The following is a 144,179-nucleotide window of genomic DNA, read 5'->3' as shown; positions in this document are numbered from 1 at the left end:
TATGAGTATGAGTGAAATGTGTAACCGTGTGTGTCTGAAATGTGTAACCGTGTGAGTGTCTGAAATGTGTATCTGTGTAACAGTGTCTGAATCGTGTATCTGTGTGACAGTGTCTGAATCGTGTAACTGTGTGACAGAGTCTGAATCGTCTATCTGTGTGACAGTGTCTGAAATGTGTAACCATGTGAAAGTGTCTGAAATGTGTAACCATGTAACAGAGTGAGTGAAATGTGTAACAGTGTGACAGTGTCTGAAATGTGTAACCGTGTGAGTGTGAGTGAAATGTGTAACCGTGTGACACAGTGAGTGAAATGAGTAACCATGTGACACTGAGTGAAATGTTTAACCGTGTGACAGTGAGTGAAATGTGTGACCATGTGACAGTGAGTGAAATGTGTAACTGTGTGACAGAGTGAAATGTGTAACTTTGTAACAGTGTCTGAAATATGTAACTGTGAGACAGCGTCTGAAATGTGTAACCGTGTGACAGCGTCTGAAATGTGTAACTGTGTGACAGTGTCTGAAATGTGTTTCTGTGGGACAGTGTCTGAAATATGTAACCATGACAGTGTCTGAATCGTGTATCTATGTGACAGTGTCTGAATCGTGTAACCGTGACAGTGTCTAAAATGTGTATCTGTGTGACAGTGACTGAAATGTGTAACTGTGTGAGTGTGAGTGAAATGTGTAACCGGGTGACACAGTGAGTGAAATGTGCAACCATGTGACACAGTGAGTGAAATGTGTAACCGTGTGACAGCATTTGTATTGTGTAACCGTGTGAGTGTCTGAAATGCGTAGCCGTGAGACACAGTGAGTGAAATGTGTAACCATGTTACACAGTGAGTGAAATGTGTAACCGTCTCACATAGTGAGTGAAATGTGTCACCATGTGAGTGTCTGAAATGTGTAACCATGACAGTGTCTGAATCGTGTAACTGTGTGACAGCGTCTGAAATGTGTAACTGTGTAACAGTATCTGAATCCTGTATCTGTGTGACAGTGTCTGAATCGTCTAACTGTGTGACAGTGTCTGAAATATGTAAATGTGTGACAGTCAGAAATATGTAACTGTGTGACAGTGTCTGAATTGTGTAATTGTGTGACAGTGTCTGAAATGTGTATCTGTGTGACAGTGTCTGAATCGTGTAACTGTGTGACAGTGTCTGAAATGTGTATCTGTGTTACAGTGTCTGAATCGTGTAACTGTGTGACAGTGTCTGAAATGTGTAACTGTGTGACAGTTTCTGAAATGTGTAACCATGACAGTGTCTGAATCGTGTAACTGTGTCTCGGTGTCTGAAACATGTAACTGTGTGAGTGTCTGAATCGTGTATCTGTGTGACAGTGTCTGAAATGTGCAACCGTGTGACAGTGTCTGAATCGTGTAGCTGTGTGACAGTGTCTGAAATGTGTAACTGTGTGACAGTGTCTGAAACGTGTATCTGCGACAGTGTCTGAATTGTGTGTCTGTGTGACAGTGTCTGAAATGTGTAACCGTGCGAATGTCTGAAATGTGTAACCGTGCCAGTGTCTGAAATGTGTATTTGTGTAACAGTGTCTGAATCTTGTATCTGTGTGACAGTGTCTGAAATGTGTAACCATGTGAAAGTGTCTGAAATGTGTAACCATGTAACACAGTGAGTGAAATGTGTAACAGTGTGACAGTGTCTGAAATGTGTAAACGTGTGAGTGTGAGTGAAATGTGTCACCGTGTGTCTGAAATGTGTAACCGTGTGAGTGTCTGAAATGTGTAACCGTCTGAGTGTGAGTGAAATATGTAACCGTGTGAGTGTGAGTGAAATGTGTAATCGTGTGAGTGTGAGTGAAATGTGTAACAGTGTGAGTGTCTGAAATGTGTAACCGTGTGAGTGTGTGAAATGTGTAACCGTATGAATGTCTGAAATGTGTAACCGTGAGTGTCTGAAATGTGTAACCGTGTGAGTGTCTGAAATGTGTAACCATGTGAGTGTGAGTGAAATGTGTAACCGTGTGTGTGTGAGTGAAATGTCTAACCGTGTGACATAGTGAGTGAAATGAGTAACCGTGTGACAGTGAGTGAAATGTGTCACCATGTGAGTGTCTGAAATGCGTAACCGTGTGAAAGAGTGAAATGTGTAACCTTGTGACAGTGTCTGAAATGTGTAACCGTGTGACAGTGTCTGAAATGTGTAACCGTGTGACAGTGTCTGAACGTGTAACCGTGTGACCGTGTCTGAATCGTGTAACCGTGTGAGAGTGTCTGAATCGTGCAACCGTGTGACAGTGTCTGAAACGTGTATCTGTGTGACAGTGTCTGAAACATGTACCTGAATGAGTGTCTGAAATGTGTAACCGTGTGACCGTGTGACAGTGTCTGAATCGTGTAACCATGTGACAGTGTCTGAAACGTGTATCTGTGTGACAGTGGTGTCTGAAACATGTAACTGTGTGACAGTGTCAGAGACGTGTAACCGTGACAGTGTCTGAGATCTGTTACCGTGACAGTGTCTGAGATGTGTAACTGTGTGACAGTGTATGAAATGTGAAACTGTGTGACAGTGTTAAATATGTAACCGTGTGACAGTGCCTGAAATGTGTAACCGTGTGACAGTGTATGAAATGTATAACCCTGTGACACAGTGAGTGAAATGTGACACCTTGTGAGGCAGAGTGAAATGTGTCACCATGTGTCTGAAATGTGTAACCGTGTGAAAGTGTCTGAAACGTATAACCATGTAACACAGTGAGTAAAATGTGTAACTGTGTGACAGTGTCTGAAATGTGTAACCGTGTGAGTGTGTGAAATGTGTAACTGTGTGAGTGTCTGAAATGTGTAACCGTGTGTGTGAGTGAAATGTGTAACCGTGTGGCACAGTGAGTGAAATGTGTAACCGTGTGACACAGTGAGTGAAATGCCTAACCGTGTGACAGTGTCTGAAATGAGAGTGTCTGAAATGTGTAACCGTGTGACACAGTGAGTGAAATGTGTAACTGTGTGAGTGTCTGAAATGTGTAAATGTGTGAGTGTGACTGAAATGTGTAACCGTGTGAGTGAAATGTTTAACCGTGTGACAGTGAGTGAAATGTGTGACCGTGTGAGTGTCTGAAATGCGTAACCGTGTGACAGAGTGAAATGTGTAACTTTGTGACAGTGTCTGAAATGTGTACCTGTGACAGCGTCTGAAATGTGTAACCGTGTGACAGCGTCTGAAATGTGTAACTGTGTGACAGTGTCTGAAATGTGTTTCTGTGGGACAGTGTCTGAATCGTGTAACCGTGACAGTGTCTAAAAAGGGTAACTGTGTGACAGAGTCTGAAATGTGTATCTGTGTGACAGTGACTGAAATGTGTATCTGTGTGACAGTGTCTGAAATGTATAACCGTGACAGTTTCTGAAATGTGTACCTGTGTGACAGTGTCTGAATCGTGTAACTGTGTGTCTGAAACGTGTAACCATGTGACAGTGTCTGAAACGTGTAACCGTGTGACCGTGTGACAGTGTCTGAATCGTGCAACCGTGTGACAGTGTCTGAAACGTGTATCTGTGTGACAGTGTCTGAAACGTGTAACAGTGACAGTGTCTGAGATCTGTTACCGTGACAGTGCCTGAGATGTGTAACTGTGTGACAGTGTATGAAATGTGTAACCATGTAACACAGTGAGTAAAATGTGTAACTGTGTGACAGTGTCTGAAATGTGTAACCATGTGTGTGTGAAATGTGTAACCGTGTGAGTGTCTGAAATGTGTAACCGTGTGTGTGAGTGAAATGTGTAACCGTGTGCCACAGTGAGTGAAATGTGTAACCGTGTGACACAGTGAGTGAAATGCCTAACCGTGTGACAGTGTCTGAAATGCGTCACCGTGTGACAGTGTCTGAAATACGTCACCGTGTGACAGTGTCTGAAATGTGTCACCCTGTGACAGTGTCTGAAATGTGTCACCGTGTGAGTGTCTGAAATGTGCAACCGTGTGACACACTGAGTTCAACGTGTCACCATGTGAGTGTCTGAAATGCGTAACCGTGTTACAGCATCTGAAATGTGTAACCGTGTGACAGCGTCTGAAATGTGTAACCTTGTGACAGCGTCTGAAATATGTAACCATGTGACAGCATCTGTAATGTGTAACCGTGTGACAGCATCTGAAATGAGAGTGTCTGAAATGTGTAACCATGTGAGTGTCTGAAATGTGTAACCGTGTGTGTGAAATGTGTAACCGTGTGAGTGTCTGAAATGTGTAAATGTGTGAGTGTGAGTGAAATGTGTAACCGTGTGAGTATGAGTGAAATGTGTAACCGTGTGACACAGTGAGTGAAATGAGTAACCATGTGACACTGAGTGAAATGTTTAACCGTGTGAGAGTGAGTGAAATGTGTGACCGTGTGAGTGTCTGAAATGCGTAACTGTGTGACAGAGTGAAATGTGTAACTTTGTGACAGTGTCTGAAATGTGTACCTGTGTGACAGCGTCTGAAATGTGTAACTGTGTGATAGTGTCTGAAATGTGTAACTGTGTGACAGTGTCTGAAATGTGTTTCTGTGGGACAGTGTCTGAATCGTGCAACCGTGACAGTGTCTAAAATGGGTAACTGTGTGACAGTGTCTGAAATGTGTATCTGTGTGACAGTGACTGAAATGTGTATCTGGGTGACAGTGTCTGAAATGTATAACCGTGACAGTGTCTGAAATGTGTATCTGTGTGACAGTGTCTGAATCGTGTAAATGTGTGTGTCTGAAACGTGTAACCATGTGACAGTGTCTGAAACGTGTAACCGTGTGACCGTGTGACAGTGTGTGAATCGTGTAACCGTGTGACAGTGTCTGAAACGTGTATCTGTGTGACAGTGTCTGAAACATGTAACTGTGTGACAGTGTCAGAGACGTGTAACAGTGACAGTGTCTGAGATCTGTTACCGTGACAGTGTCTGAGATGTGTAACTGTGTGACAGTGTATGAAATGTGAAACTGGGTGACAGTGTGTTAAATATGTAACTGTGTGACAGTGCCTGAAATGTGTAACCGTGTGACAGTGTATGAAATGTATAACCCTGTGACACAGCGAGTGAAATGTGACACCTTGTGAGGCAGAGAGAAATGTGTCACCATGTGTCTGAAATGTGTAACCGTGTGAAAGTGTCTGAAATGTGTAACCATGTAACACAGTGAGTAAAATGTGTAACTGTGTGACAGTGTCTGAAATGTGTAACCATGTGAGTGTGTGAAATGTGTAACCGTGTGAGTGTCTGAAATGTGTAACCGTGTGTGTGAGTGAAATGTGTAACCGTGTGGCACAGTGAGTGAAATGTGTAACCGTGTGACACAGTGAGTGAAATGCCTAACCGTGTGACAGTGTCTGAAATGAGAGTGTCTGAAATGTGTAACCGTGTGACACAGTGAGTGAAATGTGTAACTGTGTGAGTGTCTGAAATGTGTAACCGTGTGAGTGTCTGAAATCTGTAACCATGTGAGTGTGAGTGAAATGTGTAACCGTGTGAGTGTGAGTGAAATGTGTAACCGTGTGTGTCTGAAATGTGTAACCGTGTGAGTGTCTGAAATGTGTAACCGTGTGTGTGAGTGAAATGTGTAACCATGTGAGTGAGAATGAAATGTGTAATCGTGTGACACAGTGAGTGAAATGTGTAACCGTGTGACACAGTGAGTGAAATGTGTAACCGTGTTACACAGTGAGTGAAATGTGTAACCGTGTGACACAGTGAGTGAAATGTGTAACTGTGTGACAGTGTCTGAAATGTGTAACCGTGTGTGTGTCTGAAATCTGTAACCGTGTGAGTGTGAGTGAAATGTATAACCGTGTGAGTGTGTGAAATGTGTAACAGTGTGAGTGTGAGTGAAATGTGTAACCGGGTGACACAGTGAGTGAAATGTGTAACCATGTGACACAGTGAGTGAAATGTGTAACCGTGTGACAGCATTTGTAATGTGTAACCGTGTGAGTGTCTGAAATGCGTAACCGTGAGTGAAATGTGTAACCGTGGGATACAGTGAGTGAAATGTGTCACCATGTGTCTGAAATGTGTAACCGTGACACTGTCTGAATCGTGTAACTGTGTGACAGCGTCTGAAATGTGTAACTGTGTAACAGTGTCTGAAATCCTGTATCTGTGTGACAGTGTCTGAATCGTGTAACTGTGTGACAGCGTCTAAAATGTGTAACTGTGTAACAGTGTCTGAATCCTGTATCTGTGTGACAGTGTCTGAATCGTGTAACTGTGTGACAGCGTCTAAAATGTGTACCTGTGTGACAGTGTCTGAATCGTCTAACTGTGTGACAGTGTCTGAAATATGTAAATGTGTGACAGTCTGAAATATGTAACTGTGTGACAGTGTCTGAATCATGTATCTGTGTGACAGTGTCTGAAACATGTAACCGTGTGACAGTGCCTGAAATGTGTAACCGTGTGACAGTGTATGAAATGTATAACCCTGTGACACAGCGAGTGAAATGTGACACCTTGTGAGGCAGAGAGAAATGTGTCACCATGTGTCTGAAATGTGTAACCGTGTGAAAGTGTCTGAAATGTGTAACCAGGTAACACAGTGAGTAAAATGTGTAACTGTGTGAAAGTGTCTGAAATGTGTAACCATGTGAGTGTGATAAATGTGTAACCGTATGAGTATGAGTGAAATGTGTAACCGTGTGTCTGAAATGTGTAACCGTGTGTGTGAAATGTGTAACCGTGTGAGTGTCTGAAATGTGTATCTGTGTAACAGTGTCTGAATCGTGTATCTGTGTGACAGTGTCTGAATCGTGTAACTGTGTGACAGAGTCTGAATCGTCTATCTGTGTGACAGTGTCTGAAATGTGTAACCATGTGAAAGTGTCTGAAATGTGTAACCATGTAACAGAGTGAGTGAAATGTGTAACAGTGTGACAGTGTCTGAAATGTGTAACCGTGTGAGTGTGAGTGAAATGTGTAACCGTGTGACACAGTGAGTGAAATGAGTAACCATGTGACACTGAGTGAAATGTTTAACCGTGTGACAGTGAGTGAAATGTGTGACCGTGTGAGTGTCTGAAATGCGTAACTGTGTGACAGAGTGAAATGTGTAACTTTGTAACAGTGTCTGAAATGTGTAACTGTGAGACAGCGTCTGAAATGTGTAACCGTGTGACAGCGTCTGAAATGTGTAACTGTGTGACAGTGTCTGAAATGTGTTTCTGTGGGACAGTGTCTGAAATATGCATCTGTGTGACAGTGTCTGAAATGTGTAACCGTGACAGTGTCTGAATCGTGTATCTGTGTAACAATGTCCGTAATATGTAACTGTGTAACAGAGTCTGAATCGTGTATCTGTGTGACAGTGTCTGAAATGTGTAACCATGTGAAAGTGTCTGAAATGTGTAACCATGTAACACAGTGAGTGAAATGTGTAACAGTGTGACAGTGTCTGAAATGTGTAAACGTGTGAGTGTGAGTGAAAAGTGTAACCGTGTGTCTGAAATGTGTAACCGTGTGAGTGTCTGAAATGTGTAACCGTGTGTGAGTGAAATGTGTAACCGTGTGAGTGAGATAAATGTGTAACCGTATGAGTATGAGTGAAATGCGTAACCATGTGAGTGTCTGAAATGTGTAACCGTGTGTGTGAAATGTGTAACCGTGTGAGTGTCTGAAATGTGTAAATGTGTGAGTGTGAGTGAAATGTGTAACCGTGTGAGTGTGAGTGAAATGTGTAACCGTGTGACACAGTGAGTGAAATGAGTAACCATGTGACACTGAGTGAAATGTTTAACCGTGTGAGAGTGAGTGAAATGTGTGACCGTGTGAGTGTCTGAAATGCGTAACTGTGTGACAGAGTGAAATGTGTAACTTTGTGATAGTGTCTGAAATGTGTAACTGTGTGACAGTGTCTGAAATGTGTTTCTGTGGGACAGTGTCTGAATCGTGCAACCGTGACAGTGTCTAAAATGGGTAACTGTGTGACAGTGTCTGAAATGTGTATCTGTGTGACAGTGACTGAAATGTGTATCTGGGTGACAGTGTCTGAAATGTATAACCGTGACAGTGTCTGAAATGTGTATCTGTGTGACAGTGTCTGAATCGTGTAAATGTGTGTGTCTGAAACGTGTAACCATGTGACAGTGTCTGAAACGTGTAACCGTGTGACCGTGTGACAGTGTCTGAATCGTGTAACCGTGTGACAGTGTCTGAAACGTGTATCTGTGTGACAGTGTCTGAAACATGTAACTGTGTGACAGTGTCAGAGACGTGTAACAGTGACAGTGTCTGAGATCTGTTACCGTGACAGTGTCTGAGATGTGTAACTGTGTGACAGTGTATGAAATGTGAAACTGGGTGACAGTGTGTTAAATATGTAACTGTGTGACAGTGCCTGAAATGTGTAACCGTGTGACAGTGTATGAAATGTATAACCCTGTGACACAGCGAGTGAAATGTGACACCTTGTGAGGCAGAGAGAAATGTGTCACCATGTGTCTGAAATGTGTAACCGTGTGAAAGTGTCTGAAATGTGTAACCATGTAACACAGTGAGTAAAATGTGTAACTGTGTGACAGTGTCTGAAATGTGTAACCATGTGAGTGTGTGAAATGTGTAACCGTGTGAGTGTCTGAAATGTGTAACCGTGTGTGTGAGTGAAATGTGTAACCGTGTGTGTGAGTGAAATGTGTAACCGTGTGGAACAGTGAGTGAAATGTGTAACCGTGTGACACAGTGAGTGAAATGCCTAACCGTGTGACAGTGTCTAAAATGAGAGTGTCTGAAATGTGTAACCGTGTGACACAGTGAGTGAAATGTGTAACTGTGTGAGTGTCTGAAATGTGTAACCGTGTGAGTGTCTGAAATCTGTAACCATGTGAGTGTGAGTGAAATGTGTAACCGTGTGAGTGTGAGTGAAATGTGTAACCGTGTGTGTCTGAAATGTGTAACCGTGTGAGTGTCTGAAATGTGTAACCGTGTGTGTGAGTGAAATGTGTAACCATGTGAGTGAGAATGAAATGTGTAATCGTGTGACACAGTGAGTGAAATGTGTAACCGTGTGACACAGTGAGTGAAATGTGTAACCGTGTTACACAGTGAGTGAAATGTGTAACCGTGTGACACAGTGAGTGAAATGTGTAACCGTGTGACAGTGTATGAAATGTATAACCCTGTGACACAGCGAGTGAAATGTGACACCTTGTGAGGCAGAGAGAAATGTGTCACCATGTGTCTGAAATGTGTAACCGTGTGAAAGTGTCTGAAATGTGTAACCAGGTAACACAGTGAGTAAAATGTGTAACTGTGTGAAAGTGTCTGAAATGTGTAACCATGTGAGTGTGATAAATGTGTAACCGTATGAGTATGAGTGAAATGTGTAACCGTGTGTCTGAAATGTGTAACCGTGTGTGTGAAATGTGTAACCGTGTGAGTGTCTGAAATGTGTAACCGTATGAGTATGAGTGAAATGTGTAACCGTGTGTGTCTGAAATGTGTAACCGTGTGAGTGTCTGAAATGTGTATCTGTGTAACAGTGTCTGAATCGTGTATCTGTGTGACAGTGTCTGAATCGTGTAACTGTGTGACAGAGTCTGAATCGTCTATCTGTGTGACAGTGTCTGAAATGTGTAACCATGTGAAAGTGTCTGAAATGTGTAACCATGTAACAGAGTGAGTGAAATGTGTAACAGTGTGACAGTGTCTGAAATGTGTAACCGTGTGAGTGTGAGTGAAATGTGTAACCGTGTGACACAGTGAGTGAAATGAGTAACCATGTGACACTGAGTGAAATGTTTAACCGTGTGACAGTGAGTGAAATGTGTGACCATGTGACAGTGAGTGAAATGTGTAACTGTGTGACAGAGTGAAATGTGTAACTTTGTAACAGTGTCTGAAATATGTAACTGTGAGACAGCGTCTGAAATGTGTAACCGTGTGACAGCGTCTGAAATGTGTAACTGTGTGACAGTGTCTGAAATGTGTTTCTGTGGGACAGTGTCTGAAATATGTAACCATGACAGTGTCTGAATCGTGTATCTATGTGACAGTGTCTGAATCGTGTAACCGTGACAGTGTCTAAAATGTGTATCTGTGTGACAGTGACTGAAATGTGTAACTGTGTGAGTGTGAGTGAAATGTGTAACCGGGTGACACAGTGAGTGAAATGTGCAACCATGTGACACAGTGAGTGAAATGTGTAACCGTGTGACAGCATTTGTATTGTGTAACCGTGTGAGTGTCTGAAATGCGTAGCCGTGAGACACAGTGAGTGAAATGTGTAACCATGTTACACAGTGAGTGAAATGTGTAACCGTCTCACATAGTGAGTGAAATGTGTCACCATGTGAGTGTCTGAAATGTGTAACCATGACAGTGTCTGAATCGTGTAACTGTGTGACAGCGTCTGAAATGTGTAACTGTGTAACAGTATCTGAATCCTGTATCTGTGTGACAGTGTCTGAATCGTCTAACTGTGTGACAGTGTCTGAAATATGTAAATGTGTGACAGTCAGAAATATGTAACTGTGTGACAGTGTCTGAATTGTGTAATTGTGTGACAGTGTCTGAAATGTGTATCTGTGTGACAGTGTCTGAATCGTGTAACTGTGTGACAGTGTCTGAAATGTGTATCTGTGTTACAGTGTCTGAATCGTGTAACTGTGTGACAGTGTCTGAAATGTGTAACTGTGTGACAGTTTCTGAAATGTGTAACCATGACAGTGTCTGAATCGTGTAACTGTGTCTCGGTGTCTGAAACATGTAACTGTGTGAGTGTCTGAATCGTGTATCTGTGTGACAGTGTCTGAAATGTGCAACCGTGTGACAGTGTCTGAATCGTGTAGCTGTGTGACAGTGTCTGAAATGTGTAACTGTGTGACAGTGTCTGAAACGTGTATCTGCGACAGTGTCTGAATTGTGTGTCTGTGTGACAGTGTCTGAAATGTGTAACCGTGCGAATGTCTGAAATGTGTAACCGTGCCAGTGTCTGAAATGTGTATTTGTGTAACAGTGTCTGAATCTTGTATCTGTGTGACAGTGTCTGAAATGTGTAACCATGTGAAAGTGTCTGAAATGTGTAACCATGTAACACAGTGAGTGAAATGTGTAACAGTGTGACAGTGTCTGAAATGTGTAAACGTGTGAGTGTGAGTGAAATGTGTCACCGTGTGTCTGAAATGTGTAACCGTGTGAGTGTCTGAAATGTGTAACCGTCTGAGTGTGAGTGAAATATGTAACCGTGTGAGTGTGAGTGAAATGTGTAATCGTGTGAGTGTGAGTGAAATGTGTAACAGTGTGAGTGTCTGAAATGTGTAACCGTGTGAGTGTGTGAAATGTGTAACCGTATGAATGTCTGAAATGTGTAACCGTGAGTGTCTGAAATGTGTAACCGTGTGAGTGTCTGAAATGTGTAACCATGTGAGTGTGAGTGAAATGTGTAACCGTGTGTGTGTGAGTGAAATGTCTAACCGTGTGACATAGTGAGTGAAATGAGTAACCGTGTGACAGTGAGTGAAATGTGTCACCATGTGAGTGTCTGAAATGCGTAACCGTGTGAAAGAGTGAAATGTGTAACCTTGTGACAGTGTCTGAAATGTGTAACCGTGTGACAGTGTCTGAAATGTGTAACCGTGTGACAGTGTCTGAACGTGTAACCGTGTGACCGTGTCTGAATCGTGTAACCGTGTGAGAGTGTCTGAATCGTGCAACCGTGTGACAGTGTCTGAAACGTGTATCTGTGTGACAGTGTCTGAAACATGTACCTGAATGAGTGTCTGAAATGTGTAACCGTGTGACCGTGTGACAGTGTCTGAATCGTGTAACCATGTGACAGTGTCTGAAACGTGTATCTGTGTGACAGTGGTGTCTGAAACATGTAACTGTGTGACAGTGTCAGAGACGTGTAACCGTGACAGTGTCTGAGATCTGTTACCGTGACAGTGTCTGAGATGTGTAACTGTGTGACAGTGTATGAAATGTGAAACTGTGTGACAGTGTTAAATATGTAACCGTGTGACAGTGCCTGAAATGTGTAACCGTGTGACAGTGTATGAAATGTATAACCCTGTGACACAGTGAGTGAAATGTGACACCTTGTGAGGCAGAGTGAAATGTGTCACCATGTGTCTGAAATGTGTAACCGTGTGAAAGTGTCTGAAACGTATAACCATGTAACACAGTGAGTAAAATGTGTAACTGTGTGACAGTGTCTGAAATGTGTAACCGTGTGAGTGTGTGAAATGTGTAACTGTGTGAGTGTCTGAAATGTGTAACCGTGTGTGTGAGTGAAATGTGTAACCGTGTGACACAGTGAGAGAAATGTGTAACCGTGTGACACAGAGTGAAATGCGTCACCGTGTGACAGTGTCTGAAATGTGTCACCCTGTGACAGTGTCTGAAATGTGTCACCGTGTGACAGTGTCTGAAATGTGCAACCATGTGACACACTGAGTTCAATGTGTCACCATGTGAGTGTCTGAAACGCGGAACCGTGTTACAGCGTCTGAAATGTGTAACCGTGTGACAGCGTCTGAAATGTGTAACCGTGTGACAGCGTCTGAGAGTGTCTGAAATGTGTAACCGTGTAACACAGTGAGTGAAATGTGTAACTGTGTGACAGTGTCTGAAATGTGTAACCGTATCTGAAATCTGTAACCATGAGAGTGTGAGTGAAATGTGTAACCGTGTGAGTGTGAGTGAAATGTGTAACCGTGTGAGTGAGAGTGAAATGTGTAATCGTCAGAGTGTCTGAAAAGTGTAACCGTGTGAGCGTCTGAAATGTGTAACCGTGTGTGTGAGTGAAATGTGTAACGGTGTGTGTGAGTGAAATGTGTAACCGTGTGAGTGAGAGTGAAATGTGTAATCGTGTGACACAGTGAGTGAAATGTGTAACCGTGTGACACAGTGAGTGAAATGTGTAACCGTGTTACACAGTGAGTGAAATCTGTAACCGTGTGAGTGTAAGTGAAATGTATAACCGTGTGAGTGAGTGAAATGTGTAACCGTGTGAGTGTCTGAAATGTGTAACCGTGTGAGTGTCTGAAATGTGTAACCGTGTGAGTGTGAGTAAAATGTGTAACCGTCTGACACAGTGAGTGAAATGTGTAACCGTGTGACACAGAGTGAAATGTGTAATCGTGTGACACAGTGAGTGAAATGTGTAACCGTGTGACACAGTGAGTGAAATGTGTAACCGTTTGACAGTGAGTGAAATGTGTAACTGTTTGACAGTGAGTGAAATGTGTAACCGTGTTACACAGTGAGTGAAATGTGTAACCTTGTGACAGTGTCTGAAATGCGTAACCGTGTGACAGCGTCTGAAATGCGTAACCGTGTGACAGCGTCTGAAATGCGAAACCGTGTGACAGCGTCTGAAATGCGAAACCGTGTGACAGCGTCTGAAATGCGTAACCGTGTGACAGCGTCTGAAATGCGTAACCGTGTGACAGCGTCTCAAATGTGTACCCGTGTGACAGCGTCTGAAATGTGTACCCGTGTGACAGCGTCTGAAATGTGTACCCGTGTGACAGCGTCTGAAATATGTAACCGTGTGACAGCGTCTGAGAGTGTCTGAAATGTGTAACCGTGTGACACAGTGAGTGAAATGTGTAACCGTGTGAGTGTCTGAAATCTGTAACCGTGTGAGTGTGAGTGAAATGTGTACCCGTGTGAGTGAGAGTGAAATGTGTAACCGTCTGAGTGTCTGAAATGTGTAATCGTGTGAGTGTCTGAAATGTGTAATCGTGTGAGTGTCTGAAATGTGTAACCGTGTGACACAGTGAGTGAAATGTGTAACCGTGTGACACAGAGTGAAATGTGTAATCGTGTGACACAGTGAGTGAAATGTGTAACCGTGTGACACAGTGAGTGAAATGTGTAACCGTTTGACAGTGAGTGAAATGTGTAACTGTTTGACAGTGAGTGAAATGTGTAACCGTGTTACACAGTGAGTGAAATGTGTAACCGTGTGATACAGTGAGTGAAATGTGTCACCATGTGAGTGTCTGAAATGTGTAACCTTGTGACAGTGTCTGAAATGTGTAACCGTGTGACAGCGTCTGAAATGTGTAACTGTGTGACAGTGTCTGAAATGTGTTTCTGTGGGACAGTGTCTGAAATATGTAACCATGACAGTGTCTGAATCGTGTATCTATGTGACAGTGTCTGAATCGTGTAACCGTGACAGTGTCTAAAATGTGTATCTGTGTGACAGTGACTGAAATGTGTAACTGTGTGAGTGTGAGTGAAATGTGTAACCGGGTGACACAGTGAGTGAAATGTGCAACCATGTGACACAGTGAGTGAAATGTGTAACCGTGTGACAGCATTTGTATTGTGTAACCGTGTGAGTGTCTGAAATGCGTAGCCGTGAGACACAGTGAGTGAAATGTGTAACCATGTTACACAGTGAGTGAAATGTGTAACCGTCTCACATAGTGAGTGAAATGTGTCACCATGTGAGTGTCTGAAATGTGTAACCATGACAGTGTCTGAATCGTGTAACTGTGTGACAGCGTCTGAAATGTGTAACTGTGTAACAGTATCTGAATCCTGTATCTGTGTGACAGTGTCTGAATCGTCTAACTGTGTGACAGTGTCTGAAATATGTAAATGTGTGACAGTCAGAAATATGTAACTGTGTGACAGTGTCTGAATTGTGTAATTGTGTGACAGTGTCTGAAATGTGTATCTGTGTGACAGTGTCTGAATCGTGTAACTGTGTGACAGTGTCTGAAATGTGTATCTGTGTTACAGTGTCTGAATCGTGTAACTGTGTGACAGTGTCTGAAATGTGTAACTGTGTGACAGTTTCTGAAATGTGTAACCATGACAGTGTCTGAATCGTGTAACTGTGTCTCGGTGTCTGAAACATGTAACTGTGTGAGTGTCTGAATCGTGTATCTGTGTGACAGTGTCTGAAATGTGCAACCGTGTGACAGTGTCTGAATCGTGTAGCTGTGTGACAGTGTCTGAAATGTGTAACTGTGTGACAGTGTCTGAAACGTGTATCTGCGACAGTGTCTGAATTGTGTGTCTGTGTGACAGTGTCTGAAATGTGTAACCGTGCGAATGTCTGAAATGTGTAACCGTGCCAGTGTCTGAAATGTGTATTTGTGTAACAGTGTCTGAATCTTGTACCTGTGTGACAGTGTCTGAAATGTGTAACCATGTGAAAGTGTCTGAAATGTGTAACCATGTAACACAGTGAGTGAAATGTGTAACAGTGTGACAGTGTCTGAAATGTGTAAACGTGTGAGTGTGAGTGAAATGTGTCACCGTGTGTCTGAAATGTGTAACCGTGTGAGTGTCTGAAATGTGTAACCGTCTGAGTGTGAGTGAAATATGTAACCGTGTGAGTGTGAGTGAAATGTGTAATCGTGTGAGTGTGAGTGAAATGTGTAACAGTGTGAGTGTCTGAAATGTGTAACCGTGTGAGTGTGTGAAATGTGTAACCGTATGAATGTCTGAAATGTGTAACCGTGAGTGTCTGAAATGTGTAACCGTGTGAGTGTCTGAAATGTGTAACCATGTGAGTGTGAGTGAAATGTGTAACCGTGTGTGTGTGAGTGAAATGTCTAACCGTGTGACATAGTGAGTGAAATGAGTAACCGTGTGACAGTGAGTGAAATGTGTCACCATGTGAGTGTCTGAAATGCGTAACCGTGTGAAAGAGTGAAATGTGTAACCTTGTGACAGTGTCTGAAATGTGTAACCGTGTGACAGTGTCTGAAATGTGTAACCGTGTGACAGTGTCTGAAATGTGTAACCGTGTGACAGTGTCTGAACGTGTAACCGTGTGACCGTGTCTGAATCGTGTAACCGTGTGAGAGTGTCTGAATCGTGCAACCGTGTGACAGTGTCTGAAACGTGTATCTGTGTGACAGTGTCTGAAACATGTACCTGAATGAGTGTCTGAAATGTGTAACCGTGTGACCGTGTGACAGTGTCTGAATCGTGTAACCATGTGACAGTGTCTGAAACGTGTATCTGTGTGACAGTGGTGTCTGAAACATGTAACTGTGTGACAGTGTCAGAGACGTGTAACCGTGACAGTGTCTGAGATCTGTTACCGTGACAGTGTCTGAGATGTGTAACTGTGTGACAGTGTATGAAATGTGAAACTGTGTGACAGTGTGTTAAATATGTAACCGTGTGACAGTGCCTGAAATGTGTAACCGTGTGACAGTGTATGAAATGTATAACCCTGTGACACAGTGAGTGAAATGTGACACCTTGTGAGGCAGAGTGAAATGTGTCACCATGTGTCTGAAATGTGTAACCGTGTGAAAGTGTCTGAAACGTATAACCATGTAACACAGTGAGTAAAATGTGTAACTGTGTGACAGTGTCTGAAATGTGTAACCGTGTGAGTGTGTGAAATGTGTAACTGTGTGAGTGTCTGAAATGTGTAACCGTGTGTGTGAGTGAAATGTGTAACCGTGTGACACAGTGAGAGAAATGTGTAACCGTGTGACACAGAGTGAAATGCGTCACCGTGTGACAGTGTCTGAAATGTGTCACCCTGTGACAGTGTCTGAAATGTGTCACCGTGTGACAGTGTCTGAAATGTGCAACCATGTGACACACTGAGTTCAATGTGTCACCATGTGAGTGTCTGAAACGCGGAACCGTGTTACAGCGTCTGAAATGTGTAACCGTGTGACAGCGTCTGAAATGTGTAACCGTGTGACAGCGTCTGAGAGTGTCTGAAATGTGTAACCGTGTAACACAGTGAGTGAAATGTGTAACTGTGTGACAGTGTCTGAAATGTGTAACCGTATCTGAAATCTGTAACCATGAGAGTGTGAGTGAAATGTGTAACCGTGTGAGTGTGAGTGAAATGTGTAACCGTGTGAGTGAGAGTGAAATGTGTAATCGTCAGAGTGTCTGAAAAGTGTAACCGTGTGAGCGTCTGAAATGTGTAACCGTGTGTGTGAGTGAAATGTGTAACGGTGTGTGTGAGTGAAATGTGTAACCGTGTGAGTGAGAGTGAAATGTGTAATCGTGTGACACAGTGAGTGAAATGTGTAACCGTGTGACACAGTGAGTGAAATGTGTAACCGTGTTACACAGTGAGTGAAATCTGTAACCGTGTGAGTGTAAGTGAAATGTATAACCGTGTGAGTGAGTGAAATGTGTAACCGTGTGAGTGTCTGAAATGTGTAACCGTGTGAGTGTCTGAAATGTGTAACCGTGTGAGTGTGAGTAAAATGTGTAACCGTCTGACACAGTGAGTGAAATGTGTAACCGTGTGACACAGAGTGAAATGTGTAATCGTGTGACACAGTGAGTGAAATGTGTAACCGTGTGACACAGTGAGTGAAATGTGTAACCGTTTGACAGTGAGTGAAATGTGTAACTGTTTGACAGTGAGTGAAATGTGTAACCGTGTTACACAGTGAGTGAAATGTGTAACCTTGTGACAGTGTCTGAAATGCGTAACCGTGTGACAGCGTCTGAAATGCGTAACCGTGTGACAGCGTCTGAAATGCGAAACCGTGTGACAGCGTCTGAAATGCGAAACCGTGTGACAGCGTCTGAAATGCGTAACCGTGTGACAGCGTCTGAAATGCGTAACCGTGTGACAGCGTCTCAAATGTGTACCCGTGTGACAGCGTCTGAAATGTGTACCCGTGTGACAGCGTCTGAAATGTGTACCCGTGTGACAGCGTCTGAAATATGTAACCGTGTGACAGCGTCTGAGAGTGTCTGAAATGTGTAACCGTGTGACACAGTGAGTGAAATGTGTAACCGTGTGAGTGTCTGAAATCTGTAACCGTGTGAGTGTGAGTGAAATGTGTACCCGTGTGAGTGAGAGTGAAATGTGTAACCGTCTGAGTGTCTGAAATGTGTAATCGTGTGAGTGTCTGAAATGTGTAATCGTGTGAGTGTCTGAAATGTGTAACCGTGTGACACAGTGAGTGAAATGTGTAACCGTGTGACACAGAGTGAAATGTGTAATCGTGTGACACAGTGAGTGAAATGTGTAACCGTGTGACACAGTGAGTGAAATGTGTAACCGTTTGACAGTGAGTGAAATGTGTAACTGTTTGACAGTGAGTGAAATGTGTAACCGTGTTACACAGTGAGTGAAATGTGTAACCGTGTGATACAGTGAGTGAAATGTGTCACCATGTGAGTGTCTGAAATGTGTAACCTTGTGACAGTGTCTGAAATGCGTAACCGTGTGACAGCGTCTGAAATGCGTAACCGTGTGACAGCGTCTGAAATGCGAAACCGTGTGACAGCGTCTGAAATGCGTAACCGTGTGACAGCGTCTGAAATGCGTAACCGTGTGACAGCGTCTCAAATGTGTACCCGTGTGACAGCGTCTGAAATGTGTACCCGTGTGACAGCGTCTGAAATGTGTACCCGTGTGACAGCGTCTGAAATATGTAACCGTGTGACAGCGTCTGAGAGTGTCTGAAATGTGTAACCGTGTGACACAGTGAGTGAAATGTGTAACCGTGTGAGTGTCTGAAATCTGTAACCGTGTGAGTGTGAGTGAAATGTGTACCCGTGTGAGTGAGAGTGAAATGTGTAACCGTCTGAGTGTCTGAAATGTGTAATCGTGTGAGTGTCTGAAATGTGTAATCGTGTGAGTGTCTGAAATGTGTAACCGTGTGACACAGTGAGTGAAATTCCTAACCGTGTGACAGTGAGTGAAATGTGTAACCGTGTGAGGGTGCGTGAAATGTGTAACCGTGTGGCACAGTGAGTGAAATGTGTAACGGTGTTACACAGTGAGTGAAATGTGTAACCGTGTGAGTGTCTGAAATCTGTAACCGTGTGAGTGAGTGAAATGTGTAACCGTGTGAGTGTGAGTGAAATGTGTAACCGTGTGAGTGAGAGTGAAATGTGTAACCGTCTGAGTGTCTGAAATGTGTAATCGTGTGAGTGTCTGAAATGTGTAATCGTGTGAGTGTCTGAAATGTGTAACCGTGTGACACAGTGAGTGAAATTCCTAACCTTGTGACAGTGAGTGAAATGTGTAACCGTGTGAGGGTGCGTGAAATGTGTAACCGTGTGGCACAGTGAGTGAAATGTGTAACGGTGTTACACAGTGAGTGAAATGTGTAACCGTGTGAAACAGTGAGTGAAATGCCTAACCGTGGGACAGTGTCTGAAATGCGTCACCGTGTGACAGTGTCTGAAATGTATCACCCTGTGACAGTGTCTGAAATTTGTCACTGTGTGACAGTGTCTGAAATGTGCAACCGTGTGAGTGTCTGAAATGTGTAAGTGTGACAGAGTGAAATGTGTAACCGTGTGACACACTGAGTTCAATGTGTCACCAAATGAGTGTCTGAAATGCGTAACCGTATTACAGCGCCTGAAATGTGTAACCGTGTGACAGCGTCTGAAATGTGTAACCGTGTGACAGCGTCTGAAATGTGTACCCGTGTGACAGCGTCGGAAATAGGTAACCGTGTGACACAGTGAGTGAAATGTGTAACTGTGTGACAGTGTCTGAAATGTGTAACCATGTGTGAGTGAAATGTGTAACCGTGTGAGTGTGAGTGAAATGTGTAACCGTGTGAGTGTGAGTGAAATGTGTAACCGTGTGAGTGTCTGAACTGTGTAACCGTGTGTGTGAGTGAAATGTGTAACCGTGTGAGTGTCTGAAATGTGTAACCGTGTGAGTGTGACTGAAATGTGTAACCGTGTGAGTGTGACTGAAATGTGTAACCGTGTGACACAGCGAGTGAAATGTGTAACCGTGTGACACAGCGAGTGAAATGTGTAACCGTGTGACACAGCGAGTGAAATGTGTCACCATGTGAGTGTCTGAAATGTGTAACCTTGTGACAGTGTCTGAAATGCGTAACCGTGTGACAGCGTCTGAAATGCGTAACCGTGTGACAGCGTCTGAAATGCGTAACCGTGTGACAGCGTCTGAAATGCGTAACCGTGACAGCGTCTGAAATACGTAACCATGTGACAGCGTCTGAAATGTGAGTGTCTGAAATGTGTAACCGTGACAGTGTCTGAATCGGGTATCTGTGTGACACTGTCTGAAATGTGTAACCTTGTGAGTGTCTGAAATCTGTAACCGTGTGTGAATGAAATGTGTAACCGTGTGAGTGAGAGTAAAATGTGTAAACGTGTGTCTGAAATGTGTAACCGTGTGAGTGTCTGAAATGTGTAACCGTGTGTGTGAGTGAAATGTGTAACCGTGTGTGAGTGAAATGTGTAACCGTGTGACACAGTGAGTGAAATGTGTAACCGTGTGACACAGTGAGTGAAATGTGTAACCGTGTGACACAGTGAGTGAAATGTATCACCATGTGAGTGTCTGAAATGCGTAACCGTGTGACATAGAGTGAAATATGTAACCTTGTGACAGTGTCTGAAATGCGTAACCGTGTGACAGTGTCTGAAATGCGAAACCGTGTGACAGTGTCTGAAATGCATAAAAGTGTGACAGCGTCTGAAATGTGTAACCGTGTCACAGCGTCTGAAATGAGAGTGTCTGAAATGTGTAACCGTGACAGTGTCTGAATCGTGTATCTGTGTGACAGTGTCTGAATCGTGTATCTGTGACAGTGTCTGAATTGTGTATCTGTGTGACAGTGTCTGAAATGTGTGACAGTGTCTGAAATGTGTATCTGTGTGACAGTGTCTGAATCGTGTAACTGTGTGAGTGTCTGAAATGTGTAACTGTGTGACAGTGTCTGAAACATGTAACTGTGTGTCAGTGTCTGAAATGTGTAACCGTGACAGTGTCTGAAATGTGTATCTGTGTGACAGTGTCTAAATCGTGTATCTGTATGACAGTGTCTGAAATGTGTATGTGTGACAGTATCTGAATCGTGTATCTGTGTGTGTCTGAATCGTGTAACCGTGACAGTGTCTGAATCGTGTAACCGTGACAGTGTCTGAATCGTGTAACTGTGACAGTGTCTGAATCGTGTAACTGTGTGACAGTGTCTGAAATGTGTAACTGTGTGACAGTGTCTGAATCCTGCATCTGTGTGACAGTGTCTGAATCGTGTATCCGTGTGTGTCTGAAACATGTAACTGTGTGACAGTGTCTGAAACGTGTATCTGTGTGACAGTATCTGAAACGTGTATCTGTGTGACAGTGTCTGAAACGTGTATCTGTGTGACAGTGTCTGAAACGTGTATCTGTGTGACAGTGTCTGAAACGTGTATCTGTGTGAGTGTCTGAAATGTGTAACTGTGTGACAGTGTCTGAAATGTGTAACCGTGTCTGAAATGTGTATCTGTGTGACGGTGTCTGAATCGTGTATCTGTGTGAGTGTCTGAAATGTGTAACCGTGTCAGTGTCTGAATCGTGTATCTGTGTGACAGTGTCTGAATCGTGTATCTGTGTGACAGTGTCTGAAATGTGTAACTGTGAGTGTCTGAAACGTGTAACCGTGTGAGTGTGCGTGAAATCTGTAACCGTGTGAGTGTGCGTGAAATCTGTAACCGTGTGACACAGTGAGTGAAACGCGTAACCGTGTGACACAGTGAGTGAAACGCCTAACCGTGTGACACAGTGAGTGAAACGCCTAACCGTGTGACACAGTGAGTGAAATGCCTAACCGTGTGACACAGTGAGTGAAATGCCTAACCGTGTGACAGTGAGTGAAATGCCAAACCGTGTGACAGTGTCTGAAATGTGTCACCCTGTGACAGTGTCTGAAACATGCAACTGTGTGACAGTGTCTGAAATGTGTCACCGTGTGTCTGAAATCTGTAACCGTGTGACAGAGTGAAATGCCTAACCATGTGACAATGAGTGAAATGCCAAACCGTGTGACAGTGTCTGAAACGCGTCACCGTGTGACAGCGTCTGAAACGCGTCACCGTGTGACCGTGTCTGAAACGCGTCACCGTGTGACCGTGTCTGAAACGCGTCACCGTGTGACCGTGTCTGAAACGCGTCACCGTGTGACCGTGTCTGAAACGCGTCACCGTGTGACCGTGTCTGAAACGCGTCACCGTGTGACAGTGTCTGAAACGCGTCACCGTGTGACAGTGTCTGAAACCGTGTCACCGTGTGAGTGTGCGTGAAATGTGTCACTGTGTGGCACAGTGAATGAAATGTGTAACCGTGTGACACAGTGAGTGAAATGTGTAACCGTGTGACATAGTGAGTGAAATGCCTAACCGTGTGACACAGTGAGTGAAATGCCTAACCGTGTGACACAGTGAGTGAAATGCCTAACCGTGTGACACAGTGAGTGAAATGCGTAACCGTGTGACACAGTGAGTGAAATGCCTAACCGTGTGACAGTGAGTGAAATGTGTAACCGTGTGAGTGTGAGTGAAATGTGTAACCGTGTGAGTGTGAGTGAAATGTGTAACCGTGTGAGTGAGTGAAATGTGTAACCGTGTGAGTGTGAGTGAAATGTGTAACCGTGTGAGTGTGAGTGAAATGTGTAACCGTGTGACAGTGAGTGAAATGTGTAACCGTGTGACAGTGAGTGAAATGTGTAACCGTGTGACAGTGAGTGAAATGTGTAACCGTGTGACACTGAGTGAAATGTGTAACCGTGTGAGTGTTAATGAAATGTGTAACCGTGTGACACAGTGAGTGAAAGTGTAACCGTGTGACATAGTGAAATGTGTAACCGTGTGACATAGTGAAATGTGTAACCGTGTCTGAAACGCGTCACCGTGTGACCGTGTCTGAAACGCGTCACCGTGTGACCGTGTCTGAAACGCGTCACCGCGTGACCGTGTCTGAAACGCGTCACCGCGTGACCGTGTCTGAAACGCGTCACCGCGTGACCGTGTCTGAAACGCGTCACCGCGTGACCGTGTCTGAAACGCGTCACCGCGTGACCGTGTCTGAAACGCGTCACCGTGTCTGAAACGCGTCACCGCGTGACCGTGTCTGAAACGCGTCACCGCGTGACCGTGTCTGAAACGCGTCACCGCGTGACCGTGTCTGAAACGCGTCACCGTGTGAATGTCTGAAACGCGTCACCGTGTGACAGTGTCTGAAACGCGTCACCGTGTGACAGTGTCTGAAACGCGTCACCGTGTGACAGTGTCTGAAACCGTGTCACCGTGTGAGTGTGCGTGAAATGTGTCACTGTGTGGCACAGTGAATGAAATGTGTAACCGTGTGACACAGTGAGTGAAATGTGTAACCGTGTGACACAGTGAGTGAAATGCCTAACCGTGTGACACAGTGAGTGAAATGCGTAACCGTGTGACACAGTGAGTGAAATGCCTAACCGTGTGACACAGTGAGTGAAATGTGTAACCGTGTGAGTGTGAGTGAAATGTGTAACCGTGTGAGTGAGTGAAATGTGTAACCGTGTGAGTGTGAGTGAAATGTGTAACCGTGTGACACAGTGAGTGAAATGTGTAACCGTGTGACTGTGAGTGAAATGTGTAACCGTGTGAGTGTGAGTGAAATGTGTAACCGTGTGACACAGTGAGTGAAATGTGTAACCGTGTGACTGTGAGTGAAATGTGTAACCGTGTGAGTGTGAGTGAAATGTGTAACCGTGTGAGTGTGAATGAAATGTGTAACCGTGTGACAGTGAGTGAAATGTGTAACCGTGTGACACAGTGAGTGAAATGTGTAACCGTGTGACATAGTGAAACGCGTCACCGTGCGACCGTGTCTGAAACGCGTCACCGTGCGACCGTGTCTGAAACGCGTCACCGTGCGACCGTGTCTGAAACCCGTCACCGTGCGACCGTGTCTGAAACGCGTCACCGTGCGACCGTGTCTGAAACGCGTCACCGTGCGACCGTGTCTGAAACGCGTCACCGTGCGACCGTCTGAAACGCGTCACCGTGCGACCGTGTCTTAAACGCGTCACCGTGCGACCGTGTCTGAAACGCGTCACCGTGCGACCGTGTCTGAAACGCGTCACCATGTGACCGTGTCTGAAACGTGTAACCGTGTGAGTGTGCGTGTAACGTGTAACCGTGTGACAGTGAGTGAAATGTGTAACCGTCTGACACAGTGAGTGAAATGTGTAACCGTGTGACACAGTGAGTGAAATGTGTAACCGTGACACAGAGTGAAATGTGTAACCGTGTGACACTGAGTGAAATGTGTCACCGTGTGACAGTGTCTGAAATGTGTCACCGTGTGACAGTGTCTGAAATGTGTAACAGTATTAAACAGTGAGTGAAATGTGTCATTGTGTGATTCAGTCTGCAAAATGTGTAGCTGTGTGAAACTTCCATCGTTCTCGGCATGAAATAAAGAAGGATAGTGAATTGTAAATACAAAGTAACTGAAACGTGGTTTACTTGCCTATTTCTAATTACAAGACTTAACAGTGTTGGCTCCGTTAGTGATTACAGCAGTAGATCCATTCAAAATGCACAGAAACAAAACAGAAGAGACTAAAACTGTAAAATTAAGGGCATATGGATTTAAGAGGAGGGTGACTTGCATCAATGAGCCTCAGCCCTCTGCACTCAGGTGCTCCACAGTGTGCTTAACATGGTCCTGATCTGTGTTATTCTGCACAGTTTTGTTAAAACTGAGCATGTTCCTGTTCCCCATTATGAGACAGTCTCTGCAGCAGGCGAAAATAGTAGCCTTTTTGTTCCAGTAATTTCTCATGTTTTCCCGCTTCCACCACCTTCCCATTGTCAATCACAATGATCTTATCAGCCTTTTCCACAGTCTTCAGGCGATGCGCAATGACCAGAATGGTTTGCCCCGTGTCCCTCGATAAGGTCTGCTGGATCTGGGGAGACAGCAGAACATGTCAGCAACAGGGACACTGACAGTGTGGCATAACCCCAGAATCTCTCCATAAGCAGGGGCAATTTTAACTTCACTCACCCCGTCAAGTGGGCACTGACTGGGCTAGGTGTGGCATTCCACACCCTCACTCTGTGCTCAATTCACCAGGGGTGGGGGTAAAACTGGGGAATGCCCCAACCCTCAGCGACTCCACCATGTTTACAGTAAACAAAGTGCGTCAATTTAACACAATGAATGACATGCTGTAGGGACCACTTCTCCAATCCTGCTCTCCACGACAGCATATTAATGCTCCATTAGATCTACACTGTATGTCACAGTGTTATAGTCTGGTTGTATTAGTAATAAAACCCATCAATCTACACTCTATGTCACTGTTATATTCTTGATATATTAGTAATAAACCCCATCAATCTACACTCTATGACACTGCTTTATTCTTGATATATTAGTAATAAACCCCATCAATCTACACTCTATGACACTGTTATATTCTTGATATATTAGTAATAAACCCCATCAATCTACACTCTATGACACTGTTATATTCTTGATATATTAGTAATAAACCCCATCAATCTACACTCTATGACACTGTTACATTCCTGTTATATCAGTAATAAACCCTATCAAACTACACTGTATGTCACTGTGTTATATTCCTGTTATATCAGTAATAAACCCTATCAATCTACACTCTATGTCACTGTTATATTCTTGATATATTAGTAATAAACCCCATCAATCTACACTCCATGTCACTGTGTTATAATGCCTGTTATATCAGTAATAAACCCTATCAATCTACACTCTATGACACTGTTATATTCCTGTTATATCAGCAATAAACCCTATCAAACTACACTGTATGTCACTGTGTTATATTCCTGTTATATCAGTAATAAACCCCACCAAACTTGACTCTATGACACAGTGTTATAGTCAGGTTATAGCAGTAATAAACCTTATCAATCTACACTCTATGACACTGTATTATAGTCCTGTTATATCAGTAATAAACCCCATCAATTTACACCCTATGACACTGTGTTATATTCCTATTATTTCAGTAATAAACCCAATCAATATACACTCTACGTCACTGTGTTATACTCCTGTTATATCAATAATAAACCCTATCAAACTACCTTCTATGCCACTGTGTTATATTGAAGTTATATCAGTAATAAACCCTATCAAACTACACTCTATAACTGTTATATTCCTGTTACATCTGTAATAAACCCCATCAATCTACACTCTATGCCACTTGATATATTCCTATTATATCAGTAATAAATCCTATCAACCTACACTCTATGACACTGTGTTATATTCCTGATATATCAGTAATAGACCCCATCAACCTACACTCTATGACACTGTTATAATCCTGTTATATCAGAAATAAAGCCCATCAATCTACACTCTACGTCACCAAGTTATGTTCCTGTTATAACAGTAATAAACCCTATCAATCGACACTCTATGACACTGTTATATTCCTGTTATATCAGAAATAAGACCTATCAAACTACAGTCTATGCAACTGTGTTATATTCCTGTTATATCAGTAATAAACCATATCAATCTTCACTCTATGACACAGTGTTATATTCCTGTTATATCAGTAATAAACCCTTTCAATCTACACTAAGCCACTGTGTTATATTCTTGATATATCAGTAATAAACCCTATCAAACTATACTGTGTGTCACTGTGTTATATTCCTGTTATATCAGTAATAAACCCTACCAAACTTGACTCTATGACACAGAGTTATAGTCCGGTTATAGCAGTAATAAACCTTATCAATCTACATTCTATGACACTGTGTTACATTCTGTTATATCAGTAATAAACTTATCAATCTACAATCTAAGACACTGTTATATTCCTGTTATATCCGTAATAAACCCCATCAATCAACACTCTATTACACTGTTATATTCCTGTTATATCAGTAATAAGCCCTATCAATCTAAACTCTATGACACTGTTATATCAGTAATATACCCTATCAATCTACACTCTATGACACTATGTTATATTCCTGTTATTCAGTAATAAAACCGCAATGAACTTCAATCTATGACACTGTTATATTCCTGTTATATCAGCAATAACCCCTATCAAACTAAACTCTATGATACCGTGTTATATTCCTGATATATCAGTAATACACCCTATCAATCTACACTCTATGACACAACGTTATAGTCTGGTTATAGCTGTAATAAACCCCAACAATCAACACTCCACGTCACTGTGTTATATTCCTGTTGTATCAGTACAAACCCTAACAATCAACACTATGTCACTGTGTTCTAGTCCTGTTATATCAATAATAATCCCCATCAATCTACACTCTATGACACTGTGTTATATTCCTGATATATCAGTAATACACCCTATCAATCTACACTCTATGACACAATGTTATAGTCCAGTTATAGCTGTAATAAATCCCATCAATCTACACTCTACGTCACGGTGTTGTATCCCTGTTATATTAGTAATAAGCCCTATCAATCTATACTCGATGTCACTATGTTACATTCCTGTTATAACAGTAATAAACCCTATCAATCTACACTGTATGTCACAGTGCTATATTCCTGTTATATCAGTAATAAATCGCATCAATCTACACTCAAGGTCACTATGTTGTATTCCTGTTATATCAGTCATAAACCCTATCAATCTAATCTCTATGTCACTATACTATAGTCCTGTTATATCAGTAATAAAACCGCATCAATCTACACTCTAAGAGACTGTGTTATATTCCTGTTATATCAGTAATGAACTCCATCAATCTACACTCTACGTCACAGTGTTGTATTTCTGTTATATCAATAATAAACCCTATCAATCTACACTCGATGTCACTGTGTTATATTCCTGTAATATCAGTAATAAACCGCATCAATCCACATTCTATGACAGTGTTATAGTCCGGTTATTGCTGTAATAAACCCCACCAATCTACACTCTATGACACTGTGTTATATTCCTGTTATATCAGAAATAAACCCCATCAATCTACACTCCAAGAAACTATGTTATATACCTGTTACATCAGTAAAAAACCCCACCAAACTTCACTCTATGACACTGTGTTATAGTCCTGTTATATCAGTAATAATCCCCACCAATCTTCACTCTATGACACTGCTATAATCCTGTTATATCATGAATAAACACTGAGTCTACACTCTAAGTCACTGTGTTATATTCCTGTTATATCAGTAATAGACCCTATCAATCTACATTCTTTGTCACTGAGTTATAGTACTGTTATATCAATAATAAGGCCAATCAATCTACACTCTACATCAGTGTTATAGTCCTGCTATTTCAGTAATAATCCGTATCAATCTACACGCTACGTCACTGTGTTATATTCCTGTTATTTCAGTAATAAACCCTATCAATCTACACTCTATAACACTGTTATTGTCCTGTTATGTGAGTAATAAACCCCATCAATCTACACTCTATAACGCAGTGTTATAGTCCTGTTATATGAATAATAAAACCCCATCAATCTACATTCTATGATACTGTGATACATTCCTGTTACATCAGTAATAAATCCGATCAATCTACACTCTATGTCACTGTGTTACATTCCTGTTATATCAGTAATAAACCCTGTCAATCTACTCTCTATGTCACTTTGTTTTGGTGCAGTAATATCAGTAATAAACCCCATCAATCTACACTCTATGACACTGTTATATTCCTGTTATATCAGCAATAAATCCCATCAATCTACTTTCTATGACACTGTTACATTCCTGTTATATCAGTAATAAACACCACCAATTTTCACTCTATGACACTGTTATATCAGTAATAAACGCCATCAATCTACACTCTACGTCACCGTGTTATATTCCTGTTATATCAGTATAAAACCTCATCAATCTACGTTCTAAGACACTATGTTATATTCCTGTTATATGAATAATAAAACCCCATCAATCTACACTCTATGACATTGTGTTACATTGTTCTATCAGTAATAAACCTAACAATCTACACTCTATGACACTGTGTTATATTTCTGTTACATCAGTAATAAAACCCCATCAACCTACATTCTATGATACTGTGTTATATCCCTGTTATATCAGGAATAAACCCTATCATTCTAAACTCTACGTTACTGTGTTATATTCCTGTTATATCAGTAATAAACCCCATCAATGTACATCCTATAACACTGGCTTATAGCCCTGTTACATCAGTAATAAACGCCATCAATCTACACTCTATGACACTGTTACATTCCTGTTATATCAGTAATAAACGCCATCAATCTACACTCTACGTCACCGTGTTATATTCCTGTTATATCAGTAATAAACCTCATCAATCTATGCTCTAAGACACTATGTTATATTCCTGTTATATGAATAATAAAACCCCATCAATATATGACATTGTGTTACATTGTAATATCAGTAATAAACCTAACAATCTACACTCTATGACACTGTGTTATATTTCTGTTACATCAGTAATAAAACCCCATCAATCTACATTCTGACACTGTGTTATATTCCTGTTATAACAGTAATAAACCCCATCAAGCTACACTATGACACTGTGTTATATTCCTGTTATATCAGTAATAAACCCCATCAATCTACACTCTATGACACTGTGTTATAGTCCAGTTACATCAGTAGTAATTGTTTCTATGAATCAGGAAGCTGCTTACCGTGTGCTCACTCTCCACGTCCAGTGAGCTGGTGGCCTCGTCCAGCACGAGTATCTCTGGCTGTCGGATGAGGGCTCGGGCAATGGCTATTCTCTGCTTCTCTCCGGCAGAGAGCTGTCCACCTGCTTCTCCTAAATCTGAGCACAACCACAGATGTTTCAGCGATGGTTGAATACTATCGATGGTGGGACGCACATAACCCGGGGTGGGCAAGGGCAAAAGGTTTAGTGATTATACCCTGGCTACTCTGCGAGGGAGGAGCAGGGTTTCCAATGGTTCATGTGCTGTCAGGCTGAACGGTGCTAACCTCTAGCACTGGGAACTAGCCAGAGTCATGCACGGTTAGTTTCACTGATTCAGGGCAAGGCTTTCCATGACCCTGAAGCAGATACTCCCAGTACTGGGGCCATGAGCAGTCACTCCCGCTGCTGGCCTCGCCAACCAATGGTCACTTCCACCGCTGGCCTCAAAAGCGAGGGGTCACTCCGGCTGCTAGCCTAAAGAGGGAGAGGTACTCCCCCTGCTGGTCTCACGAGCGAAGTCACTTCCGCCGCTGGGCTCACAAGCGAGCTGATACTCCCTGTGCCACGTTCTCTCCTGGTGCTGGAATCATTAGTGGTCACTCTGGGTGCCGGGGTCACTCCTTCTGCTGGGATCACTCCCAGTGCTGTCAGGGTCACTTCTGGTGCCGAGTTCACTTCCAGTGCTCCAGTCACTAGTCACCTCCAGTGCCAGGGTCACTCCTCGTGCTGTGCTCACTAATGGTAACTCCCAATGTCAGGGTCAATCCCACCTGCCAGCGTCACTTCTGATGCCAGGGTCACTAGGGGTCATTCCTAATGCGGCACTCACTGGTGGTCACTCCCAATGCCACAAAAACAGAAAATGTTGGAAAATCTCAGCAGGTCTGACAGCATCTGTGGAGAGAGAAAAACAAAGTTAACATTTCGAGTCTGTATGACCCTTCTTCAGGGCTCTAAAACGTTAACTTTGTTTCTCTCTCCACAGATGCTGTCAGACCTGCTGAGCTTTTCCAGCATTTTCTGTTTTTGTTTCAGATTTCCAGCATCCGCAGTATTTTGCTTTTATCACTCCCAATGCCGCTATGGTCACTCGAATGTACGAATTGGGGGCAGGAGTAGGCCATGTGGCTCCTTGAGCCTGCTCCACCATTCCATAAGACCTTGGCTGATCTGATTATAACCTCCTGCCCACTCCTGATAACCTTCCACCCCCTTGTTTATCAAGAATCTACCTCTGCCTTAAAAGTAATCAGAGCCTGTGAAGTCCCAGTGGGTTTATGCTGTGGTGTGTGTTGATACCTGTGTTGTATCCATGCTCCAGTCTCTTGATGAATACATCAGCATTGGCTCTTTGAGCTGCTGCAATGACGGAACTCATTGGGCAGTTTGGGAGGCCGTAGCAGATATTCTCCTGGACCGAGAGGGCAAACAGTACAGGTTCCTGTCCCACGAGACCCAACTGCGAAATGAGGGGCAAAAATACACCAACTTAGTTCCAAATCACCAGCAGACACACCGCTCTGTAACCACACTGTATTCTGTGTTTGTGGGAGCGTACCAGGGCAGAAGGCTGAGTCCTGAAAAAGACTGTTCTCCAGTAGGCTGGGAGTCAGAGAGACAGAGACTGAGGAGCGGATAGACAGAAAGGAACAACATCTTTCAGGATGTCCCAAACCACGATAAGGTCAATGAAGTACTTTTTAAAGTGTCGTGAGTGTTGTAATGTAGGGAAATAAGGCAGCCTATTTATACATAGTAATACTAAGGGTCAATAGGAATGGTCAATTAATGCTGCTCTTGTCTGCAACACCCACCTCCCGTTAACAAGCATTAAAATACTCTGATAAACAGCAATGTCCTGCTGACCAGATAATGTTTCTTTGTAATGTTGATTGAGGGGTAAATATTGGCCAGGGACATACGAGATAACTCTTCTGCTCTTCTCCAAAACAGTACCATCACTCTTTCATTTAACCTCCATCAGAGTGATCAGGCATTTAGCATCTGCCCTGGGAGACTGGGGGAGGAGCAGGAGAGATTCGCTGAGCTGATCCAGGGGTGAGAGGCTTTAGTTAGGAGCTGAAACTACAAAAACAAAGGATCTATTCATCATAACACTGAAGATCTGACAAGGGCTTTTGCTCCACAATTATTAAGTGTCTTGATCTGATAAGAGTGTTAGAAATAATTTCGCCAATCTATGAGGGAGCAACTTGGGGGAATTAAATAAGAGGGCAGTGGTTGAGTGGAAATCTAAAACTCTCATTCGCTGTTGAGCATGGAGGTCTAGTGAAAATTTAAGCACTGGGATTGTAGGATTTTTGTTTATCGAAGGTATTAAGGGTGACGGATCCATGGTGGGTAGATAGGGTTAAGATACAGATCAGATGTGATGGAATTTAATAGTGGACCATGGTCAATGGGCTGAATGGCCTTCTCCTAATGGAGAGAGGCTGAGATTGAGGGGAGATTTCTTCCAGAGAGTGAGGGGGTGGGGGATAGACTGAAATCCACGCACTGGGCCAATATGATACTGTTACATTTCATGTATGTTACACTCTCCTTCTAGTCCTGTGTATGTTACACTCTCCTTCTAGTCCTGTGTATGTTACACTCTCCTTCTAGTCCTGTGTATGTTACACTCTCCTTCTAGTCCTGTGTATGTTACACTCTCCTTCTAGTCCTGTGTATGTTACACTCTCCTTCTAGTCCTGTGTATGTTACACTCACCTTCTAGTCCTGTGTATGTTACACTCTCCTTCTAGTCCTGTGTATGTTACACTCTCCTTCTAGTCCTGTGTATGTTACACTCTCCTTCTAGTCCTGTGTATGTTACACTCTCCTTCTAGCCCTGTGTATGTTACACTCTCCTTCTAGCCCTGTGTATGTTACACTCTCCTTCTAGCCCTGTGTATGTTACACTCTCCTTCTAGCCCTGTGTATGTTACACTCTCCTTCTAGCCCTGTGTATGTTACACTCTCCTTCTAGCCCTGTGTATGTTACACTCTCCTTCTAGCCCTGTGTATGTTACACTCTCCTTCTAGCCCTGTGTATGTTACACTCTCCTTCTAGCCCTGTGTATGTTACACTCTCCTTCTAGCCCTGTGTATGTTACACTCTCCTTCTAGCCCTGTGTATGTTACACTCTCCTTCTAGCCCTGTGTATGTTACACTCTCCTTCTAGCCCTGTGTATGTTACACTCTCCTTCTAGCCCTGTGTATGTTACACTCTCCTTCTAGCCCTGTGTATGTTACACTCTCTTTCTAGCCCTGTGTATGTTACACTCTCCTTCTAGCCCTGTGTATGTTACACTCTCCTTCTAGCCCTGTGTATGTTACACTCTCCTTCTAGTCCTGTGTATGTTACACTCTCCTTCTAGTCCTGTGTATGTTACACTCTCCTTCTAGTCCTGTGTATGTTACACTCTCCTTCTAGTCCTGTGTATATTGTTAGGGGGGAGCATAGGGGTCCAGTAAGAACTTATTGAAAGGGAATGAATTACTTAAAATCTCCAGGTAGCCAGGTCTACCAAGCACACTGGCAGTTAAAGGTTACCAGATGTACCTTGCACAGCCTTAGGGCCTGCAAACAACAGAAAGGCCTTGGGAGCCGGACTGGAGTCAGAGGATGGCAATAACAGCTAAGATTAAGTGTGCTCTTCAACAGATAGGGGAAGAACAGATGGTCCGAGCTTAGGCAGGAATGAAGGTCTCTGCCTGGTTGAAAACAAATAGGGACGTATGGTGCATGTACCTGTTACTAGAGATGTCCATTTAATGTAAACCTATATGCTGACGAGATCAGAATCTGGAAACTGTTCTTGTACGTGACCAATAATGTATAAATAAGTTGAACACTTGTAATTTAGCAGAGTGCTATCTCAAGCATCATTGAGATGGTTCTCTCCTTGCAATTGCTCGAATAAATGAACGTGACCTGTACCTGAGACTCCTGTGGTCCGTTTGTCAACGTGACCACAACAGTTTGGCGTAGTCGGCAGGATACTCGGTTTGGATCCTTGGGACGGCTCTGCAGAGTGGGTGAGTATATTTACCATCCGTAGTTAGTGCAGTAAGCTTACCCAAGAACGGTCCGGTCAAGTATCAAAGAACTCAGGACAGGAGATAGGAGGCACCGGGGTAAGAGGCGAAGTCGTGCAGGTGGGCTAGCGGTGCCAAAGCCACGCAGGGAGGGCCGGGCCATTACCAGAGATAGGTTTGAAATATAACCATAACCAAAGCCACGCAGGAAGGCCAGACCCCTGTGCAATAAGTGAAACTGCACATACCGCAAGTAACTATGTTGTTAGGGTTGTACGAACGCACCACGCAGAGATAGAGGGAAATAAGAACAGAATGCTGTCAAGGAAACAGAATAGCACTATGGAACTCGACTGGGGAACCAAGGACTCCATCACTCCATCATAGCGGAACAACAGTCAAGCCTAATCACAAAAATGCAGAAAGTGTGGGGGTGGGGGTGGAATCCACAGGGAACCCCCGGAGAACAACAGTGGTGGATAGAGCAGAAAAAGGATAAGGAAAAGAAAGGGGTGATGGTTATTATCACACTGTACCTGCAGTTGTGCAGATGGGTTAATACTAAGTTCCAGTCGATTAGAGACAGAGAAACAAAAGTCAGATCCAGGACAGATTAGAGCAGTGGCGGCAGCTTGTAGTGATACTGACTGTGGGAGAACAAAATACATCTACAGGATAACAAAGGGTTAAGTGGTTAAACCATAACGGAATACTACAACGAAGTCTCCTTGCACCAGTAGCAGATGAACCTGCGCTGTCAGCCATTGTGAAGGAAGAAAAACAAGTATCATAAACAAACTACCAAGAGTCCTTGAAACAAAGTTAGGAGGTCTGTTATCAGCACATGAGACAGGGCCTAGTCATGCTATCTGTTGTCTGTCCAGGTGACTAGTCGCCAGATGGGCTACTCAAGGTTTTCTGTAACTACTCAAGGTTTCTGCGCAATTATAAACTAATTATAAACTATAAGTTGTATATGCACGCCAAAGATAAAATTTCAATGTTATTAATTACTAAGGGTCAAGCAGCTTTTGTAATTTGCATGACATCTGTTACGTATGCTTTTACTATAACTATGTGTGTACTCTGATGCTTCCTCAGGGTGCGAGCTAGCTCCGTTGTGTGCTGCTGGGCTCTCCATGATATCATGATTCAATAAAGGCTTCTGAGACAAACCTCCTGGGTCTGAGTGTTCACTCCGCTTTCCGCGACACTGATCAAGAGGAAAGCTCTGAAGGAGATATCTGCCGTCATAAGAACCAGCCACCCTACTGTGCCCGTTGAATCCCATGGCCCCTGTGGCAGTAACTGTTAGGAAAAGTAAAGTCAGGAAAGGCAAATTAAAAACTGAAGGGAGAAAGGGGGCTGAGAAATAGGGGGAGGGTGAGGAAATTATAGAGAAAGTAAAGCAGGTGCCATTCAGTTCGGGGGAGAAGTAGGTTTTGATTAAAGAACCGCTGAAACTTAAAACTCGGCATAATAACCCAGAGTTTTGGACCAAGCTGTGGGAAATGCAAGGTTTCCATGCAATGCACCCCCTTGATACCCACATACTGGTGAAGGCGAAGTGCCCAGGGGATATTTGTGGAAGATTGCCCCTACAGATTAGAAGTGATGACTGGGTGAAACTTGGGGACTTCCCAGATTGAGAGAAGGCGACAGCCCTGCACAGGGACCTTGAGGAGGCAGTTAAGGAAGTCTTGGGGGAGGGAGAAATGAATTGGGGGTGTATAAGGTCCAGTGTAGGTGACAAGATTTTCCTGAAAATGTGGAAGGATGATTGGGACCCGAAAGGTCCGCTACGGAATTTTCTGTAACTTAAAAAATGAATTGATCTAAGTTACAAGAGCTGCTTGTACTGAAGAGAGAGAGGGGGAAAGAGAGAAAAGGGGGGTTAATAAGCAATGACAGACAGGAGCTGGCGAAATGTGAGCTTTCGTCAGTTTGACGGTCCCTATAGGTGGAGCCTTCAAGACCCCTTTATTTCCCCCACTGCTATTTGAAGTTTCGGTTAGAATATGAGAGTTTTAAGCCGTTAAGTTAAGGATACAGGAATATAAATACATACTTCTAAATGTATGTTTGTGTGCAAGGAAGCATTTGTATGTGAGCTTTAATGTGTTTTCTTCTGTAAATTGTTACTTGTGTATGCAGTTCAGCACTTTAGGGTTGAAAGCCCCATGTTAGATTAAAGGGAAAGTATACTAAAACATTCCAAAGTTTTGAGTATGAGGTTTGAGTTGAGATTTCTGGCAAAAAGGGTCACAATTTGAAGGTATCATAAAGCTGGATTAGATGAACCAACCTTTGTACCACTCCCCTGCAGACTAGCATCACCAGCTTCCAAGCTGATTGGGATTGATACATACGAGTTACATTAACTCATATGAGTTAGTATTCCAAAATTCTGAAGGCAAAAAATTACCTGAAGTTCAAGGGATTCTAGGAAAACCAAAAGACATAAACACACGGTCTAAGTGGTTCCAATGGATAAAAAGGGGTTTCTTTTGAAGAGATGAACTAAATATGAAAGGAAATCTGCATCCCAACAGCACTGTAATTTGAATTTGAGGCTTGAGATGTAAAGTGCAGTGTGATTTAACAGGTTACTTTTGAATCACTGGGATGCTTTCTAAGATAAAGAATGTGTTGATAAACATACGGGAATTATAACTTGGATACAAATCAATACAGATAAGAAAGAGGTTGTTTTAATTTTGATAGTGCAAATTACATTTCTTCCAAAGTTTAAAATTTGAGGTTTGGTTCTTGATAAAGTTCTCAAAAGGAAATTTTCATTTTAAAAGGTCTGACAACAATTGGCACTAATTCAAATGCTGCAAGCTTTTGTGTTTGTAAGTCTGTTCCCAAAATATGAAGCTAAGCTCAAGACCTTTACAAAGTTTGGCAGAATCCAATTTTTGGCCGAGTTAATAAATCTTGGATAATTCTAAAAGAAACGGGTCAGACACAATTTAGTGGGTTACTTTTAAGACAATAAAATGTTGTTTGAGAAGAAGATAAGGAACATGTCAATGCATGATTTCTGTTTTTAAAACTGTTATGAGAATATTTTATTTATTTTAAAGTCTCTCCAGGCAACCTGAGCAAGATAAGATGGTAGCTGTTGCATGTGTAAAATGGTATGAGGCAAGTAGGAGAAAGAGTTAGGGAAAAAGGACATAACATACAAACTGTTTTAAGGGAAGTGAATTTGATAATCTGGCCATCAACTGAAGCACTGGAAACACACAGGGGGAGATAAGCAAAGATCTAGAGACAGAGATCCTCGTTGACAATAGAGAAACTGAACAAGAGAATCTTAGGATGATCATGGTCAGGAAAAAACTTACAGGTGATACAATACGGAATCTATAGTTCAGGCAATTGAAATGTAAGGAGAAATAATACTTAACAACAATTTACCACAAGATGGATACAGGTAAAGGGAAAGCTGGAGAAAGGCTAAATAGATGTATTACTGATTTTATTAATGTGCCTGCGAGGTAGAGAAAGTAAGCCCACAGGATTAGCACTACGATGACAGACAGAGTTAAGCGGCTCCCAGAGAGAACCTTCACTGGAAATGAAGATACTGAGTCATTGGAAGATAGGATAAGAAGGTACATTATAGAGTTGTGTTGGCAGTTTAAGGAATTGAGGTCCGACATGGGGCAGCAGCAGGAGACAGTAGGCTGGAAGGAGTGGAGGGGACTTATCCAAATGGATTCAGATCAGGGAACTCATTTCACAGGAAGAGTCATTAAAGAAATGTATAAATTTAAATATAAACAGACACTCCACATTCCCTACCAGCCAAAGAGCTCGGGGATAGTGGAAAGGATGAAATGAACCTAAAAAAAAAAGCATCAATCATAAAAGCAATTCAAGAGACAAGGAATAGCCCAATATTCTAATGCGCCTTAGGGCTACCCCAAGCAGGAGCGCCGGGTTCACCCTTTGAAATAATGACAAGGAGAGAAATGCAGTTTCCCAAGGGAATCATGGTAGGAATGGGAAATGTAGGACCAATAAAAGGAAGGATGCGAGACTATGTGAGGGAAGTAAGTAAGCAATTGCATGAGTTAAGGAAGGAAGTCAGAGACCGACAGGTGATTAAGGATTTGGAAACAGGCAAATCCAAAGAGCAACAATGGACCCCCGACGGCCCAAATGGGGAATAAGGTGATGGTCAAGTTGAGCCCAGAGCGAACAGGCATGGACCATACGAGGTAATTATGACAGGTGGCACATGCGCACTTGTATATATGAGAACGGGAAGTAAATGGAGGCATTATGCACAGTTAAAGATACATGACAATTAACCAAGCGGTAACCCAGAAAACAGGAGCCGATGTTAATGTCTCCATAGATCTACCATCCTGGTCATGGGCCTATCAGGACTGGCAACAAGGTCGGGGATCATCACTGCTCATCCCGCACTGCAGGAGGAACTTTGGTACAGCACGTACAGTACCGAATGTGACATGCAACAGGGAATGATAAATGTAACAGTAGGAGAACAAGTGCTTTTGAATTGTAGTAAGCGTTTGCTTCAGATCGGATGTGGGAGGTCTGCCACTATCCAGCCACCTTCCACATTTACTTCCACAGTCTGAGTAGAGATAATTGAAGCCTTTCAAACCACACCGACTGATCCACCTTGACCGACTATACACCCAGGTCCGACGTATGGTTTGCTACTGGTTAATCAGAAGTTTTGTATGATAAGGTACACTACGAGCTGGTACCCGTAGTCTCGAACATATCCAGAATTGCCCCGCCCCAGTGGTGCTCAAACCATATTCGAGCATTATATACAGCTCGAATGGGCCAGCTGATGAGTGAAGCATCTCAGTTCAACGGCGAGATGTGATCAGGCTTGGGAGGGAACCGCGCTAAGCGCAGACTGATAAATGATGCCGCTATGATATTTAATATAGGGATATCAGTGGTTAATTCAGAACCTGGCAACTGGTGACCAGAAGGTCCATACCCTGAGCTTTAAGCTTAAGGAGATTCTAGAGCGGGGACAGGGAATTCATAACACCCAACTAAATACAGACCAGGACATGACACGGTTAATCCAAAGCCTGGCTACCCTGCTCGAAAGTCATGCAGGGACTATCAACAAATTAATTAACAGAGGGGAAAATATTTCAGATGAAGTGAGCAGAAATGATGTTTGCAGCACATGCGGATCTTGGGCACTGGAACAAGTCCGAAAGAATTTAAGACAGATTAATGAAGGGATAGTTTCCTTATGGGTAACTAATGAACATTTATTGAATCTTTCACGACACAGGAGTCATGACTTGACCGGTTGCCAGATCAGAGGTTTAACACTTGTATATAGAATGAATGTTGAATGTATAGTAAATAGTAATATGCTAATAGGCATTGTATTAGCAATACCTGTCATACCTATGTTAACACCCAGCAGGACAGTATATAGAGTAGAAAATATTGGGGCTATACGGGAGGATTACTATATTAGGTATCATGACATTCCACCATATGCAGTAGACAAAGAAGGAAGTATAGTTAGCACCACATTAGAGGGGTGTACTGTAGAGACTACTGCAATAGTATGTGCACACCCAGTATATGAGACGGAGGAAGTGAAGTGTGGATTTAAAGCAGCAGTAAACTGTACAATGGAAACTACGTGGGCTGCAAAAGAACTGACCCATCTTGCATATACAGGAAATGGGAGATATTATATCACTATGCAATAGCAGAAGATCCAATAAGAGAACAGCCGGATAAGCCCCATCCATAATCATTCAGTGTGCTACACCCACAGGCGCCAGCAAGGGTAGGGAAAGTGGAACTGGTCGAAATATTCAAGAGAGGAACAACTACTATTCAGGTCAAGGAAAGCCTTAAGGATAACCTGACAGTATTTGAACCAGTTCTCCAATGAAATCCCCCTATTGCCAGAGCACCTAACCGTGATTCGGGAACACGCTCAGCAGATATACAGTACTATACACTGCAGCAACAGGTTGGAGCCTTAAAGACGGATATTGAACAAATAGATTCTTCCACATGGTGGGAGGTTCTGTGGAATTGGGGATCGAACGTACACATACACCCCTGGATTCGGATTATCTCCCATGCCCTAGTCATACTTCAGCTGATATTGATTATTTATCTAACATAATTGATTCATCACACCCGGAAGTCACAAAAAAGTGGCGCTGGGGGAGTTTTAGCAGGTGGAGTAGGAATTTAGAAAGCCTGAGGCCTGAATTGAAGGGCCAGATGATAAAGATGGCCTGATGATACCCTTTACAACCCAAAGCTGGATGACTGGACAGCATCAATAGGCAGCGGTGCGTAAAGGGACGGACAGTACCACTATAGTTGGCTACCTTGGGCGAGGCCAAGGACCAAAAGGGGGGACTGTTAGGGGGAAACATAGGGATACAGCAATAACTTATTGAAAGGGAATGAATTACTTAAAATCTCCAGGTAGCCAGGTCTACCAAGCACATTGGCAGTTAAAGGTTACCAGATGAACCTTGCACAGCCTTAGGGCCTGCAAACAACAGAAAGGCCTTGGGAGCCGGACTGGAGTCAGAGGATGGCAATAACAGCTAGGATTAAGTGTGCTCTTCAACAGATAGGGGAAGAACAGATGGTCCGAGCTTAGGCAGGAGTGAAGGTCTCTGCCTGGTTGAAAACAAATAGGGACATATGGTGCATGTACCTGTTACTAGAGATGTCTGTTTAATGTAAACCTATATGTTGACGAGATCAGAATCTGGAAACTGTTCTTATCCGTGACCAATAATGTATAAATATGTTGAACACTTGTAATTTAGCAACGTACTATCTCAAGCTGCATTGGGATGGTTTTCTCTTTGCAATTGCTCAAATAGACAATCGTGACCTGTACCTGAGGTCCGTTTATCAAAGACACCACAACAATATTACACTCTCTCCTGCTGTCCCTGCGTCCATTACACTCTCTCGCTGTCCCTGCGTCTATTACACTCTCTCGCTGTCCCTGCGTCTATTACACTCTCTCGCTGTCCCTGCGTCTATTACACTCTCTCGCTGTCCCTGCGTCTATTACACTCTCTCGCTGTCCCTGCGTCTATTACACTCTCTCGCTGTCCCTGCGTCTATTACACTCTCTCGCTGTCCCTGCGTATATTACACTCTCTCGCTGTCCCTGCGTATATTACACTCTCTCGCTGTCCCTGCGTATATTACACTCTCTCGCTGTCCCTGCGTATATTACACTCTCTCGCTGTCCCTGCGTATATTACACTCTCTCGCTGTCCCTGCGTATATTACACTCTCTCGCTGTCCCTGCATATATTACACTCTCTCGCTGTCCCTGCGTATATTACACACCCTCACTGTCCCTGCGTATATTACACTCCCACGCTGTCCCTGTGTATATTACACTCTCTCGCTGTCCCTGTGTATATTACACTCTCTCGCTGTCCCTGTGTATATTACATACTCACCTTGTTATGATAATATTTGTGTTCATATTCCTCAATTGGTATCCCATCCAGCAATATCTCTCCAGACTGTGGTTGATAAAATCGCTCCAGCAGAGCCACACAGGTAGTCTTCCCCCCACCAGAGGGACCCACCAGGGCTGTGATCTCTCCACGCTTCAGCTCAAAGGACACATTCTGAAAACACAAATACAATAGTCACAAGTAGCAGATCAACTTGGAGCAATGCTGGAGACAGCAAATGTGGTCTGGAATTGGCAAAATAGGTCAAATTATTAGTACCCACTCAGGCCTGAATCCATCCCCTTTGAAACAGTCTGAACTCTGGTACAAAAGGATGGGGATCCAGGTTTGTTCCTCATACCAAGCTAGAGAATGAGAAACAAGGTAAGAGACTAGAGAAGGATAGAAACAGGAGAAGAGAAGAGGCTGACAAGTGGCCAACAACAGTTTAACACTCAAAACTGAGGAGACTGGTTTTGGACATAAAGAGCACAGAGTGGAAGTAGAACTAAGAGGGTGAACGTATCAATGAGGTGAAAACGGTGGAAGCTAAAACAAGCCTTTCAGAGCTCGTTCTAACATCAACCTCAATACATGATCTCAGATCTCATTGCGATCCACTCTAACATGACCTTTAACACCTGATCTCAGATCACGCTGGGATCCAATGTAACATTCAGTACCTGATTTAAGATCTCATTGAAATCCACTGTAACACTACCATCAATATCTGATCTCAGGTCTCAGTGGAATCCACTGTATCATCCACTGCTAGATTCTGTAACCTCATGGCCCAGCATATCCCTCACTCGATCATTACCATCAAGCTAGGGGATCAACCTTGGTTCAATGAAGAGTGCAGGAGGGCATGCCAGGAGCAGCACCAGGCATACCTAAAAATGAGGTGTCAACTTGGTGAAGCTGCAACATAACACTACTTGTGTACCAAACAGAATAAGCAGCAAGTGATAGACAGAGCTAAGCTATCCCACAACCAATAGATCAGAACTAAGCTCTGTAGTCTTGCTACATCCAGTTGTGAATGGATGGTGATGGACAATTCAACAACTCACTGGAGAAGGAGGCTCCACAAATATTACCAACTCAATGGAGAAGCCCAGCACAACAGTGCAAAAGATAAGGATAAAGCATTTGCTACAATCTTCAGCCAGAAGTGCCGAGTGGATGATCCATCTCAGCCTCCTCCAGAGGTCCCCAGCATCACAGATGCCAGTTTTCAACCAATTCGATTCACTCCACGTGATATCAAGAAACGGCTGAAGGCACTGGATACTGCAAAGGCTACAGGCCCTGATAATAATCTGCCAAAAGTACTGAAGATTTGTGCTCCAGAACTTGCCGTGCCCCTAGCCAAGCTGTTTCAGTACAGCTACGACACTGGCATCTACCCGGCTATGTGGAAAATTACCCAGGGTGTCCTGTACACAAAAAGCAGGACAAATCCAACCCGGCCAATTACCACCCCAACAGTCTACCTCGATCATCAGTAAAGTAATGGAAGGGGTCATCAACAGGGCTATCAAGTGGCCCTTGCTTAGCAATAACCTGCTCAGTGATGCCCAGTTTAGGTTCATCCAGGGTCACTCAGCTCCTGACCTCATAACAGTCTTGGTTCAAACATGGACAAAAGAGCTGAGCTCCCGAGGTGAGGTGAGAGTGACTGATCCTTGACATCAAGGCAGCATTTGACCGAGTGTGGCATCAAGGAGCCCTAGTAAAACTGGAGTCAGTGAGAATCAGGGGGAAAACTCTCCACTGGTTTGTGTCATACCTAGCATAAAGGAAGATGGTTGTGGTTGCTGGAGGTCAGTCATCTCAGCTCCAGGACATCACTGCAGGAGTTCCTCAGGGTAATGTCCTCAGCCCAACCATCTTTAGCTGCTTCATCAATGACCTTCTTTCCATCATAAGGTCAGAAGTGGGGACGTTCGCTGATGATTGCACAATATTCAGCACCATTCACTTCTCCTCAGATACTGAATCAGTCCATGTTCAAATACAGCAAGACCTGTTCAATATCCAGACTTGGGCTGACAAGTGGCAAGTAACATTCGCGCCACACAAGTGTCAGGCAATGACCATCTCCAACAAGAGAGAATCTAACCATCGCCCCTTGACATTCAATGGCATTACCATAACTGAATCCTCCACTATCAACATCCTGGGGGTTACCATTGACCAGAAACTGAACTGGCCTAGACATATAAATACTGTGGCTGCAGTATGGTGATTTCAATGTATTATAATCTTACCTTTAAGACCTGGATGTCAGGTCTTGTTGGGTAGGAGAAGGACACGTTCTGGAATTTCACATGTCCTTTCAGTTTCTCGACTACGAGTTTCCCATCAGTCGGAACACTGGACTTCCGATCTAGATATTCAAAGACTTTCTCTGCTGCTCCCACTGAATGAATCATCTCGGAGTACATGTGAACCAAGGTCTGTTCAAATTGAGAGAGATCAGCATTACTCTGAATGTATCCATGCACTTGCTCACAAGGAAGACTGGAACACAGACACACACAGACACACACAGACAACACGTTCACAAACGTTCCAGAAACACATGGCAGAAGTGGATGTAACATTCGTACCACACAAGTGCCAGGCAATGACCATCTCCAACAAAAGAGAATCCAACCATCGCCCTTTGACAATCAATGGTATTACCATCACTGAATCTCCCATTACAACATCCTTGGGGGGGGTGGGGTTATCATTGACCAGAAACTGAACGGGAGTGGCCATATAAATACTGTAGCTACAAGAGCAGGCCAGAGGCTAGGAATTGTGTGAAAAGTAACTCGCCTCCTGACTCCCCGAACCCTGTTCACCACCTACAAGGCACAAGTCAGGTTATGAAGGAGCACTTACTTGGATGAGTGCGGCTCTAACAGCAGGGTAACAGACGTGTATAGGATGAGAAGGCACAGGGAATGCAACGCAATGGAAATTTAAATGGATGAGTTGGGAATGTGGAGGGATGGAAGAGCAATGTACAGGGACTGGATAGGAACGTGGGAAACTCCGACATGAATTAGACAGAAATCTACAGAGATCAGATGGGAATATACAGGAATGGGCAGCAATGAGCTGAGATGCCACAATATAAATCTCCCAACTTTCATTTCCTTCCAACTCATATTAAAGCCTTCAGCCAAAACTGTGGACTGGAGTAATTCAGGATTCACTGGTCCATGCTGGACATGCTGGGACTGAGAGAAGAGAATGGAACAGACTGTGGAACTACCAAGAGACCTCAGCAGCAAACTAACACTTCAATCAGGAGACCAGCAGGAACTGGAGTTAAACTTACCCGCACATAAACTCCAAAATCCGTTTGGTATATTATAAAAGCAACAAGATTCCCACTGCTCATCTGTCCTCTGTGTATCAGGTACTGTCCACAGTACAACATGATCAGCTGCATGGCAAGCTGTACGTGCTAGATAAACACAGAAACAAAAAATAATCAAGGAGTGGGCAGAGTGAGAGAGACAGAACTACAGACTGGGTGACCGCTTTGCGGAACACCTTCGGTCTGTCCGCAAGCATGATCCAGACCTCCCTGTCGCTTGCCACTTCGACACACCACCCTGCTCTCATGCCCACATGTCCGTCCTTGGCCTGCTGCAATGTTCCAGTGAAGCTCAACACAAACTGGAGGAACAGCACCTCATCTTCCGACTAGGCACTTTACAGCCTTCCGGACTGAATATTATATTCAACAACTTTAGACCATGAATTCTTTCCTCCATCCCAACCCATTGTTGCTATATTCATTATTTATTTATTTATTTCCCAACTTAGTTTCATTATTATTTTTTAAATTTATTTCCATTTTTATTCATTGTTTTACCCCCAGCTTTTAATCTATTTCCCACCACCGTCCCTCCCCTCACTCCACCACTAGGAGGGCCATCTGACACTTTCCAGAGTGGTACTGGTCCGGTCATTATCACATTCAGCTTTCCACTCTTAATGTCACCATTAGCACCTCCTTTAGCCAATACCACCACGATTAACAATCCTTTGACCTTTTGTTTATGACAACTTGTGCAATTTCTACGTTGACTCCACCAATCAGTGGCCTTCTTTCAAGCTTCATCTGTTCCACCCCTCTTAAACAGTATCAATTTAATCACATTTTTATTTCCCTTTAGCTCTGAAGAAAAGTCATATGGATTCAAAATGTTAACCCTGTTTTCTCTCCACAGATGCTGTCAGATCTGCTGTGTTTTTCCAGCATCTTCTGTTTTTGTTTCAGTCACAGAACTAATCCTGTACATAGAGAGTGACAGAGACAGAGAGAGCGAGAGCGAGCGAAAGAGAGAGCGAGAGAGAGCGAGAGCGAGAGAGAGCGAGAGCGAGAGAGAGCGAGAGCGAGAGAGAGCGAGAGCGAGAGCGAGAGCGAGAGAGAGCGAGAGCGAGAGCGAGAGAGAGCGAGACAGAGCGAGAGCGAGAGAGAGCGAGACAGAGCGAGAGCGAAAGAGAACGAGCGCGAAAGAGAACGAGCGCGAAAGAGAACGAGCGCGAAAGAGAACGAGCGCGAAAGAGAACGAGCGCGAAAGAGAACGAGCGCGAAAGAGAACGAGCGCGAAAGAGAACGAGCGCGAAAGAGAACGAGCGCGAAAGAGAACGAGCGCGAAAGAGAACGAGCGCGAAAGAGAACGAGCGCGAAAGAGAACGAGCGCGAAAGAGAACGAGCGCGAAAGAGAACGAGAGAGAGCGAGAGAGAGCGAGAGAGAGCGAGAGAGCGAGAGAGAGCGAGAGAGAGCGCGAGAGAGCGCGCGAGAGCGCGCGAGAGCGCGCGAGAGAGCGAGAGAGAGCGAGAGAGAGCGAGAGAGAACGAGAGAGAACGAAAGAGAGTGAAAGAGAACGAAAGAGAAAGAAAGAGAACGAGAGCGAGAGAGAGCGAAAGAGAACGAAAGAGAGCGAAAGAGAGCGAGAGAGAGCGAGAGAGCGAGAGAGCGAGAGCGAGCGAGAGAGAGCAAGCGAAAGAGAGAGAGAGTGAAAGAGAGAGAGCGAAAGAGAGAGCGAAAGAGAGACAGAGCGAAAGAGAGAGAGCGCGAGAGCACGAGAGAGCAAAAGAGAGTGCAAGAGAGCGAGAGCGAGCGAGAGCGAGCGAAAGAGAGCGAGAGAGAGCGAGAGAGAGCGAGAGAGAGCGAGAGAGAGCGAGAGAGAGCGAGAGAGAGCGAGAGAGAGCGAGAGAGAGCGAGAGAGCGAGAGAGAGCGAGAGAGAGCGCGAGAGAGCGCGAGAGAGCGCGCGAGAGCGCGCGAGAGAGCGAGAGAGAGCGAGAGAGAGCGAGAGAGAACGAAAGAGAGCGAAAGAGAGTGAAAGAGAACGAAAGAGAAAGAAAGAGAACGAGAGCGAGAGAGAGCGAAAGAGAACGAAAGAGAGCGAAAGAGAGCGAGAGAGAGCGAGAGAGCGAGAGAGCGAGAGCGAGCGAGAGAGAGCAAGCGAAAGAGAGAGAGAGTGAAAGAGAGAGAGCGAAAGAGAGAGCGAAAGAGAGACAGAGCGAAAGAGAGAGAGCGCGAGAGCACGAGAGAGCAAAAGAGAGTGCAAGAGAGCGAGAGCGAGCGAGAGCGAGCGAAAGAGAGCGAGAGAGAGCGAGAGAGAGCGAGAGAGAGCGAGAGAGAGCGAGAGAGAGCGAGAGAGAGCGAGAGCGAGAGCGAAAGCGAGAGCGAGAGAGAGCGAGAGAGAGCGAGAGAGAGCGAGAGAGAGCGAGCGAGAGCGAGCGAGAGCGAGAGAGAGCGAGAGAGAGCGAGAGAGAGCGAGAGAGAGCGAGAGAGAGCGAGAGAGAGCGAGTGCGAGCGAAAGAGAGCGAGAGGGAGCAAGAGAGAGCAAGAGAGAGCAAGAGAGAGCAAGAGAGAGCGAGAGAGAGCAAGAGGGAGCAAGAGAGAGCGAGAGAGCGAAAGCGAGCGAGAGAGAGCGAGAGAGAGCGAGAGAGAGCGAGAGAGAGCGAGAGAGAGCGAGAGAGAGCGAGAGAGAGCGAGAGCGAGCGAAAGAGAGAGAGAGCGAGAGAAAGAGCGAAAGAGAGAGAGAGCGAGAGAAAGAGCGAAAGAGAGCGCAAGAGAGCGAGAGTGAGCGAAAGAGAGAGAGCGCGAGAGAAAGAGAGCGAAAGAGAGTGCAAGAGAGCGAGAGCAAGCGAGAGCGAGTGAGAGCGAGAGCGAGAGAGCGAGAGCAAGCGTGAGAGCGAGAGAGCGAGCGAAAGAGAGCGAGCGAGAGCAAGAGAGAGCGAGAGAGAGCGAGAGAGAGCGAGAGAGAGCGAGAGAGAGCGAGAGAGAGCGAGAGAGAGCGAAAGCGAGAGCGAGAGCGAGCGAGAGCGAACGAAAGAGAACGAAAGAGAACGAAAGAGAACGAAAGACAGCGAGAGAAAGAGAGCGAAAGAGAGCGCAAGAGAGCGAAAGCGAGCGAGAGTGAGTGAAAGAGAGCGAAAGCGAACGAAAAGAGCGCGAGAGAGCGCGAGCGAGCGAAAGAGAGAGAGCGAGAGAAAGAGAGAGAGCGAGAGAAAGAGAGAGAGCGAGAGAAAGAGAGAGAGCGAGAGAAAGAGAGAGAGCGAGAGAAAGAGAGAGAGCGAGAGAAAGAGAGCGAGAGAGAGTGAAAGAGAGCGCAAGAGAGCGAGAGCGAGCGCGAGAGCGAGCGAAAGAGAGTGAGAGAGAGCGAGAGAGAGCGAGAGAGAGCGAGAGAGAGCGAGAGCGAGAGCGAAAGCGAGAGCGAGAGAGAGCGAGAGAGAGCGAGAGCGAGAGCGAAAGCGAGAGCGAGAGAGAGCGAGAGAGAGCGAGAGAGAGCGAGAGAGAGCGAGAGAGAGCGAGAGAGAGCGAGAGAGAGCGAGTGCGAGCGAAAGAGAGCGAGAGGGAGCAAGAGAGAGCAAGAGAGAGCAAGAGAGAGCGAGAGGGAGCAAGAGAGAGCGAGAGAGCGAAAGCGAGCGAGAGAGAGCGAGAGAGAGCGAGAGCGAGCGAAAGAGAGAGAGAGCGAGAGAAAGAGCGAAAGAGAGAGAGAGCGAGAGAAAGAGCGAAAGAGAGCGCAAGAGAGCGAGAGTGAGCGAAAGAGAGAGAGCGCGAGAGAAAGAGAGCGAAAGAGAGTGCAAGAGAGCGAGAGCGAGCGAGAGCGAGTGAGAGCGAGAGCGAGAGAGCGAGAGCAAGCGTGAGAGCGAGAGAGCGAGCGAAAGAGAGCGAGAGAGAGCAAGAGAGAGCGAATGAGAGCGAGAGAGAGCGAGAGAGAGCGAGAGAGAGCGAGAGAGAGCGAGAGAGAGCGAGAGAGAGCGAGAGAGAGCGAGAGAGAGCGAGAGCGAGAGCGAGCGAGAGCGAACGAAAGAGAACGAAAGAGAACGAAAGAGAACGAAAGAGAACGAAAGACAGCGAGAGAAAGAGAGCGAAAGAGAGCGCAAGAGAGCGCAAGAGAGCGAAAGCGAGCGAGAGTGAGTGAAAGAGAGCGAAAGCGAACGAAAAGAGCGCGAGAGAGCGCGAGCGAGCGAAAGAGAGAGAGCGAGAGAAAGAGAGAGAGCGAGAGAAAGAGAGAGAGAGCGAGAGAAAGAGAGAGAGCGAGAGAAAGAGAGAGAGCGAGAGAAAGAGAGCGAGAGAGAGTGAAAGAGAGCGCAAGAGAGCGAGAGCGAGCGCGAGAGTGAGCGAAAGAGAGTGAGAGAGAGCGAAAGCGAGAGCGAGACAGAGCGAGAGCGAGCAAAAGACAGAGAGCGAGCAAAAGAGAGCGCAAGAGAGCGCAAGAGAGCGAGAGCGAGCGAGAGCGAGAGAGAGCGAGAGAGAGCGAGAGAGAGCGAAAGCGAAAGCGAGAGAGCGAAAGCGAGAGAGAGAGAGCGAGCGCGAGAGAGCGCGAGAGAGAGCGCGAGAGAGCGCGAGAGAGCGAGAGAGAGCGAGAGAGAGCGCGAGACAGAGAGAGAGCGCGAGACAGAGAGAGAGAGAGCGCGAGACAGAGAGAGAGAGAGCGCGAGACAGAGAGAGAGAGAGCGCGAGACAGAGAGAGAGAGAGCGCGAGACAGAGAGAGAGAGAGCGCGAGACAGAGAGAGAGCGCGAGACAGAGAGAGAGAGAGCGCGAGACAGAGAGAGAGAGAGCGCGAGACAGAGAGAGAGAGAGCGCGAGACAGAGAGAGAGAGAGCGCGAGACAGAGACAGAGAGAGCGCGAGACAGAGACAGAGAGAGCGCGAGACAGAGAGAGAGAGAGCGCGAGACAGAGAGAGAGAGAGCGCGAGACAGAGAGAGAGAGAGCGCGAGACAGAGAGAGAGAGAGCGCGAGACAGAGAGAGAGCGCGAGACAGAGAGAGAGAGCGCGAGACAGAGAGAGAGAGCGCGAGACAGAGAGAGAGAGAGCGCGAGACAGAGAGAGAGCGAGACAGAGAGAGAGCGAGACAGAGAGAGAGCGAGACAGAGAGAGCGAGACAGAGAGAGAGAGAGAGAGCGAGACAGAGAGAGAGAGAGAGAGCGAGACAGAGAGAGAGAGAGCGAGACAGAGAGAGAGAGAGAGAGCGAGACAGAGAGAGAGAGCGCGAGACAGACAGAGAGAGCGCGAGACAGACAGAGAGAGCGCGAGACAGACAGAGAGAGCGCGAGACAGACAGAGAGAGCGCGAGACAGACAGAGAGAGCGCGAGACAGACAGAGAGAGCGCGAGACAGACAGAGAGAGCGCGAGACAGACAGAGAGAGCGCGAGACAGACAGAGAGAGCGCGAGACAGACAGAGAGAGCGCGAGACAGACAGAGAGAGCGCGAGACAGACAGAGAGAGCGCGAGACAGACAGAGAGAGCGCGAGACAGAGACAGACAGAGAGAGAGAGCGCGAGACAGAGACAGACAGAGAGAGAGAGCGCGAGACAGAGACAGACAGAGAGAGAGAGCGCGAGACAGAGACAGACAGAGAGAGAGAGCGCGAGACAGAGACAGACAGAGAGAGAGAGCGCGAGACAGAGACAGACAGAGAGAGAGAGCGCGAGACAGAGACAGACAGAGAGAGAGAGCGCGAGACAGAGACAGACAGAGAGAGAGAGCGCGAGGCAGACAGACAGAGAGAGAGAGCGCGAGGCAGACAGACAGAGAGAGAGAGCGCGAGGCAGACAGACAGAGAGAGAGAGCGCGAGGCAGACAGACAGAGAGAGAGAGCGCGAGGCAGACAGACAGAGAGAGAGAGCGCGAGACAGACAGACAGAGTGCGCGAGACAGACAGACAGAGTGCGCGAGACAGACAGACAGAGTGCGCGAGACAGACAGACAGAGTGCGCGAGACAGACAGACAGAGTGCGCGAGACAGACAGACAGAGTGCGCGAGACAGACAGACAGAGTGCGCGAGACAGACAGACAGAGTGCGCGAGACAGACAGACAGAGTGCGCGAGACAGACAGACAGAGTGCGCGAGACAGACAGACAGAGTGCGCGAGACAGACAGACAGAGTGCGCGAGACAGACAGACAGAGTGCGCGAGACAGACAGACAGAGTGCGCGAGACAGACAGACAGAGTGCGCGAGACAGACAGACAGAGAGTGCGCGAGACAGACAGACAGAGAGTGCGCGAGACAGACAGAGAGTGCGCGAGACAGGGAGAGCGAGCGCGCGAGACAGGGAGAGCGAGCGCGCGAGACAGACAGACAGAGCGCGCGAGACAGACAGACAGAGCGCGCGAGACAGACAGACAGAGCGCGCGAGACAGACAGACAGAGCGCGCGAGACAGACAGACAGAGCGCGCGAGACAGGGAGAGCGAGCGCGCGAGACAGGGAGAGCGAGCGCGCGAGACAGGGAGAGCGAGCGCGCGAGACAGGGAGAGCGAGCGCGCGAGACAGGGAGAGCGAGCGCGCGAGACAGGGAGAGCGAGCGCGCGAGACAGGGAGAGCGAGCGCGCGAGACAGGGAGAGCGAGCGCGCGAGACAGGGAGAGCGAGCGCGCGAGACAGGGAGAGCGAGCGCACGAGACAGGGAGAGCAGGCGCGCGAGACAGGGAGAGCGAGCGCGCGAGACAGGGAGAGAGAGAGCGCGAGACAGGGAGAGAGAGCGCACGAGACAGAGAGAGAGAGAGCACGCGAGACAGAGAGAGCACGCGAGACAGAGAGAGAGAGAGCGCGCAAGACAGAGAGAGCGCAAGAGAGCGAGAGCGAGAGCGAGCGCGAGAGCGAGAGCGAGCGAGAGTGAGCGAAAGCGAGAGCGAGACAGAGCGAGAGAGAGCGAGAGCGAGCGAAAGACAGCGAAAGAGAGGGAGCGAGAGAAAGAGAGCGCAAGAGAGGGCAAGAGAGTGCAAGAGAGCGCAAGAGAGCGCAAGAGAGCGCAAGAGAGCGCAAGAGAGCGCAAGAGAGCGCGAGAGAGCGCGAGAGAGCGCGAGAGAGCGCGAGAGAGCGCAAGAGAGCGCAAGAGAGCGCGAGACAGAGAGAGAGAGACAGAGAGAGAGAGAGACAGAGAGAGACAGAGAGAGACAGAGAGAGACAGAGAGAGACAGAGAGAGACAGAGAGAGAGAGCGCGAGACAGAGAGAGAGAGCGCGAGACAGAGAGAGAGAGCGCGAGACAGAGAGAGAGAGCGCGAGACAGAGAGAGAGAGCGCGAGACAGAGAGAGAGAGCGCGAGACAGAGAGAGAGAGAGCGCGAGACAGAGAGAGAGAGAGCACGAGACAGAGAGAGAGCGCGAGACAGAGAGAGCGCGAGACAGAGAGAGCGCGAGACAGAGAGAGAGAGAGCGCGAGACAGAGAGAGAGAGAGCGCGAGACAGAGAGAGAGAGAGCGCGAGACAGAGAGAGAGAGAGCGCGAGACAGAGAGAGAGAGAGCGCGAGACAGAGAGAGAGAGAGCGCGAGACAGAGAAAGAGAGAGCGCGAGACAGAGAAAGAGAGAGCGCGAGACAGAGAAAGAGAGAGAGAGCGCGAGACAGAGAAAGAGAGAGAGAGCGCGAGACAGAGAAAGAGAGAGAGAGCGCGAGACAGAGAGAGAGAGAGCGTGAGACAGAGAGAGAGAGAGCGCGAGACAGAGACAGACAGAGAGAGCGCGAGACAGACAGACAGAGAGAGCGCGAGACAGACAGACAGAGAGAGCGCGAGACAGACAGACAGAGAGAGCGCGAGACAGACAGACAGAGAGAGCGCGAGACAGACAGACAGAGAGAGCGCGAGACAGACAGACAGACAGAGAGAGCGCGAGAAAGACAGACAGACAGAGAGAGCGCGAGAAAGACAGACAGAGAGAGAGCGCGAGACAGACAGAGAGAGAGCGCGAGACAGACAGAGAGAGAGCGCGAGACAGACAGACAGAGAGAGAGCGCGAGACAGACAGACAGAGAGAGAGCGCGAGACAGACAGACAGAGAGAGAGCGCGAGACAGACAGACAGAGAGAGAGCGCGAGACAGACAGACAGAGAGAGAGCGCGAGACAGACAGACAGAGAGAGAGCGCGAGACAGACAGACAGAGAGAGAGCGCGAGACAGACAGACAGAGAGAGAGCGCGAGACAGACAGACAGAGAGAGAGCGCGAGACAGACAGACAGAGAGAGAGCGCGAGACAGACAGACAGAGAGAGAGCGCGAGACAGACAGACAGAGAGAGAGCGCGAGACAGACAGACAGAGAGAGAGCGCGAGACAGACAGACAGAGAGAGAGCGCGAGACAGACAGACAGAGAGAGAGCGCGAGACAGACAGACAGACAGAGAGCGCGAGACAGAGACAGACAGAGAGCGCGAGACAGACAGAGAGAGCGCGAGACAGACAGAGAGAGCGCGAGACAGACAGAGAGAGCGCGAGACAGACAGACAGACAGAGAGAGCGCGAGACAGAGACAGACAGAGAGCGTGAGACAGACAGAGAGAGCGCAAGACAGACAGAGAGAGCGCGAGACAGACAGACAGACAGAGAGAGCGCGAGACAGACAGACAGAGAGAGAGCGCGAGACAGACAGACAGAGAGAGAGCACGAGACAGAGACAGAGAGCGCGCGAGACAGAGACAGAGAGAGAGTGCGCGAGACAGACAGACAGAGTGCGCGAGACAGACAGACAGAGTGCGCGAGACAGACAGACAGAGTGCGCGAGACAGACAGACAGAGTGCGCGAGACAGACAGACAGAGTGCGCGAGACAGACAGACAGAGTGCGCGAGACAGACAGACAGAGTGCGCGAGACAGACAGAGTGCGCGAGACAGACAGACAGAGTGCGCGAGACAGACAGACAGAGTGCGCGAGACAGACAGACAGAGTGCGCGAGACAGACAGACAGAGTGCGCGAGACAGACAGACAGAGTGCGCGAGACAGACAGACAGAGTGCGCGAGACAGAGTGCGCGAGACAGACAGACAGAGTGCGCGAGACAGACAGACAGAGTGCGCGAGACAGACAGACAGAGTGCGCGAGACAGACAGACAGGGTGCGCGAGACAGACAGACAGGGTGCGCGAGACAGACAGACAGGGTGCGCGAGACAGACAGACAGGGTGCGCGAGACAGACAGACAGGGTGCGCGAGACAGACAGACAGGGTGCGCGAGACAGACAGACAGGGTGCGCGAGACAGACAGACAGGGTGCGCGAGACAGACAGACAGGGTGCGCGAGACAGACAGACAGGGTGCGCGAGACAGACAGACAGGGTGCGCGAGACAGACAGACAGGGTGCGCGAGACAGACAGACAGGGTGCGCGAGACAGACAGACAGGGTGCGCGAGACAGACAGACAGGGTGCGCGAGACAGACAGACAGGGTGCGCGAGACAGACAGACAGGGTGCGCGAGACAGACAGACAGGGTGCGCGAGACAGACAGACAGGGTGCGCGAGACAGACAGGGTGCGCGAGACAGACAGACAGGGTGCGCGAGACAGACAGTCAGGGTGCGCGAGACAGACAGACAGGGTGCGCGAGACAGACAGACAGGGTGCGCGAGACAGACAGACAGGGTGCGCGAGACAGACAGACAGGGTGCGCGAGACAGACAGACAGGGTGCGCGAGACAGACAGACAGGGTGCGCGAGACAGACAGACAGAGTGCGCGAGACAGACAGACAGAGTGCGCGAGACAGACAGACAGGGTGCGCGAGACAGACAGACAGGGTGCGCGAGACAGACAGACAGGGTGCGCGAGACAGACAGACAGGGTGCGCGAGACAGACAGACAGGGTGCGCGAGACAGACAGACAGGGTGCGCGAGACAGACAGACAGGGTGCGCGAGACAGACAGACAGGGTGCGCGAGACAGACAGACAGGGTGCGCGAGACAGACAGACAGGGTGCGCGAGACAGACAGACAGGGTGCGCGAGACAGACAGACAGGGTGCGCGAGACAGACAGACAGGGTGCGCGAGACAGACAGACAGGGTGCGCGAGACAGACAGACAGGGTGCGCGAGACAGACAGACAGGGTGCGCGAGACAGACAGACAGGGTGCGCGAGACAGACAGACAGGGTGCGCGAGACAGACAGACAGGGTGCGCGAGACAGACAGACAGGGTGCGCGAGACAGACAGACAGGGTGCGCGAGACAGACAGACAGGGTGCGCGAGACAGACAGACAGGGTGCGCGAGACAGACAGACAGGGTGCGCGAGACAGACAGACAGGGTGCGCGAGACAGACAGACAGGGTGCGCGAGACAGACAGACAGGGTGCGCGAGACAGACAGACAGGGTGCGCGAGACAGACAGACAGGGTGCGCGAGACAGACAGACAGGGTGCGCGAGACAGACAGACAGGGTGCGCGAGACAGACAGACAGGGTGCGCGAGACAGACAGACAGGGTGCGCGAGACAGACAGACAGGGTGCGCGAGACAGACAGACAGGGTGCGCGAGACAGACAGACAGGGTGCGCGAGACAGACAGACAGGGTGCGCGAGACAGACAGACAGGGTGCGCGAGACAGACAGACAGGGTGCGCGAGACAGACAGACAGGGTGCGCGAGACAGACAGACAGGGTGCGCGAGACAGACAGACAGGGTGCGCGAGACAGACAGACAGGGTGCGCGAGACAGACAGACAGGGTGCGCGAGACAGACAGACAGGGTGCGCGAGACAGACAGACAGGGTGCGCGAGACAGACAGACAGGGTGCGCGAGACAGACAGACAGGGTGCGCGAGACAGACAGACAGGGTGCGCGAGACAGACAGACAGGGTGCGCGAGACAGACAGACAGGGTGCGCGAGACAGACAGACAGGGTGCGCGAGACAGACAGACAGGGTGCGCGAGACAGACAGACAGGGTGCGCGAGACAGACAGACAGGGTGCGCGAGACAGACAGACAGGGTGCACGAGACAGACAGACAGGGTGCGCGAGACAGACAGACAGGGTGCGCGAGACAGACAGACAGGGTGCGCGAGACAGACAGACAGGGTGCGCGAGACAGACAGACAGGGTGCGCGAGACAGACAGGGTGCGCGAGACAGACAGGGTGCGCGAGACAGACAGACAGGGTGCGCGAGACAGACAGACAGGGTGCGCGAGACAGACAGACAGGGTGCGCGAGACAGACAGACAGGGTGCGCGAGACAGACAGACAGGGTGCGCGAGACAGACAGACAGGGTGCGCGAGACAGACAGACAGGGTGCGCGAGACAGACAGACAGGGTGCGCGAGACAGACAGACAGGGTGCGCGAGACAGACAGACAGGGTGCGCGAGACAGACAGACAGGGTGCGCGAGACAGACAGACAGGGTGCGCGAGACAGACAGACAGGGTGCGCGAGACAGACAGACAGGGTGCGCGAGACAGACAGACAGGGTGCGCGAGACAGACAGACAGGGTGCGCGAGACAGACAGACAGAGTGCGCGAGACAGACAGACAGAGTGCGCGAGACAGACAGACAGAGTGCGCGAGACAGACAGACAGAGTGCGCGAGACAGACAGAGTGCGCGAGACAGACAGACAGAGTGCGCGAGACAGACAGACAGAGTGCGCGAGACAGACAGACAGAGTGCGCGAGACAGACAGACAGAGTGCGCGAGACAGGGAGAGCGAGCGCGCGAGACAGGGAGAGCGAGCGTGCGAGACAGGGAGAGCGAGCGCGCGAGACAGGGAGAGCGAGTGCGCGAGACAGGGAGAGCGAGCGCGCGAGACAGGGAGAGCGAGCGCGCGAGACAGGGAGAGCGAGCGCGCGAGACAGGGAGAGCGAGCGCGCGAGACAGGGAGAGAGAGCGCGCGAGACAGGGAGAGAGAGCGCGCGAGACAGGGAGAGAGAGCGCGCGAGACAGGGAGAGAGAGCGCGCGAGACAGAGAGAGAGCGCGCGAGACAGAGAGAGAGAGCGCGCGAGACAGAGAGAGCGCAAGAGAGCGAGAGCGAGCGCGAGAGCGAGCGAGAACGAGCGAATGAGAGTGAGAGAGAGCGAAAGCGAGAGTGAGACAGAGAGCGAGAGAGCGAGAGCGAGTGAAAGACAGCGAAAGAGAGAGAGTGAGAGAAAGAGAGCGCAAGAGAGGGCAAGAGAGCGCAAGAGAGCGAGTGCGAGCGAGAGAGAGAGAGAGAGAGCGAGAGAGAGTGAAAGCGAGAGCGAAAGCGAGAGAGCGAGCACGAGAGCGCGAGACAGAGAGAGACAGAGAGAGACAGAGAGAGACAGAGAGAGACAGAGAGAGACAGAGAGAGACAGAGAGAGACAGACAGAGAGAGCGCGAGACAGAGAGAGAGAGAGCGCGAGACAGAGAGAGAGAGCGCGAGACAGAGAGAGAGAGAGCGCGAGACAGAGAGAGAGAGCGCGAGACAGAGAGAGAGAGCGCGAGACAGAGAGAGAGAGAGCGCGAGACAGAGAGAGAGAGAGCGCGAGACAGAGAGAGAGCGCGAGACAGAGAGAGAGAGCGCGAGACAGAGAGCGCGAGACAGAGAGAGAGAGAGCGCGAGACAGAGCGCGAGACAGAGAGAGAGAGAGCGCGAGACAGAGAGAGAGAGCGCGAGACAGAGAGAGAGAGCGCGAGACAGAGAGAGAGAGCGCGAGACAGAGAGAGAGAGCGCGAGACAGAGAGAGAGAGCGCGAGACAGAGAGAGAGAGCGCGAGACAGAGACAGAGAGAGCGCGAGACAGAGAGAGACAGAGCACGAGACAGAGAGAGACAGAGCGCGAGACAGAGAGAGACAGAGCGCGAGACAGAGCGCGAGACAGAGAGAGACAGAGCGCGAGACAGAGAGAGACAGAACGCGAGACAGAGAGAGACAGAGCGCGAGACAGAGAGAGACAGAACGCGAGACAGAGAGAGACAGAACGCGAGACAGAGAGAGACAGAGCGCGAGACAGAGAAAGAGAGAGAGAGCGCGAGACAGAGAGAGACAGAGAAAGAGAGAGAGAGTGCGAGACAGAGAGAGTGCGAGACAGAGAGAGTGCGAGACAGAGAGAGCGCGAGACAGAGAGAGCGCGAGACAGAGAGAGCGCGAGACAGAGAGAGCGCGAGACAGAGAGAGCGCGAGACAGAGAGAGCGCGAGACAGAGAGAGCGCGAGACAGAGAGAGCGCGAGACAGAGAGAGCGCGAGACAGAGAGAGCGCGAGACAGAGAGAGAGAGAGCGCGAGACAGAGAGAGAGAGAGCGCGAGACAGGGACAGACAGAGAGAGAGCGCGAGACAGACAGACAGAGAGAGCGCGAGACAGACAGACAGAGAGCGCGAGACAGACAGACAGAGAGCGCGAGACAGACAGAGAGAGAGAGCGCGAGACAGACAGAGAGAGAGAGAGCGCGAGACAGACAGAGAGAGAGAGAGCGCGAGACAGACAGAGAGAGAGAGCGCGAGACAGACAGAGAGAGAGAGCGCGAGACAGACAGACAGAGCGCGAGACAGACAGACAGAGAGAGCGCGAGACAGACAGACAGAGAGAGCGCGAGACAGACAGACAGAGAGAGCGCGAGACAGACAGACAGAGAGAGCGCGAGACAGACAGACAGAGAGAGCGCGAGACAGACAGACAGAGAGAGCGCGAGACAGACAGACAGAGAGAGCGCGAGACAGACAGACAGAGAGAGCGCGAGACAGACAGACAGAGAGAGCGCGAGACAGACAGACAGAGAGAGCGCGAGACAGACAGACAGAGAGAGCGCGAGACAGACAGACAGAGAGAGCGCGAGACAGACAGAGAGAGCGCGAGACAGACAGAGAGAGCGCGAGACAGACAGAGAGAGCGCGAGACAGACAGAGAGAGCGCGAGACAGACAGAGAGAGCGCGAGACAGACAGAGAGAGCGCGAGACAGACAGAGAGAGCGCGAGACAGACAGAGAGAGCGCGAGACAGACAGAGAGAGCGCGAGACAGACAGAGAGAGCGCGAGACAGACAGAGAGAGCGCGAGACAGACAGAGAGAGCGCGAGACAGACAGAGAGAGCGCGAGACAGACAGAGAGAGCGCGAGACAGACAGAGAGAGCGCGAGACAGACAGAGAGAGCGCGAGACAGACAGAGAGAGCGCGAGACAGACAGAGAGAGCGCGAGACAGACAGAGAGAGCGCGAGACAGACAGAGAGAGCGCGAGACAGAGAGAGCGCGAGACAGACAGAGAGAGCGCGAGACAGACAGAGAGAGCGCGAGACAGACAGAGAGAGCGCGAGACAGACAGAGAGAGCGCGAGACAGACAGAGAGAGCGCGAGACAGACAGAGAGAAAGCGCGAGACAGACAGAGAAAGCGCGAGACAGACAGACAGAGAGAGAGCGCGAGACAGACAGACAGAGAGCGTGAGACAGACAGACAGAGAGAGAGCGCGAGACAGACAGACAGAGAGAGAGCGCGAGACAGACAGACAGAGAGAGAGCGCGAGACAGACAGACAGAGAGAGAGCGCGAGACAGACAGACAGAGAGAGAGCGCGAGACAGACAGACAGAGAGAGAGCGCGAGACAGACAGACAGAGAGAGAGCGCGAGACAGACAGACAGAGAGAGAGCGCGAGACAGACAGACAGAGAGAGAGCGCGAGACAGACAGACAGAGAGAGCGCGAGACAGACAGACAGAGAGAGAGCGCGAGACAGAGACAGACAGAGAGCGCGCGAGACAGACAGACAGAGAGAGAGCGCGCGAGACAGACAGGCAGAGAGAGAGAGCGCGCGAGACAGACAGGCAGAGAGAGAGCGCGCGAGACAGACAGACAGAGAGAGAGCGCGCGAGACAGACAGACAGAGAGAGAGCGCGCGAGACAGACAGACAGAGAGCGCGCGAGACAGACAGACAGACAGAGAGCGCGCGAGACAGACAGACAGAGAGAGAGCGCGCGAGACAGACAGAGAGAGAGCGCGCGAGACAGACAGACAGAGAGCGCGCGAGACAGACAGACAGAGAGCGCGCGAGACAGACAGACAGAGAGAGAGCGCGCGAGACAGACAGACAGAGAGAGAGCGCGCGAGACAGACAGACAGAGAGAGAGCGCGCGAGACAGGGAGAGCGAGCGCGCGAGACAGGGAGAGCGAGCGCGCGAGACAGGGAGAGCGAGCGCGCGAGACAGGGAGAGCGAGCGCGCGAGACAGGGAGAGCGAGCGCGCGAGACAGGGAGAGCGAGCGCGCGAGACAGGGAGAGCGAGCGCGCGAGACAGGGAGAGCGAGCGCGCGAGACAGGGAGAGCGAGCGCGCGAGACAGGGAGAGCGAGCGCGCGAGACAGGGAGAGCGAGCGCGCGAGACAGGGAGAGCGAGCGCGCGAGACAGGGAGAGAGAGCGCGCGAGACAGGGAGAGAGAGCGCGCGAGACAGAGAGAGAGAGAGCACGCGAGACAGAGAGAGCGCGCGAGACAGAGAGAGCACAAGAGAGCGAGAGCGAGCGCGAGAGCGAGAGCGAGCGAGAGCGAGCGAAAGAGAGTGAGAGAGAGCGAAAGAGAGAGCGAGACAGAGCGAGAGAGAGCGAGAGCGAGTGAAAGACAGCGAAAGAGAGAGAGCGAGAGAAAGAGAGAGAGCGCGAGACAGAGAGAGAGCGCGCGAGACAGAGAGAGAGCGCGCGAGACAGAGAGAGAGCGCGCGAGACAGAGAGAGAGCGCGCGAGACAGAGAGAGAGCGCGCGAGACAGAGAGAGAGCGCGCGAGACAGAGAGAGAGCGCGCGAGACAGAGAGAGAGCGCGCGAGACAGAGAGAGAGCGCGCGAGACAGAGAGAGAGCGCGCGCGAGACAGAGAGAGAGAGCGCGCGAGACAGAGAGAGAGCGCGCGAGACAGAGAGAGAGCGTGCGAGACAGAGAGAGAGCGTGCGAGACAGAGAGAGCGCGCGAGACAGCGAGAGCGCGCGAGACAGAGAGAGAGCGCGCGAGACAGAGAGAGAGCGCGCGAGACAGAGAGAGAGAGCGCACGAGACAGAGAGAGAGAGCGCGCGAGACAGAGAGAGCGCGCGCGAGACAGAGAGAGAGCGCGCGAGACAGAGAGAGAGAGCGCGCGAGACAGAGAGAGAGAGCGCGCGAGACAGAGAGAGAGCGCGCGAGACAGAGCGAGAGAGCGCGTGAGACAGAGAGAGAGAGAGCGCGCGAGACAGAGAGAGAGCGCGCGAGACAGAGAGAGAGAGCGCGCGAGACAGAGAGAGAGAGAGCACGCGAGACAGAGAGAGAGAGAGAGCGCGCGAGACAGAGAAAGAGAGAGTGCGCGAGACAGAGAGAGAGAGAGCGCGCGAGACAGAGAGAGAGAGCGCACGAGACAGAGAGAGCGCGCGAGACAGAGAGAGCGCGAGACAGAGAGCGAGCGCGAGACAGAGAGAGAGCGCGAGACAGAGAGAGAGAGCACGCGAGACAGAGAGAGAGCGCGCGAGACAGAGAGAGTTGGCGCGCGAGACAGAGACAGAGAGCGCGCGAGACAGAGAGAGCGCGCGAGACAGAGAGAGAGCGCACGAGACAGAGAGAGAGCGCACGAGACAGAGAGAGAGAGCGCGCGAGACAGAGAGAGAGAGAGCGCGCGAGACAGAGAGAGAGCGCGCGAGACAGAGAGAGAGAGCGCGCGAGACAGAGAGAGAGAGAGCGCGCGAGACAGAGAGAGAGAGCGCGCGAGACAGAGAGAGAGAGCGCGCGAGACAGAGAGAGAGAGCGCGGGAGACAGAGAGAGAGAGCGCGGGAGACAGAGAGAGAGCGCGGGAGACAGAGAGAGAGAGCGCGCGAGACAGAGAGAGCGCGCGAGACAGAGAGAGAGAGCGCGCGATACAGAGAGAGAGAGCGCGCGAGACAGAGAGAGAGAGCGCGCGAGACAGAAAGAGAGAGCGCGCGAGACAGAAAGAGAGAGCGCGCGAGACAGAGAGAGAGAGCGCGCGAGACAGAGAGAGAGAGCGCGCGAGACAGAGAGAGAGAGCGCGCGAGACAGAGAGAGAGAGAGCGCGAGACAGAGAGAGAGAGAGCACGCGAGACAGAGAGAGAGCGCGCGAGACAGAGAGAGAGAGAGCGCGCGAGACAGAGAGAGAGAGCGCGCGAGACAGAGAGAGAGAGAGCGCGCGAGACAGAGAGAGAGCGCGCGAGACAGAGAGAGAGAGAGCGCGCGAGACAGAGAGAGAGAGCGCGCGAGACAGAGAGAGAGAGCGCGCGAGACAGAGAGAGAGAGCGCGCGAGACAGAGAGAGAGAGCGCGCGAGACAGAGAGAGAGAGCGCGCGAGACAGAGAGAGAGAGCGCGGGAGACAGAGAGAGAGAGCGCGGGAGACAGAGAGAGAGAGCGCGGGAGACAGAGAGAGAGAGCGGGAGACAGAGAGAGAGAGCGCGCGAGACAGAGAGAGCGCGCGAGACAGAGAGAGAGAGCGCGCGAGACAGAGAGAGAGAGCGCGCGATACAGAGAGAGAGAGCGCGAGACAGAGAGAGAGAGCGCGCGAGACAGAGAGAGAGAGCGCGCGAGACAGAGAGAGAGAGCGCGCGAGACAGAGAGAGAGAGCGCGCGAGACAGAGAGAGAGAGCGCGCGAGACAGAGAGAGAGAGCGCGCGAGACAGAGAGAGAGAGCACGCGAGACAGAGAGAGAGCGCGCGAGACAGAGAGAGAGCGCGCGAGACAGAGAGAGAGAGCGCGCGAGACAGAGAGAGAGAGCGCGCGAGACAGAGAGAAAGCGCGCGAGACAGAGAGAGAAAGTGCGCGAGACAGAGAGCGCGTGAGAGAGAGCGCGCGAGACAGAGAGCGCGCGAGACAGAGAGAGAGCGCGCGAGACAGAGAGAGAGCGCGCGAGACAGAGAGAGAGCGCGCGAGACAGAGAGAGAGCGCGCGAGACAGAGAGAGAGCGCGCGAGAGAGAGAGAGAGAGCGCGCGAGACAGAGAGAGAGCGCGCGAGACAGAGAGAGAGAGAGCGCGAGACAGAGCGAGAGAGAGCGCGCGAGACAGAGAGAGAGAGAGCGCGCGAGACAGAGAGAGACAGAGAGAGAGCGCGAGACAGCGAGAGAGAGAGAGCGCGAGACAGGGACAGACAGAGAGAGAGCGCGAGACAGACAGAGAGAGCGCGAGACAGACAGACAGAGAGAGCGCGAGACAGACAGACAGAGAGAGAGCGCGAGACAAACAGACAGAGAGCGCGAGACAGACAGAGAGAGAGCGCGAGACAGACAGAGAGAGAGAGAGCGCGAGACAGACAGAGAGAGAGAGAGCGCGAGACAGACAGAGAGAGAGAGAGCGCGAGACAGACAGAGAGAGAGAGAGCGCGAGACAGACAGACAGAGAGAGAGCGCGAGACAGAGACAGACAGAGAGCGCGCGAGACAGACAGACAGAGAGAGCGCGCGAGACAGACAGGCAGAGAGAGAGCGCGCGAGACAGACAGGCAGAGAGAGAGCGCGCGAGACAGACAGACAGAGAGAGAGCGCGCGAGACAGACAGACAGAGAGAGAGCGCGCGAGACAGACAGACAGAGAGAGAGCGCGCGAGACAGACAGACAGAGAGAGAGCGCGCGAGACAGACAGACAGAGAGCGCGCGAGACAGACAGACAGAGAGAGAGCGCGCGAGACAGACAGACAGAGAGAGAGCGCGCGAGACAGACAGACAGAGAGAGAGCGCGCGAGACAGGGAGAGCGAGCGCGCGAGACAGGGAGAGCGAGCGCGCGAGACAGGGAGAGCGAGCGCGCGAGACAGGGAGAGCGAGCGCGCGAGACAGGGAGAGCGAGCGCACGAGACAGGGAGAGCGAGCGCGCGAGACAGGGAGAGCGAGCGCGCGAGACAGGGAGAGCGAGCGCGCGAGACAGGGAGAGCGAGCGCGCGAGACAGGGAGAGCGAGCGCGCGAGACAGGGAGAGAGAGCGCGCGAGACAGGGAGAGAGAGCGCGCGAGACAGGGAGAGAGAGCGCGCGAGACAGGGAGAGAGAGCGCGCGAGACAGAGAGAGAGAGAGCACGCGAGACAGAGAGAGCGCGCGAGACAGAGAGAGCACAAGAGAGCGAGAGCGAACGCGAGAGCGAGAGCGAGCGAGAGCGAGCGAAAGAGAGTGAGAGAGAGTGAAAGCGAGAGCGAGACAGAGCGAGAGAGAGCGAGAGCGAGTGAAAGACAGCGAAAGAGAGAGAGCGAGAGAAAGAGAGAGAGCGCGAGACAGAGAGAGCGCGCGCGAGACAGAGAGAGAGCGCGCGAGACAGAGAGAGAGCGCGCGAGACAGAGAGCGTGCGAGACAGAGAGAGAGCGCGCGAGACAGAGAGAGAGCGCGCGAGACAGAGAGAGAGAGCGCGCAAGACAGAGAGAGAGAGCGCGCGAGACAGAGAGAGAGAGCGCGCGAGACAGAGAGAGAGCGCGCGAGACAGAGAGAGAGCGCGCGAGACAGAGAGAGAGCGCGCGAGACAGAGAGCGTGCAAGACAGAGAGAGAGCGTGCGAGACAGAGAGAGCGCGCGAGACAGCGAGAGCGCGCGAGACAGAGAGAGAGCGCGCGAGAGAGAGAGAGCGCGCGAGACAGAGAGAGAGCGCGCGAGACAGAGAGAGCGCGCGCGAGACAGAGAGAGCGCGCGCGAGACAGAGAGAGAGCGCGCGAGACAGAGAGAGAGCGCGCGAGACAGAGAGAGAGAGCGCGCGAGACAGAGAGAGCGCGCGCGAGACAGAGAGAGCGCGCGCGAGACAGAGAGAGCGCGCGAGACAGAGAGAGAGAGCGCGCGAGACAGAGAGAGAGAGCGCGCGAGACAGAGAGAGAGCGCGCGAGACAGAGAGAGAGAGCGCGCGAGACAGAGAGAGAGAGCGCGCGAGACAGAGAGAGAGCGCGCGAGACAGAGAGAGAGCGCGCGAGACAGAGAGCGCGCGAGACAGAGAGAGAGAGAGCGCGCGAGACAGAGAGAGAGAGAGCACGCGAGACAGAGAGAGAGAGAGAGCGCGCGAGACAGAGAAAGAGAGAGTGCGCGAGACAGAGAGAGAGAGCGCGCGAGAAAGAGAGAGAGCGCACGAGACAGAGAGAGCGCCCGAGACAGAGAGAGAGAGCGCGCGAGACAGAGAGCGCGCGAGACAGAGAGAGCGCGAGACAGCGAGAGAGAGCGCGAGACAGAGAGAGAGCGCGAGACAGAGAGAGAGCGCGAGACAGAGAGAGCACGCGAGACAGAGAGAGAGCGCGCGAGACAGAGACAGAGAGCGCGCGAGACAGAGAGCGCGCGAGACAGAGAGAGAGCGCACGAGACAGAGGGAGAGAGCGCGCGAGACAGAGAGAGAGAGAGCGCGCGAGACAGAGAGAGAGAGAGCGCGCGAGACAGAGAGAGAGAGCGCGCGAGACAGAGAGAGAGAGCGCGCGAGACAGAGAGAGAGAGCGTGCGAGACAGAGAGAGAGAGCGCGCGAGACAGAGAGAGAGAGCGCGGGAGACAGAGAGAGAGCGCGGGAGACAGAGAGAGAGAGCGCGCGAGACAGAGAGAGCGCGCGAGACAGAGAGAGAGAGCGCGCGATACAGAGAGAGCGCGCGAGACAGAGAGAGAGAGCGCGCGAGACAGAAAGAGAGAGCGCGCGAGACAGAGAGAGAGAGCGCGCGAGACAGAGAGAGAGAGCGCGCGAGACAGAGAGAGATCGCGCGAGACAGAGAGAGCGCGCGAGACAGAGAGAGAGCGCGCGAGACAGAGAGAGAGAGCGCGCGAGACAGAGAGAGCGCGCGAGACAGAGAGAGAGCGCGCGAGACAGAGAGAGAGAGCGCGCGAGACAGAGAGAGAGAGCGCGCGAGACAGAGAGAGAGAGCGCGCGAGACAGAGAGAGAGCGCGCGAGACAGAGAGAGAGCGCGCGAGACAGAGAGAAAGCGCGCGAGACAGAGAGAGAAAGCGCGCGAGACAGAGAGAGAAAGCGCGCGAGACAGAGAGAGAAAGCGCGCGAGACAGAGGGAGAGAGAGCGCGTGAGACAGAGAGAGAGAGCACGCGAGACAGAGAGAGAGAGAGCGCGCGAGACAGAGAGAGTGAGCGCGCGAGACAGAGAGAGAGCGCGCGAGACAGAGAGAGAGAGAGCGCGCGAGACAGAGAGAGAGAGCGCGCGAAACAGAGAGAGAGCGCGCGAGACAGAGAGAGCGCGTGAGACAGCGAGAGAGAGCGCGTGAGACAGCGAGAGAGCGCAAGACAGCGAGAGAGGGAGCGCGAGACAGTGAGAGAGAGACCGCGAGACAGCGAGAGAGAGCACGCGAGACAGAGAGAGCACGAAAGAAAGAGACAGAGAGCGCGCGAGACAGGGACAGAGAGCGCGCGAGACAGCGAGGGAACGCGTGACAGTGAGAGAGAGAGCACGCGAGACAGAGAGAGAGCGCGCGAGACAGAGAGAGAGAGAGCGCGCGAGACAGAGAGAGAGAGCGCGAGACAGAGAGAGAGAGAGAGCGCGCGAGACAGCGAGAGAGAGCGCGAGACAGCGAGAGAGAGCGCGAGACAGAGAGAGAGAGCGCGAGACAGAGAGAGAGAGCGCGAGACAGAGAGAGAGAGCGCGAGACAGAGAGAGCACGCGAGACAGAGAGAGAGAGAGCGCGCGAGACAGAGAGAGAGAGCGCGCGAGACAAAGAGAGAGAGCGCGCGAGACAGAGAGAGAGAGCGCGCGAGACAGAGAGAGAGAGCGCGCGAGACAGAGAGCGCGCGAGACAGAGACAGAGAGCGCGCGAAACAGACAGAGAGCGCGCGAGACAGAGAGAGACAGAGCGCGAGACAGAGAGAGACAGAGCGCGAGACAGAGAGAGACAGAGCGCGAGACAGAGAGAGACAGAGCGCGAGACAGAGAGAGACAGAGCGCGAGACAGAGAGAGACAGAGCACGAGACAGAGAGAGAGAGAGCGCGAGACAGAGACAGAGAGAGCGCGAGACAGAGAGAGCGTGAGACAGAGAGAGAGAGAGCGTGAGACAGAGACAGACAGAGAGAGAGCGCGAGACAGACAGAGAGCGCGAGACACAGACAGAGAGAGCGTGAGACAGACAGACAGAGAGAGAGCGCGAGACAGACAGACAGAGAGAGAGCGCGAGACAGACAGACAGAGAGAGAGCGCGAGACAGACAGACAGAGAGAGAGCGCGAGACAGACAGAGAGAGAGAGAGCGCGAGACAGACAGAGAGAGAGAGAGCGCGAGACAGACAGAGAGAGAGAGAGCGCGAGACAGACAGAGAGAGAGAGAGCGCGAGACAGAGAGAGAGAGCGCGCGAGACAGAGAGAGAGAGCGCGCGAGACAGAGAGAGAGAGCGCGCGAGACAGAGAGAGAGAGAGCGCGAGACAGAGAGAGCGCGCGAGACAGAGAGAGAGAGAGCGCGCGAGACAGAGAGAGAGAGAGCGCGCGAGACAGAGAGAGAGAGAGCGCGCGAGACAGAGAGAGAGAGCGCGCGAGACAGCGAGAGAGAGAGCGCGAGACAGCGAGAGAGGGAGAGCGCGAGACAGCGAGAGAGGGAGCGGGAGACAGAGAGAGCGCGAGACAGAGAGAGAGAGCACCCGAGACAGAGAGAGAGAGCGCGCGAGACAGAGAGAGAGAGCGCGCGAGACAGAGAGAGAGAGCGCGCAAGACAGAGAGAGCGCGCGAGACAGAGAGAGAGCGCGCGAGACAGAGAGAGAGAGCGCGCGAGACAGAGAGAGAGAGCGCGCGAGACAAGAGAGAGAGCGCGCGAGACAAGAGAGAGAGCGCGCGAGACAGAGAGAGAGCGCGCGAGACAGAGAGAGAGCGCGCGAGACAGAGAGAAAGCGCGAGAGACAGAGAGAGAAAGCGCGCGAGACAGAGAGAGAAAGCGCGCGAGACAGAGGGAGAGAGAGCGCGTGAGACACAGAGAGAGAGCGCGCGAGACAGAGAGAGAGCGCGCGAGACAGAGAGAGAGCGCGCGAGACAGAGAGAGAAAGCGCGGGAGACAGAGGGAGAGAAAGCGCGCGAGACAGAGAGAGAGCGCGCGAGACAGAGAGAGAGAGAGCGCGCGAGACAGAGAGAGTGAGCGCGCGAGACAGAGAGAGAGCGCGCGAGACAGAGAGAGAGAGAGCGCGCGAGACAGAGAGAGAGAGCGCGCGAAACAGAGAGAGAGCGCGCGAGACAGAGAGAGCGCGTGAGACAGCGAGAGAGAGAGCGCAAGACAGCGAGAGAGGGAGCGCGAGACAGTGAGAGAGACCGCGAGACAGCGAGAGAGAGCACGCGAGACAGAGAGAGCACGAAAGAAAGAGACAGAGAGCGCGCGAGACAGGGACAGAGAGCGCGCGAGACAGCGAGAGAGGGAACGCGAGACAGTGAGAGAGAGCGCGCGAGACAGAGAGAGAGCGCGCGAGACAGAGAGAGAGAGAGCGCGCGAGACAGAGAGAGAGCGCGAGACAGAGAGAGAGAGAGCGCGCGAGACAGCGAGAGAGAGCGCGAGACAGAGAGAGAGAGCGCGAGACAGAGAGAGAGAGCGCGAGACAGAGAGAGAGAGCGCGAGACAGAGAGAGAGAGCGCGAGACAGAGAGAGAGAGCGCGAGACAGAGAGAGAGAGCGCGAGACAGAGAGAGAGAGCGCGAGACAGAGAGAGAGAGCGCGAGACAGAGAGAGCACGCGAGACAGAGAGAGAGAGCGCGCGAGACAGAGAGAGAGAGCGCGCGAGACAGAGAGAGAGAGCGCGCGAGACAGAGAGAGAGCGCGCGAGACAGAGAGAGAGCGCGCGAGACAGAGACAGAGAGCGCGCGAAACAGACAGAGAGCGCGCGAGACAGAGAGAGACAGAGCGCGAGACAGAGAGAGACAGAGCGCGAGACAGAGAGAGACAGAGCGCGAGACAGAGAGAGACAGAGCGCGAGACAGAGAGAGACAGAGCGCGAGACAGAGAGAGACAGAGCGCGAGACAGAGACAGAGAGAGCGCGAGACAGAGAGAGCGTGAGACAGAGAGAGAGAGAGCGTGAGACAGAGACAGACAGAGAGAGAGCGCGAGACAGACAGAGAGAGCGCGAGACACAGACAGAGAGAGCGCGAGACAGACAGACAGAGAGAGAGCGCGAGACAGACAGACAGAGAGAGAGCGCGAGACAGACAGAGAGAGAGAGAGAGCGCGAGACAGACAGAGAGAGAGAGAGCGCGAGACAGACAGAGAGAGAGCGCGAGACAGACAGAGAGAGAGAGAGCGCGAGACAGACAGAGAGAGCGCGACAGACAGAGAGAGCGCGAGACAGACAGAGAGAGCGCGAGACAGACAGAGAGAGCGCGAGACAGACAGAGAGAGCGCGAGACAGACAGAGAGAGCGCGAGACAGACAGAGAGAGCGCGAGACAGACAGAGAGAGCGCGAGACAGACAGAGAGAGCGCGAGACAGACAGAGAGAGCGCGAGACAGACAGAGAGAGCGCGAGACAGACAGAGAGAGCGCGAGACAGACAGAGAGAGCGCGAGACAGACAGAGAGAGCGCGAGACAGACAGAGAGAGCGCGAGACAGACAGAGAGAGCGCGAGACAGACAGAGAGAGCGCGAGACAGACAGAGAGAGCGCGAGACAGACAGAGAGAGCGCGAGACAGACAGAGAGAGCGCGAGACAGACAGAGAGAGCGCGAGACAGACAGAGAGAGCGCGAGACAGACAGAGAGAGCGCGAGACAGACAGAGAGAGCGCGAGACAGACAGAGAGAGCGCGAGACAGACAGAGAGAGCGCGAGACAGACAGAGAGAGCGCGAGACAGACAGAGAGAGCGCGAGACAGACAGAGAGAGCGCGAGACAGACAGAGAGAGCGCGAGACAGACAGAGAGAGCGCGAGACAGACAGAGAGAGCGCGAGACAGACAGACAGACAGAGAGAGCGCGAGACAGACAGACAGACAGAGAGAGCGCGAGACAGACAGACAGACAGAGAGAGCGCGAGACAGACAGACAGACAGAGAGAGCGCGAGACAGACAGACAGACAGAGAGAGCGCGAGACAGACAGACAGACAGAGAGAGCGCGAGACAGACAGACAGACAGAGAGAGCGCGAGACAGAGAGTGCGCGAGACAGACAGAGAGTGCGCGAGACAGACAGAGAGTGCGCGAGACAGACAGAGAGTGCGCGAGACAGACAGAGAGTGCGCGAGACAGACAGAGAGTGCGCGAGACAGACAGAGAGTGCGCGAGACAGACAGAGAGTGCGCGAGACAGACAGAGAGTGCGCGAGACAGACAGAGTGCGCGAGACAGACAGAGAGTGCGCGAGACAGACAGAGAGTGCGCGAGACAGACAGAGAGTGCGCGAGACAGACAGAGAGTGCGCGAGACAGACAGAGAGTGCGCGAGACAGACAGAGAGTGCGCGAGACAGACAGAGAGTGCGCGAGACAGACAGAGAGTGCGCGAGACAGACAGAGAGTGCGCGAGACAGACAGAGAGTGCGCGAGACAGACAGAGAGTGCGCGAGACAGACAGAGAGTGCGCGAGACAGACAGAGAGTGCGCGAGACAGAGACAGAGAGTGCGCGAGACAGACAGACAGAGTGCGCGAGACAGACAGACAGAGTGCGCGAGACAGACAGAGAGTGCGCGAGACAGACAGACAGAGTGCGCGAGACAGACAGACAGAGTGCGCGAGACAGACAGACAGAGTGCGCGAGACAGACAGACAGAGTGCGCGAGACAGACAGACAGAGTGCGCGAGACAGACAGACAGAGTGCGCGAGACAGACAGACAGAGTGCGCGAGACAGACAGACAGAGTGCGCGAGACAGACAGACAGAGTGCGCGAGACAGACAGACAGAGAGAGCGCGAGACAGACAGACAGAGAGAGCGCGAGACAGACAGACAGACAGAGAGAGCGCGAGACAGACAGACAGAGAGAAAGCGCGAGACAGACAGACAGAGAGAGAGCGCGAGACAGACAGACAGAGAGAGAGCGCGAGACAGACAGACAGAGAGAGAGCGCGCGAGACAGACAGACAGAGAGAGAGCGCGAGACAGACAGACAGAGAGAGAGCGCGCGAGACAGACAGACAGACAGAGAGCGCGCGAGACAGACAGACAGAGAGAGAGCGCGCGAGACAGACAGACAGAGAGAGAGCGCGCGAGACAGACAGACAGAGAGAGAGCGCGCGAGACAGACAGACAGAGAGAGAGCGCGCGAGACAGACAGACAGAGAGAGAGCGCGCGAGACAGACAGACAGAGAGAGAGCGCGCGAGACAGACAGACAGAGAGAGAGCGCGCGAGACAGAGAGAGAGAGAGCGCGCGAGACAGAGAGAGAGAGAGAGCGCGAGACAGAGAGAGAGAGAGCGCGCGAGACAGAGAGAGAGAGCGCGCGCGAGACAGAGAGAGAGAGCGCGCGAGACAGAGAGAGAGAGAGCGGGAGAGAGAGCGCGCGAGACAGAGAGAGCGCGCGAGACAGAGAGAGAGAGCGCGCGAGACAGAGAGAGAGAGCGCGCGAGACAGAGAGCGCGCGAGACAGAGAGAGAGAGCGCGCGAGACAGAGAGAGAGAGCGCGCGAGACAGAGAGAGAGAGCGCGCGAGACAGAGAGAGAGAGCGCGCGAGACAGAGAGAGAGAGCGCGCGAGACAGAGAGAGAGAGCGCGCGAGACAGAGAGAGAGCGCGCGAGACAGAGAGAGAGAGCGCGCGAGACAGAGAGAGAGAGCGCGCGAGACAGAGAGAGCGCGCGAGACAGAGAGAGAGAGCGCGCGAGACAGAGAGAGAGCGCGCGAGACAGAGAGAAGAGCGCGCGAGACAGAGAGAGAGCGCGCGAGACAGAGAGAGAGAGCGCGAGACAGAGAGAGAGAGCGCGCGAGACAGAGAGAGAGAGCGCGCGAGACAGAGAGAGAGAGCGCGCGAGACAGAGAGAGAGCGCGCGAGACAGAGAGAGAGCGCGCGAGACAGAGAGAGAGCGCGCGAGACAGAGAGAGAGCGCGCGAGACAGAGAGAGAGAGCGCGCGAGACAGAGAGAGAGCGCGCGAGACAGAGAGAGAGAGCGCGCGAGACAGAGAGAGAGAGCGCGCGAGACAGAGAGAGAGCGCGCGAGACAGAGAAAGCGCGCGAGACAGAGAGAAAGCGCGCGAGACAGAGAGCGCGAGACAGAGAGAGAAAGCGCGCGAGACAGAGAGAGAGAGCGCGCGAGACAGAGAGAGAGAGCGCGCGAGACAGAGAGAGAGAGCACGCGAGACAGAGAGAGAGAGCACGCGAGACAGAGAGAGAGAGCACGCGAGACAGAGAGAGAGAGAGCGCGCGAGACAGAGAGAGAGAGAGCGCGCGAGACAGAGAGAGAGAGAGCGCGCGGGACAGAGAGAGAGAGAGCGCGCGAGACAGAGAGAGAGAGAGCGCGCGAGACAGAGAGAGAGAGAGCGCGCGAGACAGAGAGAGAGAGAGCGAGACAGAGAGAGAGAGCGCGCGAGACAGCGAGAGAGAGAGCGCGAGACAGCGAGAGAGGGAGAGCGCGAGACAGCGAGAGAGGGAGCGGGAGACAGAGAGAGAGAGCACGCGAGACAGAGAGAGAGAGCACGCGAGACAGAGACAGAGAGCGCGCGAGACAGAGACAGAGAGCGCGCGAGACAGAGACAGAGAGCGCGCGAGACAGAGACAGAGAGCGCGCGAGACAGAGACAGAGAGCGCGCGAGACAGAGAGAGAGAGCGCGGGAGACAGAGAGAGAGCGCGCGAGACAGAGAGAGCGCGCGAGACAGAGAGAGAGAGCGCGCGAGACAGAGAGAGAGAGCGCGCGAGACAGAGAGAGAGAGCGCGCGAGACAGAGAGAGAGAGCGCGCGAGACAGAGAGAGAGAGCGCGCGAGACAGAGAGAGAGAGCGCGCGACACAGAGAGAGAGAGCGCGCGAGACAGAGAGAGAGAGCGCGCGAGACAGAGAGAGAGAGCGCGCGAGACAGAGAGAGAGAGCGCGCGAGACAGAGAGAGAGAGCGCGCGAGACAGAGAGAGAGAGCGCGCGAGACAGAGAGAGAGAGCGCGCGAGACAGAGAGAGAGCGCGCGAGACAGAGAGAGAGCGCGCGAGACAGAGAGAGAGCGCGCGAGACAGAGAGAGAGCGTGCGAGACAGAGAGAGCGCGCGAGACAGAGAGAGAGAGCGCGCGAGACAGAGAGAGAGAGCGCGCGAGACAGAGAGAGAGCGCGCGAGACAGAGAGAGAGCGCGCGAGACAGAGAGAGAGAGCGCGCGAGACAGAGAGAGAGCGCGCGAGACAGAGAGAGAGCGCGCGAGACAGAGAAAGCGCGCGAGACAGAGAGCGCGAGACAGAGAGAGAAAGCGCGCGAGACAGAGAGAGAGAGCGCGCGAGACAGAGAGAGAGAGCACGCGAGACAGAGAGAGAGAGCGCGCGAGACAGAGAGAGAGAGAGCGCGCGAGACAGAGAGAGAGAGCGCGCGAGACAGAGAGAGAGAGCGCGCGAGACAGAGAGAGAGAGCGCGCGAGACAGAGAGAGAGAGCGCGCGAGACAGAGAGAGAGAGAGCGCGCGAGACAGAGAGAGAGAGCGCGAGACAGAGAGAGAGCGCGCGAGACAGAGAGAGCGCACGAGACAGAGAGAGCGCGCGAGACAGAGAGAGAGCGCGCGAGACAGAGAGAGAGAGCGTGCGAGACAGAGAGAGCGCGCGAGACAGAGAGAAAGCGCGCGAGACAGAGAGAAAGCGCGCGAGACAGAGAGAAAGCGCGCGAGACAGAGAGAAAGCGCGCGAGACAGAGAGAGAAAGAGCGCGAGACAGAGAGAGAAAGAGCGCGAGACAGAGAGAGAAAGCGCGCGAGACAGAGAGAGAAAGCGCGCGAGACAGAGAGAGAAAGCGCGCGAGACAGAGGAGAGAGAGCGCGTGAGACAGAGAGAGAGAGCGTGCGAGACAGAGAGAGAGCGCGCGAGACAGAGAGAGAAAGCGCGCGAGACAGAGGAGAGAAGCGCGCGAGACAGAGAGAGAAAGCGCGCGAGACAGAGGGAGAGAAAGCGCGCGAGACAGAGAGAGAGAGAGCGCGCGAGACAGAGAGAGAGAGAGCGCGCGAGACAGAGAGAGAGCGCGCGAGACAGAGAGAGAGAGAGCGCGCGAGACAGAGAGAGCGCGCGAAACAGAGAGAGAGCGCGTGAGACAGAGAGAGAGAGCGCGCGAAACAGAGAGAGAGCGCGCGAGACAGAGAGAGAGAGCGCGCGAGACAGAGAGAGAGAGCGCGCGAGACAGAGAGAGAGCGCGCGAGACAGAGAGAGAGAGAGCGCGAGACAGCGAGAGAGGGAGCGCGAGACAGTGAGAGAGAGACCGCGAGACAGCGAGAGAGAGCACGCGAGACAGAGAGAGAGCACGAAAGAAAGAGACAGAGAGCGCGCGAGACAGGGACAGAGAGCGCGCGAGACAGAGACAGAGCGCGCGAGACAGAGACAGAGAGCGAAGAGACAGAGACAGAGAGCGCGCGAGACAGAGACAGAGAGCGCGTGAGACAGAGACAGAGAGCGCGTGAGACAGAGAGAGAGCGCGCGAGACAGAGACAGAGAGCGCGCGAGACAGAGAGAGAGCGCGCGAGACAGAGAGAGAGCGCGCGAGACAGAGAGAGAGAGCGCGCGAGACAGACAGAGAGCGCGCGAGACAGAGAGAGAGAGCGCGCGAGACAGAGAGAGAGAGCGCGCGAGACAGAGAGAGAGAGCGCACGAGACAGAGAGAGAGAGCGCGCGAGACAGAGAGAGAGAGCGCGCGAGACAGAGAGAGAGAGAGCGCGCGAGACAGAGAGAGAGAGCGCGTGAGACAGCGAGAGAGAGAGCGCGAGACAGCGAGAGAGGGAACGCGAGACAGTGAGAGAGAGAGCGCGCGAGACAGAGAGAGAGCGCGCGAGACAGAGAGAGAGAGAGCGCGCGAGACAGAGAGAGAGAGCACGCGAGACAGCGAGAGAGAGAGCGCGAGACAGAGAGAGAGAGCGCGAGACAGAGAGAGAGAGCGCGAGACAGAGAGAGCACGCGAGACAGAGAGAGCACGCGAGACAGAGAGAGAGAGCGCGCGAGACAGAGAGAGAGAGCGCGCGAGACAGAGAGAGAGAGCGCGCGAGACAGAGAGAGAGAGCGCGCGAGAAAGAGAGAGAGAGCGCGCGAGACAGAGAGAGCGCGCGAGACAGAGACAGAGAGCGCGCGAGACAGAGACAGAGAGCGCGCGAGACAGAGACAGAGAGCGCGCGAGACAGAGACAGAGAGCGCGCGAGACAGAGACAGAGAGCGCGCGAGACAGAGACAGAGAGCGCGCGAGACAGAGACAGAGAGCGCGCGAAACAGAGACAGAGAGCGCGCGAGACAGAGAGAGAGAGCACGCGAGACAGAGAGCGCGTGAGACAGAGAGAGAGCGCGCAAGACAGAGAGAGAGAGCGCGCGAGACAGAGAGAGAGAGCGCGCGAGACAGAGAGAGAGAGCGCGCGAGACAGAGAGAGAGAGCGCGCGAGACAGAGAGAGAGAGCGCGCGAGACAGAGAGAGAGAGCGCGCGAGACAGAGAGAGAGCGCGCGAGACAGAGAGAGAGAGCGCGCGAGACAGAGAGAGAGAGCGCGCGAGACAGAGACAGAGAGAGCGCGCGAGACAGAGAGAGCGTGCGAGAGAGAGAGTGCACGAGAGAGCGTGCACGAGACAGAGAGAGAGCGCGCGAGAGAGAAAATGCGCGAGACAGAGAAAGCGCGCGAGACAGAGAGAGAAAGCGCGCGAGACAGAGAGAGAAAGCGCGCGAGACAGAGAGAGAAAGCGCGCGAGACAGAGAGAGAAAGCGCGCGAGACAGAGAGAGAGAGTGCACACGAGACAGAGTGCGCGCGAGACAGAGAGAGTGCGCGCGAGACAGAGAGAGAGTGTGCACGAGACAGAGAGAGCGTGAGAGAAAGAGAGCGCGCAAGACAACGAGAGAGAGAGCGCGAGACAGCGAGAGAGAGAGCGCGAGACAGCGAGAGAGAGAGCGCGAGACAGAGAGAGAGAGAGCGCGAGACAGAGAGAGAGAGAGCGCGAGACAGCGAGAGAGAGAGCGCGAGACAGCGAGAGAGAGAGCGCGAGACAGCGAGAGAGAGAGCGCGAGACAGCGAGAGAGAGAGCGCGAGACAGCGAGAGAGAGAGCGCGAGACAGCGAGAGAGAGAGCGCGAGAGAGAGCGAGACGGGCAGCGAGGGTGAAAGACGCAGAACAACACAGTACAGGGAGAGAGAGAGACACACACACAGATCTACTCCACTGTACAGTGTAAGAAAAACAGAATTACCCTCCTGTACACAGAGAGAGAGAGATACAGAACTAACCCACTGTACAGTGTGAGACATAACAGAACTACCCTCAATACAGAGTGAAAGACAAAGAGTGAGAGACACAGAAATACACCCCTGTACACAGAGAGTGAGAGACACAGAACTACACTCCCTGTAGACAGAGTGAGAGAGCGCGTGAGACAGAGAGAGAGAGAGCGCGCGAGACAGAGAGAGAGCGCGCGAGACAGAGAGAGAGAGAGCGCGCGAGACAGAGAGAGAGAGAGCGCGCGAGACAGAGAGAGAGAGAGCGCGCGAGACAGAGAGAGAGAGCGCGCGAGACAGAGAGAGAGAGAGCGCGCGAGACAGAGAGAGAGAGCGCGCGAGACAGAGAGAGAGAGAGCGCGCGAGACAGAGAGAGAGAGAGCACGCGAGACAGAGAGAGAGAGAGCACGCGAGACAGAGAGAGAGAGAGCACGCGAGACAGCGAGAGAGAGAGCGCGAGACAGCGAGAGAGAGAGCGCGAGACAGAGAGAGAGCGCGAGACAGAGAGAGAGAGCGCGCGAGACAGAGAGAGAGAGCGCGCGAGACAGAGAGAGAGAGCGCGCGAGACAGAGAGAGAGCGCGCGAGACAGAGAGAGAGCGCGCGAGACCGAGACAGAGAGCGCGCGAGACCGAGACAGAGAGCGCGCGAGACCGAGAGAGAGAGAGCGCGAGACAGAGAGAGAGAGAGCGCGAGACAGAGAGAGAGAGAGCGCGAGACAGAGAGAGAGAGAGCGCGAGACAGAGAGAGAGAGAGCGCGAGACAGAGAGAGAGAGAGCGCGAGACAGAGAGAGAGAGAGCGCGAGACAGAGAGAGAGAGCGCGAGACAGAGAGAGAGAGAGCGCGAGACAGAGAGAGAGAGAGCGCGAGACAGAGAGAGAGAGAGAGAGCGCGAGACAAAGAGACAGAGCGCGAGACAAAGAGAGACAGAGCGCGAGACAAAGAGAGACAGAGCGCGAGACAAAGAGAGACAGAGCGCGAGACAAAGAGAGACAGAGCGCGAGACAGAGAGAGACAGAGCGCTAGACAGAGAAAGAGAGAGAGCGCGAGACAGAGAGAGCGTGAGACAGAGAGAGAGAGAGCGCGAGACAGAGACAGAGAGAGAGAGAGCGCGAGACAGACAGACAGAGAGAGAGCGCGAGACAGACAGACAGAGAGAGAGCGCGAGACAGACAGACAGAGAGAGAGCGCGAGACAGACAGACAGAGAGAGAGCGCGAGACAGACAGAGAGAGAGCGCGAGACAGACAGACAGAGAGAGAGCGCGAGACAGACAGACAGAGAGAGAGCGCGAGACAGACAGACAGAGAGAGAGCGCGAGACAGACAGACAGAGAGAGAGCGCGAGACAGACAGACAGAGAGAGAGCGCGAGACAGACAGACAGAGAGAGAGCGCGAGACAGACAGACAGAGAGAGAGCGCGAGACAGACAGACAGAGAGAGAGCGCGAGACAGACAGACAGAGAGAGAGCGCGAGACAGACAGACAGAGAGAGAGCGCGAGACAGACAGACAGAGAGAGAGCGCGAGACAGACAGACAGAGAGAGAGCGCGAGACAGACAGACAGAGAGAGAGCGCGAGACAGACAGACAGAGAGAGAGCGCGAGACAGACAGACAGAGAGAGAGCGCGAGACAGACAGACAGTGAGAGAGCGCGAGACAGACAGACAGTGAGAGAGCGCGAGACAGACAGACAGTGAGAGCGCGAGACAGACAGACAGACAGAGAGAGCGCGAGACAGACAGACAGACAGAGAGAGCGCGAGACAGACAGACAGAGTGCGCGAGACACAGACAGAGTGCGCGAGACACAGACAGAGTGCGCGAGACACAGACAGAGTGCGCGAGACACAGACAGAGTGCGCGAGACACAGACAGAGTGCGCGAGACACAGACAGAGTGCGCGAGACACAGACAGAGTGCGCGAGACACAGACAGAGTGCGCGAGACACAGACAGAGTGCGCGAGACACAGACAGAGTGCGCGAGACAGACAGACAGAGTGCGCGAGACAGACAGACAGAGTGCGCGAGACAGACAGACAGAGTGCGCGAGACAGACAGACAGAGTGCGCGAGACAGACAGACAGAGTGCGCGAGACAGACAGACAGAGTGCGCGAGACAGACAGACAGAGTGCGCGAGACAGACAGACAGAGTGCGCGAGACAGACAGACAGAGTGCGCGAGACAGACAGACAGAGTGCGCGAGACAGACAGACAGAGTGCGCGAGACAGACAGACAGAGTGCGCGAGACAGACAGACAGAGTGCGCGAGACAGACAGACAGAGTGCGCGAGACAGACAGACAGAGTGCGCGAGACAGACAGACAGAGTGCGCGAGACAGACAGACAGAGTGCGCGAGACAGACAGACAGAGTGCGCGAGACAGACAGACAGAGTGCGCGAGACAGACAGAGTGCGCGAGACAGACAGAGTGCGCGAGACAGACAGACAGAGTGCGCGAGACAGACAGACAGAGTGCGCGAGACAGACAGAGAGAGAGCGCGAGACAGACAGAGAGAGCGCGAGACAGACAGAGAGAGAGCGCGAGACAGACAGACAGAGAGAGCACGAGACAGACAGACAGAGTGCGCGAGACAGAGTGCGCGAGACAGACAGAGAGCGCGAGACAGACAGAGAGCGCGAGACAGACAGAGAGCGCGAGACAGACAGACAGAGAGAGAGCGCGAGACAGACAGAGAGAGAGCGCGAGACAGACAGACAGAGAGCGCGAGACAGACAGACAGAGAGCGCGAGACAGACAGACAGAGTGCGCGAGACAGACAGACAGAGTGCGCGAGACAGACAGACAGAGTGCGCGAGACAGACAGACAGAGTGCGCGAGACAGACAGAAAGAGTGCGCGAGACAGACAGACAGACAGAGAGAGAACGCGAGACAGAGACAGACAGAGAGAGAGCGCGAGACAGAGACAGAGAGAGCGCGAGACAGAGACAGAGAGAGCGCGAGACAGAGACAGAGACAGCGCGAGACAGAGACAGAGAGAGCGCGAGACAGAGACAGAGAGAGCGCGAGACAGAGACAGAGAGAGGGCGAGACAGAGACAGAGAGAGCACGAGACAGAGACAGAGAGAGCGCGAGACAGAGACAGAGAGAGCGCGAGACAGAGACAGAGAGAGCGCGAGACAGAGACAGAGAGAGCGCGAGACAGAGAGAGAGAGCGCGAGACAGAGAGAGAGAGCGCGAGACAGAGAGAGAGAGAGCGCGAGACAGAGAGAGAGAGCGCGAGACAGACAGAGAGAGCGCGAGACAGACAGAGAGAGCGCGAGACAGACAGAGAGAGCGCGAGACAGACAGAGAGAGCGCGAGACAGACAGAGAGAGCGCGAGACAGACAGAGAGAGCGCGAGACAGACAGAGAGAGCGCGAGACAGACAGAGAGAGCGCGAGACAGACAGAGAGAGCGCGAGACAGACAGAGAGAGGGCGAGACAGACAGAGAGAGGGCGAGACAGACAGAGAGAGGGCGAGACAGACAGAGAGAGGGCGAGACAGACAGAGAGAGGGCGAGACAGACAGAGAGAGGGCGAGACAGACAGAGAGAGCGCGAGACAGACAGAGAGAGCGCGAGACAGACAGAGAGAGCGCGAGACAGACAGAGAGAGCGCGAGACAGACAGAGAGAGCGCGAGACAGACAGAGAGAGCGCGAGACAGACAGAGAGAGCGCGAGACAGACAGAGAGAGCGCGAGACAGACAGAGAGAGCGCGAGACAGACAGAGAGAGCGCGAGACAGACAGAGAGAGCGCGAGACAGACAGAGAGAGCGCGAGACAGACAGAGAGAGCGCGAGACAGACAGAGAGAGCGCGAGACAGACAGAGAGAGCGCGAGACAGACAGAGAGAGCGCGAGACAGACAGACAGAGAGAGAGCGCGAGACAGAAAGACAGAGAGAGAGCGCGAGACAGAAAGACAGAGAGAGAGCGCGAGACAGACAGACAGAGAGAGAGCGCGAGACAGACAGACAGAGAGAGCGCGAGACAGACAGACAGAGAGAGAGCGAGACAGACAGACAGAGAGAGAGCGAGACAGACAGACAGACGGAGAGCGCGAGACAGACAGACAAAGAGCGCGAGACAGACAGACAGAGAGAGAGCGCGAGACAGACAGACAGAGAGAGAGCGCGAGACAGACAGACAGAGAGAGAGCGCGAGACAGACAGACAGAGAGAGAGCGAGACAGACAGACAGAGAGAGAGCGAGACAGACAGACAGAGAGAGAGCGAGACAGACAGACAGACGGAGAGCGCGAGACAGACAGACAAAGAGCGCGAGACAGACAGACAGAGAGAGAGCGCGAGACAGACAGACAGAGAGAGAGCGCGAGACAGACAGACAGAGAGAGAGCGCGAGACAGACAGACAGAGAGAGAGCGCGAGACAGACAGACAGAGAGAGAGCGCGAGACAGACAGACAGAGAGAGAGCGCGAGACAGACAGACAGAGAGAGAGCGCGAGACAGACAGACAGAGAGAGAGCGCGAGACAGACAGACAGAGAGAGAGCGCGAGACAGACAGAGAGAGAGAGAGCGCGAGACAGACAGACAGAGAGAGAGCGCGAGACAGACAGAGAGAGAGAGAGCGCGAGACAGACAGAGAGAGAGCGCGAGACAGACAGACAGAGAGAGAGCGCGAGACAGACAGACAGAGAGAGAGCGCGAGACAGACAGACAGAGAGAGAGCGCGAGACAGACAGACAGAGAGAGAGCGCGAGACAGACAGACAAAGAGAGAGCGCGAGACAGACAGACAGAGAGAGAGCGCGAGACAGTCAGACAGAGAGAGAGCGCGAGACAGACAGACAGAGAGAGAGCGCGAGACAGACAGACAGAGAGAGCGCGAGACAGACAGACAGAGAGAGCGCGAGACAGACAGACAAACGGAGAGCGCGAGACAGACAGACAGAGCGCGAGACAGACAGACAGAGAGAGCGCGAGACAGACAGACAGAGAGAGCGCGAGACAGACAGACAGAGAGAGCGCGAGACTGACAGACAGAGAGAGCGCGAAACAGACAGACAGAGAGAGCGCGAGACAGACAGACAGAGAGAGCGCGAGACAGACAGACAGAGAGAGAGCGCGAGACAGACAGACAGAGAGAGAGCGCGAGACAGACAGACAGAGAGAGAGCGCGAGACAGAGAGAGAGCGCGCGCGAGACAGAGAGAGAGCGCGCGCGAGACAGAGAGAGAGCGCGCGCGAGACAGAGAGAGAGCGCGCGCGAGACAGAGAGAGAGCGCGCGCGAGACAGAGAGAGAGCGCGCGCGAGACAGAGAGAGACAGCGGGCGCGCGCGAGACAGAGAGAGGGCGCGCGCGAGACAGAGAGAGACAGCGGGCGCGCGCGAGACAGAGAGAGACAGCGGGCGCGCGCGAGACAGAGAGAGACAGCGGGCGCGCGCGAGACAGAGAGAGAGCGCGCGCGAGACAGAGAGAGAGCGCGCGCGAGACAGAGAGAGAGCGCGCGCGAGACAGAGAGAGCGCGCGCGAGACAGAGAGAGCGCGCGCGAGACAGAGAGAGAGCGCGCGCGAGACAGAGAGAGAGCGCGCGCGAGACAGAGAGCGCGCGCGAGACAGAGAGAGAAAGAGCGCGAGACAGAGAGAGAAAGCGCGCGAGACAGAGAGAGAGAGCGCGCGAGACAGAGAGAGAGAGCGCGAGACAGAGAGAGAGCGCGCGAGACAGAGAGAGAGCGCGCGAGACAGAGAGAGCGCGCGAGACAGAGAGAGCGCGCGAGACAGAGAGAGAGCGCGCGAGACAGAGAGAGAGCGCGCGAGACAGAGAGCGTGCGAGACAGAGAGAGAGCGCGCGAGACAGAGAGAGAGCGCGTGAGACAGAGAGAGAACGCGCGAGACAGAGAGAGCGCGCGAGACAGAGAGAGAGAGCGCGCGAGACAGAGAGAGAGCGCGCGAGACAGAGAGAGAGAGCGCGCGAGACAGAGAGAGAGAGCGCGCGAGACAGAGAGAGAGAGCGCGCGAGACAGAGAGAGAGAGCGCGCGAGACAGAGAGAGAGCGCGCGAGACAGAGAGAGAGAGCGCGCGAGACAGAGAGAGAGAGCGCGCGAGACAGAGAGAGAGAGCGCGCGAGACAGAGAGAGAGCGCGCGAGACAGAGAGAGAGCGCGCGAGACAGAGAGAGAGCGTGCGAGACAGAGAGAGAGCGTGCGAGACAGAGAGAGCGCGCGAGACAGAGAGAGAGAGCGCGCGAGACAGAGAGAGAGAGCGCGCGAGACAGAGAGAGAGCGCGCGAGACAGAGAGAGAGCGCGCGAGACAGAGAGAGAGAGCGCGCGAGACAGAGAGAGAGCGCGCGAGACAGAGAAAGCGCGCGAGACAGAGAGCGCGAGACAGAGAGAGAAAGCGCGCGAGACAGAGAGAGAGAGCGCGCGAGACAGAGAGAGAGAGCACGCGAGACAGAGAGAGAGAGCGCGCGAGACAGAGAGAGAGAGAGCGCGCGAGACAGAGAGAGAGAGCGCGCGAGACAGAGAGAGAGAGCGCGCGAGACAGAGAGAGAGAGCGCGCGAGACAGAGAGAGAGAGAGCGCGCGAGACAGAGAGAGAGAGCGCGAGACAGAGAGAGAGAGCGCGCGAGACAGCGAGAGAGAGAGCGCGAGACAGCGAGAGAGGGAGAGCGCGAGACAGCGAGAGAGGGAGCGGGAGACAGAGAGAGAGAGAGCACGCGAGACAGAGAGAGAGAGAGCACGCGAGACAGAGAGAGAGAGCGCGCGAGACAGAGAGAGAGCGCGCGAGACAGAGAGAAGAGCGCGCGAGACAGAGAGAGAGAGCGCGCGAGACAGAGAGAGAGAGCACGCGAGACAGAGAGAGAGAGCGCGCGAGACAGAGAGAGAGAGAGCGCGCGAGACAGAGAGAGAGAGCGCGCGAGACAGAGAGAGAGAGCGCGCGAGACAGAGAGAGAGAGCGCGCGAGACAGAGAGAGAGAGAGCGCGCGAGACAGAGAGAGAGAGCGCGAGACAGAGAGAGAGAGCGCGCGAGACAGCGAGAGAGAGAGCGCGAGACAGCGAGAGAGGGAGAGCGCGAGACAGCGAGAGAGGGAGCGGGAGACAGAGAGAGAGAGCGCGAGACAGAGAGAGAGAGAGAGCACGCGAGACAGAGAGAGAGAGCGCGCGAGACAGACAGAGAGCGCGCGAGACAGACAGAGAGCGCGCGAGACAGAGACAGAGAGCGCGCGAGACAGAGACAGAGAGCGCGCGAGACAGAGACAGAGAGCGCGCGAGACAGAGACAGAGAGCGTGCGAGACAGAGAGAGAGAGCGTGCGAGACAGAGAGAGAGAGCGCGCGAGACAGAGAGAGAGAGCGCGCGAGACAGAGAGAGCACGCGAGACAGAGAGAGAGAGCGCGCGAGACAGAGAGAGAGCGCGCGAGACAGAGAGAGCGCACGAGACAGAGAGAGCGCGCGAGACAGAGAGAGAGCGCGCGAGACAGAGAGAGAGAGCGTGCGAGACAGAGAGAGCGCGCGAGACAGAGAGAAAGCGCGCGAGACAGAGAGAAAGCGCGCGAGACAGAGAGAAAGCGCGCGAGACAGAGAGAAAGCGCGCGAGACAGAGAGAAAGAGCGCGAGACAGAGAGAGAAAGAGCGCGAGACAGAGAGAGAAAGAGCGCGAGACAGAGAGAGAAAGCGCGCGAGACAGAGAGAGAAAGCGCGCGAGACAGAGAGAGAAAGCGCGCGAGACAGAGGGAGAGAGAGCGCGTGAGACAGAGAGAGAGAGCGTGCGAGACAGAGAGAGAGCGCGCGAGACAGAGAGAGAAAGCGCGCGAGACAGAGGGAGAGAAAGCGCGCGAGACAGAGAGAGAGAGAGCGCGCGAGACAGAGAGAGAGAGAGCGCGCGAGACAGAGAGAGAGAGAGCGCGCGAGACAGAGAGAGAGCGCGCGAGACAGAGAGAGAGAGAGCGCGCGAGACAGAGAGAGCGCGCGAAACAGAGAGAGAGCGCGTGAGACAGAGAGAGAGAGCGCGCGAAACAGAGAGAGAGCGCGCGAGACAGAGAGAGAGAGCGCGCGAGACAGAGAGAGAGAGCGCGCGAGACAGAGAGAGAGAGCGCGCGAGACAGAGAGAGAGCGCGCGAGACAGAGAGAGAGAGAGCGCGAGACAGCGAGAGAGGGAGCGCGAGACAGAGAGAGAGACCGCGAGACAGCGAGAGAGAGCACGCGAGACAGAGAGAGAGCACGAAAGAAAGAGACAGAGAGCGCGCGAGACAGGGACAGAGAGCGCACGAGACAGGGACAGAGAGCGCGCGAGACAGAGACAGAGAGCGAAGAGACAGAGACAGAGAGCGAAGAGACAGAGACAGAGAGCGAAGAGACAGAGACAGAGAGCGCGTGAGACAGAGAGAGAGCGCGCGAGACAGAGACAGAGAGCGCGCGAGACAGAGAGAGAGCGCGCGAGACAGAGAGAGAGAGCGCGCGAGACAGACAGAGAGCGCGCGAGACAGAGAGAGAGAGCGCGCGAGACAGAGAGAGAGAGCGCGCGAGACAGAGAGAGAGAGCGCGCGAGACAGAGAGAGAGAGCGCGCGAGACAGAGAGAGAGAGCGCGCGAGACAGAGAGAGAGAGAGCGCGCGAGACAGAGAGAGAGAGCGCGTGAGACAGCGAGAGAGAGAGCGCGAGACAGCGAGAGAGGGAACGCGAGACAGTGAGAGAGAGAGCGCGCGAGACAGAGAGAGCGCGCGAGACAGAGAGAGAGAGCGCGCGAGACAGAGAGAGAGAGCACGCGAGACAGCGAGAGAGAGAGCGCGAGACAGAGAGAGAGAGCGCGAGACAGAGAGAGAGAGCGCGAGACAGAGAGAGAGAGCGCGAGACAGAGAGAGCACGCGAGACAGAGAGAGCGCGCGAGACAGAGAGAGAGAGCGCGCGAGACAGAGAGAGAGAGCGCGCGAGACAGAGAGAGAGAGCGCGCTAGACAGAGAGAGAGAGCGCGCGAGACAGAGAGAGCGCGCGAGACAGAGACAGAGAGCGCGCGAGACAGAGACAGAGAGCGCGCGAGACAGAGAGCGCGCGAGACAGAGAGCGCGCGAGACAGAGACAGAGAGCGCGCGAGACAGAGACAGAGAGCGCGCGAGACAGAGACAGAGAGCGCGCGAGACAGAGACAGAGAGCGCGCGAGACAGAGACAGAGAGCGCGCGAGACAGAGAGAGAGAGCACGCGAGACAGAGAGCGCGTGAGACAGAGAGAGAGCGCGCAAGACAGAGAGAGAGCGCGCAAGACAGAGAGAGAGCGCGCGAGACAGAGAGAGAGAGCGCGCGAGACAGAGAGAGAGAGCGCGCGAGACAGAGAGAGAGAGCGCGCGAGACAGAGAGAGAGAGCGCGCGAGACAGAGAGAGAGCGCGCGAGACAGAGAGAGAGAGCGCGCGAGACAGAGAGAGAGAGCGCGCGAGACAGAGACAGAGAGAGCGCGCGAGACAGAGAGAGCGTGCGAGAGAGAGAGTGCACGAGAGAGCGTGCACGAGACAGAGAGAGAGCGCGCGAGAGAGAAAATGCGCGAGACAGAGAAAGCGCGCGAGACAGAGAGAGAAAGCGCGCGAGACAGAGAGAGAAAGCGCGCGAGACAGAGAAAGCGCGCGAGACAGAGAGAGAGAGTGCACACGAGACAGAGTGCGCGCGAGACAGAGAGAGTGCGCGCGAGACAGAGAGAGAGTGTGCACGAGACAGAGAGAGCGTGAGAGAAAGAGAGCGCGCAAGACAACGAGAGAGAGAGCGCGAGACAGCGAGAGAGAGAGCGCGAGACAGCGAGAGAGAGAGCGCGAGACAGCGAGAGAGAGCGCGAGACAGAGAGAGAGAGAGCGCGAGACAGAGAGAGAGAGAGCGCGAGACAGCGAGAGAGAGAGCGCGAGACAGCGAGAGAGCGCGCGACAGCGAGAGAGAGAGCGCGAGACAGCGAGAGAGAGAGCGCGAGACAGCGAGAGAGAGAGCGCGAGAGAGAGCGAGACGGGCAGCGAGGGTGAAAGACGCAGAACAACACAGTACAGGGAGAGAGAGAGACACACACACAGATCTACTCCACTGTACAGTGTAAGAAAAACAGAATTACCCTCCTGTACACAGAGAGAGAGAGATACAGAACTAACCCACTGTACAGTGTGAGACATAACAGAACTACCCTCAATACAGAGTGAAAGACAAAGAGTGAGAGACACAGAAATACACCCCTGTACACAGAGAGTGAGAGACACAGAACTACACTCCCTGTAGACAGAGTGAGAGAGCGCGTGAGACAGAGAGAGAGAGAGCGCGCGAGACAGAGAGAGAGCGCGCGAGACAGAGAGAGAGAGAGCGCGCGAGACAGAGAGAGAGAGCGCGCGAGACAGAGAGAGAGAGAGCGCGCGAGACAGAGAGAGAGAGCGCGCGAGACAGAGAGAGAGAGAGCGCGCGAGACAGAGAGAGAGAGCGCGCGAGACAGAGAGAGAGAGCGCGCGAGACAGAGAGAGAGAGAGCACGCGAGACAGAGAGAGAGAGAGCACGCGAGACAGAGAGAGAGAGAGCACGCGAGACAGCGAGAGAGAGAGCGCGAGACAGAGAGAGAGCGCGAGACAGAGAGAGAGCGCGAGACAGAGAGAGAGAGCGCGCGAGACAGAGAGAGAGAGCGCGCGAGACAGAGAGAGAGAGCGCGCGAGACAGAGAGAGAGCGCGCGAGACAGAGAGAGAGCGCGCGAGACCGAGACAGAGAGCGCGCGAGACCGAGACAGAGAGCGCGCGAGACCGAGAGAGAGAGAGCGCGAGACAGAGAGAGAGAGAGCGCGAGACAGAGAGAGAGAGAGCGCGAGACAGAGAGAGAGAGAGCGCGAGACAGAGAGAGAGAGAGCGCGAGACAGAGAGAGAGAGCGCGAGACAGAGAGAGAGAGCGCGAGACAGAGAGAGAGAGAGCGCGAGACAGAGAGAGAGAGAGAGAGCGCGAGACAAAGAGAGACAGAGCGCGAGACAAAGAGAGACAGAGCGCGAGACAAAGAGAGACAGAGCGCGAGACAAAGAGAGACAGAGCGCGAGACAGAGAGAGACAGAGCGCGAGACAGAGAAAGAGAGAGAGCGCGAGACAGAGAGAGCGTGAGACAGAGAGAGAGAGAGCGCGAGACAGAGACAGAGAGAGAGAGAGCGCGAGACAGAGACAGACAGAGAGAGCGCGAGACAGACAGACAGAGAGAGAGCGCGAGACAGACAGACAGAGAGAGAGCGCGAGACAGACAGACAGAGAGAGAGCGCGAGACAGACAGACAGAGAGAGAGCGCGAGACAGACAGACAGAGAGAGAGCGCGAGACAGACAGACAGAGAGAGAGCGCGAGACAGACAGACAGAGAGAGAGCGCGAGACAGACAGACAGAGAGAGAGCGCGAGACAGACAGACAGAGAGAGAGCGCGAGACAGACAGACAGAGAGAGAGCGCGAGACAGACAGACAGAGAGAGAGCGCGAGACAGACAGACAGAGAGAGAGCGCGAGACAGACAGACAGAGAGAGAGCGCGAGACAGACAGACAGAGAGAGAGCGCGAGACAGACAGACAGAGAGAGAGCGCGAGACAGACAGACAGAGAGAGAGCGCGAGACAGACAGACAGAGAGAGAGCGCGAGACAGACAGACAGAGAGAGAGCGCGAGACAGACAGACAGAGAGAGAGCGCGAGACAGACAGACAGAGAGAGAGCGCGAGACAGACAGACAGAGAGAGAGCGCGAGACAGACAGACAGAGAGAGAGCGCGAGACAGACAGACAGAGAGAGAGCGCGAGACAGACAGACAGAGAGAGAGCGCGAGACAGACAGACAGAGAGAGAGCGCGAGACAGACAGACAGTGAGAGAGCGCGAGACAGACAGACAGTGAGAGCGCGAGACAGACAGACAGACAGAGAGAGCGCGAGACAGACAGACAGACAGAGAGAGCGCGAGACAGACAGACAGAGTGCGCGAGACACAGACAGAGTGCGCGAGACACAGACAGAGTGCGCGAGACACAGACAGAGTGCGCGAGACACAGACAGAGTGCGCGAGACACAGACAGAGTGCGCGAGACACAGACAGAGTGCGCGAGACACAGACAGAGTGCGCGAGACACAGACAGAGTGCGCGAGACACAGACAGAGTGCGCGAGACACAGACAGAGTGCGCGAGACACAGACAGAGTGCGCGAGACACAGAGAGAGTGCGCGAGACAGACAGACAGAGTGCGCGAGACAGACAGACAGAGTGCGCGAGACAGACAGACAGAGTGCGCGAGACAGACAGACAGAGTGCGCGAGACAGACAGACAGAGTGCGCGAGACAGACAGACAGAGTGCGCGAGACAGACAGACAGAGTGCGCGAGACAGACAGAGTGCGCGAGACAGACAGACAGAGTGCGCGAGACAGACAGACAGAGTGCGCGAGACAGACAGACAGAGTGCGCGAGACAGACAGACAGAGTGCGCGAGACAGACAGACAGAGTGCGCGAGACAGACAGACAGAGTGCGCGAGACAGACAGAGTGCGCGAGACAGACAGAGTGCGCGAGACAGACAGAGTGCGCGAGACAGACAGACAGAGTGCGCGAGACAGACAGAGAGAGAGCGCGAGACAGACAGACAGAGAGAGCACGAGACAGACAGACAGAGTGCGCGAGACAGAGTGCGCGAGACAGACAGAGAGCGCAAGACAGACAGAGAGCGCGAGACAGACAGACAGAGAGAGAGCGCGAGACAGACAGACAGAGAGAGAGCGCGAGACAGACAGACAGAGAGCGCGAGACAGACAGACAGAGAGCGCGAGACAGACAGACAGAGAGCGCGAGACAGACAGACAGAGAGCGCGAGACAGACAGACAGAGAGCGCGAGACAGACAGAGTGCGCGAGACAGACAGACAGAGTGCGCGAGACAGACAGACAGAGTGCGCGAGACAGACAGACAGAGTGCGCGAGACAGACAGAAAGAGTGCGCGAGACAGACAGACAGACAGAGAGAGAGCGCGAGACAGAGACAGACAGAGAGAGAGCGCGAGACAGAGACAGAGAGAGCGCGAGACAGAGACAGCGCGAGACAGAGACAGAGAGAGCGCGAGACAGAGACAGAGAGAGCGCGAGACAGAGACAGAGAGAGCGCGAGACAGAGACAGAGAGAGCGCGAGACAGAGACAGAGAGAGCGCGAGACAGAGAGAGCGCGAGACAGAGACAGAGAGAGCGCGAGACAGAGACAGAGAGAGCGCGAGACAGAGACAGAGAGAGCGCGAGACAGAGACAGAGAGAGCGCGAGACAGAGACAGAGAGAGCGCGAGACAGAGACAGAGAGAGCGCGAGACAGAGACAGAGAGAGCGCGAGACAGAGACAGAGAGAGCGCGAGACAGAGACAGAGAGAGCGCGAGACAGAGACAGAGAGAGCGCGAGACAGAGACAGAGAGAGCGCGAGACAGAGACAGAGAGAGCGCGAGACAGAGACAGAGAGAGCGCGAGACAGAGACAGAGAGAGCGCGAGACAGAGAGAGAGAGCGCGAGACAGACAGAGAGAGCGCGAGACAGACAGAGAGAGCGCGAGACAGACAGAGAGAGCGCGAGACAGACAGAGAGAGCGCGAGACAGACAGAGAGAGCGCGAGACAGACAGAGAGAGCGCGAGACAGACAGAGAGAGGGCGAGACAGACAGAGAGAGGGCGAGACAGACAGAGAGAGGGCGAGACAGACAGAGAGAGGGCGAGACAGACAGAGAGAGGGCGAGACAGACAGAGAGAGGGCGAGACAGACAGAGAGAGGGCGAGACAGACAGAGAGAGGGCGAGACAGACAGAGAGAGCGCGAGACAGACAGAGAGAGCGCGAGACAGACAGAGAGAGCGCGAGACAGACAGAGAGAGCGCGAGACAGACAGAGAGAGCGCGAGACAGACAGAGAGAGCGCGAGACAGACAGAGAGAGCGCGAGACAGACAGAGAGAGCGCGAGACAGACAGAGAGAGCGCGAGACAGACAGAGAGAGCGCGAGACAGACAGAGAGAGCGCGAGACAGACAGAGAGAGCGCGAGACAGACAGAGAGAGCGCGAGACAGACAGAGAGAGCGCGAGACAGACAGAGAGAGCGCGAGACAGACAGAGAGAGCGCGAGACAGACAGAGAGAGCGAGAGACAGACAGAGAGAGAGCGAGACAGACAGACAGAGAGAGAGCGCGAGACAGAAAGACAGAGAGAGAGCGCGAGACAGAAAGACAGAGAGAGAGCGCGAGACAGACAGACAGAGAGAGAGCGCGAGACAGACAGACAGAGAGAGCGCGAGACAGACAGACAGAGAGAGAGCGAGACAGACAGACAGAGAGAGAGCGAGACAGACAGACAGACGGAGAGCGCGAGACAGACAGACAAAGAGCGCGAGACAGACAGACAGAGAGAGAGCGCGAGACAGACAGACAGAGAGAGAGCGCGAGACAGACAGACAGAGAGAGAGCGCGAGACAGACAGACAGAGAGAGAGCGAGACAGACAGACAGAGAGAGAGCGAGACAGACAGACAGAGAGAGAGCGAGACAGACAGACAGAGAGAGCGCGAGACAGACAGACAGACGGAGAGCGCGAGACAGACAGAGAGAGAGCGCGAGACAGACAGACAGAGAGCGCGAGACAGACAGACAGAGAGAGAGCGCGAGACAGACAGACAGAGAGAGAGCGCGAGACAGACAGACAGAGAGAGAGCGCGAGACAGACAGACAGAGAGAGAGCGCGAGACAGACAGACAGAGAGAGAGCGCGAGACAGACAGACAGAGAGAGAGCGCGAGACAGACAGACAGAGAGAGAGCGCGAGACAGACAGACAGAGAGAGAGCGCGAGACAGACAGAGAGAGAGAGAGCGCGAGACAGACAGAGAGAGAGAGAGCGCGAGACAGACAGACAGAGAGAGAGCGCGAGACAGACAGACAGAGAGAGAGCGCGAGACAGACAGACAGAGAGAGAGCGCGAGACAGACAGACAGAGAGAGAGCGCGAGACAGACAGACAAAGAGAGAGCGCGAGACAGACAGACAGAGAGAGAGCGCGAGACAGTCAGACAGAGAGAGAGCGCGAGACAGTCAGACAGAGAGAGAGCGCGAGACAGACAGACAGAGAGAGAGCGCGAGACAGACAGACAGAGAGAGCGCGAGACAGACAGACAGAGAGAGCGCGAGACAGACAGACAAACGGAGAGCGCGAGACAGACAGACAGAGAGAGCGCGAGACAGACAGACAGAGCGCGAGACAGACAGACAGAGAGAGCGCGAGACAGACAGACAGAGAGAGCGCGAGACAGACAGACAGAGAGAGCGCGAAACAGACAGACAGAGAGAGCGCGAGACAGACAGACAGAGAGAGCGCGAGACAGACAGACAGAGAGAGAGCGCGAGACAGACAGACAGAGAGAGAGCGCGAGACAGACAGACAGAGAGAGCGCGCGAGACAGAGAGAGCGCGCGAGACAGAGAGCGCGCGCGAGACAGAGAGAGAGCGCGCGCGAGACAGAGAGAGAGCGCGCGCGAGACAGAGAGAGAGCGCGCGCGAGACAGAGAGAGAGCGCGCGCGAGACAGAGAGAGAGCGCGCGCGAGACAGAGAGAGAGCGCGCGCGAGACAGAGAGAGAGCGCGCGCGAGACAGAGAGAGAGCGCGCGCGAGACAGAGAGAGAGCGCGCGCGAGACAGAGAGAGAGCGCGCGCGAGACAGAGAGAGAGCGCGCGCGAGACAGAGAGAGAGCGCGCGCGAGACAGAGAGAGAGCGCGCGCGAGACAGAGAGAGAGCGCGCGCGAGACAGAGAGCGCGCGCGAGACAGAGAGCGCGCGCGAGACAGAGAGAGAGCGCGCGAGACAGAGAGAGAGCGCGCGAGACAGAGAGAGAGAGCGCGAGACAGAGAGAGAGAGCGCGCGAGACAGAGAGAGAGCGCGCGAGACAGAGAGAGAGCGCGCGAGACAGAGAGAGCGCGCGAGACAGAGAGAGCGCGCGAGACAGAGAGAGAGCGCGCGAGACAGAGAGAGCACGCGAGACAGAGAGCGCGCGAGACAGAGAGTGTGCGAGACAGAGAGAGAGCGTGCGAGACAGAGAGAGAGCGCGTGAGACAGAGAGAGAGCGCGCGAGACAGAAAGAGCGCGCGAGACAGAGAGAGAGAGCGCGCGAGACAGAGAGAGCGCGCGAGACAGAGAGAGCGCGCGAGACAGAGAGAGCGCGCGAGACAGAGAGAGAGAGCGCGCGAGACAGAGAGAGAGAGCGCGCGAGACAGAGAGCGCGCGAGACAGAGAGAGAGCGTGCGAGACAGAGAGAGAGCGCGCGAGACAGAGAGAGAGCGCGCGAGACAGAGAGAGCGCGCGAGACAGAGAGAGAGCGCGCGAGACAGAGAGAGAGCGCGCGAGACAGAGAGAGCGCGCGAGACAGAGAGAGCGCGCGAGACAGAGAGAGCGCGCGAGACAGAGAGAGAGAGCGCGCGAGACAGAGAGAGAGAGCGCATGAGACAGAGAGAGAGAGCGCGCGCGAGACAGAGAGAGCGCGCGAGACAGAGAGAAAGCGCGCGAGACAGAGAGAAAGCGCGCGAGACAGAGAGAGAAAGCGCGCGAGACAGAGAGAGAAAGCGCGCGAGACAGAGAGAGAAAGCGCGCGAGACAGAGGGAGAGAGAGCGCGTGAGACAGAGAGAGAGAGAGCGCGCGAGACAGAGAGAGAGCTCTCGAGACAGAGGGAGAGAAAGCGCGCGAGACAGAGGGAGAGAAAGCGCGCGAGACAGAGAGAGAGAGAGCGCGGGAGACAGAGAGAGAGAGAGCGCGGGAGACAGAGAGAGAGAGAGCGCGGGAGACAGAGAGAGAGAGCGCGCGAGACAGAGAGAGAGAGCGCGCGAGACAGAGAGAGAGAGCGCGCGAGACAGAGAGAGAGAGCGCGCGAAACAGAGAGAGAGCGCGCGAGACAGAGAGAGAGAGCGCGTGAGACAGCGAGAGAGAGAGCGCGAGACAGCGAGAGAGGGAGCGCGAGACAGTGAGAGAGAGAGCGCGAGACAGCGAGAGAGAGCACGCGAGACAGAGAGAGAGAGCACGAAAGAAAGAGAGAGAGCGCGCGAGACAGGGACAGAGAGCGCGCGAGACAGAGACAGAGAGCGCGCGAGACAGAGACAGAGAGCGCGCGAGACAGAGACAGAGAGCGCGCGAGACAGAGACAGAGAGCGCGCGAGACAGAGACAGAGAGCGCGCGAGACAGAGACAGAGAGCGCGCGAGACAGAGACAGAGAGCGCGCGAGACAGACAGAGAGCGCGCGAGACAGAGAGCGCGCGAGACAGAGACAGAGAGCGCGCGAGACAGAGAGAGAGCGCGCGAGACAGAGAGAGAGCGCGCGAGACAGAGAGAGAGCGCGCGAGACAGAGAGAGAGCGCGCGAGACAGAGAGAGAGCGCGCGAGACAGAGAGAGAGCGCGCGAGACAGAGAGAGAGCGCGCGAGACAGAGAGAGAGCGCGCGAGACAGAGAGAGAGAGCGCGCGAGACAGAGAGAGAGCGCGCGAGACAGAGAGAGAGAGCGCGCGAGACAGAGAGAGAGAGCGCGCGAGACAGAGAGAGTGCGCGAGACAGAGAGAGAGAGCGCGCGAGACAGAGAGAGAGAGCGGTGAGACAGCGAGAGAGAGAGCGCGAGACAGCGAGAGAGGGAACGCGAGACAGTGAGAGAGAGAGCGCGCGAGACAGAGAGAGAGCGCGCGAGACAGAGAGAGAGAGAGCGCGCGAGACAGAGAGAGAGAGCACGCGAGACAGCGAGAGAGAGAGCGCGAGACAGCGAGAGAGAGAGCGCGAGACAGAGAGAGCGCGAGACAGAGAGAGAGAGCGCGAGACAGAGAGAGAGAGCGCGAGACAGAGAGAGAGAGCGCGAGACAGAGAGAGAGAGCACGCGAGACAGAGAGAGAGAGCGCGCGAGACAGAGAGAGAGAGCGCGCGAGACAGAGAGAGAGAGCGCGCGAGACAGAGAGAGAGAGCGCGCGAGACAGAGAGAGCGCGCACGAGACAGAGAGAGAGCGCGCGAGAGAGCAAATGCGGGAGACAGAGAGAGAAAGCGCGCGAGACAGAGAAAGCGCGCGAGACAGAGAGAGAAACCGCGCGAGACAGAGAGAGTGCACACGAGACAGAGAGAGTGCGCGTGAGACAGAGAGAGTGCGCGCGAGACAGAGAGAGTGCGCGCGAGACAGAGAGAGTGCGCGCGAGACAGAGAGAGTGCGCGCGAGACAGAGAGAGTGCGCGCGAGACAGAGAGTGTGCGCGAGACAGAGAGAGCGTGAGAGAAAGAGAGCGCGCAAGACAGCGAGAGAGAGAGCGCGAGACAGCAAGAGAGAGAGCGCGAGACAGCGAGAGAGAGAGCGCGAGACAGCGAGAGAGAGAGCGCGAGAGAGAGCGAGACGGGCAGCGAGGGTGAAAGACGCAGAACAACACAGTACAGGGAGAGAGAGAGACACACACACAGATCTACTCCACTGTACAGTGTAAGAAAAACAGAATTACCCTCCTGTACACAGAGAGAGAGAGATACAGAACTAACCCACTGTACAGTGTGAGACATAACAGAACTACCCTCAATACAGAGTGAAAGACAAAGAGTGAGAGACACAGAAATACACCCCTGTACACAGAGAGTGAGAGACACAGAACTACACTCCCTGTAGACAGAGTGAGAGACACAGAACTACACCACTGTACCGAGTGAGAGACACTGAACTACACACCGTGTGCACAGAGAGTGAGAGACACAGAACTACACCCCTGTACACAGAGTGAGAGAGACAGAACTACACCCCCTGCTCAGTGAGAGACACAGAACTACACACCCTGTCCATTGAGAGTGAGAGTCACTTAACTATACACCCTGTACACAAAGAGTAAGAAACACAGAACTACAACCCTGTACACAGAGAGTGAGACACTCAGAACTACACCCCTGCAGAGAGAGGGAGAGACACTGAACTACACACCCTGTACAGAGTGAGTGAGAGACACTGAACTACACCCCTGTAACGAGAGTGCGAGACACTGAACTACACCCCCTACGCACAGATAGTGAGAGACACTGAACTACGCCCTCTGTACAGAGTGAGAGACACAGAACTACACGCCCAGTACACTGAGAGTGAAAGACACTGAACTACACACGCTGTACACAGAGACTGAGAGATACTGAACTACACCCCCTGTACAGAGACTAAGAGACACTGAACTACACCCCCTGTACACAGAGTGAGAGACACAGAACTACAGCTCCTGTACACAGAGAGTGAGAGATACTGAACTACAACCCCCGTAGAGAGAGTGGGAGACACAGAACTACACCCCCAGTACACAACGAGGGAGAGACACAGAACTACAGCTCCTGTACACAGAAAGTGAGAGATACTGAACTACAACCCCCATAGAGAGAGTGGGAGACACAGAACTACACCCCCAGTACACAACGAGGGAGAGACAAAGAACTACAACCCCTGTACAGAGAATGAGAGGCACAGAGCTACTTCCCCTGTACAGAGTGAGACACACTGAACTACGCCCCCTGCACAGAGTGAGAGACACAGAACTACACCCCCTTTACAAAGAGAGTGAGAGACACAGAACTACACCCCCTTTACAAAAAGAGTGAGAGACACGGAACTACACCCCCTTTACAAAGAAAATGAGAGACACAGAACTACAACCCCTGTAGAGAGAGACACAGACACAGAACTACACGCCCTGTACACAGAGACTGAGAGACACTGAACTACACCCACTGTACAAAGAGTGAGAGGCACAGAGCTACTCCCACTGCACAGAGTGAGAGACACTGAACTAACCCCCCTGTAAGAGAGAGAGAGTGAGAGACACAGAAGAACACACCCTGTACACAGAATGAGACACTGAACTATACCCCCTGTACACAGAGAGTGAGAGACACAGAAATACGCCCCTGTACCAACAGTGAGAGACACATAACTACACCACCTACACACAGACAGTGAGAGACACTGAACTACACACCCTGTACCCAGAGTGAGAGACACAGAACTCCACCCCTGTAGAGAGAGTGAGAGACACAGAACTACACCCCTTGTGCAGACAGTGAGACACACAGATCTACAGCCCCTGTAGAGAAAGTGAGACACTCAGAAATACACCCCCTGTAGAGACAGTGAGAAATACTGAACCACACCCCCTGCAGAGAGAGAGACATAGAATTACACTCCTGTATACGAAGAATGAGAGACAAAGAACTACACCCCTGTAGAGAGAATGGGAGACACAGAACTACACCCCCAGTACAGAGAGAGAGAGAGAGAGAGAGAGAGACCCAGAATAACACCCACTGTGCACAGAGAGTGAGACACAGAAATACACTTCTGTACAGAGAGAGTGAGCAACACTGAACTACACCCCCAGTACAAAGAGTGAGAGACACAGAACTACAGCTCCTGTACACAGAGAGTGAGAGATACTGAACTACAACCCCCGTAGAGAGAGTGGGAGACACAGAACTACACCCCCAGTACACAACGAGGGAGAGACAAAGAACTACAACCCCTGTACAGAGAGTGAGAAGCACAGAGCTACTCCCCCTGTACAGAGTGAGACACAGTGAACTACGCCCCCTGCACAGAGTGAGAGACACAGAACTACACCCCCTTTACAAAGAGAGTGAGAGACACAGAACTACACCCTCTATACAGAGAATGAGAGACACAGAACTACACCCCCTGTAGAGAGAGACACAGACACAGAACTCCACGCCCTGTACACAGAAACTGAGAGACACTGAACTACACCCACTGTACACAGAGAGTGAGAGACACTCAACTACACCCCCTGTACAAAGAGTGAGAGGCACAGAGCTAATCCCACTGCACAGAGTGAGAGACACTGAACTAACCCCCCTGTAAGAGAGAGAGAGTGAGAGACACAGAAGAACACACCCTGTACACAGAATGAGAGACACTGAACTACACCACCTACACACACAGTGAGAGACACTGAACTACACACCCTGTACCAGAGAGTGAGAGACACAGAACTCCACCCCTGTAGAGAGAGAGATACAGAACTATACCCCCTGTAGAGACAGTGAGACACACAGAACTACCCCATGTAGAGAGAGTGAGAGACACAGAACTACACCCCTTGCGCAGACAGTGAGACACACAGACCTACAGCCCCTTTAGAGAGTGAGACACTCAGAAATACACCCCCTGTAGAGACAGTGAGAAATACTGAACCACACCCCCTGCAGAGAGAGAGACATAGAATTACACTCCTGTACATGAAGAATCAGAGACACAGAACTACACCCCTGTACAGAGTGAAAGACACAGAACTACACGCCCTGTACAGAGAGTGAGACACTAAACTATACCCCCTATACAGAGAGTGAGAGACACTGACCTATACCCCCTGTACAGAGAGTGAGAGACACTGAACTACACCCCCTGGACAGAGAGTGAGAGACACAGAGCTACTCCCCCTGTACAGAGTGAGAGACACTGAACTACACTCCCTGTACACAGAAAGTGAGAGACACTGAACTACACCCCCTGTACAGAGAGTGAGAGATACAGAACTACACCCCGGTAACGAGAGTGCGAGACACAGAACTACACCCTCTACACACAGATAGTGAGAGACACTGAACTACACCCCCTATACCCACAGAGTGAGAGACACACAGAACTACACCCCTGTAAAGAAAGTGAGAGATACAGAACAACACCCCCTGTTCAGATAGTGAGACACACAGAACTACAGCCCCGGCAGAGGGAGTGAGAGACACAGAACTACACCCTCTGTACACAGAAAGTGAGTGAAACAGAACTACACCCCCTGTACACACAGAGTGAGAGACACTGAACTGCACATCCTGTAGAGAGAGTGGGAGACACAGAACTACACCACCAGTACACAGAGAGTGAGAGACACAGAACAACACACCCTGTACAGAGTGAGACACACTGAACTACACCCCCTGGACAGAGTGAGAGACACAGAACTACACCCACTGTACCCACAGAATGAGACATACAGAACTGAAGCCCCGGTACACAGAGTGAGACACACAGAACACCACCTCCTGTACACAGAGAGTGAGAGACACAGAACTACACCCCTTTAGAGATAGTGGGAGACATAGAACTACACCCCCTGTACCTACAGAGTGAGAGACACAGAACTACACCCACTGTACACAGTAAGTGAGAGACACTCAAGTACACCACTGTACACAGAGAGTGAGTGACATAGAAGTACACACCCTGTACCCACAGAGTGAGAGACACAGAACTACACCGCCTGTACACAGATAGTGAGAGATACTGAACTACAGCCTCTGTACACAGAGTGAGAGACACAGAACTACAGCTCCTGTACACAGAATGAGAGATACTGAACTACAACCCCCGTAGAGAGAGTGGGAGACACAGAACTACACCCCCAGTACACAACGAGGGAGAGACACAGAACTACAACCCCTCTACAGAGAGTGAGAGGCACAGAGCTACTCCCCCTTTACAAAGAGAGTGAGAGACACAGAACTACACTCTCTATACAGAGAATGAGACACACAGAACTACACCCCCGGTATACTGAGGGTGAGAGACACAGATCTACACCCCCTGTAGAGAGAGACACAGAACTACACGCCCTGAACACAGACTGAAAGACAAAGAACTCCACCCCTGTACACGGAAAGTGAGAGACACTGAACTACACCCCTGTACACAGAGAGTGAGAGACACTCAACTACACCCGCTGTACAAAGTGTGAGAGACACTGAACTACACCCGCTGTACAGAGTGAGGGACACAGAACTACACCCGCTGTACAGAGTGAGGGACACAGAACTACACCCGCTGTACAGAATGAGAGACACAGAACTACACCCTCTGTACAGAGAATGAGAGACACAGAACTACACCCCCAGTACACAGTGACAGACACAGAACTACTCCCCTGTACAAAGAGAGTGAGAGACACAGAACTGCACCCCTGTACATAGAGTGAGAGAATACAGAACTACACGCCCTGTAGAGAGAGTGCGAGACTCAGAACTACACCCCTGTAGAGAGAGTGAGAGATACAGAACTACAACCCCTGTTCAGTGAGTGAGAGACACAGAACTACACCCCCTGTAGAGAGAATGAGAGACACAGAACTTCATCCCTGTACACAGAGTGAGAGACACTGAACTACACCCCCTGTACACAGAGAGTGAGATACACAGAACTACAGCCTGTACCAAGATTGAGAGACCCATAACTACTCCCACTACACACAGAGTGAGAGATACGGAACTATGCCCCTGTACACAGAGAACGAGAGACACAGAGCTACACCCCATGTAGAGATAGTGGGAGACACAGAATTACATCCCCTGTACAGAGAGAGTGAGAGACACAGAACTACGCCCCTGTATAGAGAGGAAGAGAGACACAGAACTACTCCCCTGTACACAGAGTGAGAGACTCAGAACTACACCCCTGTACCGAGAGTGAGAGACACATAGCTACAACCCCTACACACAGACAGTGAGAGACACTGAACTACACCACGTGTACACAGAGTGAGAGACACAGAACTACAGCCCTGTACAAAGAGAGTGAGAGACACTGAACTAAACCCCCTGTACCCACTGAGTGAGAAATACAGAACTACACCCCCTGTACACAGAGAGTGTGAGACACTGAACTACACTCCCTGTACCCACAGAGTGAGAGACACTAAACTACATACCCTGTAGAGAGAGAGAGAGAGAGAGGGACACAGAATTACACGCCTGTACACAGAGAGTGAGAGACACTGAAGTTCACCCCCTGTACACAGAGAGTGACAGACACTGAACTATACCTCCTGTACCGAGATTGAGAGACCCATAACTACACCCACTACACACAGATAGTGAGAGACACTGAACTACACCCGCTATACCCACAGAGTGAGAGACACAGAACTACGCCCTGGTAGAGAGAGAGACACACAGAACTACGCCCCTGTAGAGAGAGAGAGAGACAGACACAGAACTACACCCCTGTACACAGAGTGATAGGGACAGAACTACAACAGTGTAGAGAGAGTGAGAGACACAGAACTACAGCCCCTATAAAGTGAGAGACACAGAACTACAGCCCCTATAAAGTGAGAGACACAGAACTACAGCCCCTGAAGAAAGAATGAGAGACACTGAACTACACCCCCCGTACACAGAGACAGATACACAGAACTACAGCCCTGTACCGAGATTGAGAGACCCATAACTTCACCCACTACACACAGACAGTGAGAGACACTGAACTACGCTACTGTAGACAGAGGGAGAGAGAGAGAGAGAGAGACACGTAACTACACCCCGGTACACAGAGAGTGAGAGACACTGAACTACAGCCCCTGTACCCACAGCGTGTGAGACACAGAACTATGCCACTGTAGAGAGAGGGAGAGAGAGAGAGAGAGACACACACACACACACACTACTACACCCCTGTACACAGAGAGCACAGACACTGAACTACATCCCCTGTACCCACAGAGTGAGAGACACAGAACTATGCCCCTGTAGAGAGAGTGAGAGACAGAGAACTAGACCTCTGTAGAGAGTGTGAGAGATACAGAAACACAACCCCTGTTCAGAGAGTGAGAGACACAGAACTACACCCCCTGTAGAGAGAATGAGAGACACAGAACTACACACCCTGTAGACAGAGAGAGAGACACAGAATTACACCTCTATACACAGAGAGTGAGAGACACAGAACTACAACCCTGTACAAAGAAAGTGAGAGACACTGAACTACACCCCGTGTACAGAGAGTGAGACAGCGAGCTACTCCCCCTGTACACAGAGAGTGTGAGACACTGAAGTACAACCCCTGTACACAGAGAGAGAGAGACACAGAACTACACCCCTATACACAGAGAGTGAGAGACACAGAACTACAACCCTGTAGAGAGAGTGAGAGATACAGAACTACACTCCCTGTACAGAGAGTGGGAGATACAAAATTACACCCCCTGTACAGAGACAGTGAGAGAGACAGAACTATACCCCTGTACAGAGAGTGAGAAACACATAACTACACTCCCTACACACAGGCAGTGAGAGACACTGAACTACACCCTGTGTACAGAGACAGTGAGAGACACAGAACTACACACCCTGTAGAGAGAGAGAGACACAGAATTACACCTCTATACACAGAGAGTGAGAGACACAGAACTACAACCCTGTACAAAGAGAGTGAGAGACACTGAACTACACCCCGTGTACAGAGAGTGAGACAGCGAGCTACTCCCCCTGTACACAGAGAGTGTGAGACACTGAAGTACAACCCCTGTACACAGAGAGAGAGAGACACAGAACTACACCCCTATACACAGAGAGTGAGAGACACAGAACTACAACCCTGTAGAGAGAGTGAGAGATACAGAACTACACTCCCTGTACAGAGAGTGGGAGATACAAAATTACACCCCCTGTACAGAGACAGTGAGAGAGACAGAACTATACCCCTGTACAGAGAGTGAGAAACACATAACTACACTCCCTACACACAGGCAGTGAGAGACACTGAACTAAACCCCCAGTACCCACAGAGTGAGAGACACTGAACTACACCCCCTGTACACAGAGTGAGACACACAGAACTACGCCCCTGTAGAGAGGGAGAGAGAGAGACACAAAACTACTCCCTTGTACACAGAGTGAGAGACACATAGCTACACCCCCTACACACAGACAGTGAGAGACATTGAACTACACCACATGTACACAGAGAGTGAGAGACACAGAACTACACCCCTGTAGAGACAGACACAGAACTACACCCCTGTAGAGACAGACACAGAACTACACCCCTGTAGAGAGCATGGGAGACACAGAACTACACACCCAGTACACAGAGTGAGAGACACAGAACTACACCCCTGTGCACAGACAGTGACAGACACTGAACTACAGCCTCTGTACAGAGAGCGAGAGACACAGAGCTACTCCGCCAGTACACAGAGAGTGAGAGACACTGAACTACACCTCCTCTTCACAGTGAGAGACGCAGAACTACACACCCTTTACAAAGAGAGTGAAAGACACAGAACTACACCCTCTGTACAGACAGTGAGACATGGAACTACACTCTGTACACAATGACAGACACAGAACTACTCCCTTGTACACAGAGAGCGAGAGACACAGAACTACACCCCCTGTACCCACAGAGTGAGAGACACTGAACTACACCCCCTGTACACAGAAAGTGAGAGACACTCAACTACAGCCCTGTACACAGAGAGTGAGTGACATAGAAGTACACACCCTGTACCCACAGAGTGAGAGACACAGAACTACACTCCTGTACACAGAGAATGAGAGATACTGAACTACAACCCCCGTAGAGAGAGTGGGAGACACAGAACTACACCCCCAGTACACAACAAGGGAGAGACACAGAACTACAACCCCTGTACAGAGAGTGAGAGGCACAGAGCTACTCCCCCTTTACAAAGAGAGTGAGAGACACAAGACTAACCCCCCTCTAAGAGAGAGAGAGAGTGAGAGACACAGAAGAACACACCCTGTACACAGAATGAGAGACACTGAACTAAACCCCCTCTACACAGAGAGTGAGAGACACAGAACTACACACCCTGTACCCAGAGAGTGGGAGACACAGAACTCCACCCCTGTAGAGAGAGTGAGAGATACAGAACTATACCCCCTGTAGAGAGAGTGAGACACACAGAACTACACCCCATGTAGAGAGAGTGAGAGACACAGAACTACAGCCCCTGTAGAGAGTGAGACACTCAGAACTATACCCCCTGTAAAGAGAGTGAGAGACACAGAACTACAGCCCCTACACACAGACAGTGAGAGATACTGAACCACAGCCCCTGCAGAGAGAGGGAGAGACATAGAATTACACTCCTGTACACGAAGAATGAGACACAAAGAACTACACCCCTGTAGAGAGAGTGGGAGACACAGAACTACACCCCCAGTACACAGAGAGAGAGAGAGAGAGAGAGAGAGAGACCCAGAACAACACCCACTGTGCACAGAGAGTGAAAGACACAGAACTACACCCCCAGTACACTGAGACTGACACAGTTCTACAGCACCTGTACATAGTGACAGACATAGAAGTTCTCCCCTGTACACAGAGAGACAGACACAGAACTACACACCCTGTACACAGAGAGTGAGACACAGAACTACACCACCTACACATAGACAGTGAGACACTGAACTACACCCCCTGTACCCACAGATGAGAGATAAAGAACTCCGGCCCTATAGAGAGAGGGAGACACAGAACTACACCCCTGTACACAGAAAGTGAGACACAGAACTACACCCCTGTAGAGAGTGAGAGATATAGAACTACAAACCCTGTTCAGAGTGAGAGACACAGAACTACACCCCCTGTACACAGAAAGTGAGTGACACAGAACTACACCACTGTACCGACAGTGAGACACACAGAACTACGCCCCTGTAGAGAGAGTGGGAGACATAGAACTACACCCCTGTAAAGAGAGAGTGAGAGACACTGAACTACACCCCGTGTACAGAGAGTGAGACAGCGAGCTACTCCCCCTGTACACAGAGAGAGAGAGACACTGAACTACACCCCCTGTACACAGAGAGAGAGAGACACACAATCAACTACACCCCCTGTACCCACACAGTGAGAGACACAGAACTACGCTCCTGTAGAGAGAGTGAGACACAGAACTACACCCCTTGTACACAGAGAGTGAGAGACACAGAACTACATCCCTGTACAGAGTCAGAGACACAGAACAACACCCGCCCTGCACAGTGAGAGATACAGAACTACATCCCTGTACCGAGAGTGAGAGACACATAACTACACCCCTACACACAGACAGTGAGAGTGAACTAAACCCCCTGTACACTGAGAGTGAGAGACATTGAACTACACCCCCTGTACACAGAGAGTGAGAGACACTGAACTACACACCCTGTAGAGAGAGAGACACACAGAATTATACCTCTGTACACAGAGAGTGAGAGACACAGAACTACACCCCGTGTACAGAGAGTGAGACAGCGAGCTACTCCCCCTGTACAGAGATTGTGAGACACTGAAGTACACCCACTGTACACAGAGAGAGAGAGAGAGAGACAGAGACAGACAGACAGACAGACAGACAGACAATCAGCTACACCCCCTGTACCCACAGAGTGAGAGACATAGAACTACGCCCCTGTAGAGAGAGTGAGAGATACGGAACTACACCCTCTGGACAGAGAGTGAGACACACAGAACTACACCCCTTGTACAGAGAGTGAGACACAATGAACTACACCCCCTGCCGAGAGCATGGGAGTCACAGAACTACAACCCCAATACACAGAGAGTGAGAGACACTCAACTACACTCCTGTACAGAGAGTTGACAGACACAGAGCTACTCCGCCTGTAGAGTGAGAGACACAGAACTACACCCACATTACACAGAGTGAGACACACAGAACTACACCCCCTGTACACAGTGAGACACACAGAACTACACCCACATTACACAGAGAGTGAGACACACAGAACTACACCCCCGGTACAGAGTCAGAGACACAGAACTACACCCACATTACACAGAGAGTGAGATACACAGAACTACACGCCCTGTAGAGACAGTGCGAGACACAGAACTACACCCCTGTAGAAACAATGAGAGACACAGAATTACACCCCCTGTACCCACAGAGTGAGCGACACAGAACTATGCCCCTGTAGAGAGAGAGAGACACAGAACTTCACCCCTGTACACACAGAGTGAGAGACAAAGAACTACCCCAAAGTACAGAGACACAGAATGACACCCCTGTACCGAGAGTAAGCGACACTGAACTATCCCACTGTACACAGTGAGTGAGAGACACAGAACTACACCCCTGTACTGAGAGTGAGAGACACAGAACTACACACCCTGTACACAGAGAGTGAGAGACAAAGAACTACCCCCCTGTACCGAGAGTGAGAGACACAGAACTACACCCCTGTACCCACAGTGAGAGACACAGAACTACACCCCCTGTACATAGAAGAGAGAAACACAGAACTACACCCACTGTAGAGAGAGAGACAAACAGAATTACATCCCTGTACACAGAAGGTGAGACACAGAACTACGACCCTGTACACAGAGAGTGAGACACTGAACTACACCCCCAGTACACAGGAGTGAGAGACACAGAACTACACCACTGTAGAGAGAGTGAGAGAGACCCTGAACTACACCCCCTGTACAGAGAGTGAGAGCCATAGAACTATAAACCCTACACACAGACATGAGACAAACTGAACTACACCCCCTGTACCCACTGAGTGAGAGACACAGAACTACAGACACTGTACACAGAAAGTGAGACACTCAACTACACCCCCTGTACACAGAGAGTGAGAGACACAGAACTACACCCCTATACCAAGAGTGAGAGACACAGAACTACACCGCTGTAGAGAGAATGAGAGACACTGAACTACAGCCCGTGTACACAGAGAGTGAGAGACACTGAACTACACACCTGTACACAGAAAGTGAGAAACACTGAACAACACCCCCTGTACACAGAAAGTGAGAGACACTCAACTATGATCCTGCACAGAAAGGGAGAGACACAGAACTACACCCCCTGTAGAGAGAGAGAGACACAGAACTACATGCCTGTACACAGTGTGAGAGACACAGAACTACACCCCTTGTACAGAGAGTGAGAGCCATAGAACTACAAACCCTACACACAGACATGAGACACACTGAACAACACCCCCTGTACCCACTGAGTGAGAGACACAGAATTACACCCCTGTACCGAAAGTGAGACACACAGAACAACACGCCCTGTACCCATAGAGTGAGAGACATAGAACTACGCCCCTGTAGAGAGAGTGAGAGACACTGAACTACACCCCTGTACCGAGAGTGAGAGACACAGAACTACATCCCTGTACGGAGAGGGAGAGACACAGAACTACACTCCCTGTAGAGAGAGAGAGAGTCACTGAACTACAGCCCCTGTACACAGAAAGTGAGAGACACTGAACTACACCCCCTGTACACAGAAAGTGAGACACACTCAACTGCGCCCCTGTACAGAGAGTGAGAGACACAGAACTACACGCCCTGTAGAGAGAGAGAGAGACACAGAACTACACACCTGTACACAGAGAGTGAGAGACACAGAACGACACCCACTGTACACAGGAGTGAGAGACACTGAACTACACCCCCGGTACACAGAGAGTGAGACACACAGAACTACACCACTGTACCGAGAGTGAAAGACACTGAACTATCCCCCTGCATCGAGAGTGAGAGACACTGAACTGTCCTCCTGTACACAGAAAGTGAGAGACACAGAACTACACCCTTATACAGTGAGAGCCATAGAACTACACCCCTACACACAGACATGAGAGACACTGAACTACATCCCATGTACACAGAGAGTGAGAGACACTGAACTATGACCCTGTATACAGAGAGTGAGACACTGAACTACACCCCCTGTACACAGGAGTGAGACACACAGAACTACACCCCTGTACCGAGAGTGAGAGACACAGAACTATCCCCCTGTACCGAGAGTGAGAGACACAGAACGATCCCCCTGTACACAGAAAGTAAGAGACACTGAATTATACCCCCTGTACCCACAGAGTGAGAGACACAGAACAACGTCCCTGTAGAGAGAGAGTGAGAGACACAGAGCGACACCCCCTGTACAGAGAGTGAAAGACACCGACCTACAGCCCTGTACCGAGATTGAGAGGCCCATAACTACTCCCACTACACACAGACAGTGAGAGACACTGAACTACACCCCCGGTACCCACAGAGTGAGACACACAGAACTACAACCCTGTAGAGAGAGTGAGAGATACAGAACTACACCCCCTGTACAGAGAGAGGGAGACACAAAATTACACCCCCTACACACAGACAGTGAGAGACACTGAACTACACACCCTGTAGAGAGAGAGACATACAGAATTACACCTCTGTACACAGAGAGTGAGAGACACAGAACTACACACCCTGTACACAGAGAGAGAGACACTGAAGTACACCCCCTGTACACAGAAAGTCAGAGATGCTGAACTACACCCCCTGTACACAGAGAGGGAGAGACACTGAACTACACTCCCAGTACACAGAAAGTGAGAGACCCAGAACTACAACCCTGTACAAAGAGAGTGAAAGACACTGAACTAAACCCCCTGTACCCACTGCGTGAGAAACACAGAAGTACACCACCTGTACACAGAGAGAGAGACACTGAAGTACACCCCCTGTATACAGAAAGTCAGAGACGCTGAACTACACCCCCTGTACACAGAGAGGGAGAGACACTGAACTACACTCCCAGTACACAGAAAGTGAGAGACACAGAACTACAACCCTGTACAAAGAGAGTGAGAGACACTGAACTAAACCCCCTGTACCCACTGAGTGAGAAACACAGAACTACACCACCTGTACACAGAGAGTGAGATACACAGAACTACACACCCTGTAGAGATAGAGGGAGACATAGAACTACACCCCCTGTACCCACAGAGTGAGAGACACAGAACTACATCGCCTGTACACAGAAAGTGAGAGACACTCAACTACACCCCCTGTACACAGAGAGTGAGTGACATAGAAGTACACACACTGTACCCACAGAGTGAGAGACACAGAACTACACCACCAGTACACAGAAAGTGAAAGACTCTCAACTAACCCCCTGTACACAGAGACTGAGAGACACAGAACAATAACCCTGTACAAAGAGAGTGAGAGACACAGAACTGCACTCCTGTAGAGAGTGAGAGACACAGAACGACACCCCTGTAGAGAGAGTGAGATACACTGAACTACAGCCCCTGTACACAGAAAGTGAGAGACACTGAACTATACCCGCTGTACACTAAGAGTGAGAGACACAGAACTACGCCCCTGTAGAGAGAGAGTGAGAGACACAGAACTACACCCGTGTAGAGAGACTGAGAGATAAAGAACTACACACCCTGTAGAGGGAGTGAGAGACACAGAACTATACCCCTGTACAGAGAGTGAGAGACATTGAACTAAACCCCCAGTACCCACTGAGTGAGAGACACAGAACTACACCACCAGTACACAAAGTGAAAGACACTCAACTACACCCCCTGCACACAAAGACTGAGAGACACAGAACTACACACCTGTACACAGAGAGTGAGAGACACTGAACTATCCCCCTGAACACAGAGAGTGAGAAACACTGAACTACGCCCCTGTAGAGAGAGTGAGAGACTCTGAACTACAGCCCCTGTACCGAGAGTGAGAGACACAGAACTCTGTCCCTGGAAGAGAGAGAGAGACACAGAACTACACCCCTGTACACAGAGAGTGAGAGATGAAGAACTACCCCACTGTGCAGAGAGAGAGACACAGAACTACACCCCTGTACCAAGAGTGAGAGACACTGAGCTAACCCCCTGTACCCATTGAGCGAGAGACACTGAACTACGCCCCTGTAGAGAGAGAGAGACACACACAGAACTACACCCCTGTTCAGAGAGTGAGAGACACAGAACTACACCCCCTGTCGAGGGCGTGGGAGACACAGAACTACACCCCCAGTACACAGAGGGTGAGAGACACTCAACTACACCCCTGTACAGAGAGTGAGATACACTGAACTACACCCCTTGTACCCACTGAGGGAGAGACAAAGAAATACACCACCTGTAGAGAGAGAGTGAGAGACACAGAACTACACCTCCTGTACACAGAGAGTGAGACACAGAACTACAGCCCTGCACCGAGATTGAGAGACCCATAACTACAACCACTACACACACAGTGAGAGACACTGAACTACACCCCCTGTACACAGTGTGAGAGACACTGAACTACACCCCCTGTACACAGTGTGAGAGACACTGAACTCCACCCACTGTACCCACAGAGTGAGAGACACAGAACTACGCCCCTGTAGAGAGAGTGAGAGATACAGAACTACACCCCCTGTACAGAGAGTGGGAGACACAAAATTACACCCCATGTACAGAGAGAACGAGAGACATTGAACTACACCCCCTGTACACAGAGTGAGAAACACAGAACTACACACCCTGTAGAAAGAGACACACAGAATTACACCTCTGTACACAGAGTGAGAGACACAGACCTACAATCCTGTACAAAGAGAGTGAGAGACACTGAACTAAACCCCCTGAACCCACTGAGTGAGAAACACAGAACTACACCACCTGAACACAGAGAGTGTGAGACACTGAACTACACCCACTGTACACAGAAAGTCAGAGACACTGAACTACACCCGCTGTACACAGAGAGAGAGAGAGAGACACTGAACTACACCCCCTGTACACAGGGAGTGAGAGACACAGAACTACACCCCAGTAGAGAGAGTGAGAGACACAGAACTACACCCCAGTAGAGAGAGTGAGAGACACAGAACTACAGCCCCTGTAGAGAGCGTGGGAGACACAGAACTACACACCCAGTACACAATGAGTGAGAGACACAGAACTACACACCCTGTACACCGAGAGTGCGAGACATTGAACTACCCCCAACCCCTTGTAGAGAGAGAGAGAGAGAGACACAGAACTACACACCCTAGTCACAGAAAGTGAGAGACACTAAACTGCAACCCCTGTTCACAGAGTGAGAGGCACTGAACTACAGCCTTGTACCGAGAGTGAGAGACCCATAACTACACCCACTACACACAGACAGTGAGAGACACAGAACTACACACCCTGTACACAGAGAGTGAGACACACAGATCTACACCCACTGCAGAGAGCGTGGGGGACACAGAACTACAACTCCTCTACAGAGAGAGTTAGAGACACAAAACTACACCAACTGTAGAGAGTGGGAGACACAGAAATACAACCACTGTACAAAGAAAGTGAGGGACACTCAACTACACCCCCTGTACACAGAGAGTGAGAGACACAAAACTACACCACTGTACCGACAGTGAGACACACAGAACTACGCCCCTGTAGAGAGAGTGGGAGACATAGAACTACACCCCTGTAAAGAGAGAGTGAGAGACACTGAACTACACCCCGTGTACAGAGAGTGAGACAGCGAGCTACTCCCCCTGTACACAGAGAGAGAGAGACACTGAACTACACCCCCTGTACACAGAGAGAGAGAGACACACAATCAACTACACCCCCTGTACCCACACAGTGAGAGACACTGAACTACGCTCCTGTAGAGAGAGTGAGACACAGAACTACACCCCTTGTACACAGAGAGTGAGAGACACAGAACTACATCCCTGTACAGAGAGTGAGACACAATGAACTATACCCTCTGTCGAGAGCGTGGGAGACACAGAACTACAACCCCAGTACACAGAGAGTGAGAGACACTCAACTACACCCCTTGTACAGAGTCAGAAACACAGAACAACACCCGCCCTGCACAGTGAGAGATACAGAACTACATCCCTGTACCGAGAGTGAGAGACACATAACTACACCCCTACACACAGACAGTGAGAGTGAACTAAACCCCCTGTACACTGAGAGTGAGAGACATTGAACTACACCCCCTGTACACAGAGTGAGATACACAGAACTACACGCCCTGTAGAGAGAGTGAGACACAGAACTACACCCCTTGTACACAGAGAGTGAGAGACACAGAACTACATCCCTGTACAGAGAGTGAGACACAATGAACTATACCCCCTGTCGAAAGCGTGGGAGACACAGAACTACAACCCCAGTACACAGAGTGAGAGACACTCACCTACACCCCTGTACAGAGAGTGACAGACACAGAGCTACTCCGCCTGTACAGAGTGAGAGACACAGAACTACACCCACATTACACAAAGAGTGAGACACAGAACTACACCCCCTGTACAGAATGAGACACACAGAACTACACCCACATTACACAGAGAGTGAGAGACACAGAACTACACCCTCTGTACAGAGTGAGAGACACAGAACTACACCCGCTCTGCACACTGAGAGATACAGAACTACATCCCTGTACCGAGAGTGAGAGACACCTAACTACACCCCTACACACAGACAGTGAGATACACTGAACTAAACCCCCTGTACACTGAGAGTGAGAGACATTGAACTACACCCCCTGTACACAGAGAGTGAGATACACAGAACTACACACCCTGTAGAGAGAGTGCGAGACACAGACCTACACCCCCTGTAGAGAGAGTGGGAGACACAGAAATACAACCCCGTTACAAAGAAAGTGAGGGACACTCAACTACACCCCCTGTACACAGAGAGTGAGACACAGAACTACGCCCCTGTAGAGAGAGTGGGAGACATAGAACTACACCCCTGTACACAGAGAGTGAGAGACACTGAAATACACCCCCTGTACACAGAGAGTGAGAGACACTGAACTACACACCCTGTAGAGAGAGAGACACACAGAATTACACCTCTGTACACAGAGAGTGAGAGACACAGAACTACACCCCGTGTACAGAGAGTGAGACAGCGAGCTACTCCCCCTGTACAGAGATTGTGAGACACTGAAGTACATCCACTGTACACAGAGAGAGAGAGAGAGAGACAGAGACAGACAGACAGACAGACAATCAGCTACACCCCCTGTACCCACAGAGTGAGAGACACAGAACTACGCCCCTGTAGAGAGAGTGAGAGATACGGAACTACACCCTCTGGACAGAGAGTGAGACACACAGAACTACACCCCTTGTACAGAGAGTGAGACACAATGAACTACACCCCCTGCCGAGAGCATGGGAGTCACAGAACTACAACCCCAATACACAGAGAGTGAGAGACACTCAACTACACTCCTGTACAGAGAGTTGACAGACACAGAGCTACTCCGCCTGTAGAGTGAGAGACACAGAACTACACCCACATTACACAGAGTGAGAACAACAGAACTACACCCCCTGTACACAGAAAGTGAGAGACACTCAACTATGATCCTGCACAGAAAGGGAAAGACACAGAACTACACCCCCTGTAGAGAGAGAGAGACACAGAACTACACGCCTGTACACAGAGTGAGAGACACAGAACCACACCCCTTGTACAGAGAGTGAGAGCCATAGAACTACAAACCCTACACACAGACATGAGACACACTGAACTACACCCCCTGTACCCACTGAGTGAGAGACACAGAATTACACCCCTGTACCGAGAGTGAGACACACAGAACAACTCGCCCTGTACCCATAGAGTGAGAGACATAGAACTACGCCCCTGTAGAGAGAGTGAGAGACACTGAACTACACCCCTGTATCGAGAGTGAGAGACACTGAATTATCTCCCTGTACACAGAGAGTGAGAGACACAGAACTACATCCCTGTACGGAGAGGGAGAGACACAGAACTACACTCCCTGTAGAGAGAGAGAGAGTCACTGAACTACAGCCCCTGTACACAGAAAGTGAGAGACACTGAACTACACCCCCTGTACACAGAAAGTGAGACACACTCAACTGCGCCCCTGTACAGAGAGTGAGAGACACAGAACTACACGCCCTGTAGAGAGAGAGAGACACAGAACTACACACCTGTACACAGAGAGTGAGAGACACAGAACGACACCCCCTGTACACAGGAGTGAGAGACACTGAACTACACCCCCGGTACACAGAGAGTGAGACACACAGAACTACACCCCTGTACCGAGAGTGAAAGACACTGAACTATCCCCCTGTATCGAGAGTGAGAGACACTGAACTGTCCCCCTGTACACAGAAAGTAAGAGACACAGAACTACACCCTTATACAGTGAGAGCCATAGAACTACACCCCTACACACAGACATGAGAGACACTGAACTACATCCCATGTACACAGAGAGTGAGAGACACTGAACTATGACCCTGTATACAGAGAGTGAGACACTGAACTACACCCCCTGTACACAGGAATGAGATACACAGAACTACACCCCTGTACCGAGAGTGAGAGACACAGAACTATCCCCCTGTACCGAGAGTGAGAGACACAGAACGATCCCCCTGTACCGAGAGTGAGAGACACAGAACTACACCCACTGTAGAAAGAGTGAGAGACACTGAACTACAGCCCCTGTGCACAGAAAGTGAGAGACACTCAACAGCGCCCCTGTACAGAGAGTGAGAGACACAGAACTACACCCCCTGTAGAGAAAGAGAGACACAGAGCTACACGCCTGTACACAGAGAATGAGAGACACAGAACTACACTGCCAGTACAGAAAGTGAGAGACACTGAACTACACGCTGTGCACCCACAGAGTGAGGGACACAGAAGTACACCCCTGTAGAGAGAGACACACACAGAACTACACACCTGTACAGAGAATGAGAGACACAGAACTACACCCCTGTAGAGAGAGTGAGAGATTCAGAACTACAGCCCTTGTAGAGAGGGTGAGAGACACAGAACTACACCCCCTGTACACAGAGAGTGAGAGACACAGAACTACACCCCTGTGCACAGACCGTGAGAGGCGCAGAACTACACCCCTGTACAGAGAATGAGACACACTGAACTACACACCCTGTAGAGAGAGAGAGAGAGAGAGAGACACTGAACTGCACCCCCTGTACAGAGAGAGTGAGTGACACAGAACTACACCCCTTGTACCCACAGAGAGTGAGACACTGAACTACAAACAGAATTACACGCCTGTACACAGAGACTGAGAGACACAGAGCCACAATCCTGTACACAGAGAGTGAGACACTGAACTACACCCCCTGTACACAGAAAGTGAGAGACACTGAACTACACGCCGTGCACCCACAGAGTGAGAGACACAGAACTACACCCCTGTAGAGAGAGACACACACAAAACTACACACCTGTACAGAGAATGAGAGACACAGAACTACACCCCTGTAGAGAGAGTGAGAGATTCAGAACTACAGCCCTTGTAGAGAGGGTGAGAGACACAGAACTACACCCCCTGTACACAGAGAGTGAGAGACACAGAACTACACCCCTGTGCACAGACCGTGAGAGGCACAGAACTACACCCCTGTACAGAGAATGAGACACACTGAACTACACACCCTGTAGAGAGAAAGAGAGAGAGACACTGAACTGCACCCCCTGTACAGAGAGAGTGAGACACACAGAACTATACCCCTGTACCGAGAGTGAGAGACACTGAACTATCCCCCTGTACAGAGAGTGAGAGACACAGAACTACACACCCTGTACCCACAGAGTGAGAGACACAGAACTACACCCCTGTAAAGAGAGTGACAGACACTGAATTACAGCCCCTGTACAGAGAGTGAGAGACACAGAACTACACCCCTGTACCTACAGAGTGAGAGACATTGAACTACACCCCTGTAGAGAGAGTGAGAGACACTGAACTGCAGAGCCTGTACACAGAAAGTGAGAGACACTCAACAACACCCCCTGTACAGAGAATGAGACACACAGCACCACACCCCCTGTAGAGAAAGAGAGACACAGAACTACACACCTGTACACAGAGAATGAGAGACACAGAACAACACCGCCAGTACAGAAAGTGAGAGACACAGAGCTACTCCGCCTGTACACAGTGAGAGACACTGAACTACACCCCTGTACATAGAGTGAGAGCCATAGAACTACACCCACTACACACAGACATGAGAGACACTGAACTACACACCCTGTACACAGAAAGTGAGACACTCAACTACACCCACTGTACACAGACAGTGAGTGACACAGAACTACACCCCCTGTACCCACAGAGGAGAGAGACACAGAACTACACTCCCTGTACCCACAGAGTGAGAGACACAGAGCTACTCAGCCTGTACACAGAGAGTGAGAGACACTGAACTACACCCCCTGTACACAGAGAGTGAGAGACACTGAACTACACACCCTGGACACAGAAAGTGAGAGACACTGAACTACACACCCTGGACACAGAAAGTGAGAGACACTGAACAACACGCCCTGTACACAGAGAGTGAGAGACACTGAACTACACACCCTGGACACAGAAAGTGAGAGACACTGAACAACACGCCCTGTGCACAGGAGTGAGAGACACTGAACTACACCCCTTGTACCCACAGAGAGTGAGAGACACAGAACTACAACCCCTGTACACAGAGAGTGAGTCACTCAGAACTACACCCCCTGTACCCAGAGAAGAGAGAGACACAGAACTACACCCACTGTAGAGAGAGAGACAAACAGATTTACACCCCTGTACACAGAGAGTGAGAGACACAGAACTATGAGCCTGTACACAGAGAGTGAGAGACACTGAACTACACCCCCTGTACACAGGAGAGAGACACACAGAACTACACCCCTGTACCGAGAGTGAGAGGCACAGAACTATCCCCCTGTATGGAGAGTGAGAGACACTGAACTGCAGCCCCTGTGCACAGAAAGAGAGAGAAACTGAACTCCACCCCCTCTACACAGAAAGTGAGAGACACTCAACAACGCCCCTGTACAGGGAGTGAGAGACACAGCACTACACCCCCTGTAGAGAAAGAGAGACACGGAACTACACATCTGTACCGAGAGTGAGAGGCACAGAACTACCCCCCTGTACCGAGAGTGAGAGGACCATAACTATCCCCCTGTACCGAGAGTGAGAGACACTGAACTATCCCCCTGTACCGAGTGTGAGAGACACTGAACTGCACCCCCTGTACACAAAGTGAGAGACACAGCACTTCACCCCCTGTAGAGAAAAAGAGAGACACGGAACTACACACCTATACACAGAGAGTGAGAGACACAGAACTACACACCTGTACCGAGAGTGAGAGACACATAACTACACCGCCAGTACAGAAAGTGAGAGACACAGAGCTACTCCGTCTGTACACAGAGTGAGAGACACTGAACTACACCTGTGAACAGAGAGTGAGAGCCATAGAACTACACCCACTACACACAGACATGAAAGACACTGAACTACACCCCCTGTACCCACTGAACGAGAGACACAGAACTACACCCCTGTAGAGAGACACACACAGAACTACACACCTGTGCAGAGAATGAGAGACACTGAACTACACCCCTGTACAGAGAGTGAGAGATTCAGAACTACAGCCCCTGTACAGAGCGTGGAACCACAGAACTATACCCCTGTGCACAGACCAACACCCATGTACCGAGAGTGAGAGACACTGAACTATCCCCCTGTACCAAGAGTGAGAGACACAGAACAACACACCCTGTACCCACAGAGTGAGAGACACAGAACTACACCCCTGTACAGAGAGTGAGAGACACTGAATTACAGCCCCTGTGCACAGAGAGTGAGCGACACAGAACTACAACCCCTGTACCAACAGAGTGAGAGACACAGAGCTACTCCGCCTGTACACAGAGCGAGAGACACTGAACGATCCCCCTGTACCGAGAGTGAGAGGCATAGAACTATCCCCCTGTACCGAGACTGAGAGACACTGAACTATCCCCCTGTACCGAGAGTGAGAGACACTGAACTATCCCCCTGTACTGAGTGTGAGAGACACTGAACTACACCCACTGTAGAAAGAGTGAGAGACACTGAACTACAGCCCCTGTGCACAGAAAGTGAGAGACTCTGAACTGCACCCACTGTACACAAAGTGAGAGACACAAAACTACACCCCCTGTAGAGAAAAAGAGACACAGAACTACACCGCCAGTACAGAAAGTGAGACACACAGAGCTACTCCGCCTGTACACAGAGTGAGAGACACTGAACTACACCCGTGAACAGAGAGTGAGAGCCATAGAACTACACCCACTACACACAGACATGAAAGACACTGAACTACACCCCCTGTACCCACTGTGCGAGAGACACAGAACTACATCCCTGTAGAGAGACACACACAGAACTACACACCTGTGCAGAGAATGAGAGACACAGAACTACACCCCTGTAGAGAGAGTGAGAGATTCAGAACTACAGCCCTTATAGAGAGGGTGAGAGACACAGAACTACACCCCCTGTAGAGAGTGTGGAACCACAGAACTATACCCCTGTGCACAGACCAACACCCCTGTACCGAGAGTGAGAGACACTGAACTATCCCCCTGTACCAAGAGTGAGAGACACAGAACTACACATCCTGTACCCACAGAGTGAGCGACACAGAACTACACCCCTGTACCTACAGAGTGAGAGACACTGAACTACACCCCTGTAGAGAGAGTGAGAGACACTGAACTGCAGAGTCTGTACACAGAAAGTGAGAGACACTCAACTACGCCCCTGTACAGAGAGTGAGAGACACAGAACTACACTCCCTGTAGAGAGAGAGACACAGAACTACACATCTGTACACAGAGAGTGAGAGACACAGAACTACACACCTGTACCGAGAATGAGAGACACATAACTACGACCCCTACACACAGACAGTGAGATACACTGAACTACACCCCCTTTACCCACAGAGAGAGAGACACAGAACTCCGCCCCCGGAAGAGAGAGAGAGAGACACAGAACTACACCCCTGTGCCGAGAGTGAGACACACTGAACTACACCCCCTGTACACAGAAAGTGAGAGACACTGAACAACAACCCCTGTGCACAGGAGTGAGAGACACTGAACTACGCCCCTTGTACAGAGAGTGAGAGACACAGAACTACACCCCCGTACAGAGTGAGAGACACTGAACTATCCACCTGTACACAGAGAGTGAGACACACAGAACTACACCCCTGTACCGAGAGTGAGAGACACAGAACTATCCCCCTGTACCGAGAGTGGGAGGCACTGAACTATCCCCCTGTACAGAGTGTGAAAGACACTGAACTATCCCCTGTACCGAGAGTGAGAGATACTGAACTATCCCCCTGTACCGAGAGTGAGAGACACTGAACTATCCCCCTGTACACAGAGAGTGAGAGACACAGAGCTACTCCGCCTGTACACAGAGTGAGAGACACTGAACTACACCCCTGTACCCACTGAGCGAGAGACACAGAACTACACCCCTGTAGAGAGACATACACAGAACTACACACCTGTGCAGAGAATGAGAGACACAGAACTACACCCCTGTAGAGAGAGTGAGAGATTCAGAACTACAGCCCTTATAGAGAGGGTGAGAGACACAGAACTACATCCCCTGTAGAGAGCGTGGAACCACAGAACTATACCCCTGTGCACAGACCAACACCCCTGTACCGAGAGTGAGAGACAATGAACTATCCCCCTGTACCAAGAGTGAGAGACACAGAACTACACATCCTGTACCCACAGAGTGAGCGACACAGAACTACACCCCTGTACCTACAGAGTGAGAGACACTGAACTACACCCCTGTAGAGAGAGTGAGAGACACTGAACTGCAGAGTCTGTACACAGAAAGTGAGAGACACTCAACTACGCCCCTGTACAGAGAGTGAGAGACACAGAACTACACTCCCTGTAGAGAGAGAGACACAGAACTACACATCTGTACACAGAGAGTGAGAGACACAGAACTACACACCTGTACCGAGAATGAGAGACACATAACTACGACCCCTACACACAGACAGTGAGATACACTGAACTACACCCCCTTTACCCACAGAGAGAGAGACACAGAACTCCGCCCCCGGAAGAGAGAGAGAGAGACACAGAACTACACCCCTGTGCCGAGAGTGAGACACACTGAACTACACCCCCTGTACACAGAAAGTGAGAGACACTGAACAACAACCCCTGTGCACAGGAGTGAGAGACACTGAACTACGCCCCTTGTACAGAGAGTGAGAGACACAGAACTACACCCCCGTACAGAGTGAGAGACACTGAACTATCCACCTGTACACAGAGAGTGAGACACACAGAACTACACCCCTGTACCGAGAGTGAGAGACACAGAACTATCCCCCTGTACCGAGAGTGGGAGGCACTGAACTATCCCCCTGTACAGAGTGTGAAAGACACTGAACTATCCCCTGTACCGAGAGTGAGAGATACTGAACTATCCCCCTGTACCGAGAGTGAGAGACACTGAACTATCCCCCTGTACACAGAGAGTGAGAGACACAGAGCTACTCCGCCTGTACACAGAGTGAGAGACACTGAACTACACCCCTGTACCCACTGAGCGAGAGACACAGAACTACACCCCTGTAGAGAGACATACACAGAACTACACACCTGTGCAGAGAATGAGAGACACAGAACTACACCCCTGTAGAGAGAGTGAGAGATTCAGAACTACAGCCCTTATAGAGAGGGTGAGAGACACAGAACTACATCCCCTGTAGAGAGCGTGGAACCACAGAACTATACCCCTGTGCACAGACCAACACCCCTGTACCGAGAGTGAGAGACAATGAACTATCCCCCTGTACCAAGAGTGAGAGACACAGAACTACACATCCTGTACCCACAGAGTGAGCGACACAGAACTACACCCCTGTACCTACAGAGTGAGAGACACTGAACTACACCCCTGTAGAGAGAGTGAGAGACACTGAACTGCAGAGTCTGTACACAGAAAGTGAGAGACACTCAACTACGCCCCTGTGCAGAGAGTGAGAGACACAGAACTACACTCCCTGTAGAGAGAGAGACACAGAACTACACATCTGTACACAGAGAGTGAGAGACACAGAACTACACACCTGTACTGAGAGTGAGAGACACATAAGTACGACCCCTACACACAGACAGTGAGATACACTGAACTACACCCCCTTTATCCACAGAGAGAGAGACACAGAACTCTGCCCCCGGAAGAGAGAGAGAGAGACACAGAACTACACCCCTGTGCCGAGAGTGAGACACACTGAACTACACCCCCTGTACACAGAAAGTGAGAGACACTGAACAACAACCCCTGTGCACAGGAGTGAGAGACACTGAACTACGCCCCTTGTACAGAGAGTGAGAGACACAGAACTACACCCCCGTACAGAGAGTGAGAGACACTGAACTATCCACCTGTACACAGAGAGTGAGACACACAGAACTACACCCCTGTACCGAGAGTGAGAGACACAGAACTATCCCCCTGTACCGAGAGTGGGAGGCACTGAACTATCCCCCTGTACAGAGTGTGAAAGACACTGAACTATCCCCTGTACCGAGAGTGAGAGATACTGAACTATCCCCCTGTACCGAGAGTGAGAGACACTGAACTATCCCCCTGTACACAGAGAGTGAGAGACACAGAGCTACTCCGCCTGTACACAGAGAGTGAGAGACACTGAACTACACCCCTGTACAGACAGTGAGAGACACAGATCTACACCCCCTGTACACAGTGACAGACACAGAACTACTCCCTTGTACACAGAGACTGAGAGACAATGAACTACACCCCTGTAGAGAGAGAGTGAGACAGAACTACACACCTGTACACAGAGAGTGAGAGACACAGAACGACACCCCCTGTACACAGGAGTGAGGGACACTGAACTACACCCCTGTACCGAGAGTGAGAGACACTGAACTATCCCCCTGTACCAAGAGTGGGAGACACTGAACTATCCCCCTGTACTGAGAGTGAGAGACACTGAACTATCCACCTGTACACAGAGAGTGAGAGACACTGAACTACACCCCTGTACAGGGAGTGAGAGCTATAGACCTACACCCCCTACACACAGACATTAGAGACACTGAACTACACCCCCTGTAGCCATTGAGTGAGAGACACAGAACTACACCCCCTGTACCCACAGAGTGAGAGACACAGAGCTACTCCGCCTGTACACAGAGAGTGAGTGACACAGAACTACATCCCCTGTACCCACAGAGTGAGACACACAGAACTACACCCCCTGCACACAGAAAGTGAGAGACACTGAACAACAGCCCCTGTGCACAGGAGTGAGAGACACTGAACTACACCCCTTGTACAGAGAGTGAGAGACACAGAACTACACCCCTGTACCGAGAGTGAGAGACACAGAACTATCACCCTGTACCGAGAGTGGGAGACACTGAACTATCCCCCTGTACTGAGTGTGAAAGACACTTAACTATCCCCTGTACCGAGAGTGAGAGACACTGAACTATCCCCCTGTACCGAGAGTGAGAGACACTGAACTATACCCCTGTACACAGAAAGTGAGAGACACTGAACTATCCCCTGTACCGAGAGTGAAAGACACAGAATTATCCGCCGTACCGAGAGTGAGAGACACTGAACTACACCCCCTGTACCCACAGAGTGAGAAACACAGAACTACACCCTCTGTACAGACAGTGAGAGACACAGATCTACACCCCCTGTACACAGTGACAGACACAGAACTACTCCCTTGTACACAGAGACTGAGAGACAATGAACTACACCCCTGTAGAGAGAGACACACACAAAACTACACACCTGTACAGAGAATGAGAGACACAGAACTACACCCCTGTAGAGAGAGTGAGAGATTCAGAACTACAGCCCTTGTAGAGAGGGTGAGAGACACAGAACTACACCCCCTGTACACAGAGAGTGAGAGACACAGAACTACACCCCTGTGCACAGACCGTGAGAGGCACAGAACTACACCCCTGTACAGAGAATGAGACACACTGAACTACACACCCTGTAGAGAGAAAGAGAGAGAGACACTGAACTGCACCCCCTGTACAGAGAGAGTGAGACACACAGAACTATACCCCTGTACCGAGAGTGAGAGACACTGAACTATCCCCCTGTACAGAGAGTGAGAGACACAGAACTACACACCCTGTACCCACAGAGTGAGAGACACAGAACTACACCCCTGTAAAGAGAGTGACAGACACTGAATTACAGCCCCTGTACAGAGAGTGAGAGACACAGAACTACACCCCTGTACCTACAGAGTGAGAGACATTGAACTACACCCCTGTAGAGAGAGTGAGAGACACTGAACTGCAGAGCCTGTACACAGAAAGTGAGAGACACTCAACAACACCCCCTGTACAGAGAATGAGACACACAGCACCACACCCCCTGTAGAGAAAGAGAGACACAGAACTACACACCTGTACACAGAGAATGAGAGACACAGAACAACACCGCCAGTACAGAAAGTGAGAGACACAGAGCTACTCCGCCTGTACACAGTGAGAGACACTGAACTACACCCCTGTACATAGAGTGAGAGCCATAGAACTACACCCACTACACACAGACATGAGAGACACTGAACTACACACCCTGTACACAGAAAGTGAGACACTCAACTACACCCACTGTACACAGACAGTGAGTGACACAGAACTACACCCCCTGTACCCACAGAGGAGAGAGACACAGAACTACACTCCCTGTACCCACAGAGTGAGAGACACAGAGCTACTCAGCCTGTACACAGAGAGTGAGAGACACTGAACTACACCCCCTGTACACAGAGAGTGAGAGACACTGAACTACACACCCTGGACACAGAAAGTGAGAGACACTGAACTACACACCCTGGACACAGAAAGTGAGAGACACTGAACAACACGCCCTGTGCACAGGAGTGAGAGACACTGAACTACACCCCTTGTACCCACAGAGAGTGAGAGACACAGAACTACAACCCCTGTACACAGAGAGTGAGTCACTCAGAACTACACCCCCTGTACCCAGAGAAGAGAGAGACACAGAACTACACCCACTGTAGAGAGAGAGACAAACAGATTTACACCCCTGTACACAGAGAGTGAGAGACACAGAACTATGAGCCTGTACACAGAGAGTGAGAGACACTGAACTACACCCCCTGTACACAGGAGAGAGACACACAGAACTACACCCCTGTACCGAGAGTGAGAGGCACAGAACTATCCCCCTGTATGGAGAGTGAGAGACACTGAACTGCAGCCCCTGTGCACAGAAAGAGAGAGAAACTGAACTCCACCCCCTCTACACAGAAAGTGAGAGACACTCAACAACGCCCCTGTACAGGGAGTGAGAGACACAGCACTACACCCCCTGTAGAGAAAGAGAGACACGGAACTACACATCTGTACCGAGAGTGAGAGGCACAGAACTACCCCCCTGTACCGAGAGTGAGAGGACCATAACTATCCCCCTGTACCGAGAGTGAGAGACACTGAACTATCCCCCTGTACCGAGTGTGAGAGACACTGAACTGCACCCCCTGTACACAAAGTGAGAGACACAGCACTTCACCCCCTGTAGAGAAAAAGAGAGACACGGAACTACACACCTATACACAGAGAGTGAGAGACACAGAACTACACACCTGTACCGAGAGTGAGAGACACATAACTACACCGCCAGTACAGAAAGTGAGAGACACAGAGCTACTCCGTCTGTACACAGAGTGAGAGACACTGAACTACACCTGTGAACAGAGAGTGAGAGCCATAGAACTACACCCACTACACACAGACATGAAAGACACTGAACTACACCCCCTGTACCCACTGAACGAGAGACACAGAACTACACCCCTGTAGAGAGACACACACAGAACTACACACCTGTGCAGAGAATGAGAGACACTGAACTACACCCCTGTACAGAGAGTGAGAGATTCAGAACTACAGCCCCTGTACAGAGCGTGGAACCACAGAACTATACCCCTGTGCACAGACCAACACCCATGTACCGAGAGTGAGAGACACTGAACTATCCCCCTGTACCAAGAGTGAGAGACACAGAACAACACACCCTGTACCCACAGAGTGAGAGACACAGAACTACACCCCTGTACAGAGAGTGAGAGACACTGAATTACAGCCCCTGTGCACAGAGAGTGAGCGACACAGAACTACAACCCCTGTACCAACAGAGTGAGAGACACAGAGCTACTCCGCCTGTACACAGAGCGAGAGACACTGAACGATCCCCCTGTACCGAGAGTGAGAGGCATAGAACTATCCCCCTGTACCGAGACTGAGAGACACTGAACTATCCCCCTGTACCGAGAGTGAGAGACACTGAACTATCCCCCTGTACTGAGTGTGAGAGACACTGAACTACACCCACTGTAGAAAGAGTGAGAGACACTGAACTACAGCCCCTGTGCACAGAAAGTGAGAGACTCTGAACTGCACCCACTGTACACAAAGTGAGAGACACAAAACTACACCCCCTGTAGAGAAAAAGAGACACAGAACTACACCGCCAGTACAGAAAGTGAGACACACAGAGCTACTCCGCCTGTACACAGAGTGAGAGACACTGAACTACACCCGTGAACAGAGAGTGAGAGCCATAGAACTACACCCACTACACACAGACATGAAAGACACTGAACTACACCCCCTGTACCCACTGTGCGAGAGACACAGAACTACATCCCTGTAGAGAGACACACACAGAACTACACACCTGTGCAGAGAATGAGAGACACAGAACTACACCCCTGTAGAGAGAGTGAGAGATTCAGAACTACAGCCCTTATAGAGAGGGTGAGAGACACAGAACTACACCCCCTGTAGAGAGCGTGGAACCACAGAACTATACCCCTGTGCACAGACCAACACCCCTGTACCGAGAGTGAGAGACACTGAACTATCCCCCTGTACCAAGAGTGAGAGACACAGAACTACACATCCTGTACCCACAGAGTGAGCGACACAGAACTACACCCCTGTACCTACAGAGTGAGAGACACTGAACTACACCCCTGTAGAGAGAGTGAGAGACACTGAACTGCAGAGTCTGTACACAGAAAGTGAGAGACACTCAACTACGCCCCTGTACAGAGAGTGAGAGACACAGAACTACACTCCCTGTAGAGAGAGAGACACAGAACTACACATCTGTACACAGAGAGTGAGAGACACAGAACTACACACCTGTACCGAGAATGAGAGACACATAACTACGACCCCTACACACAGACAGTGAGATACACTGAACTACACCCCCTTTACCCACAGAGAGAGAGACACAGAACTCCGCCCCCGGAAGAGAGAGAGAGAGACACAGAACTACACCCCTGTGCCGAGAGTGAGACACACTGAACTACACCCCCTGTACACAGAAAGTGAGAGACACTGAACAACAACCCCTGTGCACAGGAGTGAGAGACACTGAACTACGCCCCTTGTACAGAGAGTGAGAGACACAGAACTACACCCCCGTACAGAGTGAGAGACACTGAACTATCCACCTGTACACAGAGAGTGAGACACACAGAACTACACCCCTGTACCGAGAGTGAGAGACACAGAACTATCCCCCTGTACCGAGAGTGGGAGGCACTGAACTATCCCCCTGTACAGAGTGTGAAAGACACTGAACTATCCCCTGTACCGAGAGTGAGAGATACTGAACTATCCCCCTGTACCGAGAGTGAGAGACACTGAACTATCCCCCTGTACACAGAGAGTGAGAGACACAGAGCTACTCCGCCTGTACACAGAGTGAGAGACACTGAACTACACCCCTGTACCCACTGAGCGAGAGACACAGAACTACACCCCTGTAGAGAGACATACACAGAACTACACACCTGTGCAGAGAATGAGAGACACAGAACTACACCCCTGTAGAGAGAGTGAGAGATTCAGAACTACAGCCCTTATAGAGAGGGTGAGAGACACAGAACTACATCCCCTGTAGAGAGCGTGGAACCACAGAACTATACCCCTGTGCACAGACCAACACCCCTGTACCGAGAGTGAGAGACAATGAACTATCCCCCTGTACCAAGAGTGAGAGACACAGAACTACACATCCTGTACCCACAGAGTGAGCGACACAGAACTACACCCCTGTACCTACAGAGTGAGAGACACTGAACTACACCCCTGTAGAGAGAGTGAGAGACACTGAACTGCAGAGTCTGTACACAGAAAGTGAGAGACACTCAACTACGCCCCTGTGCAGAGAGTGAGAGACACAGAACTACACTCCCTGTAGAGAGAGAGACACAGAACTACACATCTGTACACAGAGAGTGAGAGACACAGAACTACACACCTGTACTGAGAGTGAGAGACACATAAGTACGACCCCTACACACAGACAGTGAGATACACTGAACTACACCCCCTTTATCCACAGAGAGAGAGACACAGAACTCTGCCCCCGGAAGAGAGAGAGAGAGACACAGAACTACACCCCTGTGCCGAGAGTGAGACACACTGAACTACACCCCCTGTACACAGAAAGTGAGAGACACTGAACAACAACCCCTGTGCACAGGAGTGAGAGACACTGAACTACGCCCCTTGTACAGAGAGTGAGAGACACAGAACTACACCCCCGTACAGAGAGTGAGAGACACTGAACTATCCACCTGTACACAGAGAGTGAGACACACAGAACTACACCCCTGTACCGAGAGTGAGAGACACAGAACTATCCCCCTGTACCGAGAGTGGGAGGCACTGAACTATCCCCCTGTACAGAGTGTGAAAGACACTGAACTATCCCCTGTACCGAGAGTGAGAGATACTGAACTATCCCCCTGTAACGAGAGTGAGAGACACTGAACTATCCCCCTGTACACAGAGAGTGAGAGACACAGAGCTACTCCGCCTGTACACAGAGAGTGAGAGACACTGAACTACACCCCTGTACAGACAGTGAGAGACACAGATCTACACCCCCTGTACACAGTGACAGACACAGAACTACTCCCTTGTACACAGAGACTGAGAGACAATGAACTACACCCCTGTAGAGAGAGAGTGAGACAGAACTACACACCTGTACACAGAGAGTGAGAGACACAGAACGACACCCCCTGTACACAGGAGTGAGGGACACTGAACTACACCCCTGTACCGAGAGTGAGAGACACTGAACTATCCCCCTGTACCAAGAGTGGGAGACACTGAACTATCCCCCTGTACTGAGAGTGAGAGACACTGAACTATCCACCTGTACACAGAGAGTGAGAGACACTGAACTACACCCCTGTACAGGGAGTGAGAGCTATAGACCTACACCCCCTACACACAGACATTAGAGACACTGAACTACACCCCCTGTAGCCATTGAGTGAGAGACACAGAACTACACCCCCTGTACCCACAGAGTGAGAGACACAGAGCTACTCCGCCTGTACACAGAGAGTGAGTGACACAGAACTACATCCCCTGTACCCACAGAGTGAGACACACAGAACTACACCCCCTGCACACAGAAAGTGAGAGACACTGAACAACAGCCCCTGTGCACAGGAGTGAGAGACACTGAACTACACCCCTTGTACAGAGAGTGAGAGACACAGAACTACACCCCTGTACCGAGAGTGAGAGACACAGAACTATCACCCTGTACCGAGAGTGGGAGACACTGAACTATCCCCCTGTACTGAGTGTGAAAGACACTTAACTATCCCCTGTACCGAGAGTGAGAGACACTGAACTATCCCCCTGTACCGAGAGTGAGAGACACTGAACTATACCCCTGTACACAGAAAGTGAGAGACACTGAACTATCCCCTGTACCGAGAGTGAAAGACACAGAATTATCCGCCGTACCGAGAGTGAGAGACACTGAACTACACCCCCTGTACCCACAGAGTGAGAAACACAGAACTACACCCTCTGTACAGACAGTGAGAGACACAGATCTACACCCCCTGTACACAGTGACAGACACAGAACTACTCCCTTGTACACAGAGACTGAGAGACAATGAACTACACCCCTGTAGAAAGAGAGTGAGACACAGAACTACACACCTGTACACAGAGAGTGAGAGACACAGAACGACACCCCCTGTACACAGGAGTGAGAGACACTGAACTACAGCCCCGGTACACAGAGAGTGAGACACACAGAACTACACCCCTGTACCGAGAGTGAAAGACACTGAACTGACCCCCTGTATCGAGAGTGAGAGACACTGAACTGTCCCCCTGTACACAGAAAGTGAGAGACACAGAACTACACCCTTATATAGTGAGAGCCATAGAACTACACCCCTACACACAGACATGAGAGACATTGAACTACATCCCATGTACACAGAGAGTGAGAGACACTGAACTACAATCCCTGTACACGGAGAGTGAGTCACTCAGAACTACACCCCCTGTACCCACAGAAGAGAGAGACACAGAACTACACCCACTGTAGAGAGAGAGACAAACAGAATTACACCCCTGTACACAGAGAGTGAGAGACACTGAACTACACCCCCTGTACCCACAGAATGAGACACACAGAACTACCCCCCTGTACCGAGAGTGAGAGACACAGAACTACACCCCTGTACCCACAGAGTGAGAGACACAGAACTACACCCCTTGTACATAGAAGAGAGAAACACAGAACTACACCCACTGTAGAGAGAGAGAGACAAACAGAATTACTCCCCTGTACACAGAGAGTGAGAGACACAGAACTACGACCCTGTACACAGAGTGAGATACACAGAACTACGACCCTGTACACAGAGTGAGACACTGAACGACACCCCCAGTACACAGGAGTGAGAGACACAGAACTACACCCCTGTACCGAGAGTGAGAGACACTGAACTATCCCCATTACCGAGAGTGAGAGACAAAGAACTACACCCACTGCAGAAAGAGTGAGAGACACAGAACTACACACCTGTGCACAGAAAGACAGAGACACTGAACTGCACCCCCTGTACACAGAAAGTGAGAGACACTCAACAACGCCCCTGTACAGAGAGTGAGAGACACAGAACGACACGCCCTGTAGAGAAAGAGAGACACAGAACTACACCGCCAGTACAGAAAGTGAGAGACACAGAGCTACTCCGCCTGTACACAGAGTGAGAAACACTGAACTACACCCCTGTACAGAGAGTGAGAGCCATAGAACTATACCCACTACACACAGACATGAGAGATACTGAACTACACCCCCTGTACCCACTGAGTGAGAGACACAGGACTACACACCCTGTACACAGAAAGTGAGACACTCAACTACACCCACTGTACACAGAGAGCGAGTGACACAGAACCACAACCCTGTACACAGAGAGTGAGACACTGAACTACATCCCCTGTACACAGAAAGTGGGACACTGAACTACATCCCCTGTACACAGAAAGTGGGACACTGAACTACACCCCCCGTACACAGAAAGTGAGAGACACTGAACTACACCCCCTGTACACAGGAGTCAGTGACACTGAACTACACGCCGTGTACCCACAGAGTGAGAGACACAGAACTACACCCCTGTAGAGAGAGACACACACAGAACTACACACCTGTACAGAGAATGAAAGACACAGAACTACACCCCTGTAGAGAGAGTGAGAGATTCAGAACTACAGCCCTTGTAGAGAGAGTGAGACACACAGAACTACACCCCCGGTAGAGAGCGTGGGAGACACAGAACTACACCGCCAGTACACAGAGAGTGAGGGGCACGGAACTACACCCCTGTACCGAGAGTGAGAGACACTGAACTATCCCCCTGTACCGAGAGTGAGAGACACAGAACTACACGCACTGTAGCCACTGAGTGAGAGGCACAGAACTACACACCCTGTACATAGAAGAGAGAAACACAGAACTACATCCCCTGTACACAGAGAGTGAGAGACACTGAACAACACCCCCAGTGCACAGGAGTGAGAGACACTGAACTACACCCCTTGTACCCACAGAGAGTGAGAGACACAGAACTACAAACCCTGTACACAGAGAGTGAGTCACTCAGAACTACACCCCCCGTACCCACAGAAGAGAGAGGCACAGAACTACACCCACTGTAGAGACAAACAGAATTACACCCCTGTACACAGAGAGTGAGAGACACAGAACTATGACCCTGTATACAGAGAGTGAGACACTGAACTACACCCGCTGTACACAGGAGTGAGACACACAGAACTACACCCCTGTACCGAGAGTGAGAGACACAGAACTATCCCCCTGTACCGAGAGTGAGACACAGAGAACTATCCCCCTGTACCGAGAGTGAGAGACACAGAACGATCCCCCTGTACCGAGAGTGAGAGACACAGAACGATCCCCCTGTACCGAGTGTGAGAGACATTGAACTACACCCACTGTAGAAAGAGTGAGAGACACTGAACTACAGCCCCTGTGCACAGAAAGTGAGAGACACTGAACTGCACCCCCTGTACACAGAAAGTGAGAGACACTCAACAACGCCCCTGTACAGAGAGTGAGAGACACAGAACTACACCCCCTGTAGAGAAAGAGAGACACAGAGCTACACGCCTGTACACAGAGAATGAGAGACACAGAACTACACTGCCAGTACAGAAAGTGAGAGACACTGAACTACATGCTGTGCACCCACAGAGTGAGGGACACAGAAGTACACCCCTGTAGAGAGAGACACACACAGAACTACACACCTGTACAGAGAATGAGAGACACAGAACTACACCCCTGTAGAGAGAGTGAGAGATTCAGAATTACAGCCCTTGTAGAGAGGGTGAGAGACACAGAACTACACCCCCTGTACACAGAGAGTGAGAGACACAGAACTACACCCCTGTGCAAAGACCGTGAGAGGCACAGAACTACACCCCTGTACAGAGAATGAGACACACTGAACTACACACCCTGTAAAGAGAGAGAGAGAGAGACACTGAACTGCACCCCCTGTACAGAGAGAGTGAGTGACACAGAACTACACCCCCTGTACCCACAGAGGAGAGAGACACAGAACTACACCCCCTGTACCCACAGAGAGTGAGACACTGAACTACAAACAGAATTACACACCTGTACACAGAGACTGAGAGACACAGAACCACAACCCTGTACACAGAGAGTGAGACACTGAACTACACCCCCTGTACACAGAAAGTGAGAGACACTGAACTACACACCGTGCACCCAGAATGAAAGACACAGAACTACACCCCTGTAGAGAGAGTGAGAGACACAGAACTACACCCCTGTGCACAGACCGTGAGAGGCACAGAACTACACCCCTGTACAGAGAATGAGACACACTGAACTACACACCCTGTAGAGAGAAAGAGAGAGAGACACTGAACTGCACCCCCTGTACAGAGAGAGTGAGACACACAGAACTACACCCCTGTACCGAGAGTGAGAAACACTGAACTATCCCCCTGTAAAGAGAGTGACAGACACTGAATTACAGCCCCTGTACAGAGAGTGAGAGACACAGAACTACACCCCTGTACCTACAGAGTGAGAGACATTGAACTACACCCCTGTAGAGAGAGTGAGAGATTCAGAACTACAGCCCTTGTAGAGAGAGTGAGAGACACAGAACTACACCCCCTGTACACAGAGAGTGAGAGACACAGAACTACACCCCTGTGCACAGACCGTGAGAGGCACAGAACTACACCCCTGTACAGAGAATGAGACACACTGAACTACACACGCTGTAGAGAGAGAGAGAGAGAGAGAGACACTGAACTGCACCCCCTGTACAGAGAGAGTGAGTGACACAGAACTACACCCCCTGTACCCACAGAGGAGAGAGACACAGAACTACACCCCCTGTAGCCACTGAGTGAGAGACACAGAACTACACCCCCTGTACCCACAGAGTGAGAGACACAGAGCTACTCCGCCTGTACACAGAGAGTGAGAGACACTGAACTACACCCCTGTACAGAGAGTGAGAGCCATAGACCTACACCCCCTACACACAGACATTAGAGACACAGAACTACAACCCCTGTACCCACAGATTGAGAGACACAGAGCTACTCCGCCTGTACACAGAGTGAGAGACACTGAACGATCCCCCTGTACCGAGAGTGAGAGGCATAGAACTATCCCCCTGTACCGAGACTGAGAGACACATAACTATCCCCCTGTACCGAGAGTGAGAGACACTGAACTATCCCCCTGTACCGAGTGTGAGAGACACTGAACTACACCCACTGTAGAAAGAGTGAGAGACACTGAACTACAGCCCCTGTGCACAGAAAGTGAGAGACTCTGAACTGCACCCACTGTACACAAAGTGAGAGACACAAAACTACACCCCCTGTAGAGAAAGAGAGACACAGAACTAGACACCTGTACACAGAGAGTGAGAGACACAGAACTACACCCCTGTAGAGAGAGTGAGAGCCATAGACCTACACCCCCTACACACAGACATTAGAGACACTGAACTGCACGCCCTGTACACAGAAAGTGAGAGACACTCAACTATGCCCCTGTACAGAGAGTGAGAGACACAGAACTACACACCCTGTACCCACTGAGTGGCAGACAAAGAACTACACCCCCTGTACACAGAGAGTGTGAGACATAGAGCTACTCCGCCTGTACACAGAGTGTGAGAGACACTGAACTACACCCCCTGTACAAAATGAGAGACACAGAACCACACCCACTTTACACAGAGAGTGAGAGACACAGAACTACAGCCCCTGTACAAAGAGTGAGAGACACTGAACTACACCCCGTTGTACACAGAGAGTGGGAGATACAGAGTGAGTGACACTGCTAAGGCTGATGCAGTTGGTAAAGCGGAGTTATTTAAATATCCGAGAAGGACAATTTAAACAACTGTCATAACCTATAATTTTAAGAGTTATGTTTGAGATCCAAATCTAAATTCAGGAATCAGACCATCAGTTCTTGAGGTTTTACATTAAACTAATTGAAACATTTTATTAATTTACACAGGTTAAAATATATACACAGATGGCTACAAATTACTCTCATAACTTTTAACAAATTCCCAAACTAATCTCCATAAAAGCAACAGCAACCCATAGACTTAACCAGACACCAGGCAAAGCATTTTCACCTTACGAATTCAAAATGAGGTTCTTTCACTATGGAGTCAGTTGGAGGCTTACAGCTGCCTTTTGATCTCACATTGCCTCTGCTCTGCACACCCAAAAACTGCTGAAGTTATACCTACCGCCACTGATTGAAATCAAATTCTCATTGTCCCACCTGCCTCTTTGAACTCCACCTTTTAACAATGAAACCCCTTTCATGGTACCAATTTTATCTGTAATATAAACATATTGCTTGGTAGCAGCTAGAAAGGTGTCAAGTTTTCACCCCACTTTCTTGAATGTCCTATTCAAAAAATGCAAATGAACACTATCTCTCTGTTTACATCTCAGACTAGTACACATCAAAGCAAGCAGACCAGCTGGCTTTAATCCAATTAAGACACACCCGCAAACTAAACCTCTATTTTAAAAGAAAAATATTTCCTAAAATATTGTATATGTTAATAGCTTTATGACAGACACGGAGAGGGAGAAACACAGAGAGGGAGAGACACAGAGCTGCCCGCGAACACAAAGAGAGACACAGAACTACCACCCTGCCGTACACAGTGTGAGAAAAACAGAACTACACCCCTCTACACAGAAAGTGGGAGACACTGAACTACATCCCCTGTACAGAGAGTGAGAGACACAGAACTATCCCCCTGTATACAGAGAGTGAGAGACACATAACTACGCCCTCTACACACAGACAGTGAGAGACACTGAATTACACCCCATGTAACCACAGAGTGAGAGACACAGAACTCCGCCCCTGTAGAGAGAGAGAGACACACAGAACTACACCCCTGTACACAGAGAGTGAGAGACACTGAACTACACCCCTGTAGAGAGAGTGAGAGACACAGAACTACACCCCTGTACAGAGAGTGAGAGACACTGAACTACACACCCTGTAGAGAGTGAGAGACACTGAACTACACACCCTGTAGAGAGAGTGAGAGACACTGAACTACTCCCCCTGTACAGAGTGAGAGACACAGAACTACACCACTGTGCAGAGAGTGAGAGACACTGAACTATCTCCCTGTACACAGAGAGTGAGAGACACAGGACTACACCCCTGTACCGAGAGTGAGAGACACTGAACTATCGCCCTGTACCGAGAGTGAGAGACACTGAACTATCCCCCGTAGCGAGTGAGAGACACATAACTACGCCCCCTGCACACAGACAGTGAGAGACACTGAACTACAAGCCCTGTACCGACAGAGTGAGAGACACAGAAATACACCCCTGTACACTGAGAGTGAGAGACACAGAACTACACCCCCGTACCCATAGAGTGAGAGACACAGAACTACACCCCTGTGGAGAGAGTGAGAGACACTGAACTACAGCCCCTGTACACAGAGAGTGAGAGACACTCAACTACACACCTGTACACAGAGTGAGAGACACTCAACTACACACCTGTACACAGAGAGTGAGAGACACTGAACTACACCCCCTGTACACAGAGTGAGAGACACAGAACTACACCCCTGTAGAGAGAGAGAGACACAGAATTACACCCCTGTAGAGAGATTGAGAGATACTGAACTACACCCCCTGTACACAGAGAGTGAGAGACACAGAACTACACCCCCTGTACACAGAGAGTGAGAGACACAGAACTACACCCCCTGTACAGAGATTGAGAGACACAGAACTACACCCCCTGTAGAGAGAGTGAGAGAGACAGGTGAGAGGCACAGAGGGGGACGGACACAGAACTACCCTCCCCTGTACACAGAGGGAAGAATTTTCCCCCCATTGGGGGGGAATTGCAGGAGTGGGCGCGTGCAGACGCACTGCCGATCGGTGCCCCCAATTGGGGGCGTGCCGCCATTTTAAGTGGGCAGGCCAATTAACATCCGCTAGGAAGCACTGTGCATTCCTTGTGCAGGCAGTGGGGGGATTCCCTCAGCCTGGAGTGTGCTCTTTCACACATGCGCATGAAAGAGCGCACTCATCTCCCTGAGGCTAAGTGCTGCCTCAGGAAAATTGGCTTCAACTGTAAAAATGGTCAAGGTACAAAATCAAAATTTCCCTAACACTGTCACAGGAGTTGGGACATGTCCATTACTTTAAATCAAATATTTATTAAATTTTTAAAAACCTTCATGGAAAGGATGAGGTTTCATGCTTCTTCTGTAGCCCGCCAGGGCTCCCAGCCTGCCTGCTAGCCCCAAGGTTGGACAGCCAGGTCCATTAATGAGGTGATTCGGCTGCACCCCCGCCGACCTGGAAATGGAAATGACGCGGGGTGAGGTCGGGTGTTCCGCCCAACGTCATCCCGCATCATTTTACACATCGGTGAGCGGGCCCTGCCACCCCGCTTGCCGACCTAAAGATCCTGGCCAGAGAGTGGCAAACACTGAACTACCCCACCCTATAAACATTTCAGACTGCCACGCGTCTGAGTTTTCATGCCAAACTTGTGGATTCACACGCTGTCTGAAAGAATTGGCATTATGAAGAGGTGGATCGGTGCTCAGGGTAGGGGGTGACCATTAGCTGAGTGAAGCAGTCCCAATGCTGGAATATACACAGGGAGCAGATTGCCCTGTCCACTTACCCTGAGACACACTAGATACACCGCTCTAACAATATCCCGTTTGGTCTTGAGTTGGTGTGTTGCCTGGAGCTTCTCCTCGAACAGTTCCGACTCCTCGTGCTCAGTAGCGAAACTCCTGACTGTTCTTATCCCTGAAACGATCTCTCCGGCCAGTTGGTTTGACTTAGCGATGGAATCCTGCACCTCTTGGACCAGCGTCTGCCCCCAGAACAAAACACAACATTCAGACCCAATACAACTCTTGGGGACCCTGACGTATCACTGGCTGTGTGATAGAGGATGAATTTCAACATAAGTACAAGGTGTTAACATTTTAGCAGGGATCTGGAACTACCACTTACAACGTTGCAATGCACATTAATAAAGCCATAAGGAACAAAAAGCAAACCAAGCAGTGGGTTCATTTCTACAGGGATGAATTGAAAAGGGTTTTGTTAAATTTGAACTTAAACCTTAATTATATCGCACTTGGAATACTGTGCGCATTTGTGGTGTCCCTATGATAAGAGGAGGGTATTGAGGCACTGGAGAAGGTGTAAAAGAAGCGATCAATTAGATTTTTAGCAAGACCAAGAGGTTACGCCTTAGGATAGAACGAGCAGGCTGGGGTACTTTACTCTAGAAAGAAACGACAGTGGGATGAGCGATAGGGTCTTTAAGATCCTGAAAGTATGTGAGAGAGTAGACATAGAGGTGTTCACGTCAGAGTCTAAAACTAGAGGTCATAAATATGAGATAGTCACTAATCTAACTTCACTTGCTAAGTGGTCAGAGTGAAGAACTTGCCAGCACAAGTAGCTGTTTAAATGAAAAACATGGATAGATTTCAGGGGAAGTTAGATAACACATAAGGGAGAAAGCAATGGCTGTATTACATTGATAGGCTTAAAAGATTTAGGGAGAGAAGAGTTTGTATGGAGCACAAACACCAACATAGACCAGTTGGACTGAACAACCTGTTTCTGTGATATACATTCTATCTAAGTATTGATAAAGAATTGTAGTGGATGCTGTGTATATGGATATGGAGTATTGTAAAGAATGATGTCCCTCAGGGTCAGTGCTGGGACCACTGGTGCATCGCATTCTGGACTTGGGTACAAAGGGGGTTATCATTTCAAAATATACAGTCATACAAATAGCATGTGGTTGCTGCAGGGAACTACCAGTGACTTCTCACACACACAGAGACACACACTGACACACACACACACTCACAAACACAAAGACATATACACACAGTCATAGATATCAGTACATAGATATCAGATGATATTTGATAGGGTGAAATGTGAAGCGATATCTTTTAGGGGAATAAATGAAGAGATTAAATATATACTCTATGGTAAAAATTGTAAAGGAACTTAGTAACTGGGTTCCAGATACACCAGTCTTTAAAAGTGGAGTCAAATTGACAGAGGCACAAAGAAACTAGCTGGAACAACTGCAACCTGTTGTATTGCTGGATGTGTACCTACCATGTGATACTTATTATAGAGCTTCTGAATGATTATGGTGAGGGGAGACTCTATAAACATTAGCAAGGTGAGTTGCCACGAGAGGAAGAACATGAAGAAAAGGATCCCGACTGTCTTCACCAAACTACGCAGTAAGATATTCACATTGGCTGCGATGGAACGACTCATGAGTGTGGTGTCAGTGGAGAGGCGCGAGGTGATGTTACCTGTGGGATAAAACACAATACACATACAGGCAATCGCGTGTGTGTTACGATATTGACAGTAATAGTAATACAACAGCTATACAAGAATGTTACTAACCATAATATTGCAGACTATTCGTCATGAACAGTCATATTACAATGCGTTCATTATGAACAGCAATATTAGTGTATTCATTATGAACAATAATATTATAGTATGTTCATGATAAACAGTAATATTACATTGTATCCATTATGAACAGTAATATTAGTGTGTTCATCACAAACAATAATGGTACAGTGTATTCATTACAAACAGTAATATTAGTGTGCACTTTGTTATGCTAAGCTGCTCAAATCCAAAGGGAAACTTGAAACAACTGCCGCAACTGTTTTGTAATTTGTATATTTATTCCGAGATGCGTGCCTTGAATTCAATAGAAATAAGACTACCGAGTCTTATTGCTTTTTTTCCCACAAAACTAAATTAAACATTTATTGATAAAAGAAATGATTTTAAGCACATACATAGGTCGACGAATTAATATTATGATAACTCCCAGCTCCCCTGATTAACCTAACTCCCAGTTACACCGCCATCAAGGCAACAGGGGCTTGGCCTAAATAGCCAAGTGGTTATGGTACTGGGTTTGTAACCCCCAGATCAAGAGTTCAAATCTCACAATGGCAAACTATGAAACAATGTAACTTCATCTGAAACAGATGGAAACAGGTTTACTCAAAAGAGTATCAAGGCAACAGCAAAAACAAAGAGATTTTAACAGACCCAAGCAAGACGATACCCTGAACAGTCAAATTCAAAGTGAGTTTTCTTAACTTCAGTTCTTGCAGACAGCAATTTGGGCAAGAGGCTGGAAGCTTTTCACACTTGTTAGATCTTAGAATGCCCCCTTACACACAGCCTTCTCTCCTTTATACATATTTTCCCCTTTGAATGCAAATTCCCATTGTTTCACAATGTCTTTGGACTTTACCTCTCTAACAATAAAAATTAATCACAGTACTAATTTTACCAGTGATCCTTGGGAAAAATATACACACTGGGCTGGATTTTACCATCGGCGAGTGGGGGGGGATGGGAGGGGGGCCCGCTCGCCAACACATAAAATGATGTGTGGTGACATCGGGCGGAACTCCCGACATCACCGCGCCCCATTTAAATTTTCAGGAAGGCGGGAGCACAGCAAAATCAGCTGCACGCCCGCTGACCTGTCAATGGCCAATTGAGGCCAATGACAGAGTAATTAAAGTAATTAGTGGACCTGCCCATCCAACCTTAAGGTTGGCAGGCAGGCCGGGAGCCCTGGCGCGAACTAGAAAAAACATGAAACCTCATCCATGGGCGGGATGAGGTTTCATGTAGGGTTTAAAAGTTTTAATAAAATTTTTTTGGGAAATCATGAACATGTCCCAACTCATTGTCAAATGAGGGGGCATGTTAGAGAAATTTTATTATTTTATTTTTAGCTTTTTCACATTTAGAGCCGATATCCCTGAGGGTAAGATGAGTGTGGTCTTTCGAGCGCATGCGCAAAAGAGCGCACTCTCGATTTTAGGAATCCCCCCCCCCACCCAGATTGCACAGGGAGCGCACAGTGCTTCCCTACGGACGTCACGTTGGGTGGGCTTTAATTGGCCCCCCCACGTAAAATGGCGCCGCACCTCCGATTGGGAGCACCAATCGGAAGCGTGCCCGCATGCGCTCGCCCATCAACTTCCCCCCTCTTACGGGGGGAAAATTCAGCCCACTGTTTCTTAACTTCTTCTGGCTAGATGTAACATTTTAACCCCTCTTTTGAATTAAAGCTAACCTTGTTTATTTTAAAATGCAAATGCTCCCTTTACACCTCACATTCCAAAATTTCACCCATGTTTACCTACTTAGCATTTCAAATCTAGCTTCTCTTCTTACAGCAAAGCCTTCAGACCAGCTGTCTTTAATTCAATTAAGTCACACACACACACCCACAGACCCCACTATTACTCTACTTCACGAGAAATTCCAATAACATTGTGAAAATTATCTTCCTGACATCATAACAAACAGTAATATTACAGTGTGTTGATTACAAGTGCACTAATAGCCACCACCCAAGGTAATGTTAGAACATGTCTCTTACTAACAGGAATGTTTCTAACAGCACAGGGATTTCATTCTGAACAGCTGTATGAATATGTAAAAGCTGTTTTCGTCCTTACCAGTCCGAGTTGCCTCAAAGAAGCCAATTTCCTGCTGTACCAGGGAAGAGAAGAGCTGATTTCGAACCCGTTTGTTGAGCCTGTACATGGTGAACATGAAGAGCCCTCCCCGGAGACCTGCTGAAATGGAGCTGGAAGAACAGTTCCTTCAGTCAGAAAGGCTGCATGTTAGCAGCACAGGAGATCCTGTGCTGGACCCTGGGACTCACACAGCTCTGGCCTGTGTTGATCTTTATCACTGTCAGCATCTTCTGATAGTGACAGTCTAAGCAGCTCACCACTCTAGAACAGGGTGACCATGAGCTCACCTGAAACCCACCAAACTTCCCCACCACCTTAACCCTGACCACCTACCCTCTACCATACACCAATCGTCAAGATGGACACCATCCCAAACACACCCTGCCACCCTCCCCCCACTCACCTGCCACCCCACACTCACCCTGCCACCCCCCAAACTCACGCTGCCAACCCCCAAACTCATCCTGCCACCCCCCCCCACTCATTCTGTCACCTCCCCAAACTCACCCTGCCACCCCCCCCCCCCAAACTCACCCTGGCGCCCCCCCCAAACTCACCCTGCCACCCCCCCCAAACTCACCCTGCCACCCCCCCCAAACTCACCCTGCCACCCCCCCGCACTCACCCTGCCACCCCCACCAAACTCACCCTGCCACCCCCCCCACACTCACCCTGCCACCCCCCCCACACTCACCCTGCCACCCCCACCAAACTCACCCTGCCACCCCCCCACTCACCCTGCCACCCCCCCACACTCACCCTGCCACCCCCCGAAGCTCACCCTGCCACCCCCCCACTCACCCTGCCACCCCCTCCCACTCACCCTGCCACCCCCCCACTCACCCTGCCACCCCCTCCCACTCACCCTGCCACCCCCCCACTCACCCTGCCACCCCCTCCCACTCACCCTGCCACCCCCCCACTCACCCTGCCACCCCCCCACACTCACCCTGCCACCCCCCCCACTCACCCTACCTCCCCCCGACCACACCATAACCCCATTCCAACTACAACACAAACCCACCCCACTCCCCCACATGAATACCTCCCCCAACCCGCCCTCCACAAGCCACCTTTACCCCAAGTGAGAATTAATTGCATCCAATCATCACACCCACCCCACTCCGCTCCGACACTCCTCCTCCTCCACCACCCTCCCCCGATCCCAACCTCTGATAGAGGGGGACACTCTCTCCACAGGAACACACACCCGGTGGGGGCGGGTACTGAGGGGCAGGATTCTCAGGAATGGACAGTTATTGTCTTCGATAATTCTCACCCTCCCATGGACGTCATAAACATGAAGAAAATGGCGATGAGGAAGGCTCGATGGTCATAGCGAGAGCTCAGCAAATCAATCACTTTCCCCGCGTAATAGGGAATAAACATCTCCCCTGCAATCAAACACAGAGATGTTGTGTCAAAACCAGCAGGGTGGGGCGGGGGGGGTGGGGGGCGCAGAGGTAGGGGGTTGAGGGTTGAGGGAGGTGAAAGGGAAAAGGGTAAGTGAGTGAAATGGGAAAAGAGGGAAGGTAAATGGGAGGTAAAGAAGGAGGTATTTAGGGGAAAGAGAGATTCTGAAAGAGGGAGTGACAGATGGCGAAAAAAGGAAGAAGGGAAGGAGGAATCCATCATTACTCCACCTCTGGAAACCCTCACTCTCCCTTCACTCCAGATTCCCCCTCACACCCCACTCATTTCAGATTCTTCCTCACTACCTCTCCCCTCTGGATCTCCCCCTCACTCACCCATTCGTTCCAAATTCCCCACACTTCCCTTTACTCCGGTCCCCTCATTCCGGATGCATATCATTCCCCCTTCAATCTGGATCCCCACTCTTCTCCATCATTCACGATCCCCCTCTCACTCCCCCTTCATTGTGGATAACCCTTTACTCCTGGATCCCCCTTCACTCCAGCTCCCTCTTCATTCCGGATCCCCAATCTCTGCTCCTTCACTCTGGATTCCATCTCTCCGGATCCCCATCACTCCCACTTCACTCCGGATCCTCCCTCACTCCCCTTCACTCCAGATCCCCCTTCATTCTGGATTCCCTTTCACACCCTGTTCACCCCGGTTCCCCTTTCATTCTGGTTTCCCCCCTCACTCCAGATCCCCCTTCACTCTGGACTCGCTGTCACTCGCACTTCACTCCGGATCCACATCCCCCACCCCCCCACTCCTGCCACACCACGTCACTTTGGAATCCCCATACTCCAGATCCCCCTCACTCTGTCTTCACTTCAGAATCCCCCTTCACCGGCTTCCGCCTCACACCCTTTTCACTCTGGATTTCCCCTTGCACCAGATCCCCACTCACCATAGATGCCCCTTCAATCCCTCTTCAAGCCGGATCTCCTTTTCACTCTGGATTCCCCTCACTCCTCCTTCACTCTGGAATCCCCCTCACTCCAGATCTCCCCTCACTCCCTCTTCACTCTGGATCCCTCTCACTCCCTCTTCATCCTGGGTATCCCTTCACTCTCTTCACACCAGATCCGCCCCTCACTCCCACTTCACTCTGGATGCCCCCTCATTCTCCCTTTACTCCACAGTCTCCCTCACTCCCTCTTCACTCTGGGTCCCCCTCACTCCCCCTTCATTCCGGATGCCCCCTCACTTCAGATTCCCCTCACTCACTCTTAAATCTGCATCCCCACTTCACTCTGCATCCCCCCTCACATCCTCTTCACTCTGGTTCACCCCTCACTCCCTCTTCACTCCGGAACCCTCCTCACTCCATCTTCACTCCAGAACCCCCATCACCCTCTCTTCACTCCAGAACCCCCCTCATCCCCTCTTCACTCCAGAACCCCCCTCATCCCCTCTTCACTCCAGATCCCCCTCACCCCCTCTTCATTCCGGATACCCTCTCACCCCCTCTTCGCTCCAGATCCCCCTCACCCCCTCTCCACTCCGGATCCCCCTCACTCCCTCTCCACTCCGGATCCCCCTCACTCCCTCTTCACTCCGGAACCCCCCTCAACCCCTCTTCACTCCAGAAACCCCTCACCCCCTCTTCACTCCAGAAACCCCTCACCCCTCTTCACTCCGGATCCCCCTCACTCCCTCTTCATTCCAGATCTCCACTCAGCCCCTCTTCCCTCCAGAATCCCCCTCACCCTCTCTTCACTCCGGAACCCCTCTCACCCCCTCTTCACTCCAGAATCCCTCTCACACCGTCTTCACTCCAGATCCCTCCTCACCGCCTCTCGACTCCGGAACCCTTCACTCCCTCTTCACTCTGGATCCCCTCATTCCCTCTTCACTCCGGATCCGCCCTCACTCCCTCTTCATTCCGAATACACCCCCCCCCTTCACTCCGGTTGCCCCCACCCCCTCTACACTCCGGATTCCCCCTCACTCTCTCTTCACTCCAGATCCCCCCTCACTCTCTCTTCACTCCGGATCCCCCCCCTCACTCCCTCTTCAGTCTGGATCCCCTCTCACTCCCTCTTGACACCGGATCCGCCGTCATTCCCTCTTCACTCCGGATCCCCCCTCACTCCCTCTTCACTCCAGATCCGCCCTCACCCCCCTTAACTCCAGAATCCACCTCACTCTCTTTTCACTCCAGATCCGCCCTCACTCCCTCTTTACTCCGGATCCGCCCTCACCCCCTCTTCACTCCGGATCCGCCCTCACTCCCTCTTTACTCCGGATCCGCCCTCACCCCCTCTTCACTCCGGATCCGCCCTCACCCCCTCTTCACTCCGGATCCGCCCTCACCCCCTCTTCACTCCGGATCCGCCCTCACCCCCTCTTCACTCCGGATCCGCCCTCACCCCCTCTTCACTCCGGATCCGCCCTCACTCCCTCTTCACTCCGGATCCGCCCTCACCCCCTCTTCACTCCGGATCCGCCCTCACCCCCTCTTCACTCCGGATCCGCCCTCACCCCCTCTTCACTCCGGTTCCGCCCTCACCCCCTCTTCACTCCGGATCCGCCCTCACTCCCTCTTCACTCCGGATCCGCCCTCACCCCCTCTTTACTCCGGATCCGCCCTCACTCCCTCTTCACTCACCGATCACAGCCAGTGCGAGGAAGGTGAAGGCCCCGCTCAGTGGGAGGAGGTCCGGGCGGGACAAGGTCAGGAGGCGGCGGCCGATGCGGCGGTGGAAGCCCGGGGCTGGGGCCGGGGCCTCTCCCGCTCCCGCTCCGACCAGCCGATCCCCCGGGCCCGGCAGCACCGTCTCCAGCATCCCCAGAGCCAGGCCCGAGGCCGAGTGTGAGAGCAGGAGGAGCGGCCAGGAGAGGCCCAGGCCCGGGGCCCCGAGCAGGAGGCGGTGGAGCGGGGGCAGCAGGCTGGAGCAGGCCGTGTAAAGCAGCACGGGGCCCCGCAGAGAGCCGAGCCGAGGCCCGAGGATCAGACCCAGAGCCAGGGCCCCCGGTACAAGCAGAGCCGGGGCCAGAGGCTCCCAGAGCGGCGGCAGCAGCGGAGAGAGGAGCAGGTGGAACAGAGCCGGAGCCAGCGAGAGGGAGAGAGCCCAGGGACACGGCCCGCAGCCCGGGGAAAACATCCTGCACAACCGCCGGCAGCAGAGTGTCCCGGCCCGGGGAGAGCTTTCACTTTCAGTCCCAGAGAGAGACCCGCCCCTGGGAGAGACAGGTCCATATATACCCCCTAAATACACACCCTATACCCCCTAAATACACACCCTATACCCCCTAAATACTCACCCTATACCCCCTAAATACACACCCTATACCCCCTAAATACACACCCTATACCCCCTAAATACACAACCTATACCCCCTAAATACACACCCTATACCCCCTAAATACACACCCTATACACCCTAAATAGACACCGTATACCCCCTAAATACACACCCTAAATCCCCTAAATACACACCCTATACACCCTAAATACACAACCTATACCCCCTAAATACACACCCTATACCCCCTAAATACACACCCTATACACCCTAAATACACAACCTATACCCCCTAAATACACACCCTATACCCCCTAAATACACACCCTATACACCCTAAATACACACCCTATACCCCCTAAATACACACCCTATACCCCCTAAATACACCCCCTATACCCGCTAAATACACACCCTATACCCCCTAAATACACACCCTATACCCCCTAAATACACACCCTATACCCCCTAAATACACACCCTATACACCCTAAATACACACCCTATACCCCCTAAATACACACCCTATACCCACTAAATACACCCCCTATACCCCATAAATACACACCCTATACCCCCTAAATACACACCCTATACCCCCTAAATACACACCCTATACCCCCTAAATACACACCCTATACACCCTAATTACACACCCTATACACCCTAAATACACACCCTATACCCCCTAAATACACACCCTATACCCCCTAAATACACACCCTATACCCCCTAAATACACACCCTATACCCCCTAAATACACACCCTATACCCCCTAAATACACACCCTATACCCCCTAAATACACACCCTATACACCCTAAATACACACCCTATACCCCCTAAATACACACCCTATACCCCCTAAATACACACCCTATACACCCTAAATACACACCCTATACACCCTAAATACACCCCCTATACCCCCTAAATACACACCCTATACACCCTAAATACACACCCTATACCCCCTAAATACACACCCTATACACCCTAAATACACACCCTATACCCCCTAAATACACACCCTATACCCACTAAATACACACCCCATACCCACTAAATACACACCCTATACCCACTAAATACACACCCCATACCCACTAAATACACACTCTATACACCCTAAATACACACCCTATACCCCCTAAATACACCCCCTTTACACCCTAAATACACCCCCTATACCCCCTAAATACACACCCTATACACCCTAAA

General features: G+C 51.5%; 1 protein-coding gene across 1 annotated transcript; it reads right to left on the bottom strand.

The window, feature by feature from the left end:
• Positions 1-24,143: 24,143 nt before the first annotated feature.
• Positions 24,144-142,879, bottom strand: LOC121291560 (antigen peptide transporter 2-like). The gene is made up of 11 exons (XM_041212919.1): positions 142,321-142,879; positions 139,576-139,690; positions 138,276-138,406; positions 135,871-136,076; positions 134,393-134,590; positions 44,255-44,383; positions 43,191-43,379; positions 40,918-41,091; positions 30,691-30,850; positions 29,369-29,505; positions 24,144-24,615 (listed from the first exon to the last, which is right to left on the bottom strand). Exons 1-11 carry the CDS (start codon positions 142,814-142,816, stop codon positions 24,400-24,402), a joined length of 2,151 nt encoding a protein of 716 aa, XP_041068853.1. The 5' UTR covers positions 142,817-142,879; the 3' UTR covers positions 24,144-24,399.
• Positions 142,880-144,179: the final 1,300 nt, after the last annotated feature.

This window comes from Carcharodon carcharias, chromosome 19 (assembly GCF_017639515.1).
Source record: "Carcharodon carcharias isolate sCarCar2 chromosome 19, sCarCar2.pri, whole genome shotgun sequence".
Taxonomy (NCBI): Eukaryota; Metazoa; Chordata; class Chondrichthyes; order Lamniformes; family Lamnidae; genus Carcharodon; species Carcharodon carcharias.
The sequence above is the reverse complement of the archived record's forward strand: the minus strand, read 5'-3'. Positions and strand labels throughout refer to the sequence as shown.

What these genes read in the sequence shown, in the direction of transcription:
- LOC121291560 (XM_041212919.1), bottom strand. Translation starts at nt 142,816, where the DNA reads ATGTTTTCCCCGGGCTGCGGGCCGTGTCCCTGGGCTCTCTCCCTCTCG. An exon ending in CCTCGCACTGGCTGTGATCG is followed by an intron (nt 139,691 to 142,320) that starts GTGAGTGAAGAG and finishes GTTTGATTGCAG; the next exon opens with GGGAGATGTTTATTCCCTAT. An exon ending in ACGTGGAGAGTGAGCACACG is followed by an intron (nt 24,616 to 29,368) that starts GTAAGCAGCTTC and finishes CTGTCTCCCCAG; the next exon opens with ATCCAGCAGACCTTATCGAG.